Source organism: Primulina tabacum, chromosome 17 (assembly GCF_025594145.1).
Source record: "Primulina tabacum isolate GXHZ01 chromosome 17, ASM2559414v2, whole genome shotgun sequence".
NCBI classification, from domain to species: Eukaryota; Viridiplantae; Streptophyta; class Magnoliopsida; order Lamiales; family Gesneriaceae; genus Primulina; species Primulina tabacum.
Window position 1 is genome coordinate 9,810,701 of NC_134566.1, and position 132,761 is coordinate 9,943,461.

Genomic DNA, 132,761 nt, shown 5'->3' on the forward strand with positions numbered 1-132,761 from the left:
ACATAAGTTGAAAATTTTGATGATAATGTCGTCTAGTAAATATATGGTCTTTTTAAAACTCCTTGCATGTATAACCGTCAACGAAAAAAAATTAATTGCTAACTGATATTGATGTGTTCCGGTAAATCGGGTGAGCAAAGTCGGGGCGATCTACCGGACGACGATATAAGTATGATGTTTTAGGAAAATGAGCGAGGAAGATATATCGGTGAGGAAGGTATATCTCGGGCTTCCACCGCAACCTGCAGACAATGAAATGAATTCGTGAAGCGCACCTCACTCGAGTGTATCAGTATGGGCTACCTTATGCTTGACAATCATTACTGTCAGAACTACATGGGTTTGACGTGTCAGAGAAGTCATCAGAAATAGGGTATGGACAGCCGCCTTACCATACTTAGAAGGTGGGCACTGAAAAATAGATAATGATGGGATTTTCTACGATAAATAGCATGTATACTTCTTATTTACAGATTTTGACATTAGCCACTTTATCATTTTACTCATAAAAAGTTATATTTGGTAGCTACTCCCAAATCTTCTTGGGAGGGAGCATCTGCCATTATCCTCGTGATCGTTTGGAAAAATTCTCCTTTTTCGCAAAAGTTTTTCACCACTAAATCATCTGAAACATCGTTTAATCTTACTAATTACATGACCACATCATTCAGTACAAATGCTGAGAACGGCACCTTCACATGATGTGCATTCAAAATTTTTCCTCGAATTTTGACATCCTCATTTGGCGACGTCCCTCTCATAAAATTGATGTGGCCTCCATTCACAAACATACGCCCATGCATCCAAGAATCTACTGCCGTAACTTCTTGTACGTTTGGAAGAACATTAACAATCATTCTTATATAACAAGCCACAATTCACGATCAAGTTGGGTATTTGCCAGCGAACCAATGGATGCATCTACATCTTCTTCTGTTAAATATTTATGAGCAATTACCAGTCACCCATGTCATCGTCATCAAACAAAGTAACACACTTTTTCGCGAAAAGGATTATGGACCCTTGTGGACCATGTTTCCAACGAAGCAAGGAATCGGGCATCTGCTTGGTATCGTTAGGATAGGAGCACCGCAGAATAATTCAATCTTTGCCAAGCGAATTCTGGGAAAAAGATTTAGAAATTTTAGAATTCTTTGTGGCCAAACAGGGACTCTAGATTCCCGAATGCTAATGAAATACCGGATTTGGAGAGAAATGTGTTCGGTTCGAACAAGCAAGCTCGCGGAAGCGTCTCGACACTAGAAAACAATTGAAAATGGATTTTGCATCACATAAGTAGAAAATTTTGATGATAATGCCGTCTGGTATATATCTGGTCTTTTTAGAACTCTCTGCAATGTATAACCGTCAACGAAAAAGAATTAATTGCTAACTGATATTGATGTGTTCCGGTAAATCGGGTGAGAAAAGTTGGGGCGATCTACCGGACGACGATATAAGTATGATGTTTTAGGAAAATGAGCGAGGAAGATATATCGGTGAGGAAGGTATATCTCAGGCTTCCACCGCAACATGCAGACAATGAAATGAACTCGTGAATGGACGCCGGAGGGCTGTCCGGCGTATCCACTCCAATGTCTAAGTCAGCAGGTGAAGAAGAAAGGTGAAGTGGCTTGTATATGTGTTGATATACGTGAAATGCTCAAGAATTCAGAATTCCAAAATCTGTAAATGAGAATTATATCTGCTATTTATAGTAGAAAATCTCATCATTACCTAGTTTTCAGTGCCCACCTGCTAAGTATGGTAAGGCGGCTTTTCATACCCTATTTCTGATGACTTCTTTGACACGCCAAACCTATGTAGTTCTGACAGTAATGATTGTCAAGCATAAGGTAGCCCATACTGATACACTCGAGTGAGGTGCGCTTCTCGAGGTAGCCCGGGCAGATGGTTCCCGGGAGTTTGCATGGGAGCCCGGGCTCTTGATTGCCCGAGGAGAAAATATCACGGGCATCTCCCTGCCTGGGTGCTGAAGAAACCACTCTGCATCTTCACTCTGATTTGGGCTATCCATTTAATTTCCCCGGTCATCCATGACCTGGGCTCCTATGGGGGTATCATCACATATCTCTTAAATAGTCGGGCTAGAGTCTTACTCGATGTCCGATCAGTCACGCTTGGGTTTAAATAGAAAGATAATCCATTCAGATTATAAAAGCATCGGGGGCTTCCAATATCCCAGAGATCGGATGCGGTGCCGATAACTTCAATCTCCCGGGCTTAAGATAAGATGTCGGGGCCTCATGTCTCCCGGACTTTGAATAAGATGCCGGGGCCTTACGTCTCCCGGACTTTCAATTTTTTTGTCGTTTAGTATTCTCGGGCAGTCAGGGTGATGTTATGATGACGTATGCCCTAGAATTCAAACTGTTGAAACGTTTCGTATTCCGAGGTAATGATGAGTTTGCCGCCTCGATATCCATGCACGTCCTTTCATATACCTGCACAATTTCCAAGATGCATCATTACCATCCGATTCATCTTTAGATCAACGGTGGATATTATCTCCCCCCTTCGCCTATATATACCAACATACCATCTTCATTTGTCACTTTCTGAAATTCAAATTCTCTCACGATCTTTTCAACTCTTCCGACGCACTACGCTTTCCTCCAATCTCCGACGAACTTCCCAACCTCATGCCTTCATCTCCGATTTATCCTCGTAAGTTTCTTTTTCAATTTTCTAGAAATGTCATACTCTACATCCTCGACATCAGGAGCACACGCGCAAGGTTCATCGGAGTATGAATCAGTGCCGTTTCGTTTCGACTCTTCTTCTTCCCCTCCCCAAAAATTTCTCTGACTATTCCTTCCCAGCAATCGAAGAAAACGAGGGTTAAGCCCTCTACTGCTGGCCCCTCTCGAGTTTCTGTGAATGGAAAGGGAAAAGCCCTAGCCCCTAGCCCACCCTCCTCTGAGGCCCCGGGTGCCCTGTGGTTTTTTACCATGGCAAGCACTCTTCGTCCCGGGCCGAGGAGGAGCTTAGAACCATAGGGTCTATCCTTTATTTCTTCTCCATTCTCATTCCCGGCTCTTCGGATAGGGCATACAAGCTCCCGAAGGGTTTCTATACTTTCTTTAAGGACCAGCTTCGTAGTTGTCTTAAATTCCCCATCCCTTATTTCTATACTGATGTGGCCCACTTTTTTAAGGTCCCTATAAACCAACTCCACCCCAATTCTTTCCGTATAATGGCCTCGATCTTTATTTTTTTTAAAATACACAACCTCTTGATCAACCCCATCATCTTCTTTTACTATTTCATTTGTCGCTTTGGTGACAATGCTTTTTCTCTTTCTGCCCGGCTGAAAAGCCGATTCCTTGATGACATCTCTTCTTCTCTGAAGGGGTGGAAAAGCAGATTCTTCTTTATAACCCTTTCTTCTTATCCTCCCTATCTAATCGGCTTCTTACCCACTCTCCCTACCCAACCCGAGCTTTCTCGCAACTACAAACTCGAAGAACCCTACACCCGGAGCCACGATTTGGTGGGTAAAAAAAATTCTCTTCCTCTGTCCTCCTGGAGAAGGAAAATTTTTTTACATACGGGTTGAGTACCTGGCCTGAGGACCCTATGGACATGGTAATTGATGAGATGGCTGGCTCGGGCGCTCAACCTGCTAATCTTCTTTTATTCTCAGTTTACTTTACTTTTTGTTCATTTACAATACTAATTATAACTTTGTTTTGGAGGTGAGACTGAAATGCAGGTAATTTTCGCTCAGAAAAGGGCAGCTGAGAAGGCAGCAGCAGTCGAGAAGAAGAAAGATACCAAAGAAGCAGCTGCCAAGAAAACCTTGGCCCGGGGGGCCAACGAGACTGAAGCTCCGGTTGCTATTCAAGTGGCCGAGCCAAGTGGAGCAGGGACACTCCCCCAGATTACTGCCCCGTCCCGATCCATTGAAGATGATGCAGACCACGTTCCTCTGTGGCAACGCAAAAGAAGAGCGACGACTGCACCTGAAGAGGTGGCCCCCCCGGCTACCCAAGCTTCCGGGCTGTGCCCTCCCATGACTGAATAGGCTCTTTCCTCCTCCCAAACTTCCAGGCAGCCGCCACCTCGGGCCAATATTTGCAGGGAAACTATTCAATATAGGTATTAGAGAAAGAAGGAACAATGCACATAAATTTTCATTTAAATGTGTATTGAGTAGAGATCGAAAATGATATAGACTGTTTGATACATTTTTCATCTTCCATTTTCGAAAAATGCCCAGTACAGAACAAATTTAATCAAGCTCATTGCAATTTTGTTTTTGAAAATCCCAGTTCTTGGGCCCTCCTTCCCATATTTTCTAACACGGGCCGAGGCTTGGGCTTGTCCAAATGGATTATCTCCTGGGCCTAAGCTTTAGGTGCATGGATTTGCACCTAATCCAATGCATTTGTACATGATTGAAGTATTTTTAACTTAAAAAAAATATTTTCACACAAGATGTTAATAATAGAATTCCTTAACTTTATTAAACTATAGTTTTTTTTTAACAAAAATACCAACACAATCGATTAACATCATATGAACCTATTTGTGATCATATGCATTAAGTGGTAATGTTTAATCAAAACAAATAAATACTGATTATCCAATAATAACTAAATTAAAGCATTTCATCTACCAAAATGATTTCTCTATTTTAAACCTCCAACCATTTGAAGGCAAAAAAAATAAACTATTAAAAAACATTTAATATGAAATTGTAAGGTTTAATCTAAGATTATTTTATATGAATATAATATAAGTTTCATCAGCGGATAATTGAAATGGCAGTAATGGACTAAAAATGTTTAGAATTTTGTCGTGATTTATTAAACATTGTAGAGGACTAGACAAATGAGATTGTGTAAACAAGTTAATTTTGTACTAATGAACTTACGAAGGATAATTTGTGTCAATGACTAAGCTCTGTCAAAGGTTTTCAAAGGCTAACATGTGATCAGTTCCAACAACAAACAAAAAAGAGAAAATAAATGTTTTCAGAAGCTACATGCGACAAAAGTGAAAGTCTAAGATAAGAGATGTCAATGCAACCAACATTAGACAGTTTATCATTTTTACTCGTAAAAAGTTATATTTGGTAGCTACTCCCAAATCTTCTTGGGATGGAGCATCCGCCATTATCCTCGTCATCGCTTGGAAAAATCTCCTTCTTTGCAAAAGTTTTGCACCACTAAATCATCTGATACATCATTTAATCTCACTAAATACAGGACCAAATCCTTCAGTACAAATGTTGAGATCGGCACCTTCACATGATGTGCATTCCAAATTTTTCCTCAAATTTTTACACTTTCCTTTGGCGACGTCCCTCTCATAAAATTGATATGGCCCCATACACAAACATAAGCCCATGCATCAATGAATCTACTGCCGTAACTTCCTGTGCGTTTGGGAGAACCTTAACAATCCTTCTTATATAACGAAGCCACAACTTACGATCAAGTTGGGTATGTTGGAACATTTTTCATAATTTATTTAGTTTGTTGATAACGAACAAATTTTACCGCTACGAAAATTACGGGGATCAACCTACCCGGTCAGGTCATAGGATCGATTTAGTCAACTCTTTCGCAAGGGATAAGGCAATTCTTTGGAAACAACACCTTGTTTCATGATTTATTTTCATGAAAAAATGCATTGTTTAAGAGTCGCGTCTGTTCTGAATCAAAATTTCGTTTATATATATATAGCATCATTAGTTCAAGAAAGTTATTCTGATTCTGATTTGATTTAGTCACTACAAATACAGAATATCTCCATTGTATCATGTGAGAAATTTTTTTATATCCATGTGACTAAAGCGAGAGAGAAAACATTTCTTAAAAAAACGTTGTAAACGTGCCTTGGAGTTCATTTATTCAAAATATTTTCTCAACAGGGTATTTGCCAGTGAACCAATGGATGCATCTACATCTTCTTATGTTAAATCTTTATGAGCAATTACAATACAGTCACCCATGTCATCGTCGTCAAACGAAGGAACGCACTTCTTCGCGAAAAGGATTATGGACCCTTGCGGACCATGTTTCTAGCGAAGCAAGGAATCGGGCATCTGCTTGGTATCGTTGGGATTAGGAGTATCGCAAAAGAATTCAATCTTTGCAAATCGAATTCTGGAAAAGATTTTAGAAATTTTAGAAGTCCGTGTGGCCAAACAGGGACTCTAGATTCCCGAATGCTAATGGAATGCTAGAGTCCATGTGGCCAAACAGGGACTCTAGCATCCGTGCTTACGAAGCACGGATGCTTCAGGCCACGTGAAAATGTTCCCTCCACCCGCACCGCACCTTATCTCTTTACTGTCATTTCCTTCTTCCACCATCCTTACTATGCTCTTTATTTTTTCTCTGTGCCTTTCAAAAATCCTCCATTCCTCACTGGATGTCGAGCTCATTTCTTACCTTATAACGAAGTTTAGAAGATTGACAACTTATTTCAGAATGACAGACAATCGAGGTCCAAAAGATCCAGTGTCCTCTATTTACAAGCGACACATATGTCATCTACAATTTCTTCCGTAACCGTTGATGATATTGTCAAAGTGAAGAGGTCAGACAATTTGATTTGAAAATTATACACTGATAATTATATACACAATCGTGTACTTGCATACTTGAATCATATGGGTTTTTATGGAGTTTTAGAATGTGGCTCACAAGTTTTTGATAATCATTTGATTATTGTTCTTGTTGAACGTTTGCGACGCGAAACACACACGTTTCATTTTACATGCGGTGAAGCAACTGTCACGTTACAAGATGTTTCAATCATATGAGGTTTAACAATTGATGGTGAAGCAGTCACTGGAATAGATGTGTCACATAGAGTTGAGGAATGACGACATATATGTTTGGATTTGTTGGAATTTGTGCCATGGCAAAACATTTGAAAGGTGGTCATTTTTCTATGACTGCACTTCACGGCCATTGCACTTCTAACCTTGTTTTAATGATGATAGTTCAGAAGTAGATGTTATGAAATATACCTATTGTGTAGCGTTAATGATTATTGGAGGGATATTATTCCATGACTATCAAGGAGGGTCTGCTAGACTCATATTTTTGCAACTGTTACGTGATATTGATAATGTAAAGTCTTATAGTTGAGGTAGTGCAGTTTTAACATTTCTATACCGTGAGTTGTGTAACGCAACACGTATAGAGAAAACTACAATAGCTGGACCTTTATATATCTTGTAGGTATAAATGATGTAATGTGATTATTTAACACAATTTTTTTGTTACTTTTGTTTAACTATTTTTATATTATAAGCAGATACGAGCATTGAGCAGGATTAAATGTGTTAACCCCGACCGAGACATGTTAACATTAGTTGTACCTCTCATTGATCCAGATGCTATTATTCCAGTTTCTCCATATGGTGCACGTTAATATTTAAAATTTATTGTGGTAATATCATGTGTATCTCTTATAATTTTTTGATATTTAATTGTATTTGTTAAATTGTAGGTGAAAATTTTGATTTAGTTACACACATTCGCCTACACATGCTGTAAGATTTATAAGGGATTCTCTAGATCGTATGAATCAAAATGAGGTATTATTGAATGTTTAGTTACACACATTCGACACGGTACTTACGTCTGACAACTCTAACGGAATAATCCTTCACAATGCAATAAGATAATTCTTATTTTTAAATAACATATTAACACATAATTCACCTCTATCCAGATTATAACAGCTTGTTTGCATTCCAGAAGGTATATCGACAGAATCAGGAGGTTCTTCCCCCAAAAATCTATTAAAAATGATGGTATTTCAGAAGTGTTAGAAAGAAATGGTTCGGTTTGCCTCTGTAAAGTCTCACGAGGTGGTTGTCGAGATGATGTACCCTCATCAGAATTTGAAAATGTATTAACTTCTTCATCATCATTCACTTCTTCTTCTTCAGACTCACTATATGACATATCGGATTCAGTATCACTCTTAGAAATATCATCATTAGTGGCAAGATCTTGGCAAAGAGCACTTATAGAAATATCTAATGATGTATTCGGCTAATATGGAGCACGATTTTGTTCCGACGAAACATTGATATATTGATCCCAAGACCCACTTACATTATCGAAATTTATATTACCTGTCCTTCAGTAACCTGTGGAACATAAGATTCTAGATCATGTAAACCACCATATGTAGAGGTTTCAGGTTGGTTATTGAACCCTGAATCGGATGCATGTGGAACGTAGGATTCAGGATCATCAAACCAACATGATGCTCAATTGAATTTGCTTCCACGTACAAATGCAACATATGCATATTATCACATTGGATTATAAACTGTAAAGCATCATCATTATTGAGATTGACTTTTATTTCATGCCAATATGATCTCTCCATTAATGAATATTTGGTCGACAACTTCAGAGAAAAATTCATTGGATCGATTCCTAACATTTTATGCACAACTTCAACCAACTCCAACAAATTAATAGATCGTAATACTCATAACGGTCTAACAAATGGAATACTATATTCAATTGATCCATTATCGATAACTACATGACCACCAAAATATAAGAGTGCATCGATATTAGACATTTTGCCGAGCAAATTTGAGAAAAATTTTAAGAAGAATGCTCGAACAAGATATCTCTCAGGATATTGAAAATTTTAAGCCGAATGCAAGAGAAAATTTATAACTTATTTCGAATTTCACAACATTACATAAAATATAATACGCGTCTATAAAATTTTAAAAAAAAATTGTAAACTTTTCATTGACATTAGACATTCTTCAGAATTCACGTGAAAATGTTGCAAAAGATTGAATCATTGAACGAAAAATACAAAATTAGGTACATCGATATAATTATTGAAGGCAAAATAACAAAAAAATGATGAGGTGGACGGAGTATCTGTGCTTACGAAGCACGAATACTACTCCAAGTGATCATTATCCGTGCTTCGTAAGCACGGATGCTCGCCTACGTGGAGCATCCGTGCTTACGAATCATATATGCTCGCCCACGTGGAGCACCCGTGCTTCGTAAGCACGGATTCTTGCACATGTAGTGAGAATCCGTGCTTGGAGTAGTGTCTGTGCTTCGTAAGCACGAATTAAAGTATTTGTGCAAATTTTTTTTGTATTATTTTTAAAATACATTTTTATTTTTAAATTATTTATAAAAAAAAACCCCTAGAATACACATATACACACACATATAGCTTGGGATTATTTTTAAAGAAAAAACTTATTTTCAAAATTAAAACACACACACATATATTGCTTGGGATTATTTTTTAAGAGAAAACATATTCAAAATTAAATCACACAAATATATATATCATAATTGTTAGTCGATTTTTATTTAAATAATTATTCTTCAAAATTCTCGAAATATAGATATAAATTGGGAAAAAAAATATGCGTAGGAGATGAAGAGATCAAATATTATAGTGCTAGATTGTCACGTAGTAATAATTTTTTTGTCCTTTTAATGATGTACAAAAATACCCCTACTGTTTTTCACTAAAACTAGCAAAACAACAAGGGCAAAAACAATATTTTAACAACACTATCTCACTCTTTCACCGTATTTTTTTCATAACCACCCATCCAGTACTAGGAAACAAATAATAATAATAATAATAATAAATTAATTAATTAATTAATAATAATAACAAAAAATATACACATATATACTTTTTATATTGTGGAAAGAAATTAATCAATTTGTAGATTTCCTCCAATACGCAATCTTTTATCAGCGATAATATATACTCAAAATCAATCAAGTATCTACACCAAATTATATAATCATATATAATACTAGGATTGCGTGAATAACAATTACAAATATAGATAAATATATGATTTAATTTTAAAATAAAATTGATAATATAGAAAATAATTTATATATTTTTATTTAACTAAAATTTTGATTTGTAAATACAAACTTTTCTCATTATGATAAAATTACGTAGATTTTTTAATGAATGTTTTAATTTTAGTAAAAATATTGTGCTTTACTTAAAAAAATCCCAAGAAATATATTTTATATTGTTGAAAGAAACTGATAAATTTGTAGATTTCCGCAATCTTTTAACAATGATATGATTATACACAAAATTAATCATATATAGGATCGCATGAATTACAAAAATTGCAAACCCAAATAGTACTCTGAATCATTGGAAGATGAAAAAAAATACAAGGAGATTTCGTACAGGAACCGATTTCGACCGTCTGCCAACAGAGCTAATGATCTCAATATTTGAGAGAATCGTGGATGCTAAATGCTTATGTATCTGCTATTCCGTCTGCGAGTATTTTGCCGCACATGTTGTTCAAACCCGCTCCGTTTCAATGGAAATCCCTTGTACAATTGGCCAATCTGGTAGGTTTCCTGTTTGGCCTGGTACGTTTCCTGTTTGGCCGGCGGGGATGACCAACTTTTTAAAGAAACTTCTTCACGTTGAATCTGCGACTATTCACTTCAATCTTCCGAGCAGCAGCCAGCAGATATCGAAGCCTTCAGTTTGGTGGAAATCTGATTCATTTGGGTTCATCTTTGTTTCGGCCGATAGCCGCCAATCCGCCATGATCATGATGATATCAAACCCACACGTAAATTCTACGGCGTTGACTTCTTTTCTTTGATTCGAAATCACCTGTGTGATTTCAAGTTGAGGCTTAGTTATATAAAAGAACTTCTTTCTCTTCTTCAAAATTTGAAACGTATTTCGGCAGTGGACTCTATGAAGCAAGGGAGCGTTGTTATGGAAGAACAAGGCATTGCTAGCATGAAAAACGTGAATCCTTCTGAGTTCATGTGCACGAAAATGTTGACTGCGCGCAAGGTGAAGTTGCCATTTTCTGGATGTGTAATGAAGAATGTCTGCCTTCTTCGTGTTGGTTTAATAGCGGAGAATCTATTGGAAGAGAATGAATATCGTGAAGTCGCCATGATCATGATGAAAAAACGAACTTTTTCTCAAATTACGACTACACCTGTGTTTGGATGCACGATTGCAGATGCTTTGTACATGTCATTACATCTTTTAAAGGTACTAGGGTGGGGATTTGAACCCGAGGGGAGGCAAGGATCTTGAGTGCAAGTTATGATACTTTTTTAGGCGATTAACTCAAATTTTATTTATTTTTTCTTTTTTACAGCAGTTGTGATATTATGGTTTTCTAGTTCTCTGTCTTTTGTGCATACATGTCTCTTGTATAATATTATCCCGCTTGGTTCAATGATTTGGATTTTCTACTTTTTAGGGAAATTGTTTGATGATATATTATTGTAATTGATACACGTGTTATGTGCCTGAGTAGATGAAAACACTATTCATATACATAACATGAACAAAATTTTTATTATGCTTTTATTATAATCCAAGAGAATCTAGTATTTATGACGAAAATAACATTGTTTTCCTTCTTAGTAAGATGGGGTTACAATAGCGTGAATATACCGTGTCCCACTAAATAAAAGAAAATAGCCCATTGCATCGAAACAACCCAATCTTTTAAATTGGTTGGCTACCGATGGTGATAAAAGAAAGACCAATTTTAGAGAGGAAATAAAAGATAAGGTGAATTGAAAACTTGTGTCAATTTCTCAAGTGAATTGAGTTGAAAACAAACATGTCCGATTATTTTATAAGAGTAATGGTACATATATAACCAAATCTGTATACCAATTTTTACAACACAAATATTCAATACAAAATTTCATTTATCAACATCTCACGATAAATTCAATGCAAAATCTCATGATATAATAACAAAATCTCACGATTTAATTGTTGTAAATATCATTGTACGATATTTTGATTGTACCTTTAGCATTATTCATTTTGTAATCAAATTTCTTTAAAACAACTTGTAAAATTCACAAAAATAAGCCATTTAGTTAATTTAGAGTGAAAAACCATCCAGCTCCTCCCCTTTGTCCTATTTGAGCTAACCAATATATTCCTCGTCCACGTCAACTAGTCCTTGGTTCACTTCATATGATTAAGGGTTGTTGTGGCTATTTCTCAATTATTTAAAATTATGCGGATGACTTAACAAAATTTTTGCTTTACTTAAATGTTTTATATCATAATTATTTAGTGACATATTCATTATTAGCCAAGAATGCTATCATGAAAGATAGGTATGTCTAAAACCCTTAAAACACCTAAATCCTAGAAAGAGTAACTTTCATCACGAAAATCAGTGGTAAGTCAAGACAATTTAAACTGATCTATGAAGAACTCCGTCAGATAATGTTTTCATATGTTACCTTATAATTATTATTTAACTTAATTATTCACTTTTATGTAAATCTTTATAAGCCAAATTTTTTCATTAAACTACTTTACATCACATTTTACTTGATATGTTTATTTAAAATTATAAATAATTTTATATAATTTAATATGAACATAATGTTAATTTTAATGTTCTGAAATCTCATATTAAAAGCATAAGTGATATTTATGATTTTAATTTTAGTGCATTAATATTATTCCACTTGATATTGTATGTGTATACATAAACAATAAATTACACATACAAAAAACAGAATAAATATTTTTATGCATAAATTAAATTATACTGAAACTTTAGAACTATTTTTAATGTGTAAATAATTTAATCAAATGTTATATGTATATCGAATTATATATATAACTTAATAGCACATTAACCAATAATTAAAAAAAATACCGACATTGTCTCTTCAATTGTCTTCAATTGGTCTTCAACCTTAACAATTCAACATATTACACGTGATTGCATTAAAATTATTGAACACAAAACTTTCTAAGTCATCTTCCAAATTTACAAGCCTTCTCCTTCAACTTCTGAATATTTTGCTCTAAAAACGTTGATCATTTCATTTTCAAATTCAGAAACTTTATATAATTTTCAAGATAAACAATAACTTCAAAGTACAATTGAAAACAAATTCTCCTACCAGTTATATTCAAAACAAATTGCCAGATAAATTTCTTAATATTATTATGTCCAGACTTCAAATTTCAAGTTTCTTACACAAAATTTTCATAAATAATTTTGTTCCTAAAGTCCATGATATCCGATTTTTAGAAAGTGAAAAAAAATATTTTCAAGCATGTGTATCACGACCCTGATACCATATATTAAAGTTTTCTGAACACAATCATGTTTCTACATATTTATGAACATAATGAATAATATGCGAAAGCGGATCGAGTGTTACCTCCGGTCATCGAAAAAATTATAAGTATTTTGCTTTCATCCGATTGAGTCATTCTAAGCACTCCAACTCTCTTCGTAGCTAATGCATTTTTTCCTTATTAGGTGTGCTTAGAGACCTCGATCACTGATATTTATAAGTATCTCATGCCATCAATGAGTCATTGCAGGGGCTTGAGAGTTAAAAAAAAAAAAAAAGGCACATACACATCTCTATTTTCTAAAATTGATCCGACGCATGTACCATTTTTTTAAAAAAATACGGCTATGGTTATCGCTGCTGTCAATATATTTATTTTTCTTTTGAATATAATTTATATGAACCATTTTTCTTACATTTCTATGTTTTGGGAATCACAAAACAAATATCTATAGAATACATGAGCATCAATGATCTTAGATGGTATTGACATAAAATTTCATTTGATACTCTGATAACCGATATCAATCAGCAAAGTGACTTGATACTAGAACATATTTTTTTGCTATGATTTATAAGACGAAATAAAGTAAATGAAATTTAAAACGAAGATATAGAATTTTTTGGCATCAACATATTTTAGATTATCTTTGTGGTTGCTACAACGTAGTTCAATATATAGTATTCACTAAAATCTGTATGCTATATTTATTTATATTATATAAGCAAAATTTTATTTATTTTAAAAGCATTTGGGAAAATTATTTATTTGAGGCAACCACTTGCTAAATAATTTTATGCGAATGGACAGTTCACTATAGAGTTCCAAGCATTTTCAATCCCCGATCAACAAAACATACGACTAATCGAGGCATGGCACACCTTCTACTGAGATTTTCGTCCATAAGAAGTTTCTGACCCGCGGAGGCACCCGAATGTGCCAAAATTATTTCTAGATATTCGCTCCTTGTGTGTCACCGATACATTATTACTCAAAGGATTCTTGATTTAGCAAAGTTTACCACCAATCCTGTGCAGCCTTCTCACAGTCATACAAAGCACGTTTTGCCACTTGACATTCATCGTCATTCTTGACAAAATAAGATACTATCATCGGCGAACAAACAAGTGAGAGATAACAGGAGCACCTCTAACCCTTTGTATTTCAGCTTGACATTCATCGTCATTCTTGGCAAAATAATATGATTGGCAGCGAGTCTTTCATGGTCTCGGGGCGATCACACTTCGGTATAAGGATCACATTAGTTTCATTTGCTCTAGTCGGCAAGTCAAAAAATTCTTTTAGCCAATAGCATGGAAAAACCGAGTATCCATCTTTTAGCCAAAAAAATTCTCTGCCCTTTGTTTTCAGTGTTGGTCCTCTGCACATTCTTCACTTGCAGCTTTCAACAATACAATTAACCTTCTAAATGCTTCCTTATGTTTGCGAAAATCAGATGCGGCTATCCCCCGATTGTACAGCTGGTTCGGTGGCAATGTGTGTCTCAAGAATGCATATGAATTCTTTACTCGGAAGGAAGGTGGCCTTGGGAACCTCTTATAGCTAAATCGTTCATACTGCCCAAGCATCGATTTGCACTATGGCTTTTTGCTCAAACAAAATTTCTTACTCGGGATAGACTTGGTTTTGTTCAAGATAATTCTTGTGTGCTATGCTCTGCTGAGACAGAATCTTGTGCTCATATTTATTTCAGGTGGAGCATGTCGAAGAGTATTTGGGATGGTGTCCGTGGATGGCTGGGCATGAGGAAGTGTATGGGATCGGCGGACACTGTACTAAAAGCCTTGCGAGGAGTCTATCGTGGTAACTCGATGCTCAACAGGATGAGAGTTATGGTACTAGCAGGTATGATTTATCATATTTGGAATGCAAGGAATAAGGCAATATTCGAGAGTGAAAAGCCGGATGTGAGAGTTATCATCGTTAAGAAGATCAAGATTTTAGTCTTTCGTTGTGTTCCCAGTGCGATTACTAAGGTAGATGACCGTAAAACGAATTGACCAGTGATAGAGTTTGCTTGTGTGAATTATCTTGGAGATACCCAATATCGTTGTTTCTGTACTATCTTTTTACATCATTTAATGAAAGAAATTTCACTGAAAAAAATATTATGTTTGCGAAAATGATAATAAAATTAAATAAAATATTAAGTTATCCACATATAATAATAATATATAAATTTGTAAACGATTTTTTTTCCATTATATATATTAGTGATTGGACGCAATGCTATTCGAGCTGTACCTAAGATCCCAAATATCCCAGTCCCGCCAACATCTGCGGTTACAGTTGTCCGTATAAAACCCTAATCTTCCTTTTGCTTCACTCTTACACAGCCAAACCCAAACTGGCAAAATGAGCTTCGCTGCGTACAAGATGATGCACCATGCCACCGGCATCGAGCACTGCGCCTCCGGGTTCATCAGCCAATCGGCCGCGGATGCCACTCCACGAGCCCCTGAACTACCTGGTGATGGGCTGGACTCCGAGTGGCCATCCTCCACCAAGCTTATTGGCCCTGTTCCTAATCTCATCACTGTCGCTGCCAACGTTCTTGAAGTCTACACCGTCAGAATTCAGGAGGAATCCTCTAACCTCATGAGCTCCAAACCGGCCAAACGTGGCGGTGTCTTGGCGGGCGTATCTGGTGCCTCCCTCGAGCTCGTCTGCCATTACAGGTCTCTTTTTCTTACAATGCATTTCGAGGTCATCTTGCATCAAAATTTTAAGTTATTTGTGGTGTGGATTTTGTATGATATGGACTCCATTTTTAGTTTGGCGAACTAAGGAATTTAATCAAGGACAAATTAAGGTGGAGCGAGATTTTATGTTGTTTGGGTGCAAAACTCGAACTTTGAAAAATTATGCATCAAATTCGAATTTTTTCCCCTTGTGGTGGCTATCACGTGATTAGTTATACTGGTTTGTTCATATATTGTAGATTGCATGGCAATGTGGAGTCATTAGGGGTGTTAACAAATGGAGGTGTTAATGAAGGAAGGAGGAGAGATTCAATTATGTTGACTTTTCGAGATGCAAAATTTTCAGTTTTGGAGTTTGATGATTCTTTACACGGGCTTCGCACTAGGTGAGCTTTATTCTCGTCCATCAACAAGTTTCACGGGAAAAAAAGAGAATTATATTTCATTTCACTTGTATACTGACTTACTGATGGATTTAAAAGTAAGATTTCAGCAATGTTGATCTTCAGCATGAACTTGCTAAAAAATTCCCGAATATTGAAAATTATTTGGTAAACGACCAGCAAGGTTTGGGGAATTGCAGGTTGTCAATTTCCAACCGAATCCACGTGTGTCATTGTTTACTGTTAGTTTGAGTTGTACTGCATCTTTTTCTAGTTGTTCGAAAGCCCAACCATAATGCTTAATTGATGTAGTTCAGTTTCATGTATTAGTCTATTAGTTTTCTGAAACACATATAGTTGTGTTCTAATCATAAATGGTTGTTCATTTCTTCTTCCAGTTCTATGCATTGTTTTGAGGGTCCGGATTGGCTGCACTTGAAAAAAGGCAGAGAATGTTTTAGCACAGGCCCACTGGTAAAAGTTGATCCACTGGGAAGGTGTTCCGCTGTTCTTGTTTATGGACTACAGATGATAGTTCTCAAGACAGCTGAGGTTTTCTTTATTGTTTTCCAATTTTGATTTATTTCATTTTTATAACATAATTTGTTTTTATGTGCATTACTGCCAGTTATATTGTGTTGCTTTATTGAGCATCAGTGATACTAGATGGTTTGGACATAAGGTTTGATACGATGCATCAATTACCAATATTAATCAGCATGCTGTTGAGTAGTGTGACTTGATACTATAACAGATTATTTTGCTAATGAATTTTAGCTATGCTGTGGAAATGGCTGAATGAGCGAAGTTGGTTGGTAATGTGTCCTTAGCACATACCTTGCACTGTGCCGTATTTCAATAGATGATTATGATGTGTGTCAAATGATCATTTATGTATTTTTAAGTACATCTTGCTATCTCCTTGTCTGGACTAATTTCAATGGCCTTTGTAATTTCACATTTTAAGTTTCAAAAATATTCTAGATGTCATTGTCACATTAATTTCTATCGAACTTCAGGAAACGCTCAACCTAACAATGACATGATTGTGTTGAGACTTGCATATTACTTTCAGACCAACATATTTCATTTCAGTGAATAATGATTTCATTCTGCACATGAGTGTGAGTCAGCTGGGTGTATGGGATTGGGGCAATTGCATGGTTCTTAATTGCTTACAAACCCGCATGAAACAAGATTTGATACTGATTTAGTTCTTTTTACTCGAAAAAGGATCCTTTCTCAGTACGCTTTGACAGCAACATGTCACATAAAAAGTTATATAGCAGGGTCTTCTCCTAGAATCCATCCCAGATTGCATGTCCCCATTTACAATTTTGCATTATATAATGTTGGCAGTTGAAATGATGATTGTATTGATATGTGCTGTGGCTAGACAAATGCTTTTGCCAGTTTCTGTGGTGAAACAGTAACTGTGTGCATGCAGGTGTGTGTGTTTTTGCTTTGTTTTGTTTTTTGTTTTTAATTTAATTATGAACTTTTGATGCTAGGCCAGTTCTGGTTTGGCTGTGGAGGACAATACTTTTAATTCAGGGCCTGGTGCATCTCGAATTGAGTCATCCTACGTTGTTGGACTGCGAGATCTTGACATGAAGCATGTTAAAGATTTTATCTTTTTACACTGGTAAGATTTGACTTGGGTTTCTTTAATCTCATAACTTTGATAAACAATGGGTTACAATGTGGCTAAGGTTGCATTGCCATCTCTTATATCAGAATTTCACTTTTTTGTCGCATGGAGCTTCCATAGATGTTAATTTTCTTTGTTTCATTTGTTGTTGGAACTGTTCAAGTGTTAGATTATGATTTTTTTACAGAGTTTATCACCTTCTTGAGAATCTGTCCACTGCTTGGTCACACTCACACTCATGTCTACTACCCTTCATAGTTAATAAATATAAAATAAACAGATTAATGGCTATTTATCATGCTAATGGATGCTTATCTCTGATATGTATTGTGTACAAGTTATCCATGCTTAAAAAATACAATCTCCTGGAAAACAACAGTTGGGCATTTGTGTGTCTTGACCAGAACAGTTTTCATTTTGATGAAGACATTTTCCAGGGCAAGATAATGTGTTATGTATTAGTGAGAGTTACCAAGTGATAGCACACACATACTTGATGGCACTGAATTTGTCTTAAACACTGTTTAATGGTCCAAGGCAAGTGCTGAAAGTAGGTAAATATTTAGTTAGATATTATCTCCTACTTGAAAACTAGAAAAGTCGCGGACTAAGAGTACCTGTTTTTTAATCTGGGGAAACTACTGAAAAGGTGATCTTTTTACCCTTTCTATGATTAAGATAAGATGTTACTCCCTTGAATTCCTTTTGTCGCTATTTATTGCCAATTTATGAGATAACGCTGTCAGATACTATGTGAATAACTGTATTTCAGCCTCAGCGTCTCTGGTCTTTATTTTTTATGGTTGATTATTAAACCTTTGACAGGTTACATTGAGCCTGTTGTGGTTATCCTACATGAGCAGGAGCTTACTTGGGCTGGTCGTGTATCATGGAAACATCACACTTGTATGATATCTGCGCTTAGTATCAATACAACTTTAAAGCAGCATCCACTCATATGGTCAGCCAATGTAAGTTAAAGTTTTATTTATGCTGACTGTTAACCTTTCTATTCTTTGTCTGCTCTCTTGATCCGGGAGAGTATTTATCTATTCCAGTCACCTCACGTGCACATGCCGGAATAAATGTGTACATTCTCATGATGGAAATTTTATTTTCTGTCTGTGATTGTGATCAAGCATTAATTATGTTGCTAGCTTTTCTTTGTACGCGAGGCCCGAATAGCTACTTTAGTGACGGTACATATATCCGAATCTATATGCTCTGTTGGTTGTTTCCAAAAGCCTATTTTTGTTGTGGAGTTGTTTTTTATTTGATACCTTGACATGGATAAATATGGCAATGAAATGCCAATCAGTCAGCAGTATAGCCCACATCTTTGATTTTGTTTATATCTTTAATCAGTGGCTATTTACTTACAATATTTCTAGCCTTAGTTCTGGATTCTTGAAGGCTGACATGTACTTTCTAGCTGTAGAGTTTATCTAAAATATGATTCCTTTTTTTCTTTGTTTTCAGAATCTTCCACATGATGCATACAAGATCCTTGCTGTTCCATCTCCCATAGGGGGAGTACTTGTGATTGCTGCTAATACAATTCATTATCATAGCCAGGTTTACCTTAACTTTAACCTTAATATTTGTGATCTAGATTTACCGCTATTTATTCTTGATACTTCACTTGGGCAGTCTACATCATGCTTCTTAGCATTGAACAATTTTGCCGTGCCTTTTGATGGGAGGTGAGATCCAGCTCCTTGACTCTTTTATCCTCCCTCTTTCCCTTCTCAAGATAATTGAGCTTTTCCATCAGTCCCTGTTTTTCTGCCTTGTCACTGAAACTCTTATGGCAGCTATCTGTACATGTACTTCTTTATCTGACCTTACAATTGTTACTCTATGATTAATGCCACGATGTTTTCTCCTTTTCTAGATATTTGTCTTGGCTGAGAACCTTAGTTTTTTTAACTCAGGGACATTTTTTCTGTTTTTAAGCAGATTGAGGGTTGAAAATTTTCATGATAGTGAAGGACTTGCAGCATAATATTTTGAAGTCTTTTCTTTGTTTGTTGCTTCTCATCTAGGTGCACTAATGCATAGGTTTGACAGAACAGGTTAATCATCAGCCAACTTTGACAGTAGTCCATGTTGAGGGTGTCCCAATGCTTCATTTTCCATTTCAATTCCGCTATCTGTATTATTTTATTTTTCTGGATGAAAGTTTCCTGACACCATAGACGAGGTTACCAGAATTGGTTGTTAAATGGCTGAGTTCTGCTTGTCACTCCTAGCTAAGTTTTCTTTGGGTGTTTCAGTTACTGAAGTCAATAGAGTAGTGATCTGGAGCAAAATTTGATTCAAATGGCACCGTGGTTGTGTGAGGATATGACTCGGGCCTTTCAATTGGTACCATAATTTCTAGGCATGTGCTGTTACATGTCTTGACTTGATAGCACATAATGTTTCTTCTATTATATTTAGGCAAGGGGAAATTTCCTTTCATATCTTTTTGCAAAATTTTGATTTAATCTTTATTCTGGTTTACAATACGTCAAAGACATTGTGAATGCTATATACTGTTTGATCAAGTGGGTGCGCAGTATTATTTTCCTGAACCTTTACATGGTTTTAGGATCGTCTACTTCAGTTCTTCTCAACCAAAGAGGCTGCATATTAGTGTAGGAGATGATGAGGACACTACATGATGCTGGTGCTTGAGGAGGGGAAAAAGTAAAATGGATAGAGAAAGATTCTAATGGATTGAGCTACTATAGGTCTATGGCATAGTTTGATTTGTTTTAGTGGAATGTGAATTGGTTCTTGTAAAGTTTGCAGAGTAGTAAATGAATTGTTGTGAGTTAGCTGTTCTGCTTAAAGTGTTTGATGTGAATTGTTGTGAGTTTTTAATTATTTCGGACACTGTCATTGTGTTTTCTTGTAAGCTAGTTGGTTAGATTATATGATTTTAATGATTGTCATATTGACAATTGTGTATAATGGCCGTGAAAAGATTTAGTATGATTCACATCTCCATCCTACATTTTTAATGAGATAATTAAGTTATTCCTGATGTGGATTCCTTGTCTACATTTCAGTCAAGAGATGCCTAGACCTGGTTTCATTACAGAGCTTGATGCTGCCAATGCAACATGGTTAACAAATGATGTTGCCATGTTCTCGACAAAAACTGGGGAACTGCTTTTGCTTACTCTTGTTTATGATGGAAGGTTGGTATTGTTTTGCATGTTAATGTTCTTCTCTTTTGCATCTTACAGTTCCCTGTGTCTTCTAATTTGACCCACGGTATTCAGTTTCTCACGTTGCTATCACTGATGTAATATGTTGTATTTCCATTTTTGCAGAATTGTTCAGAGGCTCGAACTTTCCAAGTCAAGAGCTTCTGTACTTACTTCGGTCAGCTGCTTTTTATGTTGATCATGCTTCTGTATATTACTGGATGAACTTTTTTTTTATGTATCCTACTCATTTTTTGTTGATTTTTTTAGGATATTACAACAATTGGAAGCTCACTCTTCTTCCTTGGCAGTCGTTTGGGTGATAGTTTGCTAGTACAATATAATTCTGAAGTGGGAACTCCTGTTCCAGCTACTGGTTTGAAGGAAGAGGTTTGCCTTTTTAAATATTCAGCTTAACATTAATGCAGCTCTTGTTTAATTTTATTCTTATGGGCTCTCGTTTTCTTGTTAAAGGATTGGTGTTGGAGTTTGAAGTTCAAAATTTGTTGGAATCACTACTTTTCACCATTATGTTATCTTGGAAATTTTAAAATTTATGTTACTTTTTTCTTGAAAGATATATTTATTATTTTTTCTATCTTGTATTTGTCTTTTTTAATTTTCTAGGTTGGGGATATAGAAACTGATGCACCTTTAGCAAAGCGGTTGCGGAGGTCTCCCTCTGATGCATTGAGGGATATAGCCAATAATGAGGAACTTTCTTTATTTGGCTCGAGCCCAAATAATTCTCAGCTAGCTCAGGTTAAACATCTTCTGAAAATATGCTGAGCGATGTCTTACATTTATGATGATAATCAATATCTATTTACGTGCATGGGGGTGTGATTCAAATGTCACTCACCATTGTTCTAATTGACAGCAGCCAAATGTCATTTCCTCTTTAGTTGCTTACTTGCTTATGATATGATAAGTACTAAAGCTCTAGTTGAATTTTGGCTGATGTATGAGTGGAAAGACCAAGTGTTTGCTTTGGGATATAATTATCATATCCATACTTTTTGTTAACTTATTGATACTGTTTGTTTTCATAGGTCTGTTGCAGTGATGATCGGTTTCACCTACAAATATTAAATAACTGAAGAAGAATTGAGCAAAAAAATTCAAGTTGACAAGTATGATTGCAGGATGTTTTATTTTAAGGGTTGAAGAGTTACAATAGGGTTGGGGATCTAAAATGAAAGTAGTGAATCACTTCTTTGCGCATCTTCTCTGCTTTGTTTTTATTTATAACCTCATCTAGCAACTAATATCCCAAAAATCGAGATAGATCTTTTGAAATAATTCTCTAAATCCATGTGGAGTGTTAATATGTGATTATTTCCGCCAAATCATTTCCTATGATATTTGCTTTGTCGACTCTTTACTCTGAGTCGGTATATAGTAAAGGGTCTTACAAGAGCAATATACATTTCAGGATAAAAACCACCTTTCTTGTGGCAGATGACTTATCTGAGTTTTACTTGTGGCAGATGACTTATCTGATGATTTCTGCCAAATCTGAAATTTCGTTTTATGCTTTCATTATAATTAGCTTTTACTGTTATAAATTTATTTTGCTGCATGAATCTGATCGTTTTGCATTTCTTATAGTGCCATATTCTCTGATGCATGCAGAAAACTTTCTCATTCGCCGTTAGGGATTCATTGCTTAATGTTGGTCCATTGAAAGATTTCTCTTATGGTTTGAGAATTAACGCTGACCCAAATGCGACAGGAAGTGCAAAGCAGAGTAATTATGAACTGGTAAATTATGATTTCATTAATTTGAATATTAGTGCTACAAATAAACTCGAGCATCTTGTATTTGCCTGTGCCAAGTATTTTGAATTGTCATTATTATTCATCTTAATACATCTTCTATGACCCCCCCGGACCAGAAGTTTAATGCACATGCATTCAAAAATTTTGTTTTGAATCTTGTTCAGGTGTGCTGTTCTGGACACGGAAAGAACGGTTCTCTCAGTGTGCTTCAACAATCAATTCGCCCAGAAACCATAACTCAGGTGTGCATGGACTCTTTTTCCAATTAGAAAATACCACTCTTTTATTATTTTCCCATTACAATAAAACTGTAATTGGTTGGAGCCTTCCATTGTATTTGGAGGAAGTTCATCTGCTAGATTCGAGTCTGCTTGTATAACCCTTTCGTCTTCAAATGGTTTTATTTTTTAATTTATAAAAAATATTGAGTTTATTCTACACATTGATTAGTGCAGATAGAATAGGAAAGATGGGTGGGAGAGTAAAAGGAAAGTTTTCTTTATTTTGGTGTATAGGGGCTATGAAAGAGTCAAGCTCTGAGTGAGCATGTACTGTAATTAACCTTAGTTCACATAGAATTTTCTAGTTTCAGCTAGCTCAATTTACCAACTTGTTAAATAGTGAGCCCCTGCGAACCCTAGCAAACATTCAAATATTTGTCCTACATTCATTCGTGAAGGTATCCTAATGTGTTGAAGACCATATCAACAGGTCTTTGAGTTCAATTAGGAGCGTTGTGTTTTGTGTTCTGAAGAGAAATTAGATCAATTTTCAAACGATGAAGACAACAGACATGGTTGACATTTCAATGGATTTTGATTTATTATACCATACAAAATATAGATAAATAGTAAGAAAAATCTTGGAAGTTTTCGAATGATGTATGAGCTCAAGGCTGCTGAAATCTAAGCTTGAATCAAGCAGCACAATAGCACGTTCTGCTTGTTTAAAACGGGAACTTTTATGTTTCAATTTCAGTGTGTATCCAAACTCAATGAAATATGAAAACCTTTACGGCAAGTAGCATCACTTCTTCTTTACCTGTCTGGGGATATGTCAACCATGATATGAAACTGTATGTTTACCCAGATAGTGCATTTACCAGCTTTGCTCCATTCAGAACCTTATCATACACTTCTTAATTTCCAAGCAAATTGATTTGGGTTGGATCACGTACCTGTACTATGTATTTCAAATCGAGTGACTTTTCAGTTGTTTTCTTTGACTTTGTTGTTGATATGCATCAAAACATCTTGCTTTTATGCAGGAATCACTACCCGGTTGCAAAGGGATTTGGACGGTTTACCACAAGAATTTACGCAGTGATTCCTCAAAGGGAGCAGCTTATGAAGATGAATATCATGCATATTTGATAATTAGTTTGGAAAACCGTACAATGGTGTGTCAGTAGTAAAACCATTTCTGTTTAAGTTTGGAAAAATTTTCTTTGTCAGGTTCAGAACTATGACTTATCCTGAATTGGCTACTATGTTATCTCTGCAGTCTTTCTTACAAACATGTTCTGTGTCTCAGGTACTACAAACAGCTAACAACCTTGAGGAGGTTACTGAAAATGTTGACTACTATGTTCAAGGAAGTACAGTTGCAGCAGGAAATTTGTTTGAAAGGTCTTTCCCTTATCTGGCTCAATCACTTTATGCATATGCTCTGGAATTTGATTTTATTGTTTTCACCTTCTTAGTTTCCCTCTCTATATCAATGATTCAAATTGATAATTGAAAACACGAGTTTTATGTTCTTTTCATAATCACAGCGCATGGACTTTTTTCCATACAGCACATGGAATTTATGTGCATGTATTGTTTACATCTTTTGTAGTGTTGGTGCTTCGGGAGAGAATAGTGTTAATTCCATGGAAATGACCTTTCATTTGGACTTGTATGAATAGAAGGTCGTCGAAATTAGAACAAGAACTCTGCTGATATAAGGCTAATACACTCTGCTTGGGCATGGGTGGAGTGGAGGGAAACATGGATTTGCTTGTAAATGAAGTCTGAGCTTCGTCAGTTCGACATTAAAATACAATTTTAATCCTAACCTTAATTTATAAGGTCTTTTTAGGCTTAAGTTTTTCTGGCACTGAAAGCATCGGTATTAGGGTCTGAGGTCCCTTTGCTTCAATTTGCTTTATTTAGAATAAGTGGTGACTTAGGTTTGGTCTTTTTGAAGAGCGTTTGGTGCCTTTAGCAGATGAAAATTTTAGTTCTGTTAGTTCACATCCTGTCCCTGCTTATTAATGAGTAAATACTGTTTTCCAGTTTTTGAATTGCAATGACACTTTGATGTTGATGGCTAATATCTAAACAAATCATGGGTAATTAATGTTATCACTGAAGTCCTATCAGGTGATAACATTTTGTGAATTTTTTTTGTCATGCAGACGTCGAGTTATCCAAATCTTTGCTCGTGGTGCTCGGATCCTTGATGGCGCTTTTATGACTCAAGATTTGACATTTAAAATTTCCAACTCGGAAGCTGGTGAAGGTTCTGAAGGCACAATTGTGTCATCGGTTTTCATTGCTGATCCTTATGTGTTGCTGAGAATGACTGATGGAAGTATTCAGCTTCTTGTTGGAGGTATGCCTTAATACTTCGGAAACAATAAAATGGCTTCTTTTTCGTAATACATTTAGTATGATATTTTTTTTTTGTACAGAAAAATAGGTTTTGATTCTATGTCGCTTGAATGTGTCTTATTTATTACATTTTTTGTCGAGATGCTCCTTACTCCCATTATAGAATCCATTTTTTGAAATGAGGAACCCATTCATAAATTATGTTGATTCTGTGGATGTGAACTGATTAAATTTGGAAAATTGCTTGACAATTTATATTAAATTAGAATCATAATCCTACATGTATGGTTTTCTGCGACAATGATATCCCATTATTTAAAATCATACCACAAAATGAAGGTTAATAGACAATGCAATTAGTTCTGTATCCTTTGGTGTGCCTTGTGCACCCAAGTCACAGTTTGATATATGTTGGTGTCGAGTGGTCATGATTTATATACTAAATTCTTGTGTTATGTTGTGATCTCTTCTCACTATATTTAGTACCGTGAAATTTAACATGGTAACATAGAAGAATCCTCGTCTTGATTTTCCTATCTCGTGTCGTCTAACAATCTATCCTTGCAAACAAAAATTAATGGTCATGTGAACAATAATTTGGAAAAAGAAATCCTGATTACAGTAACTGTGTGGCTGCCATGGTCGCGGATTCTATCACCCGTGATTTTTGTGTTTACCCGAATTCTAAGTTTTTCGATCCTATGTGGGCACAATAATTGTTTGTTCCTACTGAATGGAAGTTGACTCATAATATTTATGCATGTTTGCTATTTGTCTTTCTGGTTTTGAATATCAAGTAGAACGCATGATTTATATGTTCAGCTTGAAAGAGAGTATTACAAATAAATCAGCATAATTTTGGACCAAATTCGATATTATTAAGATTATGGTGTATATTTGATATGATTTATAGTTATGGGAAGATGTTCTATGATTTTCACCTCGGCTTATTTTCACCTATATAAAGAGGTGATGATTGCTAACAGTTGGGCCAGCCTCTTTCATTTTCTATATGCCTGTTTAATTTTGGAAGAGCTTAAACTTTCAATCAGTGTTGTTAAATACATGTCTCGACCCTAGGGACATTGACATTAAAGCGGCATGCCTTTGTTCCCTTGCATGTCCTATTATTATTATTGCTATTTTCCCACAAATATTGGGATTTATGTATTAGGGTTTGATAAGTCCAACAACCCTTCCTAAATTGCTACCCTCCTACCGAAACCTATATCCTGTGATGGTGAGGGAGGATGGACGGGTTTCAGCGAGTTATATTTTGCGTTTTCTTAGCATTTTAGGGTATTTTTAATCCTTTATTTTATTGCATTTAATAATTTTTTGGGTAAATCTTGAAATCGAAATCTCTGATCTTTGTATTGATGAAAATTTATGGATTTCATATTTTATCACACTTCTTGTAGTATTTTGGTACGTTGAACCTTTTACTTTGGGGAAAATAATCGTTACCAACTGTTTTGTTTGTAAAAATTGTGGCTTCTATTTCGTTGAAGGATTTCCATTTTTTATGATGTAAAATTTTTTTGGATTACTCTAGTTCTTAAGCATCTACTCATGCTTCCTCTATTGCCTCTTTAATGCAGCTAATTTTCATATTTATGTGTCTGGTAACTTCAGTAACCCGCACATATATTCCTTTTAACTAGTTAGATAATACATTGAAAGATTGCTTGGGGTTGGCATAGACCAAAGGTTGGAGTGAATGAGTGATTGTAGTGTTTGGCCCTGAAACTTGTCCAATTGAATTAATACTGGGCAACTTGGGAATTCACATTTAGATACGATTGATATTTTTGGTAGATGGATAAAAAGATCTTGTTAACATGATTGCCATATATGAATGTCTAATAGTATTGTGTTTATCTTCCAAAAGTTTCAAACTGCGCTAAGACGTTAACACAACTGTTTCCAGAACAATATTCTAATTCCAGGCATTGAAAGGGGCCCGTATTTGATAGTGTTTTTTTTCTCTGCTCCTATGTGCTGAACCATGCTTTATGTGGTCTTGGCATTGTGCTTACTCGGTTTCTTCTCCTAGATCCCTCCACATGCACAGTTTCTGTCATTATTCCACCAGCATTTGAAAGCTCGGATAAGTTGGTGTCTGCTTGTACACTCTATCAAGATAAAGGACATGAAGCATGGCTCCGGAAGACGAGTACAGATGCTTGGCTTGGTACTGGCATTGGGGAGGGTATTGATGGAACGGATGGTATGATGCATGATCAGGGTGACGTATACTGTGTTCTGTGCTATGAAAATGGAAATCTTGAGATATTTGATTTGCCCAATTTCAACAGTGTTTTCTCTGTTGACAAATTTGTTTCTGGAAAGGGTCACATTGTAGACTCATTTTTTCACGATCCGGTGAATGATCCTGAGAGTCTCATGAAAAGAAATTCTGAAGCCAATGGAGATGGTAGGAAAGAAGCGAATCATGGTATACAGGTTGTTGAGCTGTCCATGCAAAGATGGGCTTCTGATCATAGCCGTCCCTTTCTATTTGGAATATTGTCCGATGGGAGTATTCTATGTTATCATGCTTATATTTATGAAGGTTCAGAAAATGCTCCCGCAGTTAACGATGTTTATTGTCAGACTTCTATTAGTCGCAGCAGTATAAGTTCGTCTAGGCTTAGAAATCTACGTTTTGTCCGAGTTTTCTTGGACACTTATGCACGAGAGGAGTCAAAATCAGGGATCTCATCTCAACGTATAAACATTTTCAAGAATGTCAGTGGCGTACAGGGTTTATTCCTCTCCGGGACAAGGCCAGCTTGGTTCATGATATTCAGGGAGCGCATACGGATTCATCCACAGGTTAGTTTGTCTCAGTTTATATTGTTCCACTTATTGAGTGAAGGCTAAGAGTATGACGTCCTTTTCTATCTATGTAATTTTCTATCTTGCTGAACTTTCACAGTTTATTAAAACCCATTATTAATCCTCTATCCTTCTCTTTTAGGTGTGTGACGGACCAATAGGTGCCTTCACTGTTCTTCACAATGTCAACTGCAATCATGGGTTTATATACATAACTTCACAGGTTAGCCAAGCATATGGGTTCTTTTATTCCTTGCACAGCAACTGAAAATATTTTTCCTTTTTCTTAGGGTGCTTTAAAAATATGCCAACTTTCAGCTTTATCATCCTATGACAATTATTGGCCAGTGCAGAAGGTATGAAATCATTTTTTCCTGTCTCTTTAGCGGTATTTTTTTATAACACGAATTTGTTTCCATTAAACTCATATGCAATCCTTTCCTTTTCTCTTCTTGGGCGCCTTCCCTCCATGTATTTTATCTGTGACAGGTATCACTTAAGGGAACACCCCATCAAATAACTTACTTTGCTGAGAAAAATTTGTACCCGGTTATAGTTTCTGTTCCAGTAAGTTTGTGCTCTATTTTATCAGTTTTTATATATAATTATGAAATTTCTTGTTTCATGGGAATAGTACTTCCTTGTATCCGCTTGGTCCTCATGAACCTTGTGCTAGAAAATAAACTTGATTTCATAAACTCAAAACAACTAGGCACGAGCCTGCTTTCTTCGGCTCCCTAACAAGAGGGTCAGGAACAAGGAAAAAAATTTAATGGGTAACTCAATCAGGTTTTCTTTACAATTTTTTTGCAGATGCTCAAGCCACTTAATCAAGTCATTCAGTCTCTGATTGATCAAGAAGTTGGAAATCAATTTGAAAATGATAATTTGAATTTTGAGGGGACCTATCCTGTGGAAGAATTCGAGGTACGGATTATGGAACCTGAAAAATCCAGTGGCCCCTGGCAAACAAAGGCGACAATTCCCATGCAAAGCTCCGAAAATGCTTTAACTGTACGAGTTGTCACATTATATGTAAGTTTAACTTGTCACATCAAACTGCCTTTTTGCCTGAAATGTTCTAATTTTCACCCATTAAGTTTTAACTATTTGGTTATGGTATTTTGTACCTCCTGAACATTTTATTGTAATTTATTGAGTTATTCATGTTTGAATTGTCTATGCTTTCAGAATACTACAACACAAGAAAATGAGACGCTGTTGGCAGTTGGAACTGCTTTTGTGCAAGGGGAAGATGTAGCAGCTAGAGGACGTGTACTTTTATTTTCTGTTGACAAGAATTCAGACGGCGGTCAAGCTATGGTAGCGAGCTTGTATTTCCACCTTTTTGAGCACACTACAATTTATTAGCAAGCCCTAAAGTTTGTTTCATCTTGTTCTTTAAGAACTGTTTTCCTTATCCGCACCTGCTTGATAACCTTAAATTTAATCATCCTTAATCTTCTCAGGTTTCAGATGTTTACTCTAAAGAATTGAAAGGTGCTATATCTGCTTTGGCCTCACTTCAAGGTCATCTGTTGATAGCGTCAGGCCCCAAAATTATTCTGCACAAGTGGACGGGTCTTGAGTTAAATGGGGTTGCCTTCTTTGATGTCCCACCTCTTTATGTCGTGAGCCTAAACATTGTACGTGCCCCATTTGCATGCCCAACTTGTTATCCTTCATTAATCTTCGGTCTGATGAACATTGTTGCTGTATGACAGTCTTCATTTCTCAAGTTACTGCATTCCAAGTGTATTATGTTTTTTTTTTATCTTGTTCAATTTCAGTTGTATCAGGTGTCTTACTACATTTTTTTTTTCAAATTTCCTGTGCATATTTTTCTCTATGGCCATAGATAGTTCAATGCTGTATTGGACCAGCTTCCCCCAATTTAGTAACAAACCAGCAGTTCAAGCTGTCCGATAACGATATATTTGTTGGAGAAAGAAAACTTCCATGTATATCTGAGCACTTACTCATTTACTCTGTTGTCATTGTTCCACATATTTCACTTTTTTCTAGATTTTCTGGTAATATTAGCATATGGGTTGATCAAGTCTCATTTCCAAATATTCTGCCTTAACCCAAAAATTCTGTTTTCATAGTTTTTTACTCTTTACTGAACACACTTACCTTTTGTGAGGATGAGGTGCTCTAATTTATGATAACTTTAGGAGCTTTTTGCTGGACTTGCTGTTGAGAGTGAAAATTTTGCAGGTGAAAAATTTTATTCTTCTTGGAGATGTTCACAAAAGCATATACTTTCTTAGTTGGAAAGAACAAGGGTCTCAACTTAATTTATTGGCAAAGGATTTTGGCTCGCTTGATTGTTTAGCAACTGAGTTTTTGATAGATGGAAGCACACTCAGCCTCACAGTTTCAGATGAGCAGAAGAATGTTCAGGTAGCCCCTTCTTTTGCCGTGCATGTTTTCTTTCAAACATCAGTCACTTGTGTGTTATATAATTTTGGGCAGAAAATGCTAGTGAACAATCTTAATTTTCTCAGTGTGGTGCCTGTATGGCAAGAATTGAAGCAAGAGGTTATTTGGATTTTCTTTCCTTTTTTTTGGACATGAAAGATCATATCATTGAGGTAAAAAAATAGTGGTACAATACACTGGACATGTCCATGAAATCGGTAAAAAACATCAACATGGATTTTCTTTCCTTCTTGGCTACAAGATGACTTCCAACCCATGGAAAGTGTGGCAATTTACACTTTAACAATAATCCTCGTGTCCCAACTTTTTAGGCATTGGCAACTACTTTTCATAGTACTTTAAGTTCATTCTTAAATTTCTTTTTTTTTTTCGATTTTTATTATCAGGCATCATTTGTTCCTGAAACTTTACTTTCTTCACCTGCTATTTTTTATCAGTTTGTTCTGCTTACTTTTGGATATATCCATTTCACTTATGTGTAATTTGTTCCACCATAGAAGAATATTTTGCCGCAATCATCTGACATTAGCAGTTTGTATGCAACAATTAGATATTCTATTATGCCCCAAAGCAGTCAGAAAGCTGGAAAGGACAGAAACTTCTATCAAGGTCTGAATTCCATGTTGGTGCACATATCACCAAGTTTTTGCGGCTGCAGCTGCTTCCTACATCGGCTGATCGAACAAGTACTGGATATGATAAGACCAACCGCTTTGGTCTACTTTTCGGCACCTTGGATGGCAGCATTGGCTGTATTGCACCTCTTGATGAGTTGACGTTTCGTAGGCTGCAGTCACTGCAGAAAAAGCTTGTGGATGCTGTTTCCCATGTTGCTGGACTAAATCCGAGGTCTTTCCGCCACTTCTGTTCATATGGAAAGGCTCATCGGCCTGGTCCAGACACCATTGTTGACTGCGAGCTGCTTTCCCAGTATGTAGTTTCACTCTGATGTATCTGACTGGAAAAGCTTGACTTCCTTTTGTTTATTCGATCGCCACAAGTTGACCCCAATTTTTCGTTATCACAAGTCAAACATTGGGTACATTTGGTTCATCTGTCAATTTACGCCTGTTTAGTTGGTAAAAATTCTGGTGGCGTGCTTGCAGAATTACGATGGTGCAGCCAAAATCCGCTGTCCATTAGAAATGTTTTGAGATTGAAATACTGCCATGATGCAGATTCTGATGTCAAACTTTGATGGCAAAATGTGATGTAGTCTGACGATATAAGGTGCTCTGATTAAGAAGTAGATGGTACTAGATTGCTGAACTAGATACTGATTCACATCTCCCCATCTTTTTTAAAAAAATTATCTCTGTAATTCTGGCTCTTTATAATGCGTCCATACCTCCTACAGATTTTCTGTTACTAGCTTGCTTATTAATAATGTACTTGCTACCACCCCGTGCAGACCTCTGAAAAAGTGACCGAGAAATTATCAGAAACTGGTTTGCTGTTGTGTAAAATTTTTTTGTTTCTTAATCTTATTTTAGGTTGGTGTATGTGCGGGAGAGCATTATTTGAATACATGGGCATGGGCCATATCTTTTCCATTCTCATGCATCTCTTACCATCATTTTTTAAGCCGCTAAGATGCGAATGTTTGTACGAATAACATGTACCCAATACCCACATGTTGCAGTTACGAGATGCTCCCACTGGAAGAGCAGGCGGGTATTGCTCAACAAATTGGAACAACACGAACTCAGATCATGTCCAACTTGAATGATCTTACTCTTGGAACAAGCTTTCTTTGAGAGTTTGCACCAAAGGCACCGAAAACAAAGTGGTGGACGAGAGCTTGGCCTCATGATGATATTTGCCCACTTCTCCCTCATTTCGTGCCAGCAGCCGTATTATCTGAATAATAAAGTCACGAGTCATCCCAGTAAGCGAAACTGGCTCTCTGATACTGTCATATTTCCTTTGTGCTGTTTTAGCTATGAGGTGCGGTGGCATTTGAGATTAGTCTTATGGGATAGGAGTAGAAAGCAAAGAAGAAATTAACCACCTTGTATTTGTATTACAATGGTGTAATAATGTATTTTTGAAACTTGTATTTGCATTACAATATTGTAATCATGTATTTTAGACGATTGTTTCATAAGCATTATCATTTAGAAGCCACAAATGGCAGTAGCATGCTGAAATTTTTTTATAATTTGAATGGAATCTAAGTGTTGTAAATTTATGTAGAAACCCACCGAGTATTTGAAGGATAATAATAGACTGCCTATACAAATTGAGTGTTTTTTACACCAAGTATATATTCGGAAATTTTCTAGTGCATTTTAGTTGTATGCGAATGCAGAAATGAGAGAAGATTAATATATAAGAAAGAGTGGACTTTTAAAAACCAATCAAGTAATATATTGATGCTTAATAACCTCAAAAATCACTTAACACAAATTTTGAAGCCATGATATGCTGTTTAGGAATCAAACAAATAGCAATTATTTTAGAAATACAATTATTTACTGCGGTTAGTGGCTGTTTATGTGGAATTAATGAATGTTGGAAGTTTAATAAAATATTTGTTGTTAAAATATAAAATATTATTTGATAAATGGTAGTGGAAGTTCAAGGTAGTATTAATTTAAGGTTTAAAAAAGACATTATAAGATACGTTTGTCAGTCAATGAAGGAAAACATTAAAAACATAGCGTCATAAGAAAATGCTTTGATAACTATGTCCAAGCTTTAACCTCATATGAGCATAACCTGCCAAAAAAAAAAAAAAAAAACAAAACAAAAATAACTTGACTCAAAATGTTGGCTAAATCAAAACATCATTCCCAAGACAAGGAAAGCTAAAATATTTGGTCTCTTGAACCTTAAATTAATATTACCTTGAAATTCCGTGATATCTCCGACGAATATCGGTGATATCTCCGGTGGACGTGGGCTAGTTTTTTGTTGTCCGAACCGCACCTAAAGTTATGGTGTTATTATCGTTTCTTGAACGCTTGATATATGTATATACTGTACTGAATCAACTATCCGCACATTTGATTGAGAACAAATTATTGCATTACAAATCAGAAGATATATTACAGGGCTAATCTTGGAGTTGTTATGAAACCTAAAGGGATAAAATGAGCTTTGATTCACAACAACTGATATCAGAGTCATGTTCCGAGATTTACTCTATCAAATAGAAAAAAACATGACAACCAAGATCGAGGTGGAGTGGTTCGATGGCAAGGAGAAAAAAATATGTGATCGATTTCTTTTCAACTTTCTTGATGGCTACCTACTTAGAAAGCCTAGCACACGTTTTTTGGACATTCTTTCACAACTTGGGAGAGATTTATCAGCTGGGAAGAGCCACCGCACGTGACAAGAAAAACTAGAGTCGTAGGAAAGTTGAAGAATTTAGGATTTTCACATACTGTATCTTCTGTTCTTCATCCACTCCAGTATTTTTAGTTTGAACATCTATTTTAACTGCTGTTTGGATATTTTATTACGATGTTTGGTAGTTAACTCGTTTATTTGTTGGGATTTAAGGATATCCTACCCCGAAATATTGTTTTATGTAATCATATATTCGATTTTTGCTTCACACTTTATTATAATATTGTTTTTCATTGAATTGTTGAAATCTAGCTAACTTTGATAATATTTTATATTTTGAGTGATTTGTTCGAGAGTTTTACATAAACGAGACTTTTTATGCACCGCCATACTTGTTGGATTTTGGGTCGAATTATCGAGGATCGGCCAAATCGTGCTAAGTTGTTCAGACTATCGTGTTTTGTCAATGGAGGGGGTCATGAGTCAGACTCCGATTAGTTTATTGGGCTTTTATTTCGGTCCTGATTGTATTAAGTATGGGTCCATCATTTCAGCTAATGGGTTTGACATTGACTGACCGGTCCAATTAACATTCAGGTCGGGTTGGGTCGGAAATTATGGTCCAAAATAATTTTCTACTATACATCATTTTATATTTCATCAGACTTGAACTTATATTCTGTGATAAGTTATTACTTGTCGGACTTCAAAACCATGGAATTTTTTAGGAAATGAAAATCCATTATTTATTTTCTTCTAATAATTTATTCTACTGTTCTTTGGAATCAGTCAAATAATAATAATAATAATAATAATAATAATAATATGATTATAAAGCTTTATTCGATAATTTTGTAAAAGGGCGTAAAGATTTTATATTTATTTTATTTTTTAAATGCATCATATTCATGTGCTTACAATATATACATTATATTATTTAATATTTTCTCAAAAAAAAATAGTTTTAATTATAATTATAGTAGATTCTCACCCTACAAACTTCAAGTAAAATTCATTTTAAAGCATGTCATAACCTTCTATAGTTACAAGAAATTGTTCAGTTGGATTTACTGAAGTTTTCCCTCCGAAGAATCAAAACAACAAATTGAGAATAAAATTATTACAAAAACACAAATTCTATATCCTTCCAACATTTTATTAATTTCACATTCAATTTTCTTTTTTAAAAAAATTATAATTATAAAATTTAAAATGCTTCAATATGAGACTATATTAGAATGAACCTTCCATTCAAGAATCATCATATAATAAAGTTTCCAATACAAAGCGCACTATATGAACAAAATTGGCAAATGGCCACTGAACTAGTCCAAGTTATTATTCAAATCAAACATTAGGTCAGCCTAATTTTCAAACAAAATGGTTCTGTTAAATCCAGGGATGAACCCATCAAGATCCGGCCCAAATTCCCGGTCCATCATTAAGGCCCACAGGTGAATGGCCCATGACAAGCCCAGGTATTCTTCTATAAATACCAGGTTGGAGCGTATGATTATTGGATTCACTATATTGTTTTCAGCAGCGCCCTTAGCTGCTCCCCCCATATATCCTCAGTCTCTGACTTGAGCGTCGGAGGGGCTACGCCAGGATACTCTCCTGGCCCCCTCCTAACGGTCTTATTTGTGATTTCAGGCCCAGGGTAATTTTGAAGCCCGTGTCTGGATTAGTGACGCTTGCGTGGATCGGACCCTAAATTTCCCGTGAGTATCAATATATATGAATATGATACCATTCAACTCAAAACCTACAAAATATTCAATCAATTCAGAATGGCAGAGAGACAAACCTTCAAGACTGAGAGGAAAAGAGAGAGACAGTCCATTTCTGTTCCATATCTGTGGGAAGAGAGACCGGGGACACCGAAAAGAGATTGGAAACCAACTCCTCGACCAATTAAGCCCGTGGAAGTGCCTGTTAAGCTCGTCGTATCGGTCCCCTTTTGTTGGGAAGAGAAGCCTGGGACACCACTCCAGCTGCTTTTGCCACCACCCCCTGGAAGCTACAACTTAGATCATGATGGTGGGGAATACAGAGGGGTTGATGAACAAAATGATTCTGATCAAATGGATGTCTTGTTTGACTCGGAGCTCGAAACGTGTAGTTTCGAAACGGACGAGTCCTTCGACTCAGCTCCTTCCCTTCTGGCCAATTGGCTGATACCAACCTTAGAAATCACCCACGCTGTTCTTGTTGATAAAACACCGTTTCCACGAAAAGTCGTCGACGACAACCGGCAGCTGCAAAGCCCGGGTTCACCTGTTTCTGATACAGAGAGTACTGCTAGCAGCTATGAAACAGGATCCACAAGCTTGGTCGGGGATTCTTTCTTGGAGTTGATGTTTCCTCTACTTGTCCCAGGTTCAAATTCAGCCAACGAAGCAAAAATACCCGAAAACGATACAGTTCCCCCTGCGGATGGACGGTGCACAGAACTCACATGTGAAAGAAACGGCAGCCAGGTTAGAAGACCACTGCTGACCCTCGGAGAGATGATGGTCATGAGCCGAAGAAGAAGCTACCAAAGGAAAGTAATAAACATGCGTAAACAGACATCAATGGTAACCATACGTTCCTTCCTTTTTCCAAGTAGAAATAACTAAAACCTCCATGAAAAACAACATACGCATGACTTTTTTTCATGAATTTGAAATCTGACATTTAGCCTTAATTCTTTTCTCCCCATTTTTGGACATTGTGGATTGCAGGACTTTATGAAGAGGAACGCTTTTGGATGTCGGATCTTTGGAGTTGGCAATGGCATTGGTGTATTGCAAAAGCACTTGCAACTAAAAAGCTGGTTTAGATAAACAAATTACAGTGCATGCAAATTAACCGTAGAAGTTTAGTTTTTCATCTATACTAAATTTTGTTTGGCGTTGGATTGTAATATTCTCGGTAATATATTTATTTCCTCGAACTTATTTCGGATGGATGAGAAATTAGACAATACCAAGATATAATCGAGATTCGACAAGAGAAAATAGAAATTTATGAATATGAAGGATCAATTGTCCGACTCTAAAAAAGTATTGGTCGTTGCATGTTTGTACAATGATTTTTATAATTCATTTGATTTATACTTAAATGATGATCAAAACGTAATGAGTTGGTCTCTTGTAAGACTGTCTCACAAATATTTATCTGTGATACGGGCCTCAACCCTACCGATATTCATAATAAAAAGTAATACTCTCAACATAAAAAATAATATTTTTCATGGATAACTCAAATAAGAGATCTGTCTTACAAAATACGACATGTGAGATCGTCTCACACAAGTTTTTGTCAAATATAATTACAAAAAATAGTGAAAGATTGCACTAATATTTTGATATATAAATTTAAAAAATAAATATACAAAAGAAAGGAAAAAAAGACCAGAGTATTAATGGAACTTACAACTTAATTCTTAAAGAATAAAAACTCTATTCATTAAGCTATAGTAATTTTATCAAAATTTTATCACTTTATTAATATATTATTATTATTAAAATAGATTACTGATACTAAAAATATTTTAATTGTCTCAAACTTAATAATATAATATAGATATTTGAGATTTATATGTTGAGTAGGCCTCTTGTGAGACGGTCACACGAATTTTATCTGTGAGACATGTCAACTCTTTCGATATTAACGATAAAAAGTAATACTATTAGCATAAAAAGTAATATTTTTTCATGGACGACCCAAATAAGAGATCCGTCTCACATAATACGACGTGTGAGATCGTCTCACACGAGTTTTTGCGTTACATGTTTAAAATAAATAATAATGGGAATATTATAATGAATAAGGGCATTTACGTAAATATGAAGGTAACATAGGACCCCACAAATTCAAATCCCTACTGTATATATAAACGACAGTTTGCCATTTTGCCATTCTTTCTCCTCCTCTGCTTTTCAACGAACACGAAAAACTCGCAATTTTCATCACAAAACACCAAAAATTACCTCAGATTCGTGCCTCTTCGTCCTCCTCAGAATCGAATCCTCCAACGGCGCCGCGAAGCGGGAATCGGATGGTTTCAAGTGCATGAGATAAGGCGTTGTTTCGCAGATTGCTGTGAAATTGAAATGGATTACGAAACGGAGGATTATATAGATGATTTTTACTCTGAATCTTCGGGGTTCGATGACGAGTACGAGTTTGACGCGTCTCGGTTCTTCGATTTCACGAGGGCGGAGTTTGATTCTGAAATTGAGGAGGCCGAACGCTGGTTTGAAGTTTCTGGCGACTATCCCAACTCTCGTGAGAACCTTTTTTTTTCCTTCCTTTTTTGTATCGGGATTGGGAAGTGTTTTTTCGGTGCTACGATTTGTTCATATGAGGTGGTTTTGTCGAGAGCTGCATGCATGTTCTTGTTTGAAAGTAGGCCTTAGAACAATTGGTTTCTCATTTCCATCATTCATGTTTTAATTTTAACATGGCAACTTGAAAATGAATTGAATACGTATTGATTTGATCATTTTTGTTTTTTATCGGCATGAATGCAGTTGTGTTCATGAATGTAATATAATGAGATCTTTTTATTTCTTAAGTTTAAGGACACAAAGAGGATGAAACATTTCAAAGAAAAGACAGAGGTTGAATTTTGAGGGAGCTATGTATATTATATAATATGGAACTCGGCAACATTTGAAACTATTAGTTCCCCATTTTCCCAACGCTTTGCTGATTCGAGTTGTTTTATTTCTTGTCTATTCAGCTTTTATCGTGAAGTTGAATTTGGAAAAATTACTCTCTGTCGAAGCTGTGTATGATAATGCAAGTGCAAAAGGTAGCAGCAGTTTAGATATTGACAGTATACAAGGATTTCCTACCTCAGAAAAGAACACCAAAGGTATTAAAGGATTTTTACTGGTTTTCCATGTGAAAGTATTGAAGAATATCTGTAATTTGAAATTTTTGTTGTTAATGTTCAGAAATGAGTGAATCTAGCTCTCTAAGTAAAATGGCTATCTCAAATATACAGATCATGTGGCATAGGCTACTCATTATAATACTGCTTCATACATTTAATTCCTGGTTTTCGATTCGAACTATGCTTAAAGGTCTAAGATCAACTTTATATATGGTGTTGTCTCCAAGGCAAGCTTTAGAAGATGGTTTTAAATTTGTCTTCTGGTTTGTCATTAATATTTTGCTATATCTTTACGAGTTCATTTGTTTAGAGCTTACTAGTTCTCTGCCAAACTTAAGGTTTATTACTTTCCGTAATATTCTCCTTTATGTGCATCTTCTTAACGTTAAAAGGTCCACAAGGGCATTTTTTCATTTTTGGATATGCAATTTTTTCTGGGTCATTGTTTCATTTTGGTTGAGCAAATAATGACACAGTTGCAGTTAATCTAAAGAAAAAGTGGCGTACTTTATTGCTCCATTTTTGGATTCTTTATGCATTGTTCTCTCTTTTTGAAAAATGGAGCTTTTGTTTCTCTGTAGGAAAAGGTAGTCAAGTACTACAAGATACCTCAAAAGCTAAAAAATGGCCCGCTGGCAAATTATTTCAAACAAGGGGTTCAACTTTGATGAAACCTACGGCTAGTCATCTGGCAAAACAAAACAAAATGCAAGACCTGAATTCCAGCTGCTCATGTACAAGGTAAGTCTTCTAAGTTGTAAATATTTGCCTATTTAATTTATTATTGGACTTTCTTCTGCTTCTTCATCTTTAGAACTAAGTGATGATAGACTTGGATATCCTAGATTAGCATTTTTGGATCGAATCAGTTGAGTTAGTTCTTGTTAATTCATCTAATATAAAACACCCTTTCTTTCTTTTTAAGTTGCTTTCTTACTTTTATGCATCTTCTTTTTCTTTCTGTACTAGGTTGAAGAATTCAACGATTAAGGTTGATGGAAGGCAGAGTGGATTTGATAATCTTGCTACCAAACGACAAAAACTTGAGATTGGCTACTTAAGAAAGGTACATTGGTGTTCCAATCTTTCATTGTGTTCAATATCCTTTAAATGCTACGACTATTAAATTTTCACCAAATTATAGCAACATCATAATTTTATTGCCACATGCAAAGAACAGTTATAGACTGATGATATTCACTGCCATTCATCATGTTTGCTTGAACAATGTCTCTGAAAAAGGAGATCTTTGCTTTAGCACCATTTTTTTATTATTGTTTGGCAGTTTGATCATCTTAACTATGATTTACCAACTTGTACAGCTTCTTATAATTAACATCCGAAACTGACAAAATGATTTTCTTCTTTGTTACTTAAAAACATCTTTACAAGAATTCTCGACTTAAATCTCATGTTAATCATTAACCAAGTTGCTTCAAATTTGACATAATCTTATGTTAACCAGGTTGCCCTTTTGAAGCATCAAATCGTGTTATTACACAAGTCATCAAAGAAGGTACAGTTTCTTGAGAGAGAGTGTGAGCATATCCACGTGTATTGTATTATGCACTTAACTTTGGTAAGACTAGGTGTATAGGCATTCTTTTTTGTCTTAAACACATAACACTTTGAATTTTGTTTACTTTATGTGCAGCACAAAAAAATTTGATTCGACTATAACTCACTTATCTTTTTGAATTATTTATGTTTAAAGGTTACGGTTCCAAGAGAACCTGAACTGGAGACACAGCTTAGAGCCCAGCGCCGAAGGTATCTTCAATTTTTATTCATATACAGTTGTTGAAATTCCAGATATGGCACTTATTTTCTTATGAACTAAATATTACCCATTCTTGAAACGTTAGGTCCAAGAATATTTCTGCACCAAGTGAAAATGAAAGAACGAAGGGAGACTGTACCTCTAAAGTGCATCCATCGAACAAAAAAGTTGGTATTGGAAAACTGAACTTCTTATATTAATAGAAGTTCAAATATGCTGTGAAATGCATTTATTTTACAACCATTGTTATTTTTCTTCTTTATAGATTCCGCGAACTTCTTCCTTGCCTAAACCAATAAAGAGCCAGCCACAAGTGCCACAGTTTCAGGTAAATATCTCACTCATTCAGAGTCATAAGAGTCATGCTCTTTATGATACCGACGCAAATTAATCATATGGAATTTTCTAAATGTAGAAATTCTCTTCTCTATCTATTGTCAAATTCTTTTGTAAATATAGCATGCTGACATACTCAAATAATCAAGAAAGATCAAAAAAATTCCCTTCCCTTACAATCTTAATTATGAATAAGTGGATATTTGGTGATGCATTACAGCATAAAGGCCCCTCTATAAATCTTGATGTATTTCATCAATGCTATCTGCAAGTGCCAAGAATTTTAGGGTGGATGAAACGGATATGAGTGGAAATGTTGAAGAAAAAATGCTTGATTTTCTTACTTCCCACCCATTTGTATCAGTCTCTATCCTTGAAATCTAGTACAATGCAGTGCACACATTAAGGGCCTGTTGAGGTCTTCAATTAATTTTCTTCCTCTCGCATAACTAAGTTATTTCTTTAGAAAACAAAATTTCATTTATCTAGAAAAACATATACAAATTTCTCTTGTGTGATATTTTTCATGGTTATGGATTACAACTTCATTTTTATCAATGCCCATCAGGTGTTTAACTTAAGGACTATGCAGAGGGCCGGTCAACATTCTGCTAAGGTAGGTCGTTTGTATTATTTTGCATGATATTGGTACTATTATTTGGAAGCTGTTTTTCCCACAGTATATCAAAATGATCCCAGCAAATGTTTATATCTCATCTCATCTGTAAAATGTAAGACTGGAAATAGTGGTGCAAGTGGGGTAGGTTTGTTATCTGACTTATATCAACTTAAATCTACATAGCTTTTTTCTAAAATTAGGCTAAAAATTACTGACTGGAAATGCAGTTTACTCTTTTTTATCGTAGTTAATTTGCCATTAAAGTGGCTTTCACTCACATTTGAGAATAAACTTCGAGGAGTGACTAGAAACTGTGGGTCATGTAACCTTGAGTAAACAAGAGCCACTTGAGCATAGTATAACTGCTGGTTGCCTGGTCGTGTATTGCATTTATGCCATCATCACGAAGAAGATAAACAGAAATTAGTGGCAACCACTAAAAGTTAAAGTATCTTTCAATGACAAAACAACAGCTTTCAAGGACAAAGACATGAATTACCTGCACGTACTCAATCTGTATAATTCATATGTTTTTATCGGTTCAGCATGAAACTAAAGATGTATTACCATGACAGGTATCATCGCCGGAAAATAAAACCAATCCACATGCATCAAGTAGTGCCACAGACTTAAAGAGGTCAGAATGTTGCAATTGTTTTTTGGTAAACGTTAAACGAAATAAGGGTCTTCTCATTCTATCACTTCACGTCATGTTGCATAGGATATGTGTTGGTATCGCTATGTCTTCGATGTTGTTTTATCCCAGTCTTAATCATGTTTTATGCAAATGATGCCTTAGCATGGTCTTTTATGTAGATTCGAGTTTGCCTTTTTTGCCGACTTTAAAAAAGAATAGTTTGCTCTAACATTGTACCTTTGTTCAGGCCAAGTTCTAGAGGTTCCTTGAAGCCTGAGAAACATGAAGCATCAATTAAGTCTAAAGGCACTTTTCTCAGAGAGAAGGTCTGGTTTCATATTTGAACAGGAACATTTGAGCTTATATCAGGACATTAACTCGAAAAAATATTCACTCTGCAGGTGTTCCCAATAGAAGCAGATGTTGATCCAATTCACGATGTAAATCAGGAAGCCACGACTCTAATGGTGGATTTCAGCACACTGTACACTAATACTCAATAAATTCTTCTACTCATGGAGTAAATTTACCGTTGTTCTTTATATTGAGGACCAATTGTTTCAGGAACCCAACTTTTCAACCAATGACAAGCTCTTGGAGATTCCACCTACAGAACAATTTAATAAGGTAAATTTAATAGGACAAAAAACAATTTATATGTAGGGTGGTATTTAAAAACTTTAAAAACGTGATTCTATGCATGAGATAATGTTTAGAAAAATGAATCATATTTTGAAACTGAAATTTGTAAAAGGTTGCATACCAAATTTCGCTCAATTAATAGGCTCTCCCACCAGTTATGTGTGCTAGACTTTGTGGATTATGAGGCCAAAGTTGTGATTGAAATTGATCTCTGAATCAATGTAACTTTTATTCTCTCTGTGTTTTTCAGCTCTCTCTAGGACCAGATATCAATAGCAATAACCAACTGCAAAGGCGTGTATCCATCAAGGCAAGTTTAGAAAGGCTTTGCTAGGATAATTCTTGTTTTGACAAAAGACTCATAATAAATTGTCAAAGTTCAAATTTAAATACAGGCATCGAAAGAAAATGCTCCTAATTCTTTCCAACATGAATTCTGGGTAAGAAACACTCTTTCATGTCAGAGTTCGGGATTGATTTTTAGCTAAATCTGACTCTCAAAAATAAAACTGTAGAGATGCCATGGAAAGCCTACTCCATGTGGAGATTCCATGAAAGTTCATGAAACCGGTAGTTGGTCGAACTTGACTAGGTAAATTCAACTTACGTAACTTACCCAAAAATGCAAGTTTTTTGAATCATAGATCATGCTATAGTTAATTTCTTGAAGTATATTTTTTAATTTACACAAACACAACATTGCGATATTTCATGAATTGTATAAATGCCGATGATTAGCTTTCCTCAACTTTGAAGGATAGTATGTTGATTTTTGTGTTCTTACTTAATCGTCGACTCATTTCAGAAGTTTGGGGATACATTGAGAGATCATACTTCCACCAGAAGCAGCTAACTTATGTTGCTCACTTCAAAATCACATTGAAGTTCTTAGAAGGACACATTTTTTTATGTATATACACCCCTTTTTTATGAAGTGCCTTGGGGTCGTCGCTGGAACGAAAGAATGTCACATTAAATTTACGTTGATTATTGGGATCAAAGATATTTATACTCCATAAAAAAATATATGTAGGACAGTTAGAATCAACTCGAGAGTATGGAATAATTGGGATTTGGGAAGGGATTGAATTGAATCATAGAATCATGTTTTCTTTACTTCTTTTCATGTGCTTTTAATATATATAAGAATTTATATGAATCAAATATTTATCTTGTTTTGTTTCAATGAAGTGTGGGCTATGTGTTAATAGTTGCTTTGGCATTGAGTTAGGAGTTTACATGAATAAATTGTAAATTCTTGATGAAACTAAAGAAATTAGAATTGAACCAATACCTCAAAATTTGTTTGGCATATTTTAATGTTGATATGAGGAAAACTAATCTAAAAACACATTTAAAATATATTTATATCTAAAAAATTATCATAATTCATAACTATTCTTGAATAGAAAAACCCACTCTAATCTCTTACCTTGTATGTAAAATCGATTTGCAAAGATTTTCCAAAAGCCCTTCGCTCATTTTATTAACAAATCATTTATTATATTTAATTTTTTTTGTTAAACGACCGGTGGAATTTTATGTTGTCTCTTAATTTACCACCATTTTCTGGTGGCATCTTTCAAATGATTTGATACCAACAGCTGTTGATCTGATGCAACATCATCATGTACCAACATCGGAAAGTTGCTCACATTTTGAGTTTCACGAGAGTACTATTCATGCTTTATTTTGATGTCCGAACTCCAAAATCATTTGGAAAAAATCTGGTTTTTGAATAACTATTAAGCAAGTAGGAGATGCTGGTACTACAAATTTATGTGCAATTTGGAAATCTCGAATGGAACAGGCGCTCGAGGCTAGTAACAACATGAGGCACCGGAACATAACACGGGCAACCGAGTGGCTCTGGATTTCCACCGAGCAAATGAAACATCAAAATTCAGTACTAATAGCGATCCAAACAGAAACGAGGCAACCACTTGGCAGTCCCGTCGCGTCATACATTAAGATTGGATGTTGATGTCCGTGTCAATTATGAGAATCATATAACTGAAATGGACATGTCCGCTGGGGCTTCCGGAAAACAAATACTAAGGCGGACATCAGTGAAAGACGGATAATTAAGACCAATCGAGAAGCGACTTGAGAAAGCAATCCAATAACGTGAAATGATTAACTAGATAGCTTTAGATTCTTTGTTGACGATGCAAACAGTCCGCAGACCTGACGGAAGAACAAGGATACTCAGAGATGAGTGTATGAGAGATTCAGAATTTATTATATACGACTTGATTATAAATCATACATGTATGATGAACAACTAAATTTACATGTTTGTTAAAAAAAAAAAAAATTACCTTAGGATTACTATATATTTGATTGTGTTAACTATTCTGATAATTTTTTCATAATTAAAATAAACGATGGAAAATAGTACTGACTAAAATTAATTTAAAAATAAATTGTTAGTATTTAAAAATTAAAATTGTTAATATTTGGAATATGATAATGAAATTTCATCTGAAAATCTTTTTTTTTAAAATTTATCTGATTTAAATGAATTGATTGTGATTTGATATTATCAAGTTATTTAATTCGTTATAACTAAATTAATAATTAAATTTATTTAAGTAAAAATCCAATAATAAACAAATTAACAAAGTTCATAGTACAAGTATATATATATATATATAGATATGTAATATCTACATGTACGAAAGCCTGAATAAATTGTGATGGGCCTGTTTTTGTCTGGTTCATTTTTGGTTCTCCCAAATACACGTGTTTTACGCTAGGTCTCCACTAAGCAAAGAGGTTGTGCTGTCAAGGAAACAGTGCATGTCTCAGAGTTGTGGTATTCGGTGCTCTCTTTCACTTCGTTATTTTTCCCATCTGCTTGCAACCCTTTCTTCCCAAGTTCCTTTCGTTCCCTGTCTCGTATGCTGTTCACCTTCTTCTCAGTTACCGTCTACCTTACGCCCATCTCTTTCTACCATCTTGTGCGCGACTCAATCTCCTTTGCTACTCTCCTTCGCCTCGGAAAGCGATATTTGGGTGTGTGTGTTTGCCTTGGACTTGCTCGAATATGGTTTTCTACTTGTGTTGTTTTCCCTACCTGACGCGTTCTTTCTTTTGAATTTTTTGATTTTAGCGTTGCTTAAATTCGAGATTCCGTGCTTATATGTCCTCTTCTGTTCTACTTACGGGTTTTTATGTTTAAGGTTTTGAAGCAGTGGTTTCCATTTTGCTGGGGAGTGGAAGAGAGAAATAAGTGAGTTGATCCTATCATTGTCTTGCTCCTAAAATGAACTGCTTTGGTATATGATTTGGTTTGGTGTTCTGCTTGTGTTACTTCCCCTACCCGACGTGTGCTTTCCTTAAAATTTTTTGCACTTAGTGTTGTATATATTCGAGATTCTGTGCTTATATGTTTTTCTCTGTTTTGTTTATGGGTTTTTACGTTTACGTTTTTGACTTACTGATCTCCCTTCCATTGGGGAGTGGCGAGAAAAATAAGTGAGTTGATTATGTTGTTGTCTTGTTCCTAAAATGATTTCGTTTCGAGATCATCTTTTCAATGACAGAAACACAATACAAGGGAATCGGTGGTTCTTTTTTGTTCCGGTTTGTTATCAGTGGCCTGCGTTTTCTTTCCCTCTTCGTCGCTTAGAGAGTGGTTTTTGGGCTTTTGTATTGTTTTTTAGTTTGGTCTCATGTTTTTGTTCTTGGGTTTCCTTATGTTTTGCGGTTTTTTGGTTTCTGTTTTAATGCTTATCTTTGTTTTAAAGTCGAATATCACTATCTCGAGATTACACGATCTCAGGCCATGATTTAATAGAGAAAAGATTGGGTAACCAACTGCTGCAAAGGGTGGAGAACCCAGAACATTAAATCAAACGTGAATGTTGTGGCTTCAGAGCATGAAATGTACAGAAACTGAATGCTGTGATAGATAAGTCATTTCGGGTCAACAAGAAATCAATTTCTTGCGCATGGTTACCTTATTATAAAAAAAAACTATATATAATAAGATGTGATGCATTCGCTTCCAAACATTTACACTCAATAAAAAATAGAGATCTCAAATATCTCATAAATATTTAAAAGCTTCAACATATTCATCCCGATCAATTCAACAGAAAATAATCACAGCCTGAAATTTACCTCTAGGTTTTTTCTTTGAACAACAGCCTAATCTCTTGATTTTGTTGTTCCTTTTCTTTGTTCAAGCTCAAAAGCTCCCTCTCACTTTTCAGGACCATAACCAATGTCCTTGTATTCTCCTTAACCTCGGTTAAAGCCTTTTCCAAACAATGTTCTACCGGTTAAAAAATCTATGTTCTGCCTATGGGGTTTTTATTTTTAAGCTTGTGAAGCATCGGTTTCCCTTCTGCTGGGAAGTGGAAGAGAGAAATAAGTGAAGTTTTCCTTCTGCTTCCTTGTTCCTAAAATGCACCTCCTTTGTATATTATTTTGTTTTCAGTTGATTTGTTCGGTGACAGAATTACAAGGGAATAGGCGGTTCTTGTTTGTTTTGGCTTGTTATCAGCGTCCTGCGTTTTATTTGCCTTTTTGTTGCTTTGGCAGTGGTTTGTGGGATTTCGTACTTTTTTAATTTGATTTCCTGTTCTGTATGCTTGTGTTTTCTTGTGGTTTGCGGTTTTTTTGTTTATTTTTTACCACTTTGCTCAGCCAGGAACTAATTTGGATTTTATAGAAGGGGTTTAAAGTCTTTATTTTGCTTGTGAAAGGTTTTTAAGTTAATTGTTATTGATCTGCAAAATTCGCCTCCGTTATGTTTGAGGAAATAAACCATTTAAGTTATTTTATCGTTTTTTATTTTTCGGAAAGAAAATGTATAATTTTTTCTTTTTTTTGGGAGTAAAAAATATTGTGCTTTAAGGGAAAAATGGCCTGCCGGTCAAAAAAAGACTAAATGTCGAACTTAGGTGAGCCTTTAGAAGTATAGCTTCATTGAATACAAATCTTTGTTAACTTACTTAAACGTCGGCAGCTGGTCTGTTTTGATGGTAGGTATTATTTTCGCGTTCCTATTAATTTCGGTGGTGATAACTTGGTTCTACAAAAAACGGCTCAAAAACAGCCTCCCTCAAATCAACATCACTCTCACAAGCACTGTCAGACAACTAAGGATTTTGTATTTAATTTGGAATTGGCATGATTTGTGTGTTGTTTGAACGAACGGCTAGGTAACCACGACATGGCGCAGGGTTTACATCATTTATTACCAAAAAAAGAAATGCTGCTATAATAAATCGGCAACTTATATATTTAAGCTCTCTTTACTTTATGGCTTATGGTTATAACTTATTTTGTGCGCTTGCCAACTCCTTTCTTGTTACATTGCTGCGCCCAAACAATTTGTTCTTCTGTTAATCTGCAGATTCACTTTGGGTTTGCTACATTGTACTAGTTGTGTCATCATTGAGAGGCTTCAACAAATAAAACCTATGCTATTTCTTCCACTCACACCAGGTATAGGTTTGATAATTTATTACGAAGTTATTAGTTCAGATTTCAGCACTCGTGGCCTTTTGCTATATATGTTGGTTTTCCTGTTTATGTTTATTAATATACAAAGCTTTAGATTATTAGCTTTTTTGCTGCCAAATCATATGCTATATTTCACTTTGGTTTTTGTTTTCTCTTGTCATAGCCAGCTAAATCTTACAGTTTCTTATATCGGTATACTAATAGTCTTAAATTTAGATAATTTTGATTTGCTTGACACTATAAATTAGCCACGATTCCGCGGCAGAAAAAAGAAAACCCAGTAGATATAAACATGATTAAGAACTCTCGTAAACGAAAATATGTTTGTCTAAATGAGCGTAAGCTAGAAAAAAATATGCATCGACGCAAACAAAATAAGACATGTTTTGCATGGGCTGGACGTAGAAAATTCTAAGGCTGACATATTACTGTGTATAGCAAGTACTCCAGATTTGCTACCTAATGTGCCGGATTGTAAATATTGAGGTGCCCGGCGCATATATGGCGAACCGCCAACATTTTGTTGTTCATCGAGAGAAATAAATCTTTTATGTTCATAAATGCCTTCTGATTTGGTTCAACTGTATATTGGTAATGACGACGATGCAAAAGATTTTAATACGTGTGTTCGTAGTTACAATAAAATGTTTGCTTTCACGTCAATGGGAGTATATTGCGACGAAATTTTTGCTAGAAGAAATGCTAGAATTTATACATTTCGTGTACAAGGCCAGCTTTATCATTTTATAGACCAATTAATACCGCCAGACAACAAAAATCCAAAAAACCTACAGCTGTATTTCTTTGATACTGAACAGGAAACATCTAATCGGATGTCTATTAATTCAAAATTTAAGGAAACTCTTACAGAAAAATTAATTCACATTTTAACAGAAAATCCATACGGAAAGTTTTTCCGCAGTTTGAATTGTATTGAAAATCTGAACGAATATAAGATTGCTTTGCTGGCTGACCCTGCTACTGATCAACGAGTTTTTAATCGACCCACTGTGCCTCAGGTTGCTGGAATATGATTAGAATCTAACGAGGACAACCAATACACAGGTCAACATATACAAGTGTATCCAAAAAGCAATTATCCTCAAATAATTAAACATTACTTTGGTTGTTATGATCCTTTGCAATATCCTCTCATATTTCCAAACGGGGAATCTGATTGGCATAGAGACATTAAAATATTAGACCAAACACAAATGAAAATGCAGCCTAGGCCAACTTGCATTGGTCAAACCATCAATTGCATAGAAAACGCAACCAGTCTTACATCATGTGCATAATGATTTGCCAACTGCTTTCTTCATTGATGGTCCTGGAGGTACTGGAAAAACTTTTCTTTATAAAGCTCTTCTTGCTACAATTCGCTCCGCTGGTGACATAGCAATTGCTACAGCAACTTCAGGGGTTGCAAGCATCTTTGCTTCCAGGAGGTCGCACTTCTCATTCAAGATTTAAAATTCCTTTAGAGGAAAACTATATCAAATCATGTAGCATTAGTAAACAAAGTGCATTAGCACATTTAATAAAATTAGCAAAACTCATTATTGGGATGAGGCTACGATGGCTAGGCGTAGTATTATTGAAAAATTCAATGAAATGTTACAAGACATTATGGATTCGAAATTATTATTTGGCGGTAAACTTGTTGTATTTTGTGGTGATTTTCGTCAAACATTGCATGTTGATGCGATCCTGGTGAAATGAGTTAGCAGGGTCGAGTGCTCCACCGGATCTGCTATCAAAATGATTAAGGAAATAAGAGCAATGTAGATATCTGAATCCAAAAACTTCTTTCCCGAGCGGAGAGGATTTCCTGCACTCAAGAAGGTAACCACGTGAATGGGTGCCGGAAGGGTGTCCGGCGTGGCCACTCCGATGCTTAAGTCAGTGAATGATTCAAGCCAAGAACCAATGTAACCAAGTGATGGTTGTGATATTGGTGTGAATGAATGAACGTAAATATAAAGAGAGAACCTGGTATTTATAGTAGGAGAAGTAATGATAACCTCGTTTTTTGTGCTACCTACTAGTTATAGTAGGACGGCTGAGCACACCCTATATTCTGACATGTCAAATCTTATACTGGTCACATCCAGCCCATCTGATTTTGTCAACCCATCGGCCAGTTGTCAGAGATGGGACAGTCGCCCACATCGTATTCTGCTAGTATACTCGAGTGCGGTGCTCTTATCGAGGTGGCCTGGGTAGAAAGTTCCCGGGAGCTTGAACGAGAGCCCGGGCGTCCGGTGGCCCGGGGAGGAGATGTCCCGGGCATTCACCCGCCCGGCTCCTGGTGAACCCTTCATGCCGACTTGTCCTGATTCTGGCCATCCATCTAGTATCCTGGGTCGTCCATGACTCGGGCACAACCCGGGCTATCCCGAGGGTATCATCACTCCCTCCTTAAATAGTCGGGCTAGAGTCATACTCGCTGTCCCGATTAGTCTTGTGTGCCCGATCATGGAAAATATTTAGTTTGTCTGTAAAAGCATCGGGGGCTTCATGTATCCCAGAGATGGGATGAGGTGCCGGGAACTTACGTCTCCCGGGCTTGATGAATGATCGAAGTGCGGAGCCACGAGCCAGGGTACGGATCACTAGGCCAGGGTACGGGTCCCTGGACTTAATAGATAACCAGGGTGCGGAGCCCTGGCCTTCATAAATGGTCGAGGTACGGAGATCTGAGCTAGGGTACGGATCCCTGGACTTAATAGATAACCAGGGTGCGGAGCCCTGGGCCGGGGAGCATGTCCCAGGACTTGGCAATGGTCGAGGTGCGGAGCCCCGAGCCAGGTTTGAGAACCATGGGCTTATAAATAACCAAGGTGCGGAGCCTAGGGCCAGGGAGCATGTCCCGGGACTTGGGAATGGTCGAGGTGCGGAGCCCCGAGCTAGGTTTGAGAATCCTGGGCTTATAAATAACCAAGGTGCGGAGCCTTGGGCCGGGGAGCATGTCCTGGGATTTGGGAATGGTCGAGGTGCGAAGCCCCGAGCCAGGTTTGATAACCCTGGGCTTATAAATAACCAAGGTGCGGAGCCTTGGGCCGGGGAGCATGTCCCGGGACTTGGGAATGGTCGAGGTGCGGAGCCCTGAGCCATGTTTGAGAACCCTGGGCTTATAAATAACAAAGGTGCGGAGCCTTGGGCCGGGGAACATATCCCGGGACTTGGGAATGGTCGAGGTGCGGAGCCCCGAGCCAGTTTGAAAACCCTGGGCTTAATAGATAACCAGGGTGCGGAGCCCTGGCCTTCATGAATGATCGAGGTACGGAGCCCCGATCCAGGTTTGAGAACCCTGGGCTAAGATAATGTGCCGAGGCCTCGTGTCTCCCGGACTTAAGATAATGTGCCGGGGCCTCGTATCTCCCGAGCTTAAGATAATGTGCCGGGGCCTCATACCTTCCGGACTTTTAAGAATGTGCTGGGGCCTCATACCTCCCGGACTTTAGATAATGTGTCAGGGCCTCATACCTCCCGGGCTTAAGAGAATGTGTCGGGGCCTCATGTCTCCCGGACTTAAGAGAATGTGCCGGGGCCTCTTACCTCCCAAGCTTACGAGAATGTGCCGGGGCCTCATACCTCCCGGAGTTTCAAGAATGTGCCGGGGCCTCGTACCTCCCGGGCTTAAGAGAATGTGCCAGGGCCTCATACTACTCTGGTTAAGCTAAATTAGGTGACTAATATAGCTGTATGCTACTAAGTGCATAGCAAATGCTCTTCATGCCAATCTGGGATAGCTGCTGAGCTTTGAGCCCATATGAAATCCACATATAAGATCTGAGTGCCAAGCTGGTCGGACTTGTATGTTTGCCAAGCAGAGTCGGGCTTATTTTTTAATGGAAACCATGTCTACGTCTTGAGCTCAATTTTCCACAGACGGCGCGAATGATGCGATCCTGGTGAAATGAGTTAGCAGGGTCGGGTGCTCCACCGGATCTGCTATCAAAATGATGAAGGAAATAAGAGCAATGTAGATATCTGAACCAAAAGCTTCTTTCCCGGGCGGAGAGGATTTCCTGCACTCAAGAAGGTAACCACGTGAATGAGCACCGGAGGGGTGTCCGGCGTGGCCACTCCGATGCTTAAGTCAGTGAATGATTCAAGCCAAGAACCAATGTAACCAAGTGATGGTTGTGATATTGGTGTGAATGAATGAATGTAAATATAAAAGAGAAGCTGGTATTTATAGTAGGAGAAGTAATGATGACCTCGTTTTTTGTGCTACCTACTAGTTATAGTAGGACGGCTGAGCACACCTTATATTCTGACATGTCAAATCTCATACTGGTCACATCCAGCCCAACTGATTTTGTCAACCCATCGGCCTGGTGTCAGAGATGGGACAGTCGCCCACATCCAATTCTACTAGTATACTCGAGTGCGGTGCTCTTATCGAGGTGGCCTGGGTTGAAAGTTTCCTGGAGCTTGAACGAGAGCCCGGGCGTCCGGTGGCCCGGGAAGGAGACGTCCCGGGCATTCATCCGCCCGGCTCCTGATGAACCCTTCCTGCCGACTTGTCCTGATTCTGGCCATCCATCCAGTATCCTGGGTCGTCCATGCCCCGGGCACAAGAATCGTCCATGACTCGGACACAACCCGGGCTATCCTGAGGGTATCATCACTCCCTCCTTAAATAGTCGGGCTAGAGTCATACTCGCTGTCCCGATTAGTCTTGTGTGCCCGATCATGGAAAATATTTAGTTTGTCTGTAAAAGCATCGGGGGCTTCATGTATCCCAGAGATGGGATGAGGTGCCGGGAACTTACGTCTCCCGGGCTTGATGAATGATCGAAGTGCGGAGCCACGAGCCAGGGTACGGATCACTAGGCCAGGGTACGGGTCCCTGGACTTAAATGATAACCAGGGTGCGGAGCCCTGGCCTTCATAAATGGTCGAGGTACGGAGCTCTGAGCCAGGGTACGGATCCCTGGACTTAATAGATAACCAGGGTGCGGAGCCCTGGGCCGGGGAGCATGTCCCAGGACTTGGCAATGGTCGAGGTGCGGAGCCCCGAGCCAGGTTTGAGAACCATGGGCTTATAAATAACCAAGGTGCGGAGCCTTGGGCCGGGGAGCATGTCCCGGGACTTGGGAATGGTCGAGGTGCGGAGCCCCGAGCCAGGTTTGAGAATCCTGGGCTTATAAATAACCAAGGTGCGGAGCCTTGGGCCGGGGAGCATGTCCCGGGATTTGGGAATGGTCGAGGTGCGGAGCCCCGAGCTAGGTTTGATAACCCCTGGGCTTATAAATAACCAAGGTGCGGAGCCTTGGGCCGGGGAGCATGTCCCGAGACTTGGGAATGGTCGAGGTGCGGAGCCCCGAGCCATGTTTGAGAACCCTGGGTTTATAAATAACAAAGGTGCGGAGCCTTGGGCCGGGGAGCATGTCCCGGGACTTGGGAATGGTCGAGGTGCGGAGCCCCGAGCCAGTTTGAAAACCCTGGGCTTAATAGATAACCAGGGTGCGGAGCCCTGGCCTTCATGAATGGTCGAGGTACGGAGCCCCGATCCAGGTTTGAGAACCCTGGGCTAAGATAATGTGCCGAGGCCTCGTGTCTCCCGGACTTAAGATAATGTGCCGGGGCCTCGTACCTCCCGAGCTTAAGATAATGTGCCGGGGCCTCATACCTTCCGGACTTTTAAGAATGTGCCGGGGCCTCATACCTCCCGGACTTTAGAGTGTCAGGGCCTCATACCTCCCGGGCGTAAGAGAATGTGTCGGGGCCTCATGTCTCCCGTACTTAAGAGAATGTGCCGGGGCCTCTTACCTCCCAAGCTTACGAGAATGTGCCGGGGCCTCATTCCTCCCGGAGTTTCAAGAATGTGCCGGGGCCTCGTACCTCCCGGGCTTAAGAGAATGTGCCAGGGCCTCATACCTCCCGGAGTTTCAAGAATGTGCCGGGGCCTCGTACCTCCCGGACTTTTAACTTTTTTGTTCCTCCTGCTATATTAGTTTTATTAAAAATCAAATCACTAACCTGGAAATATTGAATCCGAATTCAATTTCGGTAGAGTAAAACTTCTCTGGTTAAGCTAAATTAGGTGACTAATATAGCTGTATGCTACTGAGTGCATAGCAAATGCTCTTCATGCCAATCTGGGATAGCTGCTGAGCTTTGAGCCCATATGAAATCCACATATAAGATCTGAGTGCCAAGCTGGTCGGACTTGTATGTTTGCCAAGCAGAGTCGGGCTTATTTTTTAATGGAAACCATGTCTACGTCTTGAGCTCAATTTTCCACAGACGGCGCGAATGATGCGATCCTGGTGAAATGAGTTAGCAGGGTCGGGTGCTCCACCGGATCTGCTATCAAAATGATGAAGGAAATAAGAGCAATGTAGATATCTGAACCAAAAGCTTCTTTCCCGGGCGGAGAGGATTTCCTGCACTCAAGAAGGTAACCACGTGAATGAGCACCGGAGGGGTGTCCGGCGTGGCCACTCCGATGCTTAAGTCAGTGAATGATTCAAGCCAAGAACCAATGTAACCAAGTGATGGTTGTGATATTGGTGTGAATGAATGAATGTAAATATAAAAAGAGAAGCTGGTATTTATAGTAGGAGAAGTAATGATGACCTCGTTTTTTGTGCTACCTACTAGTTATAGTAGGACGGCTGAGCACACCTTATATTCTGACATGTCAAATCTCATACTGGTCACATCCAGCCCAACTGATTTTGTCAACCCATCGGCCTGGTGTCAGAGATGGGACAGTCGCCCACATCCAATTCTACTAGTATACTCGAGTGCGGTGCTCTTATCGAGGTGGCCTGGGTTGAAAGTTTCCTGGAGCTTGAACGAGAGCCCGGACGTCCGGTGGCCCGGGAAGGAGACGTCCCGGGCATTCATCCGCCCGGCTCCTGATGAACCCTTCCTGCCGACTTGTCCTGATTCTGGCCATCCATTCAGTATCCTGGGTCGTCCATGCCCCGGGCACAAGAATCGTCCATGACTCGGACACAACCCGGGCTATCCCGAGGGTATCATCACTCCCTCCTTAAATAGTCGGGCTAGAGTCATACTCGCTGTCCCGATTAGTCTTGTGTGCCCGATCATGGAAAATATTTAGTTTGTCTGTAAAAGCATCGGGGGCTTCATGTATCCCAGAGATGGGATGAGGTGCCGGGAACTTACGTCTCCCGGGCTTGATGAATGATCGAAGTGCGGAGCCACGAGCCAGGGTACGGATCACTAGGCCAGGGTACGGGTCCCTGGACTTAAATGATAACCAGGGTGCGGAGCCCTGGCCTTCATAAATGGTCGAGGTACGGAGCTCTGAGCCAGGGTACGGATCCCTGGACTTAATAGATAACCAGGGTGCGGAGCCCTGGGCCGGGGAGCATGTCCCAGGACTTGGCAATGGTCGAGGTGCGGAGCCCCGAGCCAGGTTTGAGAACCATGGGCTTATAAATAACCAAGGTGCGGAGCCTTGGGCCGGGGAGCATGTTCCGGGACTTGGGAATGGTCGAGGTGCGGAGCCCCGAGCCAGGTTTGAGAATCCTGGGCTTATAAATAACCAAGGTGCGGAGCCTTGGGCCGGGGAGCATGTCCCGGGATTTGGGAATGGTCGAGGTGCGGAGCCCCGAGCTAGGTTTGATAACCCCTAGGCTTATAAATAACCAAGGTGCGGAGCCTTGGGCCGGGGAGCATGTCCCGAGACTTGGGAATGGTCGAGGTGCGGAGCCCCGAGCCATGTTTGAGAACCCTGGGCTTATAAATAACAAAGGTGCGGAGCCTTGGGCCGGGGAGCATGTCCCGGGACTTGGGAATGGTCGAGGTGCGGAGCCCCGAGCCAGTTTGAAAACCCTGGGCTTAATAGATAACCAGGGTGCGGAGCCCTGGCCTTCATGAATGGTCGAGGTACGGAGCCCCGATCCAGGTTTGAGAACCCTGGGCTAAGATAATGTGCCGAGGCCTCGTGTCTCCCGGACTTAAGATAATGTGCCGGGGCCTCGTATCCTCCCGAGCTTAAGATAATGTGCCGGGGCCTCATAGCCTTCCGGACTTTTAAGAATGTGCCGGGGCCTCATACCTCCCGGACTTTAGATAATGTGTCAGGGCCTCATACCTCCCGGGCTTAAGAGAATGTGTCGGGGCCTCATGTCTCCCGGACTTAAGAGAATGTGCCGGGGCCTCTTACCTCCCAAGCTTACGAGAATGTGTCGGGGCCTCATACCTCCCGGAGTTTCAAGAATGTGCCGGGGCTTCGTACCTCCCGGGCTTAAGAGAATGTGTCCAGGGCCTCATACCTCCCGGAGTTTCAAGAATGTGCCGGGGCCTCGTACCTCCCGGACTTTTAACTTTTTTGTTCCTCCTGCTATATTAGTTTTATTAAAAATCAAATCACTAACCTGGAAATATTGAATCCGAATTCAATTTCGGTAGAGTAAAACTTCTCTGGTTAAGCTAAATTAGGTGACTAATATAGCTGTATGCTACTGAGTGCATAGCAAATGCTCTTCATGCCAATCTGGGATAGCTGCTGAGCTTTGAGCCCATATGAAATCCACATATAAGATCTGAGTGCCAAGCTGGTCGGACTTGTATGTTTGCCAAGCAGAGTCGGGCTTATTTTTTAATGGAAACCATGTCTACGTCTTGAGCTCAATTTTCCACAGACGGCGCGAATGATGCGATCCTGGTGAAATGAGTTAGCAGGGTCGGGTGCTCCATCGGATCTGCTATCAAAATGATGAAGGAAATAAGAGCAATGTAGATATCTGAACCAAAAGCTTCTTTCCCGGGCGGAGAGGATTTCCTGCACTCAAGAAGGTAACCACGTGAATGAGCACCGGAGGGGTGTCCGGCGTGGACCACTCCGATGCTTAAGTCAGTGAATGATTCAAGCCAAGAACCAATGTAACCAAGTGATGGTTGTGATATTGGTGTGAATGAATGAATGTAAATATAAAGAGAGAAGCTGGTATTTATAGTAGGAGAAGTAATGATGACCTCGTTTTTTGTGCTACCTACTAGTTATAGTAGGACGGCTGAGCACACCCTATATTCTGACATGTCAAATCTCATACTGGTCACATCTAGCCCAACTGATTTTGTCAACCCATCGGCCTGGTGTCAGAGATGGGACAGTCGTCCACATCCAATTCTACTAGTATACTCGAGTGCGGTGCTCTTATCGAGGTGGCCTGGGTTGAAAGTTTCCTGGAGCTTGAACGAGAGTCCCGGGCGTCCGGTGGCCCGGGAAGGAGACGTCCCGGGCATTCATCCGCCCGGCTCCTGATGAACCCTTCCTGCCGACTTGTCCTGATTCTGGCCATCCATCCAGTATCCTGGGTCGTCCATGCCCCGGGCACAAAAATCGTCCATGACTCGGACACAACTCGGGCTATCCCGAGGGTATCACCTGTTATTCTAAAGAGCACAAAGTATGATATTATAGATGCTTCCGTTGTTATGTCACCATTATGAAATCAGCTAACTAAAATAAAACTCCAAATAAATATGCGTGTATTATTTGATTCTAACTTCTTATCTTGGTTGTTGAAAATTGGTGATGGGATTGAAGCTACTAACAAAGACAATGAAATCCAAATCTCATCTCACATAAACATCCCATTCACATATGACATTATGTCTTTGACTACATTAATAGACATGGTGTTTCCAAACATTACTGATTCCAATTTAGATATCTCTTTATTTGTAAAACGCGCAATACTTACAACAAGAAATGAATTTGTTCACGAAATCACTAATGTTCTTATAAATAAATTTCCTCGTGAAGAAACTACTATAGTTGCGATGAGAGCACAAGCAGTTGTGTAATACCAGATCAGGAAGATTTATTCCACTGTTTAACTCCTCAAGGACTTTCTCCACACAAACTAATTGTGAAAATAAATTCATCGATCATGTTTACGAAATATTAATCCCACTGAAGGGCTTTGCAATGGTACACGCTTACTTTGCAAGGGTTTTAGTAAAAAATTTATTTATGCGAAAATTTCAGTAGGCACATATGCAGGAAAACCCGCCTCCATTCCTCGAATAACGTTAGAATCTCCGCATGATGATTTTTCATCTATTCCGTTTAAAAGAAAACAATTTTCAGTACGTTTATGTTACACAATGACAATTAACAAAGCACGAGGTCAAACTTTAGATTTTGTTAGTGTTTATCTAAAAGAACCGGTTTTTTCACATGGACAACTATATGTTGCATTATCGAGAGCTAAGAATATGGATCAAATAAAGGTACTTATTAGACCACCAACACCATTAGTTCATAGAACTAAATGCACCAAAAATGTAGTATACCGTGAAGTTTTGGATGTTGCACATGCTTATTGACGCAGGTTAGTTTTTATCTTTTTATTAGCAAAAGCATTGCGTATAAAAATTTATTAAATATCCATGTGTATGCTTTTAGTCTATTTAAATAACATTGTTAGTTCTACAAAAAATGGTATGTTATAGTCTGCATAATTCAAAATTAGAGATTTTTTAGATAAATTGTGCGTACTTGTATGTGAATTACTCATGCACGTTACTTCTCTTATTTTTTTACATTCAGGCCATTAGAAGAGAAATGTACAACTTTGGAAAATCTAAAGCCAGATATCCGCAACCGGTTTGTTAAAGTATTGGTTTCTGAAAACTCTCCAATTAGTTTCTTAAAATGGGGAAGACAACAAAAACTTGTTTTCATTGACAAAGAGGTAAACTAAATTGTACTCCTTGGACAAAACTTTACGTTGAAGCTGTTTTTTACTTTATCTATTTATTTCCATAGAATGGAACCATGCAAGGAATTATATATGACCAGGACGTTGAGCAGCTGGACAAATTACTTCAATTATACAAGACATACTACGTCAGGAATGCTAAAGTTAAAGAAATAACTAGAAACACATCAGTTTTTGCATCTGCGAAATATCAAATGTTGCTTAGTAGAAGTACATACGTAAGGCTTGCAAATGAAGAAGAACAGCTGCCTACTGATCATGCTTACCAATTAACGACATTTGCACAATGCCCTGAATTAGCAGACGTGTCAAGTAAACAAATCAGCTAAGTTCTTCTTCTAATTTTCTTCTTCAGCATACAACTACATTATATATAAATTTATTCATGTGGTTCACCGTTTCAGACTTATTATGCAGCGTAATTCATGTTTTCCCTCCACGGTTCGTTGAGAAGACAAAAAGAAATTTACAAGAGTTTGTAATAGTAAATAAAGAGTAAGCTACTTTGGACAAAAAAACTGAATATTACTTGTTTCGTCGGAAATTGCTTTAAAAATGGATATTTACTGCTCTATTTCATATTTTTATTGATTATCTAAAACAGAAAATATTTGTTCTCTCTACTTGATAGGCATAGACCCTTAATTCTCACCTTGTGGGAAGAATTCCTCCAAACTTAACCACTTTTTTTGACTCAAAATGTCCACACTCTTCCTGTGATTTTAGGGATGAGACTTTCTGTCAACACATTTTACGGTACAACCACTTCTGTTTGATTTCACTATGTAAAAAAAAAGAATGCTTTTTTCAAAACTATACATATTGTGTCGTATATTTTGCACTTTCGTACCTAATAACATTTGCTTTAGCTCATTTAAATATATTATTGTTGTAGGATTATCCATTGGAACAGTACCAAACAGCTACAATCTTATTTGATCCTCCAATACGACAAGCTGAACTACTAAAACAATGGTAAATGCTAACCTCATTAATGACCATGTTATTTTGTACGTTTAAATTTATCTTCATTCAATTGTGGTAAATTTGCTATATGAAATGTTTTTTACACTTTAGTTTCCTTGCGATATATTGTGTATAGATTAAGAAGAATGGTTGTGTTATCTTTTTACCATAATAAAGCAAGATATCAACATATCATTGCATTATGGTACATCAACTTATAAGAAACAAATCCCGAACAAATAGTTCTGCTGAATGAACAGTTATCTTGTTGTCTTTGCTTATGTTTTCCTCGTATTTCTGTTTTTGTGTTTTCTCTCATATTTACCCTCTTCAATAGTTCTCAGAAATAAATAACTAACATAAAGCCATTTTTTATAGGCGGCAAACCAATAAAGAATATATTGTTGTTTCCCAGAAATTGTACGATAAAGCTAACCAAGAAATAGACCAACCATTTGACTCCCAAATCCGCAAAATCAGTCAGATCCTGAGCCTGAATGAAGTTGTAAGCCAGTATTTATTTACCCACTGCCTGAATGAAGTTGTAAGCCAGTATTTATTTACCCACTGATTTATCTAGCTTTCAAGCCAATAAGTAGTTGAAACATAGCCACACTTTGTTTCGCATGTAAAATCATTTTGGATCAAAGCTGGGATAACAATAAAAAACTCGGAGAATTGTGTATACTTTCTGACTTGTCCAGATTGCTCTAAAGCCTGTGGGGTGCATACAAGTATGAGTTTACATGTTTTTATTGCAACCATAATTTCCCAAGTCCAAAGCCACGGTAAGTAAATAATACAATTTGAAATCATACACTCATTAAAAACATGCCATCTTACTTATGATGTACATACATGTTATGATTCCAGGCAGAATTGTTTGATGGTACTGGGAATTTACATGCTTTATGTTGTGGACAAGGAAGCAAGCATGTTGCTATGTATGTCATGAGAAGATGTAATCGAGGCCGAAGAAAATGTATACTTTTTTATCACTTAATTCTTGTCACTACAAAACTTCTCATTTTTGCTCAACACTATTTATCTTATCGACCACAGAAAATGCCATTTTGCCCTAACATTTTCAATCAAAAGTTACGAGAGTCCCAATTCCTTTACCAACTAAGAACGTCGTGGAACAAAACAAGAGGGAAAAGTTTCGTTCGAAACACAGTCATCGCATGTCTACCAGCTTCAGAATCATCATCAGCATCGCACAGCTAGGAAGATAAAGGTTCTACTTTCAAAGGTGAGGGATTGTTACACGAAAACGTAGCTGTATCTGAATCCCAAGAAATCAGCTCTGCAATGCAAGAAGAGCATTTCGAAACAGAACTCAAAACACAGCATGCCAGTATAACAGGTAAGAGAAGATTAGAATGCAGAGAGAAAGTGTTGAGTGAAAGCTTAAAACATGTTAAACAAGACTGAAACACTGGTGTAGATGTTAAAGTCTAGCATGTATATTAGTACCTATGTTTTTTTTTGTGAACTCCAAAAAAGATAGCTGTTTTTTTGCCTAACATTTTCAGTGTAGTATTTTTTTAAATTTCCGAAAATAAGGGAATTTTTTCCCAACCAAAGCGTTAAAAAGAATATACACAGATACATTTTCAAAATTATACAATCAAATATAAAATATCTGCACACCTGCAAATTATTTAAATTACATTAAATGATAGCATGTTATGCTGCATCAGCATCGCTATTTTACCCTCAACTTACAACTAAATATTGTTGTATTATTTTTGTAAACCAAACAAAATAACAAATGTTGCAATATTCAGTCAATTAAAATAATTCAAAAAACAAAACATCTTTATAACTACAAAAAAAACAGTCCTTCGACATCCGCAACGAACACACCTAACTTATCCCCTGACACTTGTCAATAGTTAGACAAGGTTAATCTACTTTTAATGAGGTGGCCAAAAATAAGCACCCCATGTGTCATGATTCATCTATGTCTCACCCTAACTCATACAATTTATATAACTTTATTTTCTTTCTTTTACCTTACGCCTAAATTTCCGAAAATTCCAATAATTTCTCTTCAAGATTTAAACTTACTTTTTCTAATCCAACTCTAATGGAAAACAACCACTACTGTGAATATATCGACTGCAGCCAATGTTACAAAAATTAATAATTTGAAAAAGAAGTCGAGGAACTAATGAAAAGGTTTTTCTCAAACCCAGTATGGGCCATCATCTTCCGAAGGGCACTTAATATGGAATCAAAGCTTTCTCTTCTGATAGACTATGCAGCCGATATCGAGACAGAGCTGAATCTCAACATTATCCGCCAACCTTCAGTATGTACATTAAGCAAATAGTAAAACATTTATCTTATAGACTAAAAATGGTTCAATTACAAAAAAAATAATATGGGGCTACTAAGAACTCTGAATAACATTCAACAAAACCTTCATTTATAATACTTGTTTTTATTTCACTCTTTACATCAGTTTAATTTTTTTTTACAATGCATAAATAGATTTTACTCATGTCGTTGTTGGATTATTGTTGGACTTTTGTAGTATTGGGCTTGGTCCGTTTGAATGAGAAATTGGACTAGCTTGTGGATGGTAAGTGGGAAGTGTCCCACATAGGAAAAAGAACAAGGCATTGGTGAGTTTATATTGATTTACACTTTGTAGAGGTGTAAGTAAGATTGGTCAAGAGGCTTTCTCTCGCGTCCGCCGGCGCAGAGGGGGTGCAAATCATGGGCCCGATTTGCAGTAGGAAAAAGGCTTGACTTGTGTGCAAGAGTACGAGCGCGACCTGGGTGCGTCGAATATCGGACCGATCAAGGCAAAATTTCCCACCAAGGTTCACCTGGCTTTTGCTAATTTTCTTTTTCAAAATTTCAGTTATGAATGACCTTTCCAGCTGCCTGACTCTTCATATGGCTTGCGTGACTGTTGGTGCTCCAGCTGGGCTGGCCTTTGGTGCTCCAGCTGGGCTGGCCTTTGGCCTTTCGGATGATCAACAGTTATAGTCATATGGAACTGGAGTGCCTATAAACAGAGGCAGCCTCAACTCCATCAGGGATTATCCAACACACTCTCCTGCACTCTCAAATTTTCAAAGCTTTCTTTTGCTTTCCTATCTCGGCTGCTGCTGCTGCCAACGGCTGCTGTTCCTCTGTCATTCCTCTGCCCTCAGTGATAAAGTTCAGGTACTTTTTCAGTTCGCCGTGGTGGTGCCTTGTGCTACGGTACTACTGGTTTTCCGTTGTATTCCGGGAAACAGACGTCCACGTTCATCCTCGCAGCACACACCGGAGGGGACGAATCTGTTTTAAGGACACTGTATTTCATACAGGCCTCGGTTTGCTTTATTTTTTGCACTATCCTGCTATTTTGTTTATCGCACTGCTTCGCTTGTTTTGCACATTGCTTTCTGCTCTGTACCATTCCATATATTTTGGATAACAATCTTAAAACAGATTACTTATTACGAGCTTTGTTTCAGATATGGCTACTGAAACTAACGTGCAAAGGGAAACTGTTCAAGTTGTCCCTCATGGTACCCCACGTGCTACTGCGGTTTCTGTTCCAGCCATCTACGGAGAAAAACCTGAGAAGTTCACTGGTGTCGACTTCAAAAGGTGGCAGCAGAAGATGCTGTTTTACTTGACGATGCTGAACTTGGCCAGATTCCTTACCGAGGATGCTCCTAAACTCAACGAGGGTGAGGGAGATGTTGAATCTGTTAGTGCGGTTGAGGCATGGAATCATTCTGATTTCTTATGCCGAAACTATGTACTAAACGGATTGGCCGATTCGCTCTACAATGTGTTTTGCGAAAAGAAAACGGCTAAAGAGTTGTGGGAATCCCTTGACAGAAAGTACAAAATCGAGGATGTCGGGGCCAAGAAGTTTCTTGTTGGTCGTTTTCTGGACTTTAAAATGGTGGATTCAAAGCCGGTTATCAGTCAAGTTCAAGAACTACAAGTGATTTTTCACGAGATTCACGGTGAGGGGATGACTTTGAGCGAATCATTCCAAGTGGCTGCTATTGTTGAGAAACTACCACCAGCTTGGAAGGATTTCAAGAATTACTTGAAGCACAAACGAAAGGAGATGAATGTTGAAGAGCTCATTGTTCGACTTCGTATTGAGGAAGACCACAAGAGTTCGGAAAGAAGATTGTTCTCTCCTGTTGCTGCTAAGGCAAATGTTGTCGAGCATGGTCAAAGCTCGAAAAAGAGAACCTTCTCCTCCTCCAACAGAAAGTTGAACATGGGACCCAAAGGAGGCGTTTCAAAGAAGAAGTTCTCGGGAAAATGCTATAACTGTGATGGCATGGGTCACAAGGCATCTGAATGTAAGAAGCCAAGGAGAAACCGAGAGGCGAATGTGGTAGAGAACATTTCTCAGGAGGTTTCAAACATGAATCTCTGTGCTGTAATATCAGAGGTTAATCTGGTGGGTTCGAATCCAAGGGAGTGGTGGATCGACACGGGTGCCACTCGCCATGTTTGCTCGGATAAGGAGATGTTTGCAACTCTTGAGGAATCTGAGAATGGGGAAAAGCTGTTCATGGAAAATTCCACCACTTCTGAAATCAAGGGTCAAGGAGAAGTTGTCCTAAAGATGACATCGGGAAAAGAACTGACTTTGAACAATGTGTTGTATGTACCTGACATCCGCAAGAACTTGGTGTCCGGGTCGCTTCTTAACAAGCATGGTTTTCGCATTGTGTTTGAGTCAGATAAGGTGGTTTTGTCTAAGAGTGGAATGTTTGTTGGCAAAGATTATGTTTGTAATGGTTTGTTCTAACTAAATGTAATGGCTATTAAGCCCGTGATGAATAAAGTTAATACTTTTGCTTATTTGCTTGAGTCTTCTTGTTTATGGCATGATAGACTTGGACACGTTAATTACGATACAATTCGTAGGCTAATTAACTATGAAAAGCATTCCTGCATTCCAAATTGATAAATAACACAAATGTGAAACTTGTGTTGAGGCAAAACTAACGTGATCATCTTTTAGAACGATTGAAAGAAATAGTAGAGCCACTTGATATAATTCACAGTGATATATGTGATTTAAAAAGTGTACAAACTCGTGGTGGAAATAAATACTTCATTACCTTTGTTGACGATAGCACAAAATTTTGTTATGTGATCTCCTCAAAAGTAAGGATGAAGCTATTGACAAATTTGTCCAATATATTAGTGAAGTTGAAAATCAACTTAGCAAGAAAATTAAGGTGCTAAGAAGTGATCGTGGAGATGAATATGAATCACCATTTGCTGAGTTTTGTGCTCAACACGGTATCTAACATGAAAGAACTGCACCTTATTCTCCTCAGCAAAATGGCATTGCAGAGAGAAAGAATCGCACCTTGAAAGAAATGATGAAAGCGTTGTTATTAAGTTCTGGTTTACCACAGAACATGTGGGGGGAAGCTGTTCTAACAGCAAATTACCTTTTAAATAAGGTTCCCGAAAGAAGCAAGATAAAAGTCCATACGAGTTATGGAAAGGTAGAAGTCCTTCTTACCAATACTTGCGAGTGTGGGGGTGTCTTGCCAAAGTAGCAGTACCCACTCCAAAGAAAGTAAAGATAGGACCTAAAACTGTTGATTGCATTTTCATTGGATATGCTCAAAACAGTAGCGCGTATCGTTTTCTTGTACATGAATCTCAGATATCTGATATTCACAAGAATACGATAATGGAATCAAGAAATGCTTCGTTCTTTGAACACTTGTTTCCATACAAATCTAAGGAAGAACCAAGTTCATCCAAAAGATTATATGAGACAATTGATGAAGAACAAGAGCTTGATCAAGACATTGAACCTAGACGTAGTAAGAGAGCTAGGACTGAGAAATCCTTTGTTCCGGATTTCATCACTTTCATGTTGGAAAGTGAACCTAAAGGCTTCAAGGAAGCAATGAGTTCATCTGAGGGACCTCTATGGAAAGAGGCCATCAATTCCGAAATGGAATCCATTTTACAAAACCATACTTGGGAATTAGTAAATCTTCCTCCGGGAAGCAAACCACTAGGCTGTAAACGGGTTTTCAAAAGGAAAATGAAATCAGATGAAACAATAGATAAGTATAAAGCCAGATTGGTAATTAAAGGTTACCATCAATGTGAAGGGCTTGATTACTTTGACACATATTCTCCTGTATCGAGAATAACCTCTATTCGTGTGATACTTGCGATTGCCGCATTGCGGAATCTTGAAGTACACCAAATGGACGTAAAGACGGCTTTTCTAAATAGAGATTTAGAAGAGGAAATTTACATGGAACAACCTGAGGGATTTTCTGCGATTGGGCAAGAAAATAAGGTTTGTAAACTGGTGAAGTCTCTATATGGCTTAAAACAAGCACCAAAGCAATGGCACGAAAAATTTGATAAAGCCATGATGGAAAGTGGATTTAAATTCAGTGAATGTGACAAATGTGTATACATAAAAAAACACTGAAAATGGATATGTCATTACGTAGATGACATACTTATCATTGGTAGTAATGATAAGATGATTAAATCCACAAAGAAATTATTGAACTAAAGATTTGACATGAAAGATTTGGGCTTAGCCGATGTGATCCTTGGAATTAAAATCCATAGAACATCAGAAGGGATAGTCCTAAGTCAATCACATTATGTTGACAAAATACTTGAAAAATTCAATAATGATGACTCTGCATTGGCTAGAACCCCGATTGACACCAGTCAGCATCTATCAAAGAATCGAGGTGAGAGTATGTCTCAATTAGAATACTCTCGAGTCATTGGAAGTCTGATGTACTTAATGAGTTGTACAAGACCAGACATAGCCTATGCAGTAAGCAAATTGAGTAGATTCACGAGTAATCCAGGAGTTGAACACTGGAAAGCAATTATCAGATTGCTAAGATACTTAAGGTACACTCGTGATCATGGGCTACACTATACCAGATATCCTACTGTTATCGAAGGATACAGTGATGCAAATTGGATATCTGATATGAAAGACTCAAAATCTACAAGTGGATTTGTATTCACTTTAGGAGGTGCAGCAATTGCGTGGAAATCTTCTAAACAAACTGTAATAGCCAGATCCACGATGGAATCTGATTTTATAGCTCTTGACAAGTGTGGTGAAGAGGCTGAATGACTGCGTCACTTTTTAGAAGATGTTCCAGGATGGGAAAAACCAGTGTCGGCTATATGCATACATTGTGATAGCCAATCTGCAATAGGAAGGGCACAAAATACAATGTATAATGGTAAGTCTAGGCATATACGTCGTAGACACAATACCATTAGACAACTACTCTCAACTGGAGTTATCTCTGTTGACTATGTAAAGAACCAGGCGCGTGTTCATGGCCAAAATGAACACAATCATGAGAACTGAATAGTATTAGTAAGAGTCATGTGTGAAGTATATCTTAATTCACACAAACGGCTGTACAGTTCAAAGACATCATGTCTACCGTCAACCAGTGAATTGTTATGCTTTCACAAGGGAAGGTTCAAAGGGTAATACCTATCTATCCTATGCAAGATTCAACTGTTGAACTTTATCACGAAAAATCGTCGAATATCTTTCAATTTCCATTCATGTGGGAGATTGTTGGACTATTGTTGGACTTTTTTGTAGTATTGGGCTTGGTCCATTTGAATAAGAAATTGGACTAGCTTGTGGATGGTAAGTGGGAAGTGTCCCTCATAGGAAAAAGAACAAGGCATTGGTGAGCTTATATTGATTTACACTTTGTAGAGGTGTAAGTAAGATTGGTCAAGAGGCTCTCTCTCGCGCCCGTCGGCGCAGAGGGGGTGCAAATCATGGGCCCGATTTGCAGTGGAAAAAGGCTTGACTTCTGTGCAAGCGTACAAGCGCGACCTGGGTGCGTCGAATGTCGGACCGATCAAGGCAAAATTTCCCACCAAGGTTCACCTGGCTTTTGTTAATTTTCTTTTTCGAAATTTCGGTTATGAATGACCTTCCAGCTGCCTGACTCTTCATATGGCTTGCGTGACTGTTGGTGCTCCAGCTGGGCTGGCCTTTGGTGCTCCAGCTGGGTGACGGTTGGTGCTCCAGCTGGGCTGGCCTTTGGCCTTTCGGATGACCAACAGTTACAGTCATATGGAACCGGAGTGCCTATAAACAGAGGACAGCCTCAACTCCATCAGGGATTATCCAACACACTCTCCTGCACTCTCAAATTTTCAAAGCTTTCTTCTGCTTTCCTATCTCGGCTGCTGCTGCTGCTAACGGCTGCTGTTCCTCTGTCATTCCTCTGCCCTCGTGATAAAGTTCAGGTACTTTTTCAGTTCGCCGTGGTGGTGCCTTGTGCTACGGTACTACTGGTTTTCCGTTGTATCCTGGGAAACAGACGTCCACGTTCATCTTCGCAGCACACACCGGAGGGGACGAATCTGTTTTAAGGACACTGTATTTCATACAGGCCTCGGTTTGCTTTATTTTTTGCACTGTCCTGCTGTTTTGTTTATCGCACTGCTTCGCTTGTTTTGCACATTGCTTTCTGCTTTGTACCATTCCATATATTTTGGATAACAGTTGCTATGTTGTATTTTTCCCCTGATATATCCATTGTCAACCATTTAAGGATGTATATAACTTACAATATTATTCACAATTACCTAATGTTTGATATATCTAGCTCGTTCTCAGTTTTGATCACAAGCTCACTATTTATAATCTTTAATTTGTAGATGTATTCAACAAAAAAACAATAAATAATATAAGTTTTCAAAATATATTAATGTTTAGGCGTGAATACGTTCAAATAGTTATGTTTACAACGATATTAGAAATTTAAACAAGCTAAGTGATTTGTTCTCCCAAATTGTTTCATTCTCAGTTCTTTACATGATATGCTTAGAATTTCTGAATAATTTCGTTCGCATTTATTTAAATTTTATAATTGGATCTCAATCAATATGCTAGAAATTAACTCACTTTATTATCGTGTTTGTTTTCTTCAGGTACAACTCAACAGCTAGAGACCAAGAATGAAATCAGCTCGTAATACTATGAACATAACTAAATTTTTTATGCTTTCTAAGTATGTGCTACTCGATTTCAAGAAAAAAAAGTATGTGCTACTCACAAAAATTGCGTAGTGTATGTACGAATTATCATATTGTTATAATATCTATACTTTATTCCTATTCTATTACCATGTTTTATCCGACCTACCTTTTCTTTTTAATTATAGTATGTCAGCTAATATGCAACAAAAAAGAAACATCATATACTGCACAACAAATTTGGGTAAACACCTCAAATATTATTTGAGGTGCCAATACCTAGTACTATATAAGTTAGAGATAATGAAGAATTATTTTGAAAGATAATATCTATATAAAATATATAATATACTATATAAGTTAGAGATAATGAAGAATTAATTTGAAAGATAATATATGTTAGATAAGGTAAAAATTTGCGTGAGATGTTCTCACAGGTCGTATTTTATGATACAGATATTTTATTTGGTTAATCCATGAAAATGTTTTACTTTTTACGCTAAGAGTATTATTTTTTACTGTGAATATCGGTAGGATTGACCCGTCTTACAGATAAAGATTCGTGAGATCGTCTCACACAACACATACTCAATATATAAATAAAAACTTAATCGATGGGCAAAAGTGGAAAACGAAGAAGGAATATGTGATATTTAAAGCCCGCAGATCGAAAATTTTGTAGAAGAACGCAGAATCTCATAAAACACAGAACTAGGGTTTCTAAGTGCGATTCAATTTGTGCCATATTCGTCTTATCTAATGGTACGCCCCCCTTCTCTCTCCCTCTGTATGCACGCGCGTGTTTCTCTTTGTGCGTTCTTTGCTTCTATATTGATTTGTGGATCTATCTTTGATGAATTGTTTAGTTTTTTCGTCAACCGCATGGTTGTGAAATTCAGTTGACCCGAATTTTGACGAAATCTCTTGTGTCGCAACATGAATTAGAGTAATATGGTACTTTTCCAACAATTTTGTAATGTAATTGAAGTTTCTGGTCTTTTTCGGAAAGAGTTGATTGTGTACGAAACGTATTGTAAGTAATTAGGACATTTGTTGTGTTAAATCAAATAAAGAAGATTTGGAATGATTAGAAGAAATAATTCAATCCCATTTTGGATGTATTGAACATTATTTTGAGTATTATTGGTTGAATTTCATGGCTGGGCCAATGGCTTATTGATGTTTACTTAATGAATTTAGATGTCGACTCAGGAAATTGCTGGGAACTACTACTCTCCACCTCCTATGGACTCACCAGAAGCTGCAAGCTTGCAGCAACCAGCTCACAGAGGATCATCGAGCCCAAATTCCATGGTATGCGACTTTAACAATGTCATTATTTCAGCACATGTTTTTGCTTTGGCACTATGACTTACAAGAAAGGTATTTTATACCAGGTAATTGTGTTTGGAGGCTTAGTTATATATTAGAATTTGATTTCCGAAAGCTTTGAATCCCAAAAATTTATACTCAAACCTATGAATACCTAATTTAGGCAACCATAAAAACACTTGGTTCAGTGACTATGCAACAAATGTCAATCTTATAGCATTTGTTAATAGCTTACCTTTCCCTTTCAAATATCAATAATTAATCCATCAGTTCGTAATGGGATGTTTCATAATCATGATATTCTTGTCTTGCTTTACCAACAATTGATAGAAATTTGTTGTGATGTCTGGAAAAAAAATACTATTTATGGCTCTTTTCAATGATTTGTTGGTTTGACTTGTTTATGATTCATTCTTTGTGACGGTGCTTTACGCAGCATACCTCTCTGGACCATGAAAAAGATAGAGAGAGGGAGACCTCCAGAAGCAGGGATAAGGGTCGAGAAAGAGGTCGTGATAAGGGCCGAGACAGGGACAGGGACAGGGACAGGGAGAGAGACAGGGACAGGGACAAGGACAAGGATAGATATCGTGATCGAGATCATCATCATCGAGACCGTCACAAGGATCGGAGTGAGAGAACGGAGAGAACCAGAGATCGAAATGATGATGATGACTATTATAAAAGTCGAGACTATGAGAGGTAGAGAAACTGACTTATTGGTTGTTTTATAGTACTAATAGCCTCTGTCAGTCTTCTTTTATTTGCATACTGTTTTGAGTTTGTGAATCCAGTATTACATTCTATCTGTCACCTGATATATTAGCTGAGGAAAAATGTGTGGCTTATTCTGCTAGTTGATGAGTTACTTGAATTTGCTGAAAGTAATCTGTGTGAGGCGCTTTAGTTAACTTGCATTCATCTTCTATACTGCATTGCTGCTTAGATGTTACAGTGTCTGTCCTTTCTATTAATCTTACAGATATTGTTTCTAAGCCATTGTCTACAAAGTGTGATTTTCTAATTCTGTTATTGTTACGGACTTGCAGGCGGAGAGACTATGACAAAGATAGGGATGACAAACCCAAGCATAGGTCCCGGTCTCGCTCCAAGCCTAGATCAGATCATAGATCAGGGTCACGATCTCCTTCACGCTCTAAAAGGTAGTTTGTGATTTTAATCTTCCCCGGTTTCTTTTTAAGAAACAGCTCGACTCAAGTCGACTAGCTCAAACAAAGCTGAACCACATCCCCTCGGTTTTTTGTTAGTAGTACAGAATTATTAACCCCGCCATATTATGGTATGTAATGAGCTTTATAACTAAATTTAACTCGTTCACTTCATCTGCTATACAAAGTTACTGTACGCATCCATCTTTCTACCTTGCATCTTCATCATTGCCATCAAGTTCATTCATTGGTCTTAATTCATGAACCAAAATATCTGCCATTATCATCTATAGTTATTCTTGTCATTGATGAATATATTTTTACAGCAAAAGGACCAGTGGTTTTGACATGGCACCTCCTGTTGCATTGCTTCCGAATGCTGCTGCGGCTAATGCAGGTATAGGCAACAATTGTTTTACCATAATGTCCATTATGATAACTATTATTCTTTCCCTTGATATAGTGTGGAAAGTTCATATCAAATACATGGTTTCATTTTGGTAAGCGTACTCAGTTCCTAAATTCGTATATATCTCGATATGGAGCATTCTTCTCTAGATTGGCTATTCAGTTTTCCTTTAATTATCTGCTTGGTAATTGAAACTGAGAGGGTTTTGGTTTCTTGTTGTGTTTGGTGTTTGTTTGTTTGTTTTGTATGTCCTAAGTTATGTACTAAGAAGGCAATGTTGGGCTACTAGCCCCACTGTGCTGACAATGAGCGTGAGCCGACCTCTGTAGCTTTTTTGTACAAGGCAGAACGAATACAGGTCTTGTCCATCTTCAACCAGGATTTGCATGCTTGGTAGATTTTATAAAGAATTTTAATAGAATGTCATCTTTCCTTCATAGTTACATTTATTTCCAAGACGATAGTTGGTCTAAGAAATGATTTTCTTTTGTTGCATGATGAAACATTATAGAAATCGATAATTCTTGTTGTTTTAAGAGTAAGAAGAGGTTGTACTTAAATTCTTGAGATGTAACTTGGTTTAGCTTCTACAGGTCAGATGCTTGGGACCACCCCGGCCATTCCTGGAATGTTTCCCAATATGTTACCTTTGGCACCGGGACAGGTTTTTTTCCAACTCTTTCAATTTTCTTGTTGCAAGTTCTATAAGTCAGCTTCTAAGATTAATCTTGACTGTGTTGCAGTTTGGAGCACTCCCCCTAATGCCCGTTCAGGCAATGACTCAGCAGGTTGCGTTGTCTATTTATTTTATTCATGTGTTATCTGGATTTTAGTATCATGAAATATTGTCTTATCAGGCTACCAGACATGCTAGACGAGTTTATGTTGGAGGACTTCCTCCCTCTGCCAATGAACAGGTAGGATACTCCGTCTCAATGTATTTATCATATTCGGTCGTTAGTTGGATATACGGCTATCTGTCTTTGGCAGTTCATAGATGTTTGTAAAACGACTCCATATCTCTAGAACTTCAAATAATGAGGACACAAGGCTATCTTTTAGATAAATCTTATTCTTTTTATATTCAATTTCATTGCTAGCGAATAGACTCTGGTAGTTAATTACACGTACCCTTGATATGGTTATTTGAGCTGTAGACTGATTAGCTTCTATTATGTATGTGTAGTCTTGTCATACTGCCTTTTTTGTCCCTTACTTCTACTGAACTTTGAATTTATTTGCCACTTTACTAACTTTTACTTTTGCGATGATGGCAGTCTGTGGCGACCTACTTTAGTCATGTTATGTCAGCAATTGGAGGAAACACCGCTGGTCCAGGTTGATCTATCGAAATTATAATTTTTTCCTGTTTTTGTGTATTCTGAAATGAGTCGTGGTGAATAAAATTGTTCTATTTCATTTCAGGGGATGCTGTTGTAAATGTTTACATCAACCATGAGAAGAAGTTTGCCTTTGTGGAAATGAGATCTGTTGAAGAGGCTAGTAATGCTATGGCTTTAGATGGAATAATGTTTGAGGTATTGAACGTCTTTTGTACCTTTAAGTTGAGTGGGGGCATATTAAATCGAGTTATTGAGTTCTATTTTGAATTCCTTTTCAATGGTATTGTTATATTTGATGCACTACATCTGGAACCATAATTACGTCAAAATAGTGCGCGCTTTATCTACTCATTTGTTCAGGGTGCACCAGTTAAAGTGAGAAGACCGAGTGATTACAACCCTTCGTTGGCTGCGACTTTAGGCTCTAGTCAACCTAGCCCCAATCTGAATCTTGCAGCTGTTGGGTTGACACCAGGATCTGCTGGGGGTCTCGAGGGTCCTGACCGTATATTTGTTGGTGGCTTACCATATTATTTTACAGAAGCGCAGGTTAGGGAGCTGCTGGAGTCTTTTGGACATCTCCGGGGCTTTGATCTGGTTAAAGACAGAGAAACAGGGAATTCCAAAGGCTATGCATTTTGTGTTTACCAGGATTTATCAGTTACAGATATTGCCTGTGCAGCACTAAATGGGATAAAAATGGGCGATAAAACACTTACTGTTAGGCGTGCTAACCAGGGTACAGCTCAGCCTAACCCTGAACAAGAGAATATATTATTGCACGCCCAACAACAAATAGCATTGCAGGTAGTGTGATTTTATTTTGTTTGTCTTGTTCATGTTTTTTAATTGATATCGCCATCCTCAAAAATTGTCATGTTCAGCAACACATTTTACAGTGCCAAAATAAACTTTATTATCTTGAAATTTAGTTGTATGAAGACCTTTGTTTTGTTTTGGCATATTTTACTGTCTTCCCTCATTGTTAGTGTTTGTCCTATTGTGATTATTTATTTCGAATAATAACTGCACAGCTTAAATTACGACTCCAAATTATTTTGCAGAAACTCATGTTACAACCCAGTGTAGTGGCGGCTACAAAGGTTCTGTGCCTTACAGAGGTGGTTAGTCCAGAGGAGCTCAATGATGATGACGACTACGAAGATATCTTAGAGGACATGAAAATTGAGTGTGGAAAATTTGGTAATCTTCTTCAGTAACCATTAGACCTCTATAACTCACGAGCTTTTCAATGTTCACAATCTTCATCTACACTAAATATCTTTTCGTTTTGTGTTCTATTCTCTGTTTTACAGTGTTCTCGGGTCCTATATTCTGCATAACAGAAGCTACTATATTTAAATAAAAACCCACATACTTTCCCGTCTTATTCAAAAACAAGTGTCTCAGCCCTTGATTTAAATTATGCAGGTACTCTTGTAAATGTGATCATCCCTCGCCCACCTCCCAACAATGAACCAGCTCCAGGTGTTGGAAAGGTCGGCCTCTGAGATTTCTTTTTGTGCATACATTATCTCATTGAATTTTTGTTGATTAAAAAAAACATCAATTTTTTTGTTCAGGTGTTCTTGGAGTATGAGGACGTTGAAGGAGCTACGAAAGCTCGACAAGGATTACACGGAAGAAAATTCGGGGGGAAAGAAGTTGTGGCTGTTTTCTATCCAGAGAACAAGTTTTCCGAGGGTGTGTATGATGGCTAGTCCATAGTCATTCGCTCTGAACGTCCAATGCAACCTTTTCCTATTTGATTTTATGCTTTGCTTCTCTTTTTTTTTTTGGCCTTTCTTTTGTTGGGAAGACCTTTTGTATCAGCTCGAGGACTCGATTTTCAACCAGGTTTAGTGTTTCCTTGATGTCTATTATGATAATGGTTTTACCCAGTAAGGTAATTTTTTAGAATATGATATTTCAAATCTTAGCTACACGACTGTTTCGCTTTTTGTATATTCCTTTTTAGCCTTTAGAACACCGAGATCGGTCATTATTTATAATGTTCATACCTTGTGCTAATCGTCCAGATTTATTTTTTCTAAATTTTTGGGGCAAAATTAGTTGTGGATCTTTATCTTTCTTGAAACGATGTTCGATCCGATATTTCACGACGTCTGAAATTATGATTGTATTAAATTAACCCATGAGTAAATTGAATAAACTCGGTTCTAATAATAAATAAAACGAACTGGAAAAGATCATTTGGATGATAAAATGTCCTTTTTCTTTCAAAATGATTTATTAAACTAAAATGATTACTGCGTCACAAAATATTATATTTTAATGTCATAATTAATATAATATTTGATCATTTGAAATTTTTTTATTAATCTAATTTCTAAAAGGTATCTTATTATACATATTCTAACATTATAAAATAAATCAAGTTTTCAAAATAGTTTAAAAATAATAAATTGAATAATAAATCATATCAGAATTAAATTAGAGACCACTTAATATTTCCAATTGTGTGTCTACTCATTTATGATCCCTATCACACCACTGAGGAATTGAAACAAATTGCATAAATCTAACGACAGCGGGTGAAATTTTGTGCTCTCCTTCAATTGTCCGAAAACTAAATTTTCCATGCACGCCCCCGATAACTGTGTTAATAGCTACGCACTTTCATTTTTTTCCTTGAATGGAACAAAAAACGAAGGTAAACCAAATCCTTAAACACTGTTCTTGGATATCACCTCTCCAAATCTTACGTACCATTGGGCATCTGATGAATTGTTCTCTGGTTCGCCTTGCCGATGAGGCGTTTCTAGATGGGGTTGTCCTTGACCGATCACAAACTGTGCACAGTCGACACTTTTCGGAGGAGTCGAGCGAGGTTTTGATGGCGGAGGTGGTGGTAAGAATGACAGAAGAACTCCTGAAACCTCGTGCATAGTTGGTCTTTCGGATGGGTGGCGTTTCGTGCAAAGCAACGCCAGCTGAAATGTTTTTCTTACATGAGATAAATCCATGCAAGTCACTGATACTTCAGGGTCGAGGGTTTCCATTATTGTGTTGTCGTCTGCTTTAGACAGCACCTGAAATGTATAGCACAGAAGGACAAGGTTATCTTAGATAAACCTAAACAAAGGACTATTGGTTACAAGTTTAACCTCAAAATGGTATTAAAAAAGGGAACAGATTATGTTACCAGGTGATGCAAGTTTGAGTCGTTGTCAACAGCCTTCTTGCCAGTCAATAGCTCTAAAAGCACAATGCCGAAGCTATAAACATCTGATTTTTCAGTTAGCCTAGAAGTCCTGGCGTACTCTGGGTCGATATACCCTATTGTTCCAAGAACATATGTAGACGCATGTGTTTTTGCTGAGGGTAAACATTTTGCGATTCCGAAATCAGATAGATGGCCCTCAAAATTTTCATCAAGTAGGATATTTGATGATTTCACATCCCTGTGAATAATTCTGGGGTTGCAATCATGGTGCAGGTAAGCTAGACCTTGTGCAGCACCAACAGCAACTTTCAGACGAGTTTCCCAGTCAAGTTTGACCTTTTTCGATGCACCTATCATGTACATCAGCCAAATATCAGAACTTGGATTGTTTAAAATTAATTTGAAAACATGAAGAACAGATGCTAGTTGTGCTTTAATATAGAAAGATATAACACGAGATTTTCAAGATTCTGATCTCATATTGATCAAAGGTCAAGTAGTGTCGCTTACAGAAAAAGATGGGGCAGCATATTAATCTTTTAATTCTAAGAAAATGAGTGACAAAGCAAATCCAAGCGAACTTAATGACAAAGCAAACCCGAGCGAACTTAAATGCGTTATTACAAGTAAACTTGAAGAGAAATTACTAACCATGAAGGAGATCCCAAAGAGAACCATTTTCCATGAAATCATAAAAGAGCAGATCTCCCTGGGGAGATAAGGAGTAACCGTGCAAGCTGACAAGGTTTCTGTGCCTTATACGGCCAATAGTCTCAAGTTCAGTCTCGAACTCACGAGAGTTCGGATACTGATTATAGAGTCGCTTAATGGCGACAGGCCTGGAATTTTTTAATTCACATTTATATACCGTGCTTGAAGCTCCATATCCTATTATGTATTTCTCACTCAAATTCTCAGTGAGTCTCATTATATCATCGTATGTAGTGAATAGCCATATCCATGTGAAGAACAACCAGTTTTGACGAACCTGTAGATGAAACACACGTGAAAAACAGAAGAAAGAAAGAAAAAGAGAAGTGATAAAAATAGTTCCACATGACCTTGCATATTCTTATTAGAGCCCTTTATGAATGGCTTCGGTTGGTTGGTCTTGTATATGGTAACCACAATCAATGATAACATAGTAATAAAGCCCAACGTGATGCAAACAACTGCTGTTCTTGAAAACATGGCTAGTATAAAGATCAAAGGTAACAGTAGGTGTTAAGATCAAGGGTAAGAACAAAATACAAGAATTGTGCAATAACATCAGCAGTACCAAATCATATGTTAGTACCTTTGGATTTTGGGGGATATGGATAGCATATTGAACCCAACCAGTGACCACACAGTAAAGGGTTCCCAATGAAGCTGGATACAAAAGATCAAGATGACCACAAAGACAACAAATACGATGAGAAACAGTGAATTAAGCATAGATGATTTATTTTATCTTACCTATCAGGTGGAAAACGAGAGAAGTTTCTTCCAAGCGGAACTGAACCGGTAAAGTTGTTATAAGAAACATTCCTAAACAAAATAAGCTTTTGTTACACCACTTCTTTTGTTACACCAAGAGACTTAAAAAAACTACGACTTCAAACAATGAAATAATATAACTCACAATCTGTCAAGACTCAAGCAGTTGCTTAGTTTATCAGGTATTCTTCCAGTTAGATAATTGTTATTTAGAATGCTGCAACACAGAGCAACTTGCCTTAGGCATAGAACCATTCAAGCAGTAGTTACAAGTGATTGCATGGGAAAAAGGATAAAGTTAAAAAAAAAACATACAGAAAAGCAAGATTTTGCAGCTGCCCCAACTCTTCAGGGATGCTGCTTGACAACTTGTTGAACGACAAATCCCTGAAAATGATTTGAGTGTAAAGGACACCACATCTAGTAAAAGATGAGGTTCGTACCTAAGTAATTAACATTTTCAGTAAAAATTCATTTTTAGATAGAAGCTTACAGAATCTGAACGCTCCTTAGGTTCCCAAATTCGATAGGTATGGATCCATCAAGATGATTATGACTTAAGTTCCTAAAATTAGCAGAGTTTGCATATGATTTACAAATACCATGACAAGAATAATCTATTTCACTGCTGTAGCCTGTATACATGTCTTACAAAATAAGAAGGTGTTCCAAATCACCAACAGAGGCAGGAAGAGATCCTGAGAAATCATTGTTCGCCAGGTCCCTGAGAGAAAAACCGTCATACAAAGATTCCCAAAGACAGAGAACATTAAAGGTTAATATTCAACTCACAATGTATCAAGATTGATAATGTGCCCAAGCTCAACAGGTATAGAACCATGAAACTGGTTGGAGGAGAGATTCCTGCAGAGAGCAGATCAAGAACAAAATTTCAGAATTTGTACATGAAATACACAGGTAAAAAAAACTACCATAAGATGAAAAACATACAGATATGTAAGGCTCTCTAGGTGTTTTAGCCCAGATGGAATGGATCCATTTAATCGGTTGCCATGCACATTTCTGAGTAAAACCAACAAGATAAATACATGATTTACTCATGTTTTGAAATGAGTATGTTTGAATTAAATATGGATCCAAAATCTTACAGTTGATTCAGTGCCGTGCATGAGCTGAGATTTTCAGGAATTGGCCCTTCCAGATTGTTATTAGCCAGATTTCTAGCAGAAAATGATACACTATCAGTTTGTTCACTAGAGTACAGAGGAAAAAATAAGGCAGTTAGTTAAATGTGACTCACAGTTCAAAGAGTTGTTCCAAATTCCCAAGTTCAGTAGGAACACCTCCAAGCAGTTGATTGTCATTTAATTGCCTACAAGATTAAATCAATCAGCAATGGAAATAAGGAGAATATCAACATTCGTATGTTTTGCAATGAGAATTCCTCACAAATAGCTAAGCTTCGTCATATTTCCCAGCTCAGGTGGAATAGGCCCAGTAAGTTTGTTACCATGAAGGTACCTGAAATAGAGAAGTAAATGTGATATAGTACGAGGAAAAAGAGAGATGCTTGACAATTCATAAACTCAGATTGCCCAGAACTAACAGCTTTCCGGTGTAAGTAAGATTTCCAAGAATTGCAGGAATAGGACCGACTAATTCATTCTCACTCAGATCCCTGAAAAAAAATTGATGACAATTTTTATCATTTAAAAATGCCTGCAAAATTGATCAAAGACCAGTTTTGTTGGTGCAATACAGGTTCTGATTGGAATGTCAGTGCTTACAAGACAGCAAGTGCTTGCATCAGACCTATCACCTCAGGAATCCTCCCGGTTAGCATATTTCCTTGCAAGGACCTGTCCAGAAATCAACCAGTCACATGGATCATTGATCCTATGATCTATGCATTGTATAGATACATCTTGCAACACATTGTTATCGATGGGCAAACATAGAATCAACACTTTAAACTTACAGAGTAGCTACTTGCAGGAACCCAATATTGTAAGGAATCTCTCCAGTGATTTGATTATATGAGATGTCACTGACACCATTAACATTTAAATCATTATTCTAAATTGTGCCAGTAAACTATAAAATGCCTTGTGAAGAACTTACAGGATCTGGAAGCTAGTGCAATTACCAATATTATCTGGTATAGTTCCAGTCAGGTTATTGCCCCTTGCATCACTGCAATAGTCGAAAAAAACTCGAACTTGGTTCTGGCAACGACTGGTTGCTTTACTAAAGTTAATAAAGTAAAAAATAACATATGTACTTACAAATACCAAAGGCCGGTCAATTGGCACATATCAGGAGACAATGTGCCAGTAAGCAAATTTCCTCGCAAGCCACTGTTCCAATGAACTTTTGATAAATGAACACTAATAGGGATCTTCTAGGGAAAAAAAGCAAGGGAAAGAAGAATGGCTGGCGAGTAAAGAATGCAGCCCGCAGTACTTACAGATATTGGAGTACTTCATTCCAGTAGATTAATCTTGGTATCTCACCTGTAAGCTGGTTTCGAGCAAGGTCTCTAGGAATACCCACAAAACAAAGTTTAATCTCGTCACAAAATCGACAAGTAAAAACATTTTAAAAGTTCTGATTTCTATTTTTAAATGCAAACTTTCCAATTAAGTTCTTTTGAAGAAGTAATTTTTGCTGCTGATTGGAGTGACAAGTCTTGACGTGGAAATTTAACAAGTAGACCCACTCACAGTGTCTTCAAGTTAGGAATTTGGGTTAATGTTGAAGGAATTGGACCAGTCAACTGGTTGTTCTTTAGATTCCTGTCAGAACATGCATCTTATCAAACCCATGACCACCATTAAAAATCATCTCTCACGTGATACATAAAAAAATTTCATAATCACAATTTACAACTGAATAATACACGACACTACAGTTACTTACAGTACTTCGAGCTGCTTAAGCTTAGAGATTGAAAAAGGTACATCTCCATCTAGCAAGTTGTCAGACAAATCCCTGAAATATGACACTCCAAACCTCGGTAAAATTGAAAAGGACAATCGTGGCTTCAAAACACCTATCCAAACTCAAAAATAGTACCAAGAACCGTGTAAAACTTACAGCAGAATCAAAGAAACACAGTTGCCAATCTCATCTGGAATCTGACCAGTTAATTTATTCCCCTGAAGATCTCTGCAAAATCGAGAGTATACAAGTGCATTAGAGAGTCAAATATCATTAAAAGTTAAAAGAGAAGAGTAACTTCACTATTTTTATCGTAAAGATCTTACAACGATTGAAGACTCTTCAGTTCCCCGATAGCTGGTGAAACTTCTCCACCCAAGTTCAGATTAGACAAATTTCTTCATATAACCGTCCATAATACAAGTTAGAATCAGTATAATTCAGTGAAATCCACGTATAACCCAATGATCTTTACATTCATTATATTATAGATTAGAAAAAGAAAAAAAAAAACATACAATGCTACAATAGAAGTGCTGAAATTGCCACAAGATACGCCGCGCCATGAACAGAAGTCTTCATTTTGAACATAATCCCAATCCAAAAGTACATTGACCACATTGCTAAAAGAAGCTTTAATGGACATCAATGCTTCGCCTTTTAACATCAGTCACAAATTAGGATAGAACAAAAACTTCATCCAGATATCCATTCAGACATTATTGAAAAATACATCAAAAACAGAATCCACATTTAAAACAAAGACAAATCAAGTGGTATCCATCTTACACCTACAAATCCAACGCCAAAAATAAAATTAAACAATATTTTGCATTATGACTTTCCTATATGACAACATTTACATCTCGTTTCTAATATAACTCGTGCGTATCAAATACTCATAAGCATAACAGGCAATCAGTTAAAAATATTCGAAGTATAGAAAGAAAATCACCGCAACAAATTTGAAATAGGATTTTCCAACACCAACTGCATATCCTCCATAAAATAATACAAAAATAAATTCCAGTCAAGAAATGAAGAAAAAATATTGAACATTCGGAAGGAGTAAATATTGAGCATTTGGGACTTGGAAAGAGCTTTAAATGTTCTGAATCCATAAATATCAAACAGTTTTCCAAACAGTTCTAAAACCGAACAAAGGACACTGAACTAAGGGAAAAAAACTTCACTCTTCATTGTCTAAGAAGAAAGAATATTCACTTGCTACCAAAAAAATTCAAAATTATGATTCAAATTATTTTACGATGAACAGAGAATGGTAGCACAAAAAATGTAGAGCACTGCTCAAAGTTACATTCTTCACAAGCAGAAAGCCAAGGGCCAACTTTACAAAGAATAACCATGTAACCCATCAAACCCGAAAGGTCAAAAAGGATGAGCAAAAGAACCAAAAACACAATGTGAAGAAAAATATATACATTTCCAGAGTAATAATCATAACGAAAAAAAACCTTCATTGCTGAGAGACGAAACCAGGGGAAAGAGAACCAAGAGCACCGACACATACAAGAACAGACCAACTTCCCGTTTCCTCCTCCTCCCCACAAACAACCCTATTCCCTCCTCCATGCTCCCAACCCACCAAAGAAAAATAGGCCGAAACACACACAGAAACACAATAAAAATGTGTCCTTGCAGCACAACTTCAAACACCCAACCTCCAAATCTCATCCATATCTCCCCTCAAACTTTCAGCATGAATGTTTGTCACCACAAAACCGCATCAAATACTTGCAAATGCGTACGAAAACGTCCGTAAAAACCAGCAAGAAAGTTACTGGGGGCAGAGGAAGCAGGAGTTTAGCGTAAACTGTAAGGCAGAGTAATAAGAGAGGAGAGAGCGAGTGAGTTTCTGTGCAGAAACAATAATGTTTCAGAGATGCGTTTAATGTATTTGGCAACAACACACTGCAGAAACACTGTGCAGTACACAAAGACTACGCCATTTGCGACATTTGCTTTAAGAAGATGAGAGAGAGAGAGAGAGAGAGAGAGAGAGAGAGAGAGAGAGAGAGAGAGAGAGAGAGAGAGGATTCAGTGTACGGATAGTGACAGATAAACGGCGGTGAAGCGACGTTAAATAGTCGTCGCGGATCATGGGCTGATTCGCTGCCGCCGTCAGCCGTACCGCCGTTACCCCAACTTCATGATTTTTTGTGCGTTATTTATTATTTAGTAATTAGTAATAATTTTTTTTTAAAGTAAAACCAAGTGTGTACTTCACATTATCTTGATTAACAGTACTCAATAACCAAATTAATATATCATCAGAATCAAATAACAAAAGAAGAAATATCATTACCTACACGAGCTAATAGATGAGCAGCTCAGTTGACGGATCTCAGCACGTGGTAGATAAACAAAAAAACATCCGTCTTCAGCATGTTGAGAATGTCGATTATAAGCACTCCACTCGAACCAAGGACAACTAGGGAGCTGCTAATGGCTTGTACAACAAGATTCGAATCTGAGAAAATATTAATATCGCGAAGACCAAGATTCAAACAAAACTCCATGCCGAACCTGATGTCAAGTTAGCATTTATAAAATCTTTAATTTATTGCGTAATATAATATTAAATGAAATTTTAAAATCATATTAAAAAATGTATTTTGTTATACATATTTCAAGAAAATAATTTTGAGGTCAAGCAACGTATCTAGACTTTAGACCAACACAATGATAGTTATTATACAATTAAAATCTTTTAAAATAAATAATCGTTCGAAATATCGATATTGATCTCTCAACTCAACCGATTATTGTTTTCTAGCAATTTAATTTGGATTCATCGTGGAATTTTCCAATAATAAAATCAAATTGTCAAAATTAATCGATGAGAACGACGATTCAACCAACATATTTCAATATTTTAGATATCGAATTCGGTCGATCTCGAACGTTTGCATCAATGCGGATTGAGGCAAAGAGTAGGATTTTCGATATTATTATTATTTTTATATATTTTTCGAACTTGCAAAAATAAAAAAAATATTCATAAAAATTAATTAATAACTTTTCTTTTAGCCATTTAATGTTTGGTAGGAAACATTTCTCCAGCACCATCACTAATGGCAGGCATGTGGAGTGGGGGAACCACGGTGGTCCTATAGGGATAGGGTGGCCGCGCGTCCGATACACGCTCATCATGTACGCGTGGTTATTATAGCTGGGCGTGCTGTGTAGATTAGATGGAGTCAGAAAATGGATGGTTTAAAGGACACAACAAAAATTGCTATTTCCACTCTTCCGTGACTTTCCTACTGCCAGAAAGGGTCATAGTTCATATAATATGTAAAGGTTACTAAAATCTTAAATTATAACGCGAATCATATTTGCAAAATATCAATCAATTCTATTATTTCAACTTTGTCTTAAAATATATCAGAAAAACGATTTTTTTTTTTGCTGAATTAATGATTAATCAACATTACTCAAACAACTAAACTAAAAATCGACTACTCAAAATAGTATTCCGATGACCTGATCAAGCTAATTTTTGATTATTTTTCTTTTCTCGAGTTATGAGTTACGTCACTTTGATTTCAAGATTTTTGTGTGCGTAAAAGACTAAATTTATCATTGACCGTATTTGAGAGTGCAGACGTAGTGACCAGTGGCGAAGCCATATACATATACAATCAATTTAAAATATTTTAGAGTTTAAAATTTTAGTTCGGACAAAATCATATTTCTGGCTCCTCCACCGATAACGACAAACAACGTCTTTTTTAATTGAATCATTTTGAATTCAAGATTTTGGTTAATTGAATGTAAAAGCCCATAATGAGTGTGCTACTAAACTAAGCAAAATCCATCCCAAATGCTAAAAATCTCAACTCAAATGAAAAATCCTTGTATAAAAGTCCGATTGAGTTTATCATTGAAGACATGTCTAATCTTTTTTTCTTTTTCTTTTTTTTTTTTACATAAAAATATGCTCTTCTAAAGAATACATATCATTTTAAATGGCTAAAAACACCCATTTCTTACAAAAATGTGACAAACTTTTCACCTGTGTACAACAAGGCAGAATCCATTCTCCCGATAATCTTGAAAAGAAAATCAAAATTTACCCAGTGGACTGTGACAATGCAATAAAGTTTTCGTAATTATGTATGGAATCATTAAAGGGTATCATTTTAATGAATTTTGCTTTGCTGATAAAGGGAAATAATATATACATACATGGTCAGAGAATATATTTTGTAACATGTCTCCAAATTTCATTTTGACTGCAGGCAGATTTCTCCAGTGTCCCCTCTCCTCTTACGTTTTGAGATTTCTCTGTTACTGCACGGTAATTATTGAGATGCCGAAAAAGTACAACACTTTTAATTCAAGATCCCTTGGCTTCATGAATACTGCATGTGAAAGGTCAATGTTTTCAAATATATATAGCTTATTACCATATTTGTGATTCAGAGAAGTTGCTTTTACTTTGTTACTTTTTGTGTTTTGGGTAAAAAGTTCCACTTAGAAATAAATAGTAAAAAAAAACCCGAAAATTAAATAAGGAAAAAAAGTTGGTGTGCATGCATAGATTATTAAACTTTTGGCTTGCAATTAGTTAAATTTTGGACACAAGTGTATTTTGCCTTATTTAATAAGATGAACTTCAGAGTTTTTCAACTTTGCAGATTCTTTGTCTACGTTTTTGCATGGCCCGAGTCATTCTTTGAACTCGATTCTATATCTAGTTATATGTCTTGAAATGAGTGGTCCATACTTTGGATATTATGATCACTTTTTGGATTCATATTGATTGTAACTGAAGAGATGCATCTTTTTTCTCTAGCTAGCTGCCTAGCAGTAGTAGTGCAATGCATTTGGCAATAAGGTTTTTCGGTAAAAATTAATTCCAACATCGAATAATGTTACCAATAATATAATGTTTCCATAAGTTGCAAATTGGTATACAGAGTTTATGTTCGCCAGACCGTAGCACCATGTAAAATATGTTGAGCTGGGAATTTTTCAGCCCGCCGAATTACACAAAGTTTGGTCAGGCTCGTTGTGTCGTCGTGTTAGTGCGTTTTGACGTCTCCATTGACATGTTATTGAGATGAAAATAGTATGGGAATGGAAATTGTCTTTGTTGGGAAAAAAAAATACGGTGTTTAAGTTGTTGTATAATTTAAAATATTTGAATTTGATCATTTCGACATCATGCACTTTTTTGTAAAACAATAAAAAAAATTTCCCGTGTAAACTTTTCTTATTAATGATCCTATAATATTTTAATTAAATACGTCTTTCGTCGTACGAAAAAGCTAGAGTAAGTTAAAAATGATAGAAACATTGATATCTAGCGATTAAATCATCATGATATCACCATGGTTCATTGAAGATCCCTTAGCTTCATGAATAGGAAAAATAGTGCATGTGAAAGGTCAATGTTTTCAAAATAGCTTACCATATTTGCGATTTAGATGAGTTCCATTTATGTTGTTACTTTCTGTGCATATATAGATTTTAAATTCGTCTCTATTTAAACTTTTGGACTGTAATTAAATTTTGGAAAGAAGTACATTTTGCATTATTCAGCCGAGTGCACCGATACATTACACATATCAACTTGACATAGTTCCTTTCCCTACCAGAGTATTTCGAGTTCCTCCAAAAGTTAGCACACATGCAGTTGCTCTGATTCTTTGCAAAGCGCAATAGGGAGTTTGAAACATGACATTGCGTACAAAGGAATGGATTGAAGTACCTATTTGATGAGAATTTCTTTGCCACCAGCCTAGAAAACCCGTGAAGCCCAACCATTGATCTTTAAAACAACCGTTAATTTGACTGAGTTCGATTCGAGTTCGAGTTTAAATTGTTCAATTTGAGTAATTATATATCATGGTTATGTTTAGAGGATATATAATTAAGGTTATTTTTGTCTACATATATACAAATAGTATGTCTCTTGTGAGACGGTCTCACGAATCTTTATCTGTGAGACGGGTCAACCCTACCGATATTTACAATAAAAAGTAATACTCTTAGCATTAAAAGTAATATTTTTTTTTCATGAATGATCCAAATAAGATATATGTCTCACAAAATACGACCCGTGAGACCGTCTCACACGTGTTTTTGTAATATACAAATTTAAACTCTAGTTGATCTGCGATTGAATTTAAATCCATTTATGTGACAGTGAATAAAACACTTATTCATTTGTATATATATATATATATATGTGTGTGTGTGTGTGTGTGTGTGTGTGTGTGTGTGTGTGTGTGTGAGAGTATATGTGCGTGTGTTGTGATTGATTTGATACACATACTTTAAAAAATTTATGAACACACAGTTGCATAAATAAGTAAAAATTATTTATATTGAAGGATAGTTACATATTTTTCAAAAATATTGATTAATTAATTAAATATAGTAGTGACTTATTTATTGTCTTTGTAAATCAAATCAACAAGTAAATAAAAATTATTTATATTGATAGATAAAAATATCTTTAATAAATAAAAATTATTCGAGCTTAAATACTAATTCAAAGAAATAAATCAAAAAAATCTCAAAAATAAATTACAAAATTCATAAATATATATGATTTTTACAAATGTCTACAAAAATAATGTAAAATAAATATACAAATAAAATTATGATACACAAATTTTAGATCTTTTCGATATCGAATAAGTTGATATTTTCATGAGCTGAGTTTGAGCTTGAAAACGAACATTTGATCGGGTTAAAACCTAAAAATAATTAAATCGAGTCGAGTCCATGCGATTCATTCACACCTATTAGAACTGTGAAATTAGATAACACGTAAAAAATTGATGGGAAAAAGTTATAATCAAAATATTTGTTTAAAAACGAATTTATTATTTTTTTTGGAACAGCACAAAAGCTGGATCTTTAGGCAGGGGCAGAGCCTACGAGTAATTAAAAAATCATGCACAGCCTTCGAAGAGCGGTGGCTGCAGGCAGCAAACAAACACCGTAGCAGCGGCGCATCCGCCGCCAGCCTGCGGCTCTCATCGGGCGGAGCCACCAGCTTTGTCAAGCTGGGCCCCGCCGCTCTGCATCCTCTATTATCTCTTTTCAAGTTCTTGAAAAGGATATTGTTGGCTGTGGAGTCTCTTTCAATGGCTTCTACACTTGATGCCCTATTCCACTAACCTTTATTCATACAAAAACTAGGGTGTCCTCTACTATTATGATAAAAGTAATTATTTAGTGAGTTGATAAAAAATAATAGTTTTGAATGAATTCGGTCGGATCGAATATTTGTCTCATAAAATTGTCTGTAAAACGATCTCACGTGAGTTTTGTATTATTAATAATGGATGTGGTCACGATTCAATTTCGGTTATTATAAATTTGAAAAAAGTAATTATAAAATTGGGATAGTTTTTATTTATTTATTTATTTATTTATTTATTATTATTATTAAGTTTTAAAATCGTAGTTGAAGTGGGGACATGGATAAAATTGGTATTGATTCCAACCAAACGATAAATCGGAGTATTCTAATTTTTGACTCCCCTTGATTAGTACCGAACGTAGCCAACAATTAGAGATAATTTCGGATTAGGACTCAATGGTAAAATTGAATAATTTTTTTAAAACTTTTGAGAAAATATTTAACAACTATATGACAAAAAATGGCATGAGTCGGTCTCACGGGTCGTATTTTGTGAGAAAGATATCTTATTTGGGTCATCTATGAAAAAATATTATTTTTTATGCTGAGAGTATTATTTTTTATTGTGAATATCGGTAGGATTGACCTGTTTCACAAGAGACATACTATAATCATATACAGATAGAGTACATTATATATTGGATTATTAATCTATGATGTCCTTAAAGGTCGTACCGATTTTGTTATATCATTCAATTTTTACGAAAATACCATGTTCATTTTATACAAAAACAATATAATTTTAAACGTACTTATTTCTTCAAATAAAATAATTCACATAAATATCGTGTGTGTGCCATGTCCAACATTTTGTCGATAAGAAATTAAAGAAGGGAAATTTATTAAGGCATCATAGGACCCGTGATAGCCGTCATATCATACAATATGTATAGTTTTAAGACACATAAATGTGGCTGACATTCTTTCAACTCTCCATTGCAAGAAAAACAATTGTCGACAGCTTACAGCACAGCCCATTCGGTATCAGATATCAAATCTAACATTTGATAAATCAGCATATAAACAGTTTCAAATGAGTTATGAAGGTTGTTAAAAAACTTGAAATGTATAGTTTTTACAAGAGCATCGACGTTGGTGCATCGATGAGTAATTATTAACAACAATTAATATTCATGCATCAATGTGGATATCTATACTATTCTATTAAGTGTGAGGGCCTTAGAATAACCACCTTTGAGGACACCAAAATATTTAATTCCATAATTACCTTTCTTACCCTACTAAAACCCTTTTCAAGTCACTCCATATTTTAAATATAAAAAAATCAAAACAAAAATTTCATTTTAAATCGAACAACTTTTCTAAATCGAAAATAATTTCGTGTTAATTATTTAGTATTATTTGATCAAATTAAAAATAATAATAGCACATGCAATGCATGTGCATCTTTTACTAGTATAAATTATTAATATTGGCTATCATGTCAGCATAAAAATTCAACTGAATTAATCTAGTTAATTCACATAAATTTTTTTTTTTAAAAAAAAACAAAAGATCATCTGAAAACACGCGCCAGACACAAACGTCTGGCACGTGTGTTACACGGTCGTTAGGAGAGCGTGTTGTGTCTCATTAAACACTGCCCCATTAATTTTTTAAAAAAACTTTTTTCAAAGAATAAAAAAATTCCAATAATTAAATTTTAATATAATCACTATTGTTTATACTTTTAATTAACTATCCAACTCTATATTTTACGTTCTCTTAATTATTTTTTTCTTTATTATCTCAATTTTATAAATTGAAAATCATATTTTTCAAAATAAAAATTGAAAACTTTTATTTTAATTTTTTTAAAAACCTGTTTATTACTCCATTTTTTTCTGTAGACTATACACACATATTTCTATGGACTACATGCACATACATCCATGATTTTTTTAATAAAAAAACTGTTTATTTCTCCATTTAAAAAATCGTACTTTATTATGAAAAGAGCCGATATTTTAGTTTTTTAAAAAATATATAAAAGGTTACCAATGGCTGGAAGGAGCCGTTGCATTTCAACCAATTTTTTTTAACATTTATTTCTTGAATCCTAATTTTTATCCAAATGGGTGACAATAGTCAGAACTCACAAAATCGACCTCGATTTGTTTCTTCTACACAATATCCACCACACTTTCCAAGTCGGCCGTTTGTTTCAAATTTTCGAGATTATGAAAATCCTTCGAATCATCCAAATTACGCATCCCGAGCTCCATATTCACCGCACAACCTGTCCAGGGCTCAAACCGAGGATTTCATGATTATCTCCGAATAAATTCCGAACTACGTGATTCTCTAGTACATCACCAACTTCGTGCCGACTTGGTTGAGCATATTTGGACTGAGTACAACAACAATTAGTGAAGTCAGTTTATTACTGAAACGTCCACTACTCGTTTTTCTTTAAAATATAATAGGAAATTTTTTTTTTATCCCGAGAGTTTTTTACAAGATGAAAACACTAGTTTTATGCATGTATAACCATAAAAATGAAAATATATAATTTTTATCATATTTTGCATGCATTCATGTATCAAACAGATAATATGGTGTGAAAGATATTTGAAGGAATATTAAGGCATGCATTTGTGTTTATTACGCATGAAAAACGGCTTGGCGATACGAGGGACGTCGACGAAGAGGGTCTTGCTGAAATTTTCTTTCAAAAATCGTGAGTTTCCTTCTCCAATTTATTGTAGTGTGTGCTGATGCTGCTGCCGTAGGAGTCCTAGTTGCTTTTGAGGTGGTGAGGCATGAGGTAATGGTGGAAATAAGGGTTTGAAAGCCTTAATTTTTTTTATATGAATGATTGATACAAGTTTTAGGCCCATTATTCATGGTATATTAGGCTCATTAAGCCTATTAGTTAATATTTAAAATATTTGTTTAGGAAAAGTTGTGAAAATATTAGCCGAGTTCCCGAAAAGATCATATTTTCGTCGAAAATTGAATATCGTTTAAAAATACGACTCGCCGTGCAAAACACCTCGAAACACTACATTTCCGAAAATTACATTTAAAATACACCACACATTAAACCATTAAAAATAATCATTTAATAAAATATTTTCTCTCATATGGTCACCAATCTCCGTTCCTCGATCGCGTCTCAAGTAACTTTTTAAAATACAATTTCAGGCATTCATGCATAAATGTACTATTTTAAATATATAAACATGCACACCATATTTAATTCATGCAATTAAAACAATATAATTAAAATACATAAGAAATTCGATAATTTGCATGTATATGGTTCATATTGATATTCAAATTTTCGGGATGTTACAATTACAAATTTCAACTGTTTTTCTATGTTGTAGGTTTTCAGTCAAATTTATAATACATTTTTAAATTTAAATAAATAAAACTCGTAAAATAATCAATAAAACTATTAAATTCATTAATTTTAAATCAATAATGTTATGTTATTTTAAATAATTATAATTTATAAGTTTAAAGAATGATAATAAAGAGTTCAACTGTTTTTTTCATATTTTTTAATAATATTTTAATCAATATTAAAATTAAGTTATTTTTAAATAATAATAATATTTATTTTCAATATTTATTGTAAATTTTTAAACAAAATTAAAAATATATTTAATTAATACAAAATAAAAAAAGATTAATAAGTGGAATGAGAGAATCATAAATAATGAAAGTTGATATTAAATGAATATGAGTGTATTAATAATGAGAAAATCTTAATATAATGATTACGTGGCTTGTGGACCCCACACTTTTTTAATTAATGGAAGGTTAATAACATATATTAATGATTACGGATGCCTAAAAAATATTACAAAAAATACTATAAGCATCTGATTTAAATTTTTTATTATACAAAATATTTTTTCTAATGATGTAAAAATGACTAGATTAACTGAACACGTTCAATGAAATCTAGCGAACCGATTTTTTTTTTAAATCGATCGATAAAATTTTATCGAGTAGGTATCTTGTTAGACGGTTTAATGAATTTTTATTTGTGAGACGAGTCAACTCTACCGATATGCACAATTAAATGTAATACTCTGAGCATAAAAGTGATATTTTTTCATGGATGACCAAAATATGATATCTGTCTCACAAAGGATGACCCGTGAGACCGTCTCAGACAAGTTTTTGTCAATTTATTTTTTGGTCGTTCGATTTCAACAAAACCAACCCGATGAGCGAAATTTGATAGTTATTTTTCAACAATTTTTAAAATTTTTTAAAAATACAAAAAATATTTTGTAATATTTGTTTATTTACTAGTTTGTTTTTTTATTTTTATTTTTATATTTTAAAATTCTGACATTAAAGCCACGAATTCACAATTTTTAGCCTTGGGCCTAGTTACGAAATGAGGCCCAATTCAAATACCTCCCCCAGAACTCCAATGGGCCCGTCGTTTTCCACGTCCCCACCGACGCATCCAACGGCCAGAAATCGCTCCACCTTATTCGCCTATAAATTGCAAGCCCTAAACCTCCTTTCATCTCCTCTTTCTTCTCCGCTGCTGCGTCTCATCGATACACCCTCCCCCTGAAGCAGCGGAACTCAATCAATCCCTCTAACACACAGCATACACACGCACACATACATACGTTCATACCGGTGTACGTATAGCCTATGATGCCTTCCGTGGTTGTGGCGGAGTCTCCATCATCCGAGAAGAAGCTGAAGATGAAAAAGGCTGAAGCTTGCTCTGTTGAGGAGGATTTTGTGGAGAAAAATAGCAAGAAAGAGAAAAGGTTGAGCAAAAAGACTAAACTAACCTCGATCCTGATCCAGACGATTCGAATTCCAATAACCATTTGAAAAAGAGCAAAGAAAAGAAGCGAAAGGCATCGGAAACTGGCGAAGATGATGATTATGAGGAGAGGAGCGAGACCAGTTTGGAGATTGGCGAGCCGATTAATGATTTAGGTAATAAGAAAAAGAGGATGAAATTGAAAGAGGAGGAAGAGGAGGAGAATCCCAATGCGGTGTCTAATTTCCGGATATCGAAGCCGTTGAGGGAGGCTTTGAAGGTTAAGGGGATTGAATCGCTGTTTCCTATTCAGGCGATGACGTTCGATACTGTTCTTGATGGTTCGGATTTGGTTGGAAGGGCACGCACTGGTCAGGTCAGGGTTTTTTTTGGGTTTAATGAGGATTGGTTTTTTTTTTTTTTTTGCGAATTGATGTTTATTTCCTAAATTTTTATTTGATTTCCCATGGTTGAATTCACATCGGAGGTTTTTCTATCGATGGAATATTCTCCAGCGACATGATGAACGAAGGATATTAGTAGCTTGTTTTTATTAGAGATGTCTATTTCCGTGAAACAGTGGCTTTGTTAGTGTTCTTTGTTCTCTGTGAATGACAAAATTTGAGTATTTGAGCTGGTATAATAGCTTGTTTTTATTAGAGATGTCTTTTTCCGTGAAACAGTGGCTTTGTTAGTGTTCTTTGTTCTCTGTGAATGACAAAATTTGAGTATTTGAGCTGGTATAATTGAGTTGATGTAATAGGTAATTTACAATCTATAGAACTTTATCTTGATGTAACTTCTCAATGAACGTGGATGTAGGTTGTCAGTGGTCAATCATTCGTCTGTGTAACTATTATTGAAATCCATATATTTCTGATGCTAATTGTTCGATTTCTAGTCTCTCCTGATTCTGGTGGGATTTATGGGAAACTGTTTCATCTCTAAATAAACAAATAGATATGATTTAACTCCTTTATATTTAATGAAAGTTTTATGCATTGATTATGCATAACACATCTTTAACTCTGAAAGTATGATAACAGGGGAAAACATTGGCATTCATCTTGCCCATATTGGAGTCGTTGACAAATGGGCCTGCAAAAGCATCCCGGAAGACTGGATATGGAAGGACACCTAGTGTTCTTGTGCTTTTACCCACTAGAGAATTGGCCACACAGGTATTTATCTTCTATATTCGGGTATCTGTTAATTTTGTGAACAAATGTAGAATAATACTTCCTTATTTCCTTACTTTATTCAAAAGAAGTCTAAAAAATACATGATTTTAATATTATCTTTCCAAGAGATTGGTTTATCACAGATTATATTTTCATGATGATTAACCGCTTAATGTTCTTTTAAAGTTTATTGCTATCGCCCAAAAAAATTGTTATTTGTCCTCTCTTTTCAATTTTGCTGTATGGAATCCTGAATCCAAGTTCTGAACACATATTCCAGGTTCCAATACAATATCTCCAATTTTCTTTTTCTTTTTCGTGATTCTTCTGATTATCAACGTCTTATACATTTTCTGGTCCCTACATTTCTTTCTTAATATGATCTTAGGTGTTTTCTGACTTTGAAGCGTATGGTGGGGCATTAGGGTTGAATTCATGTTGCCTGTATGGGGGTTCTCCCTACCAGCCACAACAAATTCGATTGAAAAGAGGTGTCGATATTGTTGTTGGCACTCCTGGTCGTATCAAGGTCTACTTTATTTAATGCAACTTTCCTCTCACTGTTTGATGGACAATTTTATACAGTTTGTAAATAGACGGTGAATTTGGAATTTATCCTGCAGGATCACATAGAGAGGGGAAATATTGATCTCAGGGCACTAAAGTTCCGAGTACTTGATGAGGCTGATGAAATGTTGAGGATGGGTTTTGTTGAAGATGTTGAACTTATTCTAGGTATGTTAGATTGGCAAAATTTATTTCTATTTCTCCTTCTGCCACATCATTGATCGGGCATCTGCATTTGCGTGTTGGATGTGACCTTGTCTTCATTTATTTCATTTATAGACTTCTATAGTGTACTTCGTTTCATTCGTAATCTTAACTTAGTTTTGTTCTTAATCTTAAGTGATTATAATTCCTTTTCATTGTAATTTTGAAGGTAAGGTAGAAGATGCAAGCAAAGTCCAAACTCTCCTCTTTAGCGCCACTCTACCAGACTGGGTGAAACAAGTAAGTTTTTCTTGTATTTCTTTGTTTTATTTTTTTCATTCTTCTGGGTTTTCCTTGAAGCAGAAGATGCCATGATAATTTTGTTATTCGAACCTTCGTTTTTGGTTAGTTGTCTTTCCCCTTTTCTGAATGAAACCTGTATTTGTGATATTAGATTGCAGCTAAATTTTTAAAACCTGATAAGAAGACCACTGACCTTGTTGGAAATGAGAAAATGAAGGCTAGCACTAGTGTGAGGCATATTGTTCTTCCTTGCTCTAGTTCTGCCAGATCCCAGCTTATTCCTGATATCATTCGCTGCTACAGTAGGTTGGTTTGCTTCTGTCAACTGCATTCAATGATTTTACATGATTCTTGAAATTTTGTTGTTTTGTATGGTCGTCCTCTAACTATTTATTTCTTGTCTCATCTTATTATCCGCTCACCAATTTTCTATGGGATTATTTCTATAGTGGAGGTCGCACTATTATTTTCACTGAGACTAAGGACTCTGCTTCTACACTAGCTGGAGTACTGCCTGGAGCACGAGCTTTGCATGGGGACATACAACAGGCGACACGGGAAGTAAGATGTTATCCTTGTGCACTAATGTGTTCTATCTTCTTTGGTTAAATAAAGAAAAAGAATTGGTTTAAAGTGTGTCCTCTCTTGTCATTTTGTTTTACTCAATGTGTAGAAATGGTCTACTATGATGAGTTTATTGTTCATGTCTAACCTAACAACACCTGTAATTTTCTAGCATTTTGATTGAATGGTCCATTGAGATTTCAGTCACAGTGAGATTCTTTGGTATAGGGTGGCCATTTACAAATTATGCCTAACAAAATTCAGACACCCATGGAGATCCTTTAAAACTGTGTTGTGATGTTTTCAGGTCACCCTTTCTGGATTTAGGTCTGGAAAGTTTTCAACACTAGTAGCTACCAATGTGGCCGCACGTGGATTAGATATTGATGATGTTCAGTTAATCATTCAGGTACTATTTTGTTTTCTTCATCTCACACATTGTTCTAAATTTCGGCCCAGGCGGCCGCCTAGGCGACGCTGAGCTCCCGACTGCACTGAAAATGCGCTAGTCGGCCAGCCTAGGCGGTAGTCTGGGAAGTAACATGGGAAAAACTATTGTACCTGGACTCCGGCTTCGAAACTACGGCTCCTGGGAAGAATAATGTGTGGTTAGGGCTCCGGCTCCGGCTCCCGCTCCGGCTCCGGCTGTATTTTTCATTGCTGTGAGGAGGCTTTCTAATTAAAAGATGGGAATGAATGGGATGACCCTAGCGGCTAGGGCATGAAAAAGAAAGCCTATCAATTGTTTGAACTATGGGCCATTTAATGGACAAGCCCATTTTATAAATGAGCCAATTCTCAATAGCTAAATATTGCAACACATATCCGTATTCTTAACTCATTTCCTATTTTTTTAAATCATGAATAACATATTTTCTATTTTTTTATTACGAGTCCCCCCTATTCCCTGCCTGGTTACAGCCTAGGCGCTGGTCTAGCGTCCGACTAGCGTCTAGCGCATTTTAGAACATTGATCAGACAACTATATAAACACTATCATACATCTGTACCACTATGATGCTTCCTCACACAGCAGTCTAATGATGATATTTGTTATGCTTCAGTGTGAGCCTCCTCGTGATGTAGAGGCATACATTCATCGATCTGGAAGAACAGGCAGAGCAGGTGATTTGCTAATGATATGGTCCTTTGCATTTTAAGTTCATATTTTTGGTGCATGTCTGTTGAGAAAGTATGTTGAAACCTTTTTAGGCAAAAGTGGTGTTGCTGTAATGCTTTATGATCCAAGGAAGTCAAACTTTTCAAGGATTGAAAGAGAATCAGGTGTGAAATTCGAACACATATCTGCTCCACAACCGGCCGATATAGCTAAAGCTGCTGGTTTGGAAGCTGCGGAAAAGATCACCGAGATCTCTGATAGGTATGCAGCAGTATGCTCGAGAAAGTTTGAAGTGAATGTTTTCTCAGACACTAAAAAAGATAGTAATTTCTCTGACTTGCAGTGTCATTCCGGTGTTCAAGGCTACTGCTGAAGAGCTACTGAACTCATCTGATTTATCACCAGCAGAATTACTTGCAAAAGCTTTGGCCAAGGCTGCGGTAAGTTTTTGTTTTTTGTTTCTATTTTACTTGGAAATTTATGAGTTTCGTTGTTGACTCAAGGTTTTCTGTTGGTCATGCAGGGCTACACCGAGATCAAGAGCAGATCACTTCTCACTTCTATGGAGAACTTTGTTACAGTTTTCCTCCAGAGTAGTGGAAGGCCAATTTACTCACCATCGTAAGTTCTTTACAATTTATTTTCTTTAATTAATATAGTTTTCCATTGTGCTGGGATATATGTGAAAGGCCACTACATGTATGTAGATCATGTTATGATTTGTTGTCCCCACTTCTGTGATACACTATGTCACAAGTTACCCTTAGAACGTAGAACTTTTTTTGCAGTTTTGTATAAATTTAGCAAATAGACTTCTGCAACATGAGAGTGTTAGGTGTGGCAAGGTTTTCACTCCGAGAACTACTTAAAATTTTTAGTTTACTTCTGCGAAGCATGAAGAGAGTTTTTGTCTCTCATTTTTGTCTAGTGGATATATTATTGCAATATGAGGTGTGGTAAGATTTCTGCTCCGAGTAGTTATTTCAATATTTTGTATTATGTATGCGAAAACAAACCATGGTCTTTTGTCTATGCAATCATCTTAGTACTTGCAGTCTAGTTATTACCTCTATATTTTATGTCTGATGTTATAGCAGCTTGTAGTAGGTTTATAATTAGTGGTATTTATGAATGCCTCGAGATGTTGGTTGTACTTGACTAGCTCCTTATGTTTATTGGTATGCTCTCTACCTTGTCCATTCTTATTGACATTGTGACGTTCCAGCTATGTTTATGGGATTCTACGGAGATTTTTACCCGAAGAAAAAGTTGAGTCAATCAAGGGACTTTCTTTAACAGCTGATGGGAAAGGCGCGGTGTTTGATGTGGCTGCCGAAGATCTGGACATGTTCATTGCTGGTGAGTTCCTACCATCCTTTTTCTCTTTTGATGTCTAGTGAAAGCTGGAGAACTCGGCAATGCAAAGAATCCGTGAAATACCTCTAACCTGTGTTGGCTTTAATTATATAGCCTATGCTTGGTTATCGAAATGAAATAAACAATTTTTACCTCATTTTCAATTTATTTTCTCAAACTACACTTTCATTCTATACTTTTTCCTACATTTCACATTTTCCTTGACCATTATTACAATCCTTTCTATTTATCACCACTTCCAGAAATAATCCAATTATTCTGTTTTACTCTGATATAATAACAATTATTTTTTATTTTAAAGTATCTCACAAATACCAATTATCTAAAAAAATTAAATAACTCGACATTTTTGTACTTACGTGAAATCTATGGTTGAAAAATATTACTTCTGAAAGCACTCGATCAAGAGCCCAATTCATATTGTCGAATCACTTTTATGAAGACTTTTTCTCAAAACAACCACAACAATACTAAATAGTTTTGGTTTGATTCACGTGCTTTATAATCTGGATTCCTCTGAGCTGTTACGTAACTGAGGTTTACGGCATTATGATGGTGGTTGTAGGTCAGGAAAATGCTGCTGGGGTGAACTTGGAGGTGGTAAAATCATTACCTAGTTTACAAGAAAGAGAGCCAGCCACCAGAGGTGGAAGATTTGGTGGTGGTGGACGTGGTGGGTTCTCAGACAGGCAAAAAGGTAGATTTTCTGGTGGAAGAGGAGGGAAAGGAGGGTTTTCCGATCGGCGAAGCCGTGGTGGAGGAAGAGGTCGTGGCAATGCCGGCCACAGATGGTGAAAGGCATATCCGGTATAAATAGAGTACCGGCAATCCAGCATATGCCCCCCTGCCGAGGCATAACAATTTTGTGTTGCTGAAGAAAACTTGTAGCAAGTACTAAATGGCTCTCATAACATTTTATTGCCTTTTTTCTTTAAATGATATTGAATGTTTTAACTTAATTTAATTTGAGAGTGGGTTGGTTGAATTGTATCAATTTTCTCAATTATTTTTTTTAAATTTAATATTAGCTTTGATCCTGTGGGAAGGCTAATTAATACATATTATTCTTTAATTGATTTTATTTTCTTCTTGGCTTCACAAAAGTAAAGTATATTAATATAGATAATTTCAAAATCCAGTTCATATGATCTGACTTGTCAGATATTATTTGATACATCTATTTATTCAAACATCACTTTTTACAAAAAAATTTGGACCAAAATCCCAGTTTTTGGTCTATAATGAATGTACCTGCGATCCCTATAAGCTAAAGAACTGATTTGGGAGGTATTTCTTCTTTTATTTAAATATACGAAAAATAAATAATTTTACCCAAATATTAAATACTATATATATATTTTAAAATATCTATAAAAGAGAGCAGGCATAAAATTTTTTTGTTAATATATTTCGATTATTATTATTATTATTGTTGAATAATATATTTCGATGGTGCTGATGATGATGATTATTATTTTAATCAATCTACAAGAAGTCAGGTAATCTGAATATGAAACGATCTGTTCAATGTCAAAGTAAGACTGTTAGAAGTATATCATGGAGAACACAAAAACATTCTCTGAAAAAGTTATTTTAAAAATAAAATCTATTATTGGAGAACACAAATACGGTTTTGGGTTAAAATATAGTGAAAAATTTGTGTGAGACGGTCACACGGATCGTATTTTGTGAGACAAATATCTTATTTAGGTCATCAATAAAAAAATATTACTTTTTATGTTAAGAGTATTATTTTTTATTGTGAATATCGGTAGAGTTGACCCGTCTTACAGATAAATATTCGTGAGATCGTCTTACAAGAGATTTATTCTAAAATATATCATGTAGAACACAAAAGCATTCTTTGGAGAAGTTATTTTAAGATGATAAACGATGCGTTTTTAGGAAGTTGAGGACGGGTTGTTGCGGTTAGCTCATCCTATTTTAAGTATTAAAAAAAAAAAGAAATCCAAATAGAGAATTAGTAATTACTATTACAAAATAACACAACTTATTTAATAAATAATAATAATAAATCCATCCGAAAATGTTCAGGCCCGGTTCGTTTGTTCCTCTAGAACAGGAAAAATTCTCAGGTGCTCGATTTACAATTGTAAATCTACGAAGAACTCAAGCTCTTCCGTCCCGTGTCGATTACATGGAATCATTAGTTGCTTCTGGATATCTTCGGTGGTCCCAGCAATTTCTGTATCAGCCATCGATTATAGGCTCCTTCGATTTAAATCTCCACCCCGGAATCCCTGTTTTCGGAAGATTTCACCCTACTTGTGTCCACTGTCCCATGATAAGGTAAAGGTCAACGACTTTACCCCTATTTTCACTGTTAATCATCAGCTTTGATTGATTTGCATGATGGGATGGTACAGAAGATCGTCGAGATTGATTTACGATGCTTTTCGTAGCTTTAATTCGAATATTGCTGTACCCAGAAACCACATTAAGGAATCTCTCTCTCGAACCCATTTTTCCACCTCTTGTATGAGACCCAGTTCTTGGAATTCAAGTATTTGTGAATTTTCTCAACTACTTTTCAGAAACTCTGCTTTACGAAATTGGCTGCAGCAAAGCCAGTGCAAGAGTCCTTTTCTTACTGGGGCAAAACGATTTTACTATATAGATAGGAACCAAATTTACCACTTCAAACCCAGGGGATATAAGCGTTGGTCTCAGTACTCTCCAAGAAATGCTTTTATTGTTGTTTTGGTTGGATCCGGGGTTGCTATCACCACATACTTTGGGAATTTGTAGACTGCACCTTACACAAAAAGAACCCATTTTGTGCTTTTGTCTAGAAGTCTAGAGAAAGAGCTGGGAGAGATTCAGTTTAAGCAGTTAAAGAATGAGTTCAAGGGTAGAATCTTGCCTCCCCTTCACCCTGATAGCATTAGGGTTCAAAGAATATCCCAAGATATTATCGCGGCTTTGGAGAGAGGATTCAAGAAAGAAGAGGTGTGGAGTGATATCCGATACTCTTCGGAAAGTGTGATTCAGCCTAGTGAGGCTCACACTCATGGGACAGTAAGGGCATTGAGTTATAAGATTGGTGAAGAGGAGATGTGGCAAAGTGAACATAAGTGGCATAAGGAAGATGGGATTCTTGATGATCAGTGGGTTCAGAAGAGTAGGAAAAAGGGTCAAGAGAATGGCGCGAAATCCGAAGCAGGGCATCTGGAGGGGTTGAAGTGGGAGGTTATTGTGGTTAATGAGCCTGTGATTAATAATGCCTTCTGTTTACCTGGTGGTAAAATTGTTGTTTTTACTGGATTACTCAACCATTTCAGAGCTGATGCTGAGATAGCTACTATTATTGGGCATGAGGTACACATGTTCTTGTGTGTATGTTCATATTGTTAACAAAAAATATTTTGCAGGACTACCTTAGAATTATACGTCTTTTTTCATTCGAGGTGATTTCTCTTCTCGCCTTGTGTGTTGCTTCCTGTGATTCTATATCTTGGTTATTTGTTTTGTTTATTATTGATATAATCTGCTTTGTTTTTGACTTCATAGGTTAGTCATGCTATTGCAAGGCATTCGGCTGAACAGATATCTAAAAACCTCTGGTTGACCATATTACAGTTGATTCTTTATCAGTTTTTCATGCCTGATTTTGTGAACACAATGTCAAATCTGCTCCTAAGGCTTCCTTTCTCTAGAAGGTATATTGAACTAGATGTTCACTATTGTGGGAATGCTTTGTTTCTCCATTTTCGTGACTTTGTGCTGCTTTTATGCGGAGGTCTAAGTAAAAGTTAAAGCTCACCTTTCTTACCTCATCTAAACTTCTAATAATTCAGGTATTTTCAACTCACATTTTTTGTGCTATATTGTAGATCGTCATGATTCCTTGTTGCTGTATTTTTGTTGTCTATTTAAATAACCGACACCACAAATGCTTTGTGAGATCATAGCAAGCAGACATGTTTGTTATTTGGGGCAATTTTTTGATGAGAAACGGAATTAATTATCAATAAAGACATTAGTTTGGCCAATCTATTGGAAAAACAAATAGATGAATGATGACCATATGGATGTTTAGTCGCAATGTGACCATATTGCACAACGGTTAATTTAGGCTGATTTAGGTTGCCATCCGAGAGCCAATTGCGGTTTTATTTGTGTTCTTCAGAACTAGCAAGTTCCTGTATTCTCACATTATGGCTGTTTTATTCTTATTGACTGCAATTTGCATAACTGTTTGATTTTTTCTTTTATTGGAATATTATTTGAGCAATAAAATGCTTATCAAATTATATTAAGATTCACGGAAATACTTGGGGAACATCCAAGCATCGACTTTGATAGCAAGTTGTTCCATCTTGCTCTTGTGATATTTAACTGAAGGTTTACCTCTTTTTATTTGCCAGTCAATCATAAGACTGCTTTGTTTAATTTGATGCCTAGACAACAGAAAGAAAATTAAAATAAAGTTTTCTTTTTATCCAAATCCCAGAATGGAAATGGAAGCAGATTATATCGGACTTCTGCTTATCGCATCAGCTGGATACGACCCACGTGTGGCTCCCCAAGTCTATGAGAAGTTGGGAAGAATAGTGGGTGATTCGAAATTACAAGATTATCTTGCTACTCATCCTTCTGGCAAGAAGAGAGCTCAAACATTAGCTCAGACTGAAGTTATGGAAGAAGCATTCAATATTTATCGTGAGGTGCAGTCAGGACGTGGGGTTGAGGGTTTTCTTTAGAGTTATCAGCAATGCCTCTAAAGCAAAACAAGGTATTTCGTGTTGTGCTCGTCTTTAGTCGCCAGCTCTTACGATTTTTGTTTACTTTTTGATCAGCAGCAAAGGGGATAATATAGAAATGAATCTTCTAAACACATAGAGACTAGTTATATTGTGTCATATAGTTCAATGCTTGAACCCTCGATTCAACTTGGTCTTTATTTGGTTATTTAATTTTTGCTGGTAAAATGGTTTGCATTTCTAACCATGTTTCTCTTCATTACAAATAGGAGACGAATATTGTATATACTGAGAAGAAACAAACCCTTTTGTACCAAGTACATAGATATGTAAATGTACGCAGCAACAAAATCTTTCAAAAAACATTAATTGATTTCCCAACTCTTGTGTTAAAATTCACTTTTTGTTTGGCCTTATAAAACCCTGTCGTTCTTTTTTTTTTTAAAACCGAAATTGCTAACTACCCTGATGTTCTTGAATAAGATAATATTATTTATATTAATTTTTTGTTTTGTTTTTTTTAATTTTGAAAATCCGTTGTCGCTATATTTGGTGTGCTCCGAGTTAACACAAACGGCAAATCATGTTGGTAATGTAAACTATATTTAGTAAGTTTGAGTAGGTCTCTTGTGAGATTGTATCACGAATCTTTATCTGAGAGACGAGTCAATTCTACCGATATTCACAATAAAAAGTAATACTCTCAGTATAAAAAGTAATAATTGTTCATGGACGATTCAAATAAAATATCCGTCTTACAAAATACGACCGTGAGATCGTCTCACACAAGTTTTTGTTTAATAAGTTATGTGTGACAGACTCAAAATTTATATAGTTTACTTTAAACTAACTTTAATTAACCATATGTTCTAAAATCAAATAAAAAATTGCCACTCTCTCATTAGACATGGGTTAAAACTAGGGTATAACGAATCGGATTGATTCACGATAGATTTTTTTGAATAATTTTGATAAATATTTGATTTATATTTGAAATTAATGAATTAAAATTGAATTGAAATATTTTTTCGGACCGTAAAGAAAATCTCATCCCGACCCCATCCACCGACCGTTGTAATAAAATAAAAAATATTATTGATTATTATTATCTTATCGGGCTTGCAGCACCGACGAAGCTGCCCAGGTACCACCTGCAAATTGCCGGCGAAACAAAAGAGATCGGGGCCGTCAATTTGATAGACAACGTAAAAATGTCGAACCTGATAGCCATCAGAGAATCCGCTCTGAGCGGTGGGGAATACTCGCCGGCGAAGGAGAAAGCATCGAATCGAGGTGTCTACATTGGCCGCTCGACGCTCCTGCACCGCCGATTTCGGCTGTTGATCGGTGGCGCAAAGTACAAGCTGCTCCTACTGTTCTGCTTCTTAACTTCTCTTTATTCGCTCAGCTCTCGACTATCGTGTCTCATGGGATGGAACCCTCACTATCCTTCGTCCGTTTCTTCTCCTTCCAGGTACTCTGTTATTCTGCATCTGTTTGAAAATGTACTCTATTGCTTTGGTGTTCTGAAGTAATAGTTGGAGTTGGTGATCGTGTGCAGCTTTATTCTAGTTCAATGATTTTGGAAGTTTGTGTAATCAACGCTGTGTATTTGTGCTTGTTGCTGTTAAATTTAGTGAAGCTGGCACTTTGAGCTTTCACAGTATTACTGGAATTGAATTCTTTGATCTTGGAATTATGTTATTTTCAATAAAATGGTTGAAACTAGGGAAGAAGGTTATTTGTATTCTGCAATCATGTTCACCTTATGTCTTTGATGGGTTTGATATTCGCGAAAAAGGGTTGCTAAAGCAGTGATTTGAAGTTAAATACGAGGACATGGAATATAGTGTGACAGATGTTGATGTTCTTTTAAAAGGGCTATTTTTCTTCTAAATTTGTAAGATATGTAATGAAACGTCGCCTTTATCTAATTTTTTGTCATGACATTGCGCTATTAGTGTCTTCAAACTATTGATGGGACCGCACCGCCTTATCAGATACTTAACTTTAGCACCAAAGTTCTTTATAATGAATCAATTGTCAACTTTAATGTTCATTTTTGCCAGGGGTGGATACACTGTTCTTATCAACACTTGGAAGAGGAATACTTTGCTTAAGCAGTCTGTTGCTCACTATGCATCCTGTGGTGGGACTGATGCGATACATGTAATTTGGAGTGAAAGCAATCCACCTTCACAAGAGCTAAGAGCTTATCTTAAGAATGTTGTACTGAAGAAGTCACAAACAGCTCACAAACCAAACTTTAGGTTTGACCTTAATGAGGAAGATAACCTAAATAATAGATTTAAACCAATTGAGGATCTCAGAACTGATGCTATATTCTCAGTGGATGATGATGTAATTGTTCCATGTCGCACCCTGGATTTTGCGTTTACTGTTTGGCAAACTGCTCCAAGAACAATGGTGGGATTTGTTCCTCGCATGCATTGGCTGAATGAAGAGGTTGGATGCTTTATGCATTTCTAAATATCTTCCGGTATTGGATTTTTTTCATGGACCTGCATTCATTTCACAGTTGATTTCCTTCGCTCGTTATATCTTCTTTTTTTTTTGAAGAGATTTTTCATCTATTGTTTATTTTCACCTCTCTGAGAAAAGTGATGTATCGAATACTACCCGATGATTTTTCTCCCAAAACTCACCTGTTGGGCTGGGGGTTTGGCAAAACTCGGCGATCATATAAGACATTTGAATAATATCAGTGATAAATTTTGGGATTCTCAATCGAACTAGTTTCTGAATTGTTGTATCATGTGATAATTATTTTGGGATGACCCAGCAACAAGGACCTTGACTCGGTTCTCAAGATTGCCATTTTCACATTAAAATGATGGTCAAAATCTTATACTTTACCTGGCTTCTCTCATTGATTCTGCGATTAACTGTTGGCAAATATAGCTGATGGCCTAAACCAGGTTTCATTTAAGAGCTATCTTCTTTCCCGACCAATTTCGACATGAGCTTTCCACATACATATTTGCTCATTTTTCCTTCGCCACCTCCAAAAAGGTTGTTCTAATGATTGAGCAGTCATCCCACATTTATCATTTCCCGAAGTAGTAGTCATGTTTACTCAAAACTCAACTTGAGAAACATATCTATAACTTTTAATTACAAACACAAGGACATGTCTGCCTTTTATATGCTTCAGACGGTTGGTTACCTTCAGATCTCTGTTGCTCGATCAAAATTCATATGCTTTGAATCACAGGATCTAATTTTTGTAATGGTTGCCTGCTCAACTTTGAATCGGTTTTTCCAGATCTGTTATTTTTACATGAATCTTGCTTGTATATGTAGCAGAGATACTTCTATATACTATAATACTGATTTAGGAATATAGAGCAGTTAATTTTCGTAGGAGTAAGATTCTGTTTCAATATTTGTGGGTATCTTCTGTGGTTTTGTCCAGATGGACGATCTTGTTTTACACGACAAAATTTTCTACTGTTTCTAGAGAAACGGTGTGGCGTATTATGGATATGGAGGATGGTGGTCAGTTTGGTGGACGGGGACCTATAGTATGGTTCTCTCAAAAGCTGCATTCTTTCATAAGAAGTATTTGGACTTGTACACTAGCAAAATGCCTTCATCAATTCATGATTATGTGAGCAATGAAAGGTATAGTTAATTCCTATTCCATCTTACATTTGAATACTCGAATATTTTTTTATTCAATTGACTGTTGGCTTGTTAATTGCTTGTACATATCTGGTCTGTCAGAAACTGTGAAGACATAGCAATGTCTCTTCTAGTTACCAATGCCAGCGGAGCTCCTCCGATATGGGTTAAAGGTGCCATTTTTCTTTTATAGAAGCAGGATACGTGTATTTTTTTTTATTGGCCTCCAAAATTAACATAATTCTACCTACATCCTCAATAGTTGGGTATTCAGATTTCATCCTCCTTTAAATGGGAAAAAATAGCATATTTTAATTTTAGAAATTTATACACAATGCATTCGCATTTCAAAATGACCATATATTACTCCTATTCTTGCTTTTTGCTGTTTCAATCGATCATTTGGTTAATCTATTGACTTTGTTTGATATGTGCTACTGGTCATGACTGGTGAGTAAATCCTCAGTTTTGTGTTACATACTCTTAGTACTCAGAGGAGGATCAGTTGTAATAACCAACTTTATATCTACAGAGCTTGTGCTATATTCTTTATTCTTTGAGAAAAAACCAACTGGATGGCTGTGATATTTTATGCACTTAAATAATCAGCGAAACATGTGCAGATTGTATAAATCCTCTTCAACAGTGAGTTTGGCGTGATTTCATCTCCGAAGCCAGCATGAATACTGAGACATACGACATATAATATAATCTGGGGCTTTGGGGGACTGCTTTAATCTGAAAATACATTGAGATGCTGATATGGACCCTAGCTATTTTCTTTTTGAGCTATTGTGCTACATCGTATACCTGCGGGCATAAACACACACATATATACATATTTTTACCGCCTTAGAGCTGTACATCTTTTTACATATGTATTGACAGCCTGAAATCCCGTTCCTAAAATTTCAGGGAAGATTTATGAAATTGGTTCATCAGGAATAAGCAGTCTAAAGGAACACAACTATGCAAGAAATAAATGCCTCAATGATTTTGTTTCCCTATATGGTGCAATGCCTTTGATATCAACCAACGTGAAAGCTTTGGATGCAAGACACGTATGGTTTTGGTGATATTGGTAACTCACAATGGTACTATTCTGTTTTTTCCCTTTTCATTTCATTTGTCTCTGAAACTCGTCGTCGCCACAAGCTATTTCGCTAATTCCCTTTGAGTTTTCAGTGTATAGTAGTATAGTCTTCATCGGCTCGTGGCACCAGATGATTCCACATTGTCTCATTTTCTTGATCGATTTTTCTGTATGCTAATGAGACGAGCTTATTTACTCTTAAAGACTATGCTTCCAAAGGCCATTTACGAACGGCATTGACTGCTCGCATATCCTAAGACTGCATTGCATATCACCAGTGTAGGCCATTAACAACTTGCCCAAATCTCCCCAAACGCAACATCTAAAAATACAAATTCAGAACATCAAACATAAGTACATAAATTTTCGAAAACCAGCCTATTTTTATCGATTTAAAACGCGAAAAACTGGAATGACATCCCGAGTGCATAATAACTCGTCTCTATTAGGCATTAAATTACAACAGCAGAAAAAAACAGAGAAATCAGTAGCAATATTGAGCTTAAATGACTCAATTGGGAAGGTTGTACAATATGATTGATAGGAACCATTCAATAAGTGGTGGCTGCTTAGTATCGAATGTGAAAAAACAGTGGCAAAGCTGAGTATCCCGACAAACCAGAATTTTGTCTCATATATGTCTAAAACTCAAGTGTATCCGGACAAGATCTCAAGCTCGAGATCCAATTGTAATTTGTAACCATCTTCTCTTCCAGCTAAACAAAACGAAATAAAGAAACTCCATTGTCCATGTTCTAACCTTCAATGGTTCTTGAATGGGCGTATTTATAAATGAAAATAGAGACATCAATACTCAAATATTAGTGTGTCAAAATTTCAATCTTAATATCTTATTGTCGTGTTTTTAGCAATTTTGATCATTTTCTTATCTTTTGATCATTTTCTTATCGTGACTTTGATATTGTGCATCGACAAGGCACATGCTTGACGTCGACACGATGCTCACGTATGCAGGGTCACATTAATATTTCTAATGTAAAACGAATAAACTTATCAAAATCTGGAAAATATAGAACTAAACCCCAATTTTGACAATTGAGAAGACAAAAGTTACATAAAAATTAAGAAACAAACCGAAAATTGCAAGCGTCCCTAAAAAAGGTTGAAGACAAAGTAACTAAATTTGAAGGAATAAATTAATGTATAGTAAAATGAGGAAATTAAGTATCGAAATTTCGTCTTTATTTTAAACACGAGTCAATTCACTCAATACTATATTTAAACCTGAAAATTTATTTCAAGCTTATCTTAGTTTCTATACATCCAACTATGCATATTTCAACTCGCATCATTTTCAAATATTTTAAAAAAATTAATAATCGACAACAAAATTATAATGTTAAAAATATTTGAGAAAATGACCTGTCTAATATTTAAATAAGAGTAAGTTTCATATGTGATGGTTTCACAGATTTATACCTGTAAGATAAGATGGGTTGATTCGACCCATATTTACAAAGAAAATCAATAATTTTAATATAAAAAGTAATATTTTTAATGAACTGAATCGAGTTAAAGAACTATATAAAAAAAGGAGTAGGTCTCTTGTGAGACGGCCTCACGAATCTTTATCTATGAGACGAGTCAACCCTACCGATATTCACAATAAAAAGTAATACTCTTAGCATAAAAAATAATACTTTTTCATGGATGACCCAAATAAGAGAATACTCTTAGCATAAAAAGTAAAACTTTTCTATGGATGACCCAAATAAGACATCCGTATCACAAAATACGACTTGTGAAACCGTCTCACACAAGTTTTTACTATAAAAAAAAATAAATCGTGAGACGACCTCATGAAAATTTGACACGTTATTTTAGACGTAACGTGTACATATCTAATCCTAAAGTAGTCAAGTAAACAAAAATCGCATTTGTCGTTCCCGATTTTCATATTTGCACATTGTACGTAAGCACATACTTAAAATCGTTATCACCAAAACAAAAGACAAATGAATGGAAGAAACAAAATTCTCTGTTGTAAAATATTGACCGTTTCATGTGTTTGACATGGTGGCAGCTAATTATAGATATTAAATTAATTAATTAATTAAATATATATCACAATTAAGAATTAATTTGGTTTTACAGCTCAACTTTATCGTTTTATAACAAATTGCATAATCCCACCCATCTTATTTTAAATTTACAAAAATCCCCTTACGAAAAATCGCTTAACAAAAAACCCCGTAATATTAAATTTATCGCTAAAATTACATTTCTTATGACTTTTTTATATTATAGGTTTGTGTTTTTTAAGTACTAGCATGTAAAACACACACACATATTTTGCTTAATTGATCTGTGAAACCGTTTCACAAGAGTTTTTGTTTTATTTAAATATACGATATAAGTGTAACCTCGTTTCATTTTGTAATAAATAGAGGAAATTTTTTTCGGACACAAATGATTGAAGTAATTATTTATACTTAGAACATGAAATACAGCAGCCATTTAGTTTTAATATCTTGACAAAGTATATCGAAATGACACAAGATATTTGAATGTGACTCGTCGCCAAATATATATAAAGACAAAAATTCAACACCATAAATTAATACTTTGATAGAAACATTAGCATTAAATACATTAAATTAAAGAAACATAAATATACATGCTGATTTATCTATTTTAAGTCTAATTTTCTTGAGTAAGTCTCTTGAGAGACGGCTTTCACGAATTTTTATCTGTGAGACAAGTCAACCATACCGATATTCACAATAAAAATTAATACTCTTAGCATAAAAAATATTAATTTTTCATGGATGACCCAAATAAGAGATCCGTCTTACAAAATACGACCCGTGAAACCGTCTCACATAAATTTTTGTCAATTTTGTTTTGTTTTGTGTGTGTGTGTGTTTTTTTTTTTTTAAGTTGGTAACATATAATTTATCCTCCAATTTATATATTTTTGTTTATAATATAATTACATCAATTCAAATAATGCATTTATGGGAATTCGTAAATTCATAATTGCGAGAATGGTCCAAAATATACAGGATTTTATTTGTCTTGTTTCCAGGCGGATAAAACAAGAAGTTATCAAGGGCAGGTCAGACAGAATTCATGTGTTGGGGACCCATTCGTCAACAAAATCTATTGTCTGCACAAAATCCAATGCAGCTAATTCAAAATTATTTTATTATTAAACTTATAAAATATCGAGTACGAATTTATAACCGATGATAATAGTACAACTCTAACATTTTAAATCATATATCAACTCGAGCGTCAAATTCCGGTAGCTCTTTCACCATGACAATTGTTGCATTCTAACAATCAAACTATCATAATCGAACATCTGACATTAACTTTGATAGCAATTGTATGATCTAGTTATTATCGGTCTGCCAAAAACCATACCTGATAGTAAAAAATAAAACTCAAATATTTTAAATCGTACAACAACTTAAACGTTACACTTCAATTGCTCTTCCAACAAACAATTGATGCACCTAAAACAAGAATGATAAATTGTGTAATGTGATATAGTCATGAGTCATATTAATTATATATAATTTTATTAGATATTAATATATTAAAATATAAAATCAATTGCCTACCACTTGAGTCCATAAACAAATTCTTTGGAAGATCCACAGGCATATGGCTTTGCTGCCACAATCAAGATCCTTAATTATTGTAAAAGATAATGTAAAATTAATTAAGATTTGATTCTATTTTAATTAAGATAATGGCAGTAAGGTCGCTATTGTGTCCTTCTTAATGCCACTAACTCGACTTGCATTATTTGATATTTTTTTCTGTATGTTTGAATTAATTAATTATTAATTAACATTTAAAACGAAGCAAAGATTAATGGTTTGGTGTTTGAAACAATTTCTCAATCCACTTTGGGGTTAAATCAATAATTTTTTTACTTAATTACCATAGAAAAATATAGTAATCATTTTTTAATAAATATATATATTTAAAAAATATATTATGATAAATTAGAACTCAAAATAATAACATTTGTATGAGTAAAGATTAAATTAAAAAATATTAATACTTCATGAAGTAACTAATGTTTGCAAAAGATTATGTTTTTAGAGAAATGATTAAATTTAAATTGTGAAAAAGTAGAAAAAATAAAAAGTGAGGAGTGTTTGCTAATATAAGTGAAAAACAGAAAAAAAAAAAAAAAAAACTAGTGTGTTTGGTAAATAAATGATTCACACCTCTCTCTCTTCAAATTTATTTCATCCGAGTGTTGGCATATGATCAATTTTCGATGTCATGTCAGCACTTTTCAGTGTCTCATGTGCATTTTGTGGTTTCACGTCATCATTGGAGCGAAATACGACTAAAAAACTAATTAAAAAAACAAAGTTACATGACAAAAACACAATTTTAATAAATTAAAAGAAAAAACATGAAAACTTAGACGATTAAATTGACTATTTTTCCTTATTTTGTGCATCTATATCAATTGCTATATCTATATTTATACTTTATATCATCAAATATTTTTTAAAAGAATTCTTTCTCTCTCGTTTTAATTGAATTTTCTTGCTCCGTCTGTGTTTGCGACATATTTGACAACTCTATTTGTTCTTGTGCTTAGAATCGAGGGCTTAAAATAAGATTTAGGGTTTAGGGTCTCGAGTTGATCAATCATCATGAACTTTAAAAATTAATTTTATGGCCACGAATTTAATAATTTTTGTGCAGTACTAATTAACTTAGTTTTTTTGAATAAAACAAGTGCAAGGATAGGTGGGATCTCTGACAGAATCCTAAGCAGTGTCTTTTAGTGTTAGAAAAAAGGCAGAAACCAAACAAATAACACACACATAAAGTTTTTACGACGCTGCCAGTTTGCAACTATATGCTCAAAAAATTGAGAAATTTGAGATGGATGTGGCCCCTTTGCCAACCACGTGACGAGGGACTTGGTGCTCGAATTTCGACTCAAATTCGGTTCGAACATGTTCGAATCAACCGGACTCAGGGTCCAATATGGACTCGAATATTTATTCATTAGCCGCACATATGGAGTTTGATTTGTTCTCTGAACAGATCAATGTTGCGAGTTCGTGTTCTATCAATTGATATTCATCGATCAATACGAGTTTTGAGTATTTTTTTTGTCCTTAAGGTTGAATTCGGGATATTAATGAGCTTTCTAAACACTATATCTAAACATTTAAATTATCGCATTTGTTATGACATAAATTCCCAAGTGATGATTAATTTAATGTCTTTTAAAAGATTTCGTGTTTAGGGAAAATAATACAATAATTTTAATGACAAAAACTAGTGTGAGACAATCTCACGGCTCGTATTTTGTGAGACAGATATCTTATTTGGGTCATCCATGAAAAAATATTACTTTTTATGCTAAGAGTATTACTTTTTATTGTGAATATCGGTAGGGTTAACCCGTCTCACAGATAAAGATTCGTGAGACCGTCTCACAAGAGACTTACTCAATTTTTATAAATAAAGTTGAAATATACAAAAAATTTAATGTTAAAACTGAAAGATAAATCAAGATAGTATGTAAATATAAAATTTCAGATTTTTGGTCAGACCGAAACTTACTCTGGTTGAATACCGTTGAGCAAATTTATGAAAGATACTTGGCTGTATATTTCTTTTTTTTTTTATTCTTCTTTAAGTATATATCTCTTATTTGGACACAACATTCAAGTTGAGTACGACCGCTTATTAATTTTTACAATTATGATATTATTATTATTTAAATATAAATCAAATTAATTATAAAAATATTTTTTAACATAACACGTGTCAAGAGTCACTAGTTTATATATATGTATGTATGTGATTTGGGTAGGATATATAAATATTTTATTTTCTATTTAATTTTTATCATATACGTATAAAAATTATAGAAATTAGAAAATTATAGTTTAATTTATTTGTCCTTTTTTACATAGTTCATGTTTGGTTAATTTTAGCCATACATTTTCAAATAATACATATATTCTTATGTGTTTAGCAAGAGCCTTAATGGTGAAACTTTTATGTTTTTTCAATAAAAATAAACTCATTATTTTTGTTGAGATTAAGACTTGAATATAACTCAAGTTCAAAAGATAACTCAAAAAGAGAAGAGATCGTCCAAGTTTATATATTCAACTCTCAGGGATCTTATCCAACCGATGTGAGACAACAACCTTTCTTCACGCTCAGTAATGAACATCTAGAGCATGAAATTTACAAGTATCCCACTATGTGTAGAATGAGTGACTTAACTATGGACAGTCAAATACATAACAGTGGAATCTTGGCTTTGATACCATGTTAAAATTGAGGTTGGAACCTAACTCAACCCCAAAAGCTAGTTCAAGAGTGATAATTGTCCAAGTCCATATATGCAACTCCCACGGATTTAATCGATGTGAGTAAGCTAACGCACTCTCCTCACGCTCATTATATATATATATTCAGAAAAAAAATATATATTATTTACAAGATAATATATAATATATATTTTTTTCTGAATTCACATGGATTTTTTATTTTGAACTAAAAGCCAAGAACAGCGACAGGAGTGTGGGGCGACGTTTCCAAAAATATTATTTGTAGTTATATGTATCTATGCTTTGATGTAATAATATCATAGGAAGAATTTCGCAGCACAAAAAGGACAACCAAAAGGACAATGTCGTGTCGCTTTGGTATTTTATATTTGCAATAAACTTCTTTAAATTCAATATATATTCTACATAACAATTTTACAGATGGTACTATAAAAATTTACTCATTTATTTTATTTTTATAATATAATATAATATATAATATAAAATTAAAAAACAGCACTTGCAATAAAATCCATTTTACTTGAAGCTCTGTCAATTCGTAATAGATTCATTTTGTGGGTCATATTTTCTCTCCTGTATTTTTTCAGAAGTATTTAAATTTCAATTTGACCCCGATTTAAATTTACTTTTGGTCCATGGAGTTTAGAGCATTTCGATTTGACCTACCTTATTTCTTCAAACTTGGAAGTCAACTGTCAAAATTTGATGTGTATTTTTGAAAATGATTTTTTTTAATCAATTAACTTGTCCAATTTTGAATCACGATCGATAATTCGATATCAGGTGGTACAAATGAACTTTCTTAGCCTAAACTTATTAATTTTCATTTGACATATGTAAAACAAATATTATAATTAACCATATGCAAAGATATTTAAAATCATATATACTATAAAATTAAACCACAAAATATGAAATTACAAAATTGTCCTCAAATCATTTTATTCTTATTCCACTATCAACAATTCATTCTCTATTTCAACTAACTTGAAAACAAATCCCACTTCTTCAACTATACATCCACTTACCCTAACACCACAAAGCATAGCTTAATTTATATATAAATTAATATATCTTCAATCACTTTATATATATATATATATATATATATATATATATATATTGGTTCCAAATATTATTTCATGCCAGTAGATGAGTGACACCCGCGACCGAAACAAGTTCCCCTAATCGAAAATCAAACTTTTAACATTCGATATATTGATCAAGAAACCCTAATTACTAAAGGTTCAAGAAGTAATCAATATCGAATCATCTTTCTTTGGTTGTTCTTGTTGTCGGATCCAAACGGAAAAAGTGTTGAGCGTGTTCATGTCAGCTCGGTAATGTTTCTGCGTAAACTCGAGGAGTTTTGGCCATCTGAAATCAGGATATATTCTAGGATAATTTGAGTCCACCAATTCAGGTGGTGGGCACACCACCTTATCCTTCTTAGGACAAAGGAAAAAAGCTAGAGATTTCCTAGTACATTTGTTGTTCACCACTGCCCTGTGCAAGCAACTTTTGTACCTCCCATTTGTAAGTGCCTGTCCGAAAAAAAACAAACACAGAATTCTTTTTAGGTAAGCAATCCATTTAACTTATAAAATATATACACTTACATATATTCAGATGAACGACACATTCGTTCATGTGTATAATTACTAGTACATTGTACATAGCAAGCTGGTCTAAAGATGAGTCGAAAGAAAATTTAGAATTAATGATCTTAGTTACCATGAAAGTGTCGCCTATGTTGACGACGAAAGCATCGAAATTCGGAGTAATCGATTGCCATTCTTCGTCGACGAACACTTGGAGTCCACTCACTTTGTCTTGGTGAAGAATGGTTAGTGATGTAGGGTCACAATGAGGTCCCGTTCCAAGTGTCTGATCTGGTTTTTGGCACGGTGGATAGTAGTTTAATCTCATTATCGATTCGTTTTCTTCGAAGAATTCTTTGAAATGGTTCGGGCTCACCCCGAGGCTCATCCCCAAGAGTTCCATGATCCCTAGAGAGAGTGTGCTCATGGCATTACAATAGTCTTGGTATACTTCCCTGCAATAATTATTTGTTCAACACTTTAATGATTGAGAATTTTGATAGGATACTTTAAAAAGTGGTAGGTACATGAACGAAAAAGTGGGAGCATATATATATTTGTTGAATGGTCTTACTAATTATTGTGAGAGAACAATTATTGATCGATGCTGGTGACATGTATCAAATCATTTCCTGTCTTTAAGACAATTCAAGAACTTAAAAAATTGGGAACATCTGGACTCACCCTAAGTGTAGGAAATCGTCGCCTAATGTCCCTTGAAAGTACTCTTCCACAACGTGCGATGACTCCTCCTCCGCGGAATAGTGAAACGAGAGCGTTTCTTTCCACGGTAGCTTCGACGAAAATCGCCCCGTGAAGCTACTGGCATAACCACAATGCTCGCCGAGTTTCCTTTGAGCCCTTTGCTTCTCATGAAGCGGTTGCTCAAAGAAACAGTCCATGTAATGGTGAGCATCCGATATAAGTTTAGGGTTAATTCCATGATTCACCACTAGGAAGAAGCCGTGCTTTCGGCACGCCTCTCCCACGAGCTCGGATGCTTTAGTAGAGGCGATAGGGTCACCGGAGAGGAAGCCACCGAGGTCGATGAGGGGAACATTGAGCTCCGGGGCATTCGCGCTAGGCTTCTCGTGATCGGGCCATACAAATTGTGATGGTATGTTGGACTGGTGTTGTAGCAATGATGCGTCGAAAACGAGTGACTCTCCCTGCTCGTCTCCGCCTATGTGGGTAATTTTCTTCTCGATCATGCACTCTATCGTCATTGCATAAGTGTCGAGAGTACCTGAATAACCGGAACCGCGGATTTACGATAATATATAAGAAGCGGAATCGGGGGAAAAATTTGTTTGAAGAGGAGAACAAAAGAGGGAATTCAAGAAAATTTTAAGAGTTGTGATAGAGGAAAAGCCAAGGCCGCTTATTCAAGAAAATAGGCGCACAAATCTTGGAATCTTTATAGTCTCCCTCGTGGTGTCCCCAACATAAACAACAAAAGGTGGCTATTTGCAATTAAGGGCTTTTATTTCAAAACGAGACCCCCCAATTGTAAGTAAATTATGCTTTGGTCCATTTTGGAAGGTGAGCATTCCCTGATGGCTTTTGGCGTTTCTTTTGGTAGCAAGAAATGATTAATTAACCTTATAATGCAGGGGTACTATATAAATAATAATGATCGGGTTATCTGAAAAATTAATTTTTTTAATAGACATCTTTGATATAATATAAAAAAATTACACATCCAATAGGTGAGTGTCGCTTCATCGATGCTTACATAAATATACATGGTGAGTGTGCATCATATTGCACATCCAATAGGTGAGTGTCATCTCATCGATGCTTACATAAATATGCACGGTGAATGTGCATTATATATATATATATATATATATGAGTTTTGATATGCTGCTGCACACCTAACGTACACGTTTATGTGAGTATTGATAAGGTGAAACTCAACTATTGGATCTGATGAAATATAAAAACATTACACATCCAATAGGTGAGTTTCACCTCATTGATGCTTATATGCACGGTGAGTGTACATCATATCAAAACTATATATATATATATATATATATATATATATATATATTATATGTGGATGTCAATTTCTAATTAACTTAGATAAATGACAAATGACTATGTAAACGAATATCAAACATTACCTTCTGCCATTGATATTCCAGCAAACTCGGGATAATTTGTATATTAAATATTTCTAACACTTTATTAAAATTGGGCTAAGAGAGTCCTCAAACGACAATTTTATATGCATACTCATTACTATAATCAAATAAGATATGGGATTGTAATGAATAAAAAAATAAATTGATGAAGAGATTATGCAATATACTGAATATTAGATTATAACAAGATTATGGTAAGATGACAAATAAAAACTTATCCAAAGGTTTATTTATTTATTTATTTATTTATAAAAACTTATAAAAATACACAGTTCTATATCCAAACTTGCGCAACAAATTTCACTTTACAAACATGATAAAATACGAGAAAATATATGTATATGTGCTATTTGGATCAATAACATAAGTTATATTATATATATCTCTCTCACACACGTGTATACACACATATATAATATTCTAGAATCGAACGATTGCTATTTTACCAAAAACTATACCTGATGTCAATTGTGCAACTCAATTATTTTTAATCGTAAAACAACTCAAACGACAAGTTTCAATTGTTCTACCAGCAAAACCAATAATTGCACCTCAACACAATACGTTCATTTTTTCTAGCTTTCAAAGTCGTCAACCATTCATGACGCGAACAACTTCAAGTCATTCATGAAAAAAATTTATAATATAAAGTGTAACATGCCATCCGTTCGAGATCCATAACGAATAAGTTAAATCACTACAAATCTAAATTTAATTTATTAAGAGCTAGCAAGGTAGGTAGGGTATTTGAAGATATTTTGTGTTCCAGATGAAAGTCTTTTCAACTGGCCATATTTGTTTCCCGACAATGCTACAAGGTATGTATGTAGAAGCATGCCATCAAAACACAAAGAAGATCAATAGATGCCATTAATCTTGTCGTGGATAATGCTATCAATTTAAGACCATATTTGTATAGTATCCTCACAATCATTCTACATACGGCTGGCTACACAAACTAGACAACTTTTCATGTTTATCCATTGGCAAAAACTTACGTGAGACAGTTTCACATGTCGTATTCTGTGAGACAAATATCTTATTTGGGTCATCCATGAAAATGTATTACTTTTTATGCTAATAGTCTTTTTATTGTGAATATCGCTAGGGTTGACCCATCTCACAGATAAAGATTCGTGAGACCGTCTCACAAGAGACCTACTCTTATCCATTCATGAGAGATGGGTGGATGGTTCAATGGTATATATTTACATACACGAGCCGAATGGATCTATCATGATCAAAAGAGTGTAGAGCCTTGGTCTGGACCTATAAGCTTGCCAATTTATCGTTTTTATGATCGTCGGTTTAATTTTCGAACTAATCTTGAAAATATTTGCACATTAAGGGGTGTCACATTTCGCTGCTTCGATCGTGCACAGTTCCATCCTTGTTCCCGTGAGTTCTTTTTAGCTATAGTAAAAATAATAGATGATTTATAATTGTTAGCTTCAAATGATTTAAAATGCAGAAAATAATAGGTTTAACACGAAACACGCATAACATAAACAAAACATATCTAAAACATTGTATGCAATAATGTTCATTGTCACGCAAGACCCGAGGTGTATCATGACATTGGCGTTGCTATCAAATTATATATTCGAAAACATCAAGTCTTAGAAGTACGAATTTCACAAATTCAGAACCAGTTACTCGTTCATAAAAATCGAACGATATAAATTTAACTATTGTTTAACAGTGATGAAAACATAAAGTAATGTATATAACATAAACAATGAATTGTCTAATAAACGCAGCGGATTAAAATAATAAAAGTTAATCTACCGAATTATTTAAATCTCTTTCACCATTCTCAGAACTGAATTTGTTTATCTTCCTCGATCTATTCTTCGTTCTTATTCGAGAGAGAGATATAGTTAATATGTGAGTGATATGGTCGTCACTTAGTAAACATGAGAGTGCTCTTAATCTTTAAAATCATTTTCTAACAGAAATTGCGATATAAAAATAATAACACACACACACACATGCACACACACACATATAAATATTCTTATTTTCAGAAATAAATAAGTACCTAACTTATGCACCGAACAAATTATGAATTTCATGGCTAAATGATATCAGTCTCCTACATTTTAATCTTCTAAAGGGATGTGACATGAATCAATAATCAAGTATGTTCATAATATATATTTCTATAATTTGTTCATAAACTTCAGTGCTTCAAATATAAAGAATTCAAGAATCATACATAAAATATATGTTAGTCGGTTTTAAAACAAATAACATGTGTTAAAACAACAATCCTATTTACAATAATTAGCTAAAAAAATTCGTTCCGTATTTGACAATGGTTATGTCATCACTACTGAAAGATTGCTCGAAAATTAGGTTGCTCCTTGCTTGAACCATTTAGAGTGATTTGTTGCAGATTTTGTGTAACACTAACTCATACATTTAAGTTTTATTTATAGTATAAAAATATGACTATTAGCCTCCTATTTATTGCCATTATCTGCCATAATATTGAATTAATTTTCCAGTTACAAATTTGAAATAACAGCTTACTGTTGAAATGATTTGCTGAAATGGTCTGCTGAAACTTCGTACAGCTGAATTCGCTCGAACATTTTCTCGTGATAGTTTTCGAATCTCATGAACTTTTTAAAATTTATCGAACCGAACTCAAACTAGAGCTCTGATTCGAACCGGACTCAAACAATATTTTTAAGAGTTTTCGAACTTCGAATTGAACTCAAATATATCAATGTATAGCCGATTTCAAACATTAAAACTTTCATCATATTTGGCTTGATTTAGCTATTTTACACCCCTAACTAGGCCTCTATACTGTGTTTGAATTTAAGCAGACGTTAATATGAGGGAAAAATGTGAAAATCCGAATTCAATTCAGTCTTGAAATATTTCATGCATTTCGATTAAATGTGCAGAATGTGCTTTCTCCATTTAAACACCATTATTCAAAATTGAATTGGCCAATCTGTAACAGTACAATAAAAGAGGATTAAAGGCCATTTGATCCATTGTTCATGTTATGATGAGGAAAGAGTTTAGAGAGGAGGGGGGGAGGGGTGAATGTACTCTTTCAAAATTTGCTTTCTAAAAATGATTTTTCAACTGTTTTGAGACGGTTGAGAATTCTTCTCAAACTTGTTAGAAATATGAACCACTATAGAGTGCGGAAGACGGTTCAAGATTTCTAATGTTAACTTAAAACTTGTTGGCAAGCTTATCAATGAGATGTAGTGTGAAAGGTAAGTGCTTGCGGGAAGTAAAGACACAAGGTTTTTTACGGATGTTCATAGATAAATACTAATACGTCACCCCTTCTTTCTTTTCAAGAAGGATTCCACTAAAAGACTTTGACTTTACAAATTTTTTTTGTAACAGCCCATTCCAATTAGGACTAATCACACTGCCTGTTTTGGTACTCTTAGTGATCACTTTACAATTCTGGATTTTAAGAACACTCGGTTCACCAGACACCACAACTTAATCTAAATAACCGAAAGGTTACTGATACAAGTAAATTGATTTTGGTAGCACGAAGATTACCCTATAATGATCAGATATCTTTGTGTTCAGTGCGTGCTTATGAGTGATGAAGTAAGTAAGCTTTTGAGTGCGCTATGAATCTTTGAAGTATGCAAGCTTGTGATGATTTTACTCGTGTGAAATTTGATAATGTATTGCACTTGCAGACTTCCTTCTCTGTTAATATAGGCGATAGTTCCAACTGTCGAAAAGATTGAGTAACATTAACTTGTACTAGAGAAAGGCTGTGTCACCATCAGCTGCAACCACATTTAATGTTCTTCAGATAAGCATTAAATGTTCTCTTTGCTGTCATTTGCCTTGAGTCCCGTTCTGAAGAGTTTGCTACAGAGTTACCTTTTACGGTAATTGATTTTATCCACATACCTTTTAAAGATAAATGATCTTTCCTTTCTGGGATAGTGATATAAATCGTTCTCGGGACTGATGTAGGAATACATTGATTTTGAAATGGTGCAAGCTCTTGAATGTCCTGAACTGGTCAGAGAATGTCTTTCATTAAGTAGGCAATAAATAACCTTCTTTAATGATGTCTTTCAATCAATCAGTTGAGAGTTCCATCTACTTTTACTCTGTGCAGTTTGAATTACTGACGGTCTTAAAGTCAGGCAGTCAGGTTTCTCTAGTTCATCCTTTGTTAGAGCGGTTAGAACTCTTTTGGCTTAAGCCGGTTGAGAAACAGTCCTAGTTGCAGAGCTGGGCGGTTGAGCTAATATCTGTTACATAAAAGATATGAAGCTGTTTCTTGAAATAGTGAAGTGCTATTTTGATTTTGTCAATCACCAAAACTTTTGGGTAATAATTTTTTTAATTTGTTCAGCAGTCTCACAGCCGATAAAAAATACAAGCATGCAGCCTTCAAATTCGAAAATTTAAATGGGACACATGCATTTGGTCTGGAGGAGTTGTAATCGCTGATTTAAGGTCCGTTAACATCCATTATTTAGTGGTAACAACTCCCTATTCAGATGATTGTTTTCACTTATAAATAGTGGCCAGAAGTTGAGGGAAAACACGACCAAAGCATCACCAAATTCTTGCAATTGCCGAGCATCGGAGTATGTTATATTCCAAACGAGAAGCGCGGTAGGAATTACAATATTTCAGCGGCATCTTGAAGCTAACGTTCTGACCATTTCGAAGTACAATTCTGCTCAGTTTTTAAACTCCTTCCTTTGTCCATTTAGAATCCCTTTCAGTAGCAGTTGATGACGTGGATCGGACACGTCAATATTTTCTAGCACTATATTAGTAATTTCTAATATCATATCAGTATTTTACTATATCTCGTCAATATTTTTCACCATATAAGCGTTTCGTTGAAATATGATTTGTAGCCAAGAAAAATCAAAGTTATTTGTGCAAAATCAAACTTTGAATACTTAGTGGACCAAAACTCAAAATGAGACAATTCAATGGAACGAAAAAGTTATTTTTCCTAATTTTAACGTGTTTGTTAACTTGTTAAACCAATTATTTCGTGATTATATTTATTATGCTCTATTTGGACAAGTATTTTTTTTAAAAAAAATTTAGTGTTTTATAAGTGAAAAAATTTAAAGAAAGTGTTTGGACAATATTTTTGTAGAAAGTTTATGAAAATATTTTTTTATATCAAAGTATAATTTTTAAATAATAATTTGAGAGGTATTTTTTTTTATGTTTTTAGAATAATAGAGAAATTTTTTCAAACACATTTTTATCTGTAAAAAATGTTTTTTTATGAGTTATTTAAGCATTTGAGTTTTTCAGTATTTGGTGTAACTGTTAATAGATTATTGTTTGGAGTTTTGTTATAAATGAATGCAATATTTGATAGAAGTTGTTTTCACTAAATGCATGATATTAAGTAGTCATTTATACGCAACCCGATGAAATAATGCATGTCACAAATTTAAAATATCTACAAAAATATTCATAGAACTTGGCCAACTTTTACGCCAAATCAATCAAATTGAAATCAAACAAAAAATATTCAATATGTTTCCTTTGAATATGGTCCAATACGATCAAGACATATCTATTCGATTGGACTATCTTTGAGATCTTTCCCCCCAATTTTTTTTTTTTATAAAATATGATTTAAAAAAATGCACTTTATCTCGACACCAATATGCCTTTTAGGTTGGTAGGCTTTTTAAGGCAAAAACTTATGTGAGACGGTCTCACTGATCGTATTTTGTTAGACGAATATCTTATTTGAGTCATCCTATGAAAAAATATTATTTTTTATATTAAGACAATTACTTCTTATTGTGAATATCGGTAGGATTGACCCGTCTCACAGATAAAGATTCGTGAGACCGTCTCACAAGAGACCTACTCGTTTTTTAATCGCTATCAAATCCCTCTTTCTTTTCTTCTTTCTCATATACTCAAATTAGACTGTAAGATGATATTATAGTATATGACCTACTCGACTCGAGCTCGGTCAGATCAAGTTAATCGACGTTAGATCGGTCTGAACTGCTTGGTTCAATCGCATCTCTACAAAACCCGGAAAATAAATTTAGGAATATGATTATTCTTGCTACAATTTAGTTCGTGTGACGCTGTTCTTCGTACATTTTTCACTATTTTTTTTTAAAGTCCGAGTCTTTACCTATTTTTATAATGGCTTTGAAAGGGACTTATTGTATTAGAAACACAAAGATAATGATAATGATATCTCAAATAATTAAAATAGTACTATCTCACTTTTGTTTCTTCGACATTATCCCGGACAAGGTTCATAAGGTGAAAAATAAAGTGTCATGCAAACTCCCTTTTAACTCAAAAAAACAAAAAATGTAACTAAATATGAATGGACTTTTGAAGTCTAAAAGGAAAAAGAATTATGAGTTCATCTTTCATTTTTTCTTTGAAATTTTTGGTTCTTAAGTGATTAGTTCCGTGTAGGCCACATGTCAACGCCAGATCAGCGTCACACGGAAAAAGACTAAAATTGTCACACACACAAAAAAAACACAGATACAATGAAATTTATAAATGATCAAAATCATTTAGAGACAAACATACAACATTGAGTTTTTCCCAAATTAATTAAGAATTGAATTTCTTTGCAAAATTTGACCCATCAACAACCCTAAAATGTGTGATTCTAACAGTTAGTCACAATTCCTCTTCAACGACAAACAAGGAGGTCCACAGGTGCAAACAACTAACATGGTGGTGGAATGGCACCATCTTCTTATAGAACAAAGGTGGGGCAAACAAGTACACACGATGAATTAATCTCAAATGCCAAATAAGATATCGAGTCTAACATTGCAAAAGTAAAAATACCAAATATTAAAAGGATCCTTTTTTTTAGATCAAATCCGGATCAAAAAACGTATATTATTCCAGATCGAACATACACTTTTGCGATGCTTACGAGTAAAACATGATACGTGTAATGTTGTTCGTTTAGAAAAATTTGAGTTGCACTGTATAACCTGAAAATCCAAAAATCATTATGTGAGCTAGCCTACATTGGATTTTGATATTCTAATTGTTCCATATTTGGTCTACGTCCAAAGAATTGGCTTTGCTTGCATTTTTAGCCTTTTTTTGTGCGGTAGTGTTAACATCGCGCTCGGCATATTAGAACTATCTAGACCAACAAACAAGACAATTTTTAAAATTTTTCCTTGTCGGACATCAATTTTGTTACAACTCATCGATCCAAAAAAAATGAATCCAAATTGCTTCTCTTTTAAGTCTCATTCCCATTATTAATTTGGTGGGTTTGATGAGAGAGTTTGATTTTATTTTAAATGGGGAACAAGCACAATCTTTTATTGATTTTTGATGTGGATTTTATAGCCTTACAAGAAAAAATAGAGTATTTTGCATCAATCCTCTATGTGAAATATCAAAAAGACACGCTTCTATCATATGAAAATTAAATAAATATCTTAGACTTTAATCTTTTACGAAAGTTGCACAAACATCTCGTACACTAGCTAAAAATCTGGCAAATTGAAGTATTTTGACTATATCTCTTAGACCTGTAATGAAATGACCAACAAGCAAACTATTAGAAAAAAAATCATTTTTCTACAAGTCATAGTTGGCTAGACTAGTTCAGACGTTATATATACTGACCGAACGCTGCCGGTTCTTGTATCCGTGTCATCTAGCTCAATCGTTCAATATCTAGTTAGCATAGATAACATCTGAACTAGTCTAGCCGGCTTGAAATATAAGTTGTAAAAAATTAAGTTTTTTCCTAATTATTTTGCCCGCTGGTAATTTTGATAACTGATATATGATGAGATATCATCAAAATAATTCAACTCCCCATATTTTCGGGGTGTGTTCGTACAACTTTTATAACAGTTAAGGCCTAAGATGCTTATTTAATTTTTACAGGAGAAAAAATGTGAATTTTCGATATTTCACATGGATTTGGCCTAAAAAAAAAAAAAAAACTCTTAAAATATACTCAAAAAAGTGTGTTTCTAATGTTTAAGGGACTTTCTAGTTTGCTCATAAAGTGGTCATGTGATGTTGTTGGGCTGTTATGAAACGAACACAGTGAGTCCTAAAAAATTGTCTTTCTTCCTTTTTATGCTTCAAACGGACAAGCAATCAAAAGCGGTCGGATTAGGTCGATCTTAAGCAAAAATATTTTCAAAAAAGATTATAAAATTTAGATAATTATATATATAAATACACAATGAATTAAATTGCGTTGAAAAGGTGCCTCGACCTAAGACGTTAAGGCACGATAGCGTGTGCTTCGCATTGCGACACACTCTGTTAAGGACTGGGAGCACGTCTTGTGTTTCGCGGCAAAAGAAATTATATTTTTGGTTCTATATATTTACTTTTTTTTGCTATTTTAGTTATCCATATTGTCAAATTTAATTATCAGTAATTCATCTTTCAATTTTATAAAATTTTAGTTATTTTTAATTGAGAGTGTCGATTCGATACTACACACGTCAGCACTGTACCGGTTAATTGAAAACTGAAGCAAGAATAATTTATATTTCAAGTAAGTTGTAAACCTGCCATGTTTCTTCATTGCAAGTGATATGATCCAATAATGGAGTTTGTCTAGCTAAGTGTAACCCATTCACATGGCAGATTACTTTTTGGAGGGCTCACTAAGATTCTTGAAAATCCAAACATCTTAGCCGGCCGGATCATCTTTTAATCGTCGAAAAGGGGTTTATCGTAAACATACGAGATGATACCGATGATCCTTTTTACATCCGAACTTATCGATACAACGAGAAAAATTTTGGGTTCGTCCCCGATCTGTTCGAAAGAAACGTCGCGTCAGGTGTTGGGGGAATGACAAGATCTGCCTGTTATCTATCAAATAAAATGTTTAATGCAGTACCATATGATATAGGGGGACACGAATAGGTCCATTCCACGTACCTGTAAAGGTCAACAACTTGGAGTTGAAGGTGACTGAGATATTGAACTCATACGGTTCAAATATCTCAGATTTTATTAGAATATATATATTGCTTAGGTTGGACATCAAATGCATAAAATTTAGCCACATTGTTATAATGGTTGAAATATATATAAGATATATACGCAGTATTTTCGGTCGTGTCGATTTTAAGATCCGACGAATTCATTGAACTTTCTATATATGTTCTCAACTCTATGCACAAAGTAAGGGTTACATGTATCGGAATTTAGAATAATCTGGATTAAAAATGTAGTACTTCTTTACAAGTAATTCGTATTTGGGTCGATAATTTTAGAACACTGTACTAATAAGAATGCGAAATTCACTTATGAAATCTGTGTTCTGAAAATACAAATCCTACAAGTCAAGGATGGCTGATTGCTAATGCCATCTTGCTCCATTTTCGAATCTCGCGTCGAATTTATAAGGCTAAAAATCTCAAGAAAATCGAATAGAACTTGCAAATTAGGAACTTGGTTGATATATTTAACAGTCATTATCTGGAGATTTATTGGATCTCTTGTAAACAACCAGGACATGTGGTGGAGTATTGTCCAAGTAAATCACGTACAACCACTTGTCCGACTGTTGTTGAGCAGTTTTTGGATATCAAACGGACCTCTCCATAAGATAATTTTAATGTGGCCGATTTCCCCTCTTTTGCAATAAGTTTCGCTACAGCACCCGCTGCTCTAACTAATTGTCTCCCCTTTCCAAGTGTGATTTCTATGTTATGTATGGCCGTGCCTAAGGGCATATCGGTTGAAGTAAATTCCTCTTTTTGATCAATAAAAACCTCTTCCCAAAGTATACAAGCTTCTTCCAAAGCATACGACTTTCTGAATGTGGATGATGATATATATCTATACAGATTTTAGTTTACTTGATTACCCCAAGGATAAATGTATCCATTAGAATTTAGAAATTTATGTAAAATGTATCAATAACAGGACTCATGCTTAGTGCTGATACCTAGACTTTGAAACGTGCTTTTTGATCTCGTAGGAAATGGCACGAAGACCGACCTCCCCGGTGTGGCGTACAACATTAGATCTAGATCGATATAGTATTTCTCTCGATACAGCATAGACTTTGCAATATTAGTGTCGATTTAATTGATTGAAACTTACATCCAAATTGTCACATTGTGCGGCTGAGTTTTCAGCTTGTGTCTTGAAGGAATTCACGTGGATTGCTTGGGCATAAAAATCCGTGGCTGAGATTCTGGGGTTTGATACTTATAGTTTGTCTGACACCAAAGTTTCAAGTTTGAGATAAGGTTTCGATTTCGAGACTTCTTTCCAGGATTCGATTCTATACTAATCATGGATACGCATTTTCAAGGAAATAAAATAAAAAATTCGGTCTCAAGTTGCACTCAATATATATAATTTGAGTTCAAAACTTATATTGGGCCATTAGTCTCTTGTTATTCCTATTGGTCTTTTCTTATTAGCCTAGGCTGACTAGTTTGTATAATTTTTTTCTCACCTTGTAGCGCATGTATAATCATCGAGCACTAGCACCAGAAAATAATGATGTGACGAATGCTGGCATGCGTTAAGCATGTCAGTACTCCAGCGTAAAATAACCAAAATCGAAAAAAAAATGCAAGTTAGTAGAAGAAGATTGTTGATGTTTGACCGCCGATAAAATAACCAAAAATGAAAAACGTTTAAATTTTCCCGAGCTAGTTAAAAATATCAACTTTGTGTATATCTACTCAATATTTCGAAAAATTTACGTTCAATAGTAATATTGATAGCCTTTGATCAGTTGACAAATGCATGTATCGTGGATAATTTTGTGGAAAAAACTAATGTCGAATCGTAATATCGGACACTGCATCAGTTCGATATTTGCACATATGGAATAGGTTGTTCGAAATCATCACTATTTTTTGTGGGATTTCGAATTAGAGCACCAATTTTGGGACCGTTTCGAATAACAGATCTTTTTCAAAATTTCAAGATCAACCCAGTACTGAAAGGGTTGCATCTTCTTCTTTTTACAACTCAACGTTTTGTGACGGTTTCGAATAACAGATCGTTTGCTCCAAAGATCTGGCTACATGCTGACAAAGCTTTTGATAACAATGGATTCTCCAAAATGATCATTTTTTATTTACAATGTAAGGATATATATACAATTGTATATGATATAATCGGCATATCATTTGCAATCACAAATAAATGAAATTGATTTACTAGCCTAATCATTGTACTGATTTTCCTCTAATTGATACAGATCAGGAAATTGAGTGAGATATTATTACTTTCCTTCTACACATGCATCAATGAATTATCTATACGAGTATTTCGTGAGTAAATATTTGAACTGCTAAAATTTTAATCGATTGCTGAATTTTGTACAATCATTTGCGGGTTTTAATTTATTATGAGTACTGAGGCATTTCTCCATATGTTTGCAATGGTAAATATCGAAAGACAACATTAACTATCTTGTTTCCAAATTGAATAGTTTTCTGCCATTCACATGGTTTTTGGCCGTGCATGGCAATAAATTTCATGCATCTTCAGTATTGTCAAATACATTAATTTTCAGTACTTTTGTTTGGTGGATTTATGTATAGTTGTGGGAGATGTATTGCATATAGCGTAAAATATATGTGCATGTAATTATAAATATGTGATGATTGAAATACAAGCACAATTCAGGAAAAGAGGGTTTTCGATTCGGACATCTCGGGAAAGAGATTAGTACTTTTCCATGAGTAAATAAAAACTAATATTCAACTTCAAGAAGTGAAATATATACAATTTGATCGATCCAACCTTCTCGAATATCGAAGGAGGATCGAACCAATCAAGTCACACGGCCCCATAACAAACCCTTCCAATGCTCTGGTCAGAAAAGGAAAACATATTTATGAATCGTGATGTTTGTGTTCTTCATTTGTAAAACAAAATCCCTATGTCCAAAGTCTGCATGCATGTGTTGGGACGGTGTCGTGGGTGGGGTTCGACAAGCCGGAGTAAACTCCGATTGCGACCGTATCCGAATTTATCTAGAGGTGCAAGCAATATCAAGAGGGAAGGTTAAATAGAATCCGTAGAAAAATTCAAGTTTCGTCCAAATTCTATAGTTTACCCTTGATAATGACCCAATGCTTGTTGGTACAATTTGTTTCACTTATTTTTGCCATTGCCAAAATTTGCGAAACCTCTGGCATTAATTTATTTCTGAAACTATGCTATCAAAATATTGAATAAAATGTAGACCCCAATTTTCGACATAATTTCAAAGCCTGCAGAAGAAAGGAAACATGCAAACTCCGAGTTGGTGTCCTTACACTTGCTTTTTCCTGCAAATTATCGAGTTTTAAGGAGTTATTTTGGGTCTATCGTCAGGCCACGAATATTCAGACATAATGTTTGTATCCATATAATAAGTAAATTTTTTCGCAAAATTTTCCTCGACCTCGCTCGATCGATTGATACGTAGCCGGTTTGTATTCAATTTAATTCGTCTTGTTCGTATCATACTACAAAACAAGAACTGAGTTTCGTGATTAATCAATTGTCACTTGAGTTGTATGCATCACATAGTATGAGATGAAAATATATTCTCGATCTCGATCTCGATCTCGATCTCGATCTCGTGGTCATGGATTGTTGTACGTATTGTATCATAGTATGAAATGGGAATCTTTAGTTTTTATCTAAATCCTTATGGTTGATTTGATTTTCACCTAATTCCTCCAAATTTTTAGCCAGCACATATCATAGATGTTGGAATATTCCGTCACATTTCCCCAAAAAACCTAAATTCTTTCAAAACTTATATTTCTTATGTTGTATACCAAAAAAAATATGTAATATAAATCCGTATATATAATAACATAACGAAACTAAGTGAAAATCTAACGAATTAGGCGCAGATTTTCATATAATTTTTTTTTAAAAAAATAAATAAAATGAAGAAAAGGGTAATTCAAATTGCACAAATGATTGCCTTTCCCAAAGAGACCGAGTATTATTAAAAATTCAGAACTATCAGGTCCTGCTTCTCTTTTTAAAGCATTAATGTTGATCTATCAACAAATTTATTATTTTTGGTCCAACAACCATAGGTAAATAATTGATTGCATCACTAGCCTTTTCTACCTACATTTAATTCAAGATTCCATCACATTTTATATTGGATCCAAATCAATAGTTTTTTCCACGACCGAATCGACGTATACGTTGTATTTGGATTGATATATTTAAATGGCAAAAAAACTTGTGTGAGACGGTCTCATGGGTCGTATTTTGTGAGAAGGATATCTTATTTGGGTCATCCATGAAAAAAATTTACTTTTTATGCTAAGATTATTACTTTTTATTGTATTGATAGGATTGACCCGTCTCACAGATAAATATTCGTAAGACCGTATCACAAGAAACTTACTCGATTTAAATTTAAGATTCTTAAAAAAAATTTGGATATGAAATCCAACAAAGTCAAAGATATGATCCGAACCATGGATTTGAGATTTTTCGACCTCTTGTCATTCTATTCAAACATGATCTCAAGCACTTCAGTTGATTTCGATTACTCAAGAAAGAATTTGTATTTGATCCGGATGAAAAGTCCTGATCTCAACTTAATTTTCTAAACTGATGACAAGTCCGGATTCGAATCATATTTGAGTGCATCGACAAGCAGAACTTTTCGAGATAATAAGAGATTGAGACCGTCGAGCTCATGCAAAAAATATTATTTTTTATGTGAGGTATTGGTCGGGTCGAACTGTCTCATGGATATAGACCCGTGAGACCGTCTCACAAAATACTTAAATATAGGACCTAGAATAGGATAAAACTAAAATTTTGTGGCTAGATATATGGTATAAATTTATATCCGATTTGGTTACTGAAACTATTTTTGTTTTGATACTGACCATCAATTTCTAGAATTGTAGAAATTAGTCTGAATCAATTACATATATGTTTAAAGAAAAAGTATAATTAATTTAATTTTTTTTATTATACAGTTAAAATTTTTTAAATTTAGAAAATTATAGTTAGATATTTGATGGAATGAAATAAATAATGAATAAAATAGTTAGAATTATCTAAAATATTCGTGTTTGCATTATTTTGGTACAAAATACGTGTTAAAATAGAATCGTTGATTGAAGAGGACGTGAGATCGTGATTCACCCGTGCCCGACCCATTATCTCTCGCCCTATTCAGAAATTAGGAAAACACCTGCTTTCAAAATATCGATATTTATATAAATGACCCATAATGCTTTTGTATAATAAGTTGAACAGTTTACCTATTTGATCGGAGTCTCGTCGAGTTGTATCCAACGAGTTTTATAAATTGCTCATTACAGTTCAACCATACACTCACAATAGATGGTTCCTGATGTAGATTTTTTCAACAACATCTAGCACAATCTTGTTTCGTTTCCTACCTCAAGGTGTTTGATTTTATCCAGTATTTTTCATTTTGAAAGCAAGTGATGTGAACAATCTAATCTAGATTCATTATCTCTCATTTACTTTTGGTCGAAAGAGCCCATGCCTCAACTTTAGCTGGTTATTAGAATTGCTTCATCTTGATTCTGATTGAGAACAGCTAGGTTCGATTTGAAAATAATACACGAGATGGACAGTAAGCTTGGTCTTTTTATTCAAACATATAATTTATTAATACATAGTAACTTCCTGTATAGGAGGAAAAACTTGCTATCTATAGTAGCAGGAATTACAATACACATATAATAAAGAAAACTATGACAAGTTTATTTTGAAAGAAAAATGAAGAGGTTGAATGATGCATTCATCTTCTTTCTGCCCTGATATTTATATAAGTTTTGGTGGATTCGAAATCCGGACTTCAAATCTTGTGAATTATTTTGCCAGTTGTGGTCAACATCACGTGAGTGGTTGTCCCTTCGACCACTATTTGGTGGCTTATATTATGGGTGATTGAGTGGTCCATCTTCCACTAGTTAGTGTAATCATCTTTTAGTGGTGGCCCATTCTCTACTAATGAAGTGGTTGGATCACATGCATTCTTTATCTTTGTGGGGAGTCTTCTGCTTTTGTATGGTCTCCGAGGAAATTTTTTTTAGTGCGGTCTTCACTACTTGGACTTGT

The 132,761-nt window shown here is 35.8% G+C and overlaps 8 protein-coding genes and 2 pseudogenes across 20 annotated transcripts; 8 read left to right on the forward strand and 2 right to left on the reverse strand.

The window, feature by feature from the left end:
* Positions 1-15,389: 15,389 nt before the first annotated feature.
* On the forward strand, positions 15,390-32,600 carry LOC142530320 (cleavage and polyadenylation specificity factor subunit 1). Its single transcript, XM_075636100.1, has 26 exons — positions 15,390-15,839; positions 16,103-16,249; positions 16,645-16,798; positions 17,758-17,889; positions 18,722-18,868; positions 19,377-19,472; positions 19,548-19,600; positions 20,954-21,085; positions 21,221-21,272; positions 21,365-21,484; positions 21,722-21,856; positions 22,730-22,858; positions 23,041-23,118; positions 24,144-24,275; positions 24,410-24,504; positions 25,278-25,474; positions 27,530-28,311; positions 28,457-28,537; positions 28,605-28,670; positions 28,804-28,881; positions 29,128-29,349; positions 29,506-29,637; positions 29,784-29,960; positions 30,535-30,720; positions 31,310-31,689; positions 32,402-32,600. The coding sequence occupies exons 1-26, from the start codon at positions 15,517-15,519 to the stop codon at positions 32,514-32,516; spliced, it is 4,341 nt and encodes a 1,446-aa protein (XP_075492215.1). The 5' UTR covers positions 15,390-15,516; the 3' UTR covers positions 32,517-32,600.
* A 3,244-nt stretch (positions 32,601-35,844) lies between these two features.
* Positions 35,845-36,928, forward strand: LOC142531308 (uncharacterized). Its single transcript, XM_075637405.1, has 2 exons — positions 35,845-36,635; positions 36,783-36,928. The coding sequence occupies exons 1-2, from the start codon at positions 35,847-35,849 to the stop codon at positions 36,882-36,884; spliced, it is 891 nt and encodes a 296-aa protein (XP_075493520.1). The 5' UTR covers positions 35,845-35,846; the 3' UTR covers positions 36,885-36,928.
* A 1,051-nt stretch (positions 36,929-37,979) lies between these two features.
* LOC142531990 (uncharacterized) lies at positions 37,980-44,100 on the forward strand. Of its 2 annotated transcripts, none has more exons than XM_075638285.1 (17): positions 37,980-38,331; positions 38,789-38,923; positions 39,526-39,685; positions 39,914-40,010; positions 40,410-40,460; positions 40,659-40,714; positions 40,810-40,891; positions 40,990-41,052; positions 41,629-41,676; positions 42,255-42,316; positions 42,564-42,642; positions 42,718-42,783; positions 42,881-42,943; positions 43,209-43,268; positions 43,354-43,398; positions 43,474-43,550; positions 43,767-44,100. In XM_075638285.1, exons 1-17 carry the CDS (start codon positions 38,157-38,159, stop codon positions 43,780-43,782), a joined length of 1,335 nt encoding a protein of 444 aa, XP_075494400.1. In that variant the 5' UTR covers positions 37,980-38,156; the 3' UTR covers positions 43,783-44,100. The 2 variants fall into 2 exon arrangements, with proteins under 2 accessions (XP_075494400.1, XP_075494399.1); XM_075638284.1 differs by having other exon boundaries at positions 43,764-44,098.
* A 1,596-nt stretch (positions 44,101-45,696) lies between these two features.
* On the forward strand, positions 45,697-69,229 carry LOC142531517 (uncharacterized). 6 transcript variants are annotated; one of them, XR_012816310.1, is made up of 10 exons: positions 45,700-45,976; positions 46,144-46,193; positions 48,327-48,424; positions 58,989-59,133; positions 59,208-59,655; positions 59,792-59,916; positions 60,056-60,135; positions 60,505-60,631; positions 61,000-61,108; positions 61,189-61,653. XR_012816310.1 is itself a non-coding variant. In XM_075637671.1 (8 exons), exons 1-4 carry the CDS (start codon positions 45,761-45,763, stop codon positions 59,487-59,489), a joined length of 693 nt encoding a protein of 230 aa, XP_075493786.1. In that variant the 5' UTR covers positions 45,698-45,760; the 3' UTR covers positions 59,490-59,655; positions 59,792-59,916; positions 60,056-60,135; positions 61,000-61,108; positions 61,189-61,653. The 6 variants fall into 6 exon arrangements, 3 of the variants coding, with proteins under 3 accessions (XP_075493788.1, XP_075493786.1, XP_075493787.1); XR_012816312.1 differs by lacking the exon at positions 58,989-59,133 and having other exon boundaries at positions 45,699-45,976; XM_075637671.1 differs by lacking the exons at positions 48,327-48,424; positions 60,505-60,631 and having other exon boundaries at positions 45,698-45,976.
* A 519-nt stretch (positions 69,230-69,748) lies between these two features.
* Positions 69,749-75,339, forward strand: LOC142530330 (splicing factor U2af large subunit A-like). 7 transcript variants are annotated; one of them, XM_075636114.1, is made up of 14 exons: positions 69,749-69,903; positions 70,354-70,455; positions 70,910-71,175; positions 71,523-71,636; positions 71,969-72,039; positions 72,645-72,715; positions 72,795-72,839; positions 72,909-72,968; positions 73,329-73,389; positions 73,477-73,589; positions 73,755-74,201; positions 74,459-74,597; positions 74,826-74,893; positions 74,978-75,339. In XM_075636114.1, the coding sequence occupies exons 1-14, from the start codon at positions 69,901-69,903 to the stop codon at positions 75,113-75,115; spliced, it is 1,698 nt and encodes a 565-aa protein (XP_075492229.1). In that variant the 5' UTR covers positions 69,749-69,900; the 3' UTR covers positions 75,116-75,339. The 7 variants fall into 7 exon arrangements, 6 of the variants coding, with proteins under 6 accessions (XP_075492229.1, XP_075492228.1, XP_075492230.1 ...); XR_012816125.1 differs by having other exon boundaries at positions 69,753-69,903; positions 70,342-70,455; positions 74,711-74,893; XM_075636113.1 differs by having other exon boundaries at positions 69,753-69,903; positions 70,342-70,455.
* A 574-nt stretch (positions 75,340-75,913) lies between these two features.
* LOC142530743 (uncharacterized) lies at positions 75,914-82,956 on the reverse strand. Its single transcript, XM_075636551.1, is given in 28 exon segments — positions 75,914-76,447; positions 76,561-76,931; positions 77,233-77,524; positions 77,526-77,569; positions 77,643-77,774; positions 77,879-77,952; positions 78,040-78,111; positions 78,206-78,277; positions 78,376-78,447; positions 78,554-78,625; positions 78,713-78,784; positions 78,853-78,924; positions 79,012-79,083; positions 79,170-79,241; positions 79,322-79,393; positions 79,471-79,542; positions 79,628-79,699; positions 79,809-79,880; positions 80,000-80,068; positions 80,143-80,214; positions 80,307-80,378; positions 80,489-80,560; positions 80,745-80,816; positions 80,941-81,012; positions 81,118-81,189; positions 81,288-81,359; positions 81,480-81,618; positions 82,437-82,956. Coding segments are annotated over 28 exon segments (3,075 nt in total). The 5' UTR covers positions 82,657-82,956; the 3' UTR covers positions 75,914-76,081.
* A 9,670-nt stretch (positions 82,957-92,626) lies between these two features.
* On the forward strand, positions 92,627-99,138 carry LOC142530791 (DEAD-box ATP-dependent RNA helicase 7-like; annotated as a pseudogene).
* Positions 99,139-100,196: 1,058 nt separating this feature from the next.
* On the forward strand, positions 100,197-103,201 carry LOC142531661 (mitochondrial metalloendopeptidase OMA1-like; annotated as a pseudogene).
* Positions 103,202-103,975: 774 nt separating this feature from the next.
* Positions 103,976-107,818, forward strand: LOC142531339 (glycosylinositol phosphorylceramide mannosyl transferase 1-like). Its single transcript, XM_075637437.1, has 5 exons — positions 103,976-104,351; positions 104,947-105,343; positions 106,359-106,522; positions 106,625-106,695; positions 107,438-107,818. The coding sequence occupies exons 1-5, from the start codon at positions 104,089-104,091 to the stop codon at positions 107,596-107,598; spliced, it is 1,056 nt and encodes a 351-aa protein (XP_075493552.1). The 5' UTR covers positions 103,976-104,088; the 3' UTR covers positions 107,599-107,818.
* A 7,304-nt stretch (positions 107,819-115,122) lies between these two features.
* LOC142531124 (gibberellin 20 oxidase 1-D-like) lies at positions 115,123-116,940 on the reverse strand. The gene is made up of 3 exons (XM_075637170.1): positions 116,218-116,940; positions 115,667-115,988; positions 115,123-115,476 (listed from the first exon to the last, which is right to left on the reverse strand). Exons 1-3 carry the CDS (start codon positions 116,757-116,759, stop codon positions 115,180-115,182), a joined length of 1,161 nt encoding a protein of 386 aa, XP_075493285.1. The 5' UTR covers positions 116,760-116,940; the 3' UTR covers positions 115,123-115,179.
* Positions 116,941-132,761: the final 15,821 nt, after the last annotated feature.

What these genes read in the sequence shown, in the direction of transcription:
- LOC142531517 (XM_075637673.1), top strand. Translation starts at nt 45,761, where the DNA reads ATGTCTCAGAGTTGTGGTATTCGGTGCTCTCTTTCACTTCGTTATTTT. An exon ending in GGAGTGGAAGAGAGAAATAA is followed by an intron (nt 46,194 to 58,988) that starts GTGAGTTGATCC and finishes TTTTACATTCAG; the next exon opens with GCCATTAGAAGAGAAATGTA. An exon ending in TTGTTTTCATTGACAAAGAG is followed by an intron (nt 59,134 to 59,207) that starts GTAAACTAAATT and finishes TTATTTCCATAG; the next exon opens with AATGGAACCATGCAAGGAAT.
- LOC142531308 (XM_075637405.1), top strand. Translation starts at nt 35,847, where the DNA reads ATGGCAGAGAGACAAACCTTCAAGACTGAGAGGAAAAGAGAGAGACAG. An exon ending in TGCGTAAACAGACATCAATG is followed by an intron (nt 36,636 to 36,782) that starts GTAACCATACGT and finishes TGTGGATTGCAG; the next exon opens with GACTTTATGAAGAGGAACGC.
- LOC142531990 (XM_075638284.1), top strand. Translation starts at nt 38,157, where the DNA reads ATGGATTACGAAACGGAGGATTATATAGATGATTTTTACTCTGAATCT. An exon ending in CTTAGAGCCCAGCGCCGAAG is followed by an intron (nt 40,715 to 40,809) that starts GTATCTTCAATT and finishes TTGAAACGTTAG; the next exon opens with GTCCAAGAATATTTCTGCAC. An exon ending in CACAAGTGCCACAGTTTCAG is followed by an intron (nt 41,053 to 41,628) that starts GTAAATATCTCA and finishes AATGCCCATCAG; the next exon opens with GTGTTTAACTTAAGGACTAT.
- LOC142530330 (XM_075636113.1), top strand. An exon ending in TGCTGCTGCGGCTAATGCAG is followed by an intron (nt 72,040 to 72,644) that starts GTATAGGCAACA and finishes TAGCTTCTACAG; the next exon opens with GTCAGATGCTTGGGACCACC. An exon ending in TTCAGGCAATGACTCAGCAG is followed by an intron (nt 72,840 to 72,908) that starts GTTGCGTTGTCT and finishes TTGTCTTATCAG; the next exon opens with GCTACCAGACATGCTAGACG.
- LOC142531124 (XM_075637170.1), bottom strand. Translation starts at nt 116,759, where the DNA reads ATGACGATAGAGTGCATGATCGAGAAGAAAATTACCCACATAGGCGGA. An exon ending in GACGATTTCCTACACTTAGG is followed by an intron (nt 115,989 to 116,217) that starts GTGAGTCCAGAT and finishes TAATTATTGCAG; the next exon opens with GGAAGTATACCAAGACTATT. An exon ending in ACATAGGCGACACTTTCATG is followed by an intron (nt 115,477 to 115,666) that starts GTAACTAAGATC and finishes TTTTTCGGACAG; the next exon opens with GCACTTACAAATGGGAGGTA.
- LOC142531339 (XM_075637437.1), top strand. Translation starts at nt 104,089, where the DNA reads ATGTCGAACCTGATAGCCATCAGAGAATCCGCTCTGAGCGGTGGGGAA. An exon ending in TCCGTTTCTTCTCCTTCCAG is followed by an intron (nt 104,352 to 104,946) that starts GTACTCTGTTAT and finishes CATTTTTGCCAG; the next exon opens with GGGTGGATACACTGTTCTTA. An exon ending in TCCTCCGATATGGGTTAAAG is followed by an intron (nt 106,696 to 107,437) that starts GTGCCATTTTTC and finishes CTAAAATTTCAG; the next exon opens with GGAAGATTTATGAAATTGGT.
- LOC142530320 (XM_075636100.1), top strand. Translation starts at nt 15,517, where the DNA reads ATGAGCTTCGCTGCGTACAAGATGATGCACCATGCCACCGGCATCGAG. An exon ending in GAGCTCGTCTGCCATTACAG is followed by an intron (nt 15,840 to 16,102) that starts GTCTCTTTTTCT and finishes CATATATTGTAG; the next exon opens with ATTGCATGGCAATGTGGAGT. An exon ending in GCAGGAAATTTGTTTGAAAG is followed by an intron (nt 24,505 to 25,277) that starts GTCTTTCCCTTA and finishes TTTGTCATGCAG; the next exon opens with ACGTCGAGTTATCCAAATCT.